Here is a 120,267-nt window from a genome sequence, read left to right as displayed (position 1 = left end):
GCAGTCTGAAACCAGCAAGGTGTCTCCAGACATGGCAAGGAAAGATACCCCAGAGGCTTCCACACCCTTTCTAGTCATCGCGTCCTCCTTTTTTTTCGCCCTAGTACTCTGTGCCCTTCAATACATGTGGCTACCACCTCTCCTAACCTGAACATCTTTCTGTTCTCAGCAGGGGTGGGCTTCAAAAATGTTAGCAAGGGGTTCGCTGCCTGGTTGCTGGGTGGATGTGGCCATGGTGGGCATGGCCTAGTCGGCCTCCTGCACCATGGCGGGGAGGGGTGTTTTTGCCCTCCCCGGGCTCCGGAGGCTTTCCTTGAGCCTCCGTGAGGGCGAAAATGGCCTTCTTGGGCTTCGGAGGCACTCTGGAAGCTGGAAACGGGCCTGTTTTAGGCCTTCCCAAACTTCTGGGAGGCCCATTTTTCACCCTCCCCGAACCTCTGCACATGCCCTGCACTTACATGCATCCAAAACGGGCCACATGGAGACTCCTGGGAGGGGTGGGATGGGGTGGTCTGGGCCAGCCAGGAGTAGGATTTGGAGGTTCTCCAAACTGTGCAGAATCTTAGCTAGATCCCTCGTGAACCCCCAGCAGCCCACCCTGGGTTCTCAGGAGGAATGCTCTGCAGCCATGGCTCTTTCCGGAAGACTATTGTCCTCATCTCAGTTGCTGCAGCCTACTCAGTAGCTGCAGCCTACTAACGCTGAATGTTCTTCGCCTATTGTCACGTCTCAATACAGTAGCTTTTTCTTGCTTTCCTTTTGTCTACCTAGGTATCTGGCTATAAGGTATCCTTTGCATTCCAGAGAACTAAGGACACCCAGAAATGCTGTCATTGCGATTTGCTTCATCTGGGGTCTGTCATTCATCTTCTCAGGACCGTATGTCAGCTACTTCCAGGAGTATCAGATTACCAACATTACTGTCTGTCATCCCATCTGGGAACTGTCACAGCGCAAGATTATGGATCTCTGCACCTTTGTCTTCAGCTATGTCATCCCAGTGCTGATTCTCAGCTTCACATATCTAAAGACCATCCGCTATCTCTGGACATCTGTGGATCCCATGAAAGTCATGTCTGATTCTAAGAAAGGTAAACGCAAAGTCACTCGGATGATCATTATTGTGACTGTTCTCTTCTGCCTTTGTTGGCTGCCCCATCACTTGGTCATCCTTTGTTTTTGGTTTGGCAATTTCCCCCTCAATAATGTTACCTTTGTGCTCAGGGTCCTGTCTCACCTAATCTCATATGCCAATTCCTGTGTCAATCCTATTGTCTATGCCCTGGTATCCAAGCATTTCCGGAAGGGATTCAAAAAGATCTTCAGTTGCCTTCTGCATAAAAGAGTAACCAACAAAGTTCATGTAGCACAGGTGACCCACACAGTTAGCACTTTGGAGGCAGACTTGACGGAGGTAATAGATGTCAATGAGCCTGTACACACAGGAGCTTCCATCTGCTGTCACATCCCAGTTCAGACATGGAATAAGGCAGAACAGCTGAGCCATCAAGAGAAAGCTGCCAACTCTTTCATCACTTTCAATGTTACTTAAGATAATTCTTGCAGTCATGGGTTCCAATCAAAGAATAATTGCTATAATTGTTCAAATTTAAGGATTCCCCCCCTCCCCCAAAAAACCATGGAATTTAAAAACCCTAGAATAGACAGCTGGCTTAACCAAGGTTCCATATAGTTATTAGTTAATGCCATAATATATCGTAAAAGGATGTATGCAATGGTCATACCACACTGAGGATAAGGTGACCCCAAGAGTGATGGGTAGCGGGCTACTTGAGGGGAATGGTTAGTACATTTTTGGCAGATTGTTTAAGAGACTAGCCAGCCACCAAATATGGAATATGGACTAACAACAGTGTTATAAGTATACTTTGTGTTCTGATGATAGCGTTCTATATCTATGAATGGGATTAGATTAAATGGCTCTCAGGTCTTTTTCAATCTTCGATGGTGTGAGTTTCAGACAAGGAAGACCACTATGCCAGAGAATGAAACTTGGTTGGGCCAGGGACTTTGAAACAGTGGGGGTGAGCTACCATGGATTCTTGTATTGTTTGTACTCAGGCCTTAAACTCAGGCTCAGAATAAAATATTCTTAGGAAGCTGCAACATGGACTCATTAAAATTTATGTAGGCATAAATGAACTGTTAGTCATGTTAGATTTCAAGAACATTCATGATGTATGATGTTATACTTTCCACCCATTGTAAAATAAAAACAACAACAGCCACCACTCAATGTACAGCATGTGCTTTGCTGTTGGTTGAATTGGCTTCCCTGGGGCATTGGATTATTTTCTCCACGGGGCTTATTTCTGTTATAATGGCTATAAGAAATCAATTTTGTTCTAATGACAAGGACTGAAAGAAGAACACTGGAGAGAACATACTTTAAAAAAAAACTCTGTATAATAAAATGATACTTATTTGTGATACTTATTTCTTGAAATTCAAATTACAAAGACAAATTGCGAAGTGTGTGTGTGTGTGTGTGTGTGTTATATATATATATATATATATATATATATATATATATATATATATATATATATATATATATATATAGGTGTGTATTGTAGTTCTTTATTGATATATTGTGTCCGCTGTGGGTCAGACTGTGGGACACAATACAGAAGCCTGATGATGGCAGATATTCTGCTGAAACGTACAACTTAAAAGAACTACAATGACGTGGAAATACTAACCAAGCCGAACACCATACATGTAAGTACCATAAAACTTAAGAAAACAAATATATATATATATATATATATATATATATATATATATATATATATATATATATATATATATATATATACACATATACATATACATATACATATACACATACATACATACATACATACATATATATATATATATATATATATATATATATATATATATATATATATATATATATATAAAATTTGTTTTAACATGTTCCATTTTTGTAGCAGAAGTTTGGATAAGAATGGGTTCCACTATAATATAATGTCTAGATGATTATTTTTTTTAATAAAGAGATCATTACATACCGGTATTATCTGGCAAACGTATCTTACTTTCATTGCAATGTCATTTACACCAATTTAACAGAAGGTAATTTTCAGTATACTTTGGATGATGTTCAGCGAACTGAAATTCACATATCCTCTTGTCACTTTGGACACCCTGTAGCCAATCATAATAATCTGTTATGGCGTTGTGTTTGATGCACAGTAGCAGGTGCTGTTTGTTGAATTTTTGTCAATTAAACACAAGGTTGACATCAACAATTCTGTGTCAGATTTTCTTCCTCTGTACCTCTTAGGCCAGATATTGCAGCTTGGCAGGCCAGATCATCACATGGTCTACTACTCTATACTAACCTCTCACCCCCAGATGGAATTGAATTATCAAGCATATTCAGAACTTAATATACTTCTGATTTGAAAACAGTGTACCTTCACAATTGGCTGGGAATGCTGGGAGCTGTCATTCAACACATCTAGAGGATAGCAAGTTAGGAAAGACTCTCACCTCTCACCTCACGGTGAGATGGGCAGCAAACAAATGTAATAAATAAAATAAAAATAATGTCTGTCCTAGACACAGGGGTTGGTCTATTGGCTACATCTGTGTAGGACGTTGCATTGGTTTTCTACCCTTTGCTTTTTTAAATCTATACAAAGATATTGCACTGGTTGGGGGTGCAATATTAGCAATATCTTATGATATCCAGCCTCATGCTGCTACCCATAATGGAAATGCCATTATCTTGTCCCGGTTTCTAGAGGTTGGTAGAGACCGGGTGGGACTAAGCAGACAAACAAGAAAGAACTGCTGCTGTTTGTGTTTGAGGTTCTCTCTGGACTTCAGTATTGTCATTGGAAAGAGAACTACATTTCCTGAGGGAGCAAGTCCTCCTGGACTCAAGACTATGCTAACAGGGCAGGTGGCAGCTATGGCCACAGGGGCCTTCATTCAGCTTTCACTAGTTTAATAGTTGTGCACTAGCTCATATGCCTTTACCCCTTATATATAGTTTAACTCACTAACTCATGCCTTCATCCTGACCTGGTTAAACTACTGCAACATGTTTAACATCCCTGTGGCAGCCTTTGAAAACCATCTGGAAATGCAATTGGGCCAGAATGCAGCAGCTTATCTATTATGGATTTGACATACAACATCAAGAGCATGTTCCCCGAATGCTACAGCCTTGCTCGGCTCCTTCTAGGCTTCTAAGAACAATTCAACATGCTGGTTTTACCACCTAGATACATATCCTGAGAACCACACTTTCCACCTGGGATTGTCCTGCTCTTGGCAGAAGCTGCCGGCAATACCTCAATGGAAGAGGATTGTACAGGGGTGCTGCTATTCAATAGTGGTATTATTACTGCTGTGAAAAAGTTTTCTCATGGAATTGGCGTCCCTTTGATTTCTTTTCAGATTGTCCAGTCTAGTGAGGGGAAACCTTTTGGACTTGCCATGTAAAGCATATACACCCATATACATACCTGAATGAAACACAAACAATTCTCTATCTCTCCCCTCCCCACATCTATTTGGTGGCAGTGGTGAACTTGCTAATTTCAAACAGAGCCATTTCAGACAAGTGGCTGTCCAGTCTTTTCTTAAAACCTCCAGTGATAAAGCACCTACAACTTCTGAAAGCAAGCTGTTCCCACCGGTTAGTTGCTGTCACTGTTAGGAAGTTTCTCCTTAATTTCAGGTTGCTTCTCTCCTTGATTAGTTTCCATCCATTGTTTCTTGTCCTGCCCTCTGGTGCTTTGGAAAATAAGTTGACCCCCTCTTCTTTGTGTTGTATAAATTCTACAACCGTAGTTTGTTCAGGAGCTTTGTCTTCTTACCATTTGATCATGTTGGGTTGACAGAGTGACAGGCCCAAAGTCACCCAATGTGCTTCTGTGGAACTAGAACCTGGATCTCCTCAGTCTTAGACCCTTCACCACTATCCCACGCTGGTTCTCGGGGTGCTGTATGCCTTAGTAGTGATTTCTTCTGGACTATTTTATGCAGGACTGGTTTTGCAGCTGCGTCCAAGAAGCCTATTCTGGTTACTTGGAACAACGTAATCAAAGCCAAATAGTTTCAAAATGTATTCCCTGTGGGCATATATCCACACTCGACTTGAAGTAATATATTAGGAAAGTTCCTTGTTTGCTCTTCCATGGCGTTCTTTCTTCTTTGATCATGTTTCTTCTTCAAAGTTCTGGAAAACTTTTGTCTCTATATGAGTAACCTTCCATATTACTGGAAATGGAAGTTGTTGTTCCTATGTCAAAGTTTGTAATATCTCTTATCAATAACCTTACTATTTAGTCTAACCATTCTCCTAGAATGATTCATACCTTATTACTGCATAAATAGTTCCATTACAGGTTTCTATGTTTATCTGTCTAGTCCAAATGTTCTATAGTAGAAGTCAATATTTAAAAGCCATTTCAACTTACTTGATTTATGACCATACCCTTTGGGTTTTGTAAACTCTCCTGGTTTATGTAATTAGTGCAAAAGTTCCACAGAATTCTGGCTTATACTGTAGTCAGACCTTCCAGATAAATGGAGGAGTATACTTGTTCTCTATTATTAAGTAATGTTTGCAAAGAAGGTGAAAACTGAAGAAAAACCCACCTGATGCCTACAAAAATGGATCTATTATTATGTTGTATCCAGTCTTATTGGAACACATAGGGTAATATGCTCACATGTAAATAGAATGGGTAATATGTCGACCTGGTCCAGCTTTGCAGTCCGGATAACCAATTAGTTCCAATTTTATCATTGTAATGTCTATCTAGCCTAATGGCTGCTCAGAGCCATTTCAAAAGAAACAATTTTATTTCAAGCATCCTAATATAATATCCAGCTCACTCAAAATGACATTTCCTCTTTTCCTGCTGGTTCATTAAAAATTTTTTTTATATGACATATTGCTTAATTTGTTTTTTTCACTCACACCATATTACCTCAGTGTTATTTTTTTTCATAGTCTAAAGACTATTCTACAGAATATTAGGGCTTAAGAGCTTCTGTTTTTTTTTTATAAAAGCAGAAGATGTTACCCAATATGGAAAAAAAGCAAATTATTTTAAAAAGAGCCAAGAACTAAAACATTTTGGTAAGCTTAAAAGGGACAATGCCTACATTAAATTGAACATGAAATAATCCCCTACATACAATTTATACCTAGACTCTAAAGACTGCACATCTTACATTTTGTTTGGATCTTTGGCTACATCTGAGATGAAATAGCAGCAAAGATATGGCAGTTAGAAGGCAAGCAATATCCCTCAAAAAGCTAGGACAATTGTATGGTGTGGAAATATGAAATCATGCAACAAAGTAATGAGCAAACAGTGGTCTTTCAACAATTGTTGAAACATTAGACCAGCAATCCTTAACCACATAGTCAGTGGTAGAAAAAGGCTGGAAGTTCCAGCTATTTTTGAAGGGCCACGGATTTCTCATCTCAGATGTAGAACCTTAAATACAGACTGTATCTGTGATCATTCCAGACCAGCAAGTAAGTAGCGTGATAGTGGGCAAATCAGTCAGTGAACTGATTGAACAGAAATAAAAGTAGTCCAAATGGAAACAAGGGGAACCTAAAACAAAGGGTCATATGAAACAGCTCAGTTCCTCACATGCTCTGCCATTCACCCTGCACTTTGGGGCATAAATAACACTCCATTTACAATATTCCATTTTTATAAAAACTGGTCCAGAATGGGCGACATTCCAAGTTTTGTTTGACCATTTTGGTTTTTCTGACAGTCTGAAAGGCTTTTGATACCCGTAATCAAGGCATCTCTCCATATCATTTTGCCAAAGTTGGATTGCCAGCTTGCTGCTGGCTTTGTTACTTTTTATGCATGTTCATTTGATGGTGTTGAAGATGAACGGTCTTGTGGGATTTGGTGGATGACAGAGGGATATAACAAAGGCCTCATATTTGTCTCCAAAGCCTTGGGTAGCACTCTCAGTGTAATCCTCTACACTGTAAACCACTTAGACTCCTTTGAGTTGGCAGCACACCAGTGCTACTAATGAAGAATTTCATAAGTAAATAATTGGTCAGGCAGAAGTATACCTCCATCTATCACAAACCACAGCCTCCTGAGGAAGAACGCTTATCTTTGCCAATAGTAAAAGGAGACACCCCCTCACACTTTCTTCTGTGAAAGGAATGCTTCTCCTCCTTCTCCTTCTTCAACATTCTATATTTTTATTTCTTTGCACTCTTATTTGTACATAAATAAAAGGCAACAAACAGATTTTTAACATGCTCTTTTTTTCCTTTCTGAAATAAAGTAATTTTACTCATTGCCTATGAACTTGACCTAATCTCCGGGGGATGGGAGTGGGAATCTGATTCTCCTAATCCCATTCCTCACACTACAGGTCTAGAAGATAGTACTATCGGGTAACATTTTTATCACATTTTCCTTTAAACTCTCAAATAAGGGCATGAGTTATAGGTGTTGTATCTCTCTCACATATTGGGGTTAAAGGAGAAGGTGCCATCTCCCTGGATTGTAAGTGGGGGCAGGGCTTTGATAATTTTTCTACTGTTCAGGCCATGTACTTGTCAGACATTAACTTTGGTGTTCTCTAAATAAAATGTCTCTAATTAGAACTTCTGTTGTTGAAGAGTTCTGAAATATAGAAACTTTAGCTTTGCTTTCAATTTTCTATCTTGGATATTATTTAGTCAGGAAGGAGGATGGAATAATAATATCAACATAATAAAAAGGCAAGCTTAGCACCCATAATCCAAGCATTAAAAAAATAATGCATAATTGGTTAACCCAAAGATGTTTTAAGATTATCCCTTGCAATAGTCACGATCCATCAGAACAGGGAGGCAGGGAATGTTGCTGGTCCCATCCCTGAGGGAGATATACCTGGTGGGACCCAGAAGAAGGGCCTTCTCCGTGGTGGCTCCCTCTCTCTGGAACATCACTCCCCCAGAGATTAGAATGGCCCCCACTCTAATACTCTTCTGGAAGGCACTGAAGACCTGGTTCTGCCAGCAGGCCTGGGGAATCCAGAGGAGGGATGGAGCCCATTTTAATGACTTGTGTTGTTACGAACTAAGCAAACGCACTGTTTTAAAATCCTAAATAGTTTTACTCTACAGCAGGCTCGTAATCCTGCACTTCTGACTGGCCCGCGAGCAGCGGATCCTGATTAGTCGTTCATGGCCGATCTGATTGGCTGTTAACGGGCGCCGCTGATTGGACGCTTCCAGCGCGGCAAATTCAAAAGCATTGGCTGTTGTGACAGCAGACAGCCCTATAAAAAGGGTTGCTGCCGCCCAAGGTTTTGCTCTGTTCTGAAGTCACTAATAAAGAGTTGAGTCACTATCCGATGCCTCATCTCCGTTCCTTGTGCCCACCTCCGGACATAACACTGGCGACGAAGGTGGGATGCGGAGACATTAAGAGCTGACTGAACACTCAACGAACACTACAGAGCACGTGGCTGAGAGCGCACCAAAAGAAGCGGCAGAATGACCAGCAGCGCCATACCACCCGCTCCATTTGACCCGGCAAACGAAGACTGGGACTCGTATATGGACAGGTTTCAGATGTTTCTGGAAACCAACAATCTGAAGGATGCTTTGCCTGGCAAGAAACGAGCTGTATTCCTGACCCATTGCGGGCCTGCCGTTTTCAAAATGGCAAAGGCACTTGCAAAACCAGCAGAAGTCAAGACAATGGACTGGGACAACCTCGCCCCAATCCTCCAGGCCCATTACGCCCCAGCGGTACCAACGCTCATCCGAAGACACGAGTTTTACCAGAGGGACCAACAGGAAGGCGAGAGTGTTGGGGACTTCATCACCGACCTTAGGAACCTGGGAGGACTCTGTGGCTTCACCAACCTCGAAGAAGCCATGAGAGATCGGATTGCCTTGGGTCTCAAAGACCCCACAACCCAGAGCAAGATAATGGCGAAGGGAGACATCGCCCTCGCAGATGTCATCGCTGACGCTACTGCAGCAGAAGCAACCAGGAAGTCAGCCGCTCGAATGCGCCAAACAAACGCACCGCACCACCAACTTGCCAGCGATGCTACGCCGTTTTCTGAGAGGCACACAAGGACCACGCACCTTGAGGACCTCGAATCCTCCTCAGAAAGCGAGGAAGAAGAGGTCAACCGACTCAGGTCAGAACGCGACCAGCGGGACCAGCGAAATCGAAAATCCCAGTACCAATGCTCTGGATGCGGGGGTAGTCACCCGCAATCTGACTGCAAATTCCTAGATGCACTCTGCCGTTCCTGTGGAAAGAGGGGCCACATCGCAAGGGTCTGCAGAAGCAAGCGAGGACCCAGCCCAACCAGGAGAGAAAACAATCTCCGACAGACAGCAGGCACCCCACCAGCAAATCGGGATCGCCCAGGCACTCAATGGAACCTACACTACAGAAATCGAGCACCTGCCACTTCGTCCAGACGTGCAGAGGCGCATCAGACTATCACCATCGGCCACGCTTCATCCCTTGATGCAAGGAAAATCCAAGTGAGGGTCACTATCGAGAATCGTCCATGCATTATGGAGGTCGACTCTGGATCGTCCCTATCCATGGTCTCCTGGAAAACCTTCAGACAGCTGATCCCTGACATCCGCTGCCAGGACCTCAGCACTCAAAATATCATATTGAAAGACTACCAGGGAAACAGAATTCCGGTTGCCGGATCCAGCGACGTCCGAGTAACATTCAAAGACCACACTGCAACCCTACCTCTGACCATCGTCGATCGAGATCGACCCAGCCTTCTGGGTTTGCAGTGGTTTGCACCGCTAGGAATTGAGCTAGCTGGCATCAACCAGACCGGAAGCAATGATTGGGAAGCCGCCCTCGTCCAGGAATTCCAGGACGTGTTCAGCGAGAAGCTAGGCAAGTACAAGGGATCCCCCATATCATTTAATCTCAGCCCTGAAGTTGCGCCCATTTGCCTTAAGCCTCGTTGAGTGCCCTTTGCACTCAAACCAAAGATTGATGAACAATTGGACAAATTAATAGCCCAGGGCGTGTTGGAACCGATTGACCACGCTCGATGGGAGACCCCAATTGTGACCCCCATAAAACCAGACGGATCGTTGAGGATTTGTGGGGATTACCGGGCCACCCTAAATCACGTGCTCCAACAGAGCGCTTACCCTGTACCTGTGGTCCAACACCTTCTTCATTCCCTGGGAGGTGGAAAAATATTTGCAAAATTGGACCTAGCTCAGGTGTACCAGCAGTTGCCCGTAGACGCCCAGACTGCCGAGGCCCAGACTATAGTTACGCATAGAGGGGCCTTCAAATGTAATAGACTTCAGTTCGGAGTAAGTATAGCACCTGGCATTTTCCAGAGTTTGATGGAGAGATTGCTGCAAGGCATAAAAGGGGCCGTGCCCTACTTCGATGATGTTTTAATAGCTGCCCCTACTAGAAGCCTGTTAGAAAAACGACTCAGAATGGTTCTACAGAAATTTAAAGACGCTGGCCTGAAGGTCAAGAAGGACAAGTGCCAACTCTGTACGGAGAAGGTTGAATTCCTGGGCTACCTTCTTGACAAACAGGGAATTCACCCTACTGAAAAAAAAACTGACCGCCATAAAAAACGCCCCAAGACCTAGGAATAAAACAGACCTCCAAGCTTTCCTAGGACTCATTAACTTTTATAACATCTTCTTGCCCCAGAAGGCGACTGTTGCTGAACCCCTGCATAGGCTCCTCGACAAGAAGGCTTCCTGGGTCTGGGGACAGCGGGAAGAGCGTGCCTTTCAGCAAGTGAAGGACCTTTTAACTTCTGATGCTGTATTGATACAATACAACGAGACTTTACCTTTAACCGTCACCTGCGATGCCTCACCGTTTGGGGTAGGAGCCATCCTGAGCCACATCCTGCCAAACGGTACTGAGGCACCTATTGCGTTTTTTTCAAAGACTTTATCAAAAACTGAGAGGAACTATAGCCAACTTGATAAAGAGGCTCTCACTATTGTAGCTGCGATCAAACGATTCCATGAGTATGTATATGGAAGACCCTTTTCTATAATCACCAATCACAAACCGTTACTTGGCATTTTGGCGGGAGACAAACCAATGCCCCACATCTTATCGCCAAGAATGACACGTTGGTCAGAGTTCCTAGCCGCATACGATTACCAATTGCTACACCGCCCGGGAAAAGCCATTCCCCACGCTGACGCCTTAAGCCGCTCGCCGCTACCCAAAGTCATAGACGATCCAGCTCCAACCCTAACTACGCTACAGATTGAAACCCTTCCTTCTCCACCACTGACTGCACGAGATATCGCCTCGGAAACAAGGAAGGATCCTTGTTTGGCACGAGTCCTCAGCTGGGTAGAAAGAGGTTGGCCTGACAACGAACCCAACGACACCTTCAAATCCTTCAAAAACCGACAGACAGAACTCTTCTCACAAAAAGGATGCATATTGTGGGGGGACAGAGTCATCATTCCAGATCGGCTACAGCACAAAGTCCTGAAACTATTGCATGATGGACATCCTGGCATCGTGCGAATGAAGGCACTGGCAAGGAGCTATGCTTGGTGGCCAGGTATAGATAAACAAATAGAAACTTGGGTGGCCACTTGCAGCAAGTGTCAAGAAACTCACTCAGCTCCACCAAAAGCTCCGCCAACGGAATGGGAAACACCTCGGGGTCCCTGGTCCTGCATCCACCTCGATTTTGCGGGACCCACCAAGGGGCATACATTTCTTATAACCATGGATGCCTATTCAAATTGGCTAGAGGTCCACAAAATGAAGAGCACCACCACAGAAGCAGTCGTCAAAAAACTAAATAGACTATTCGCTACGCATGGGTTGCCAGATGTCCTGGTTTCAGATAATGGACCCCAATTCACTGCTCTTGCATTTGAACAGTACCTAGCAGACCGGGGAATACGCCACGCCTTAACATCGCCAGCCCACCCTGCGGCCAATGGTAGGGCTGAGAAAATGGTCCAATTCGTAAAGAAGACCTTACACAAGTTGGAGCGAGGAGACATCGACGAGAAAGTGAGCAGGATGCTCCTTCTCCAACATATTACCCCACACAGCATCACAAACAAAACCCCAGCCGAACTCCTGATGGGACGGAAACTTCGCTCACATCTTGACCGCCTACACCCTGCCTACACACCGGAACAACCCCTGGGGTCCAGCGGCAGGTATCGCACATTCAAGGTAGGCAACCCAGTTTTTGCGAAAAACTTCTCTGGTGACCCATTGTGGGTCCCCGCTACTATAACTCAACTTACGGGGCCCCGTTCCTACCGTTTACAAACTGCTGATGGGAAAATGTGGAAGCGCCACATTGACCAACTTCGCTCCAGAGTGGCACCTACCCCCGTCACAAGCCCTGAACCTCAAACCTGGGGGGGAGGGGAAAGCGAGGGGGCCGAAAAAGAGCTAGCATACGACCCGAGACTCGAAACCCGGAAGTCAACGCAACCAACCCTGGGATATTCACCGTCCGAAGGAGAGCTGGATCAGATGATTGCCTCGCCACAAAGCAGCACTGTGACAGCAGCAAATCCAAGAAATTCAGGGGCCAGCCTTGACGGAAGCAGGGATGACAGCCCCGAGTCGCCCAGCGTAGAGGTTGACCCAGCCGTGCCGTTAAGCTCAGTAAACAGCCCAGCGGAACCAGAGTCAGGGCAAGGACTGTTGGAGCAACGCAGATCGGGCAGACAGGTGAAATGACCTGCCTACTTGAAAGAGTACATCACCCCACCCCTCAGACGGAACCTAGGGGGGAGGGGTGTTACGAACTAAGCAAACGCACTGTTTTAAAATCCTAAATAGTTTTACTCTACAGCAGGCTCGTAATCCTGCACTTCTGATTGGCCCGCGAGCAGCGGATCCTGATTGGTCATTCATGGCCAATCTGATTGGCTGTTAACGGGCACCGCTGATTGGACGCTTCCAGCGCGGCAAACTCAAAAGCATTGGCTGTTGTGACAGCAGACAGCCCTATAAAAAGGGTTGCTGCCGCCCAAGGTTTTGCTCTGTTCTGAAGTCACTAATAAAGAGTTGAGTCACTATCCGATGCCTCGTCTCCGTTCCTTGCGCCCACGCTCCGGACATAACATGTGTAATCTGCTGTCGCTGGGGGTGGGTGGGGGTGATTTAATATATTAATTTATTTGATTTTACAGGTTTTATTGTTTTTAAATTGTGGTTTTGAATGTTGTAAGCCGCCTTGAGTCACCATGGCAAATAGGTGGTAATACAAATCTAATAAATAAATAATAAATAAATAAATAGTACAGCTGTAGAACTAAAGATTTCTATAACATAGCAGAAGGCCATCAGCAGTGGAACACAAGTTCTGTGGATTCCCAGAACTTACAGACAGCTATAGAGAAATCCCCCAGTTTTTCTATAATTTTAGTATGAATTATAGACAAACTTCTGTTTACAACAGAAATCTTTAGATATTCGAAACTCAGTAAGAATTTAAAAACTGTAGCCAATACCTTGAGATGGATCTAACTGAAAGTTACAGAAGGCAATGCAACTTGTTTTCAGTAGCACTCCTTGAAGAAATCAGAGGCAGAGAACTATTCCACAAAGCTGCCTGAGCAGCTTTTCTCCTAAGCTGTTTCATAAACCAATCTCAAATATTTCAGACCAGATTGCAGCAGGTTGGCAATGAGACCAGGCTGCTCACTCTGGACCATGAATCCCCACAAGACCTGACTGGGTTTTCCTTTTTCCTGCCCTTCCCATCCAAGTAGGGAAAGAGCAGTATAGATGTGTGTCCCGGTGTCTAATTTTTCTTTTTACGAACTGTTCTTTCTTCCTAGTCCTTCTGTGTTTCCTTTGCTTTCCCAGTGTTTGCACACATGGCTGCCCTCGCGTACCCTTCCCACGTTCTCTCCTTTGATGCTAACATACACCTTCCTTTCTTCTTCCTTGCCCCCCACCCCCCCCAATTATGTTTCCTTGTATTTGCTGGCTAACAGAGAACACAGCAATCTGGCAGCCCAGAATTTAGTGGCTGCCCAGATAGGGACCAGCTGTGAGAAGCTAGCCATTCACTGCAACTGGGGCTGCTCCTAGAATGGAACAAAGCTTTGGAGTCCATCTGCTCTGAAGGGCATAGGATGTCTCAGGTCAAATAGAAAAAAAAAAACAGTATTTGAATTGAAAGTAGAAAACACAGGTGCAGGATGTATTTGCAATGGGATGGGAGATGGAGTCAAGCTATTCTCCAAAGCACCCAAGGGCCAGACAAGAAGCAATGGGTGAAAACTAATCAAGGAGAGGAGCAACTTAGAACTAAGGAGAAATTCTATTCTATTCTATTCTATTCTATTCTATTCTATTCTATTCTATTCTATTCTATTCTATTCTATTCTATTCTATTCTATTCTATTCTATTCTATTCTATTCTATTCTACTCTATGATGCCACCCATTCCTGCACTTAGGAAGCTTCGGATGGCTCAGACTGGTGATGGGCCCAACAAATAGTGCAGATCTTCCTGGATTGTAAGTGGTGGTAAAATTAACTACCAAATAGCCATTGCAAGGTGACACAGCAGGGGCAAGGTGTATAAATTCCACAGAAATTACTATAGGAAGATCTAGACATCTCACTCTTTGGGTTCATCCCTGCAGCTGTAGGGAATTCTTTTTAAGTAAAATGGTAAAGAGATACACATGTGTTTCTGATCATTTGGATGACTCACACTGGTGATGAGCTCAACAGACAGTGCAGAGCTTGCCATCTGTCAAGGTGAAAGTGGCCTCTTCTAGCCTGCTCCTCTCCACGCCATGTGAATCAGAGACAGAGAATAGATTGACTGACCCATAAAGCATGGCAGAAAGAAGGAAACTGGGAGCTAGTTGTGACTTCACAGAAAATGCACCAATTTAGAGTCAATATCGTGATGTCAAGAAAGCATGCTTTGGGACCCAAAGCCCAAGTTGCATTAAGTGGTTGTATCACAGAAGCCACAACTGTTGATTAAAGTCCTTTAAGGTCCAAATAAAAAGGAATCAGCAGCCAATAAAAAGACTGAGGTAAATTGGTGACAAGTGGGCCCTGTATTGATTCTTAGTAACCAGGGAAACAACCATCTTAAAGAGAGTGCTAGTTTTAGAATTGTGTCTATAAAGGTATTTTAAAATAGATTTCTCCTTTTTTTTGTTTTGGTGTTGCCACCTGTTTTCCTGCTGTCTCTTTCTGCCATTGTCACCCTTGAACTGAACACAGTCTTACTGTTAACCTGTTTTTGTCTCTCATTTCTCCCTCACAAATGGTCCTTCCCACATAATCCATTTTTTTGCAAGAACTGCCCATCTTTGCATAAAATCTGCATATTCCTATAACAGAACTAGGACAGAATATATCCATATCCTATATACTGAGCAGATACAAAATTGTACTAATTTTTCAAACTAAACATAACCCACCAGAATTATGAATCAAGACAAGGCAATACAACTACACTTCATAATCACATCCTCCTCATCTGCATGTTAGCCATATAGTACTTTCATAGAAATTTACTGTTAAACCATGTAGTCCATTTTTCATGCAATAAACATTATTTATTTATTAATCAAATTTATATAGCTGTCCATCTCATCAAAGGAAACTCTGGGTGGCGAACAACAGTGTTACCAATTAGCGTCACACAAGATGATTTCCAATGATCTTTTGAAATTGTTGGAACATTTTTCTTCTCTGTGGTACAGATGGAAATGCCACATATTATGCCACATTCCTGTAGAATTCATGGTATCGTGTGTTCTTGTTGTTATATTGTTCATTGCACAGTCAAGCACAGATATTCAGACTGGATTTGGCATTTTTATCCACCTATTAAGTCCTTCCCAAGGATCTGGGATAAGCAGATTTTGGTGTTTTGGGGTGTTACAGGTATTGTCACAGATTGTAAGCTGTTCCGAGTAAAGTCGCCTTTTGCAATTGATGGATGGTGAATTTGTCAATGTTGATCATGTTCAAGTGGTACTCCAATTGTTTTTGGTTGTTGTTGTTATTGTTATTATTATTATTATCCATCCCACTCCACAAGAGTCTGGAAGTCTTACAACTTTCAACATACAATTAAAAATATAACAACAGAGTATAACAAAGGGTAGAAGTCTGAAGACAAACAATACCATAGTGATAAAACCATGCCAGGGGCTCCACTAACACACTGAACCCAGACCTGGGAATCAGAAGTGGTATTCAGCAGGTTCTGACCAGATCTGGAGAACCGGTAGCGGAAATTTTGAGTAGTTCGGAGAACTGGCAAATGCCACCTCTGACTGGAGATTTTACAGTATCCTTCCCCTGCCACACCCACCAAGCCACGCCCACAGAACCGGTAGTAAAAAAAATTGAATCTCACTGCTGCTGGGAATGGACTCAGGTCTTAAATCTTCTGGAATTCCACAGATCAGGTGCCAGTCATATTTTGTGGTGAAGGGGAGATGCGGCAGGACCTGCAACAGAGGAGCCAAGTTTCCTTGTGTCAACCATCTGACTAGCAAACCCAAGAAAATTAGGCATTCTAAGGCATTTTAAAATCCCCAAAGTGAAATGTTATTGGATACACCATTTGGGTACTGAAAATTAAAACCAACTCTGAGATGTTCTCATGTAATGATATGTTAAGTCCGTCGCAGGAGAGAGACTCGGAGCCAGTGACTTGGTTTCAGCTCTTTTATTAGTTCCCGAGATCGACTCGGTTCCAAAGGAAAAAGTGGCGGCTTTTATTCCTTGGCCGCAGCGGCCACGGACAATGGCACTGCCTTGAATCTCCCGCGATTAGTTTCCACCAATCGCGGGGGATTCACGGTGGGCCAATCAGTGCGGCTCGCTCGGCCAATCAGCTCGCCGCGCGTCTTGACCAATCACCACGCGGCGTTTACAAGTATGTTAATGACTGTACAGAACATGATATATAGTTAAACATTAGTTCCCCCTTCTTCCCACGCGTAGAGGTCACACTATCCAATTAAGAATCAGTCTTTTGTTTTGAGAACAATTCATTTCTTTTGTTGGACACCTACAGTCGTGACCTTGGTGGGTTCTTGGCTCACACGGTCTATTCTAGGATTGTCTGCATTCTTTCTCACCCTTCCCTCCTCCCAATTCTTTGGCAAGTTGAATAATGATAAATGTTCAAAAGGCTCAGAAGTGTTTCACACTTGACACCTTGCTTCCACAAGATGGTAATATTTAATTGAGAGAACCTCTAATGCAGCATTCCCCTACTTTTCCAGATTGGTGGCCCAGCATGGGGGGAGGGGGAGGAGGGGATCGTTTTGTGCAAGGGCCATGCGTGTGTGGCAAAAGAAAGCAAAGATAGTACCAAAAGTACTGTAGTAACTTGGTGGCAATTCCAAAACATCTAGTGCACCACTTAGACACTACCGGCATTGACAAAATCACCACCACTCAATTGCAAAAGATAGCTTTACCAGTCAAAGAATAGTTTACATCCTCCAACAATACTTTTAACACCATCAAACAACAACTGTATATCTCAGCTTCTTGGGAAGGACTTAATAAATGGATAAAAATGCCAAATCCAGTCTGAATGGCTGAATGTGTGACCAACCATTATATGAGAAGAAACTAAATTGAGACAAATACAATGTCAAATCATTTTTAAAAGCAAGAATAAGAGAATATACTATTAGTTCACTAGTAAAAAAAGAAAATCTATAGTGAACTTAGCTAAAGTAATCAAAAGCTTCTTTCATATTAGGCACAGCAAAAAAAAAAAAAAAAAAAAAGACCAGGGTTGCATCTGAAAAGCCTTCCACCATACAAAAGCTTTCATTTTCTTTTTCTGGCAAAAGAAAGAATCTATCAAATATCAGCAGGAGAGCATTTTGAAATGGTAGCTGCTGCTACCGCCACCAAAATCACCCTCAATAGCAGTGGGAGAAGCCTTTCACATTGATCTTGATGGCCAAAGGTTTGAAAAAGAAGATTGTCAAGAACGGCACAGAGCTCTAAAAGCCTTACCATAATTCCACTGCCAACTTTATTTATTTTATTATACCTTTATTCAACTTTTTTTTAAAGAACTGGCTCCCATCAATTACGGGGAGATGGCGGTGGGGAGGGGGGGGAGAGACTGTGCTTTCAGCCTGACAAAAAAGAGTAGAAGTGCAAGGGGGATGAAACTGTGTGTGTGTGTGTGTGTGTGTGTGTGTGTGTGTGTGTGAACTGGGCAATCAGCTTGACAAGGTCAAAACAACGTTGTAGCCAAGGGTTTGCATCTAGCTGAACAAGACTCAGGATTTCTGCTTGGGAACAAATGCTGGAACTCAACTGGTAGTTCCACTAAGTGAACTAGTATAGGGACAAGTCACCTAAGCTCCTCTGAACTCAACGAACACTCTTCTAATTGTTCCTCCTCTTGAACTCTAGCTCAGGGGTCTCAACCTTGGCCACTTTAAGACTTGTGGACTTCAACTCCCAGAGTTCCTCAGCCGGCTGAGGAACTCTGGGAGTTGAAGTCCACAAGTCTTAAAGCGGTCAAGGTTGGAGACCCCTCCTCTAGCTTGTCTCCCTTAGGGCAGGCACAATGACCGGACGTTCATTTAAGGGCCAGCAAAACAGAGACAGAGACTACCAGGAGAGTTCTCCACCAATAAATATTTTATGTAAATTTATGGTAATAGCTAGTAGTATTTAGCAATAAGACAAAGGAAACATGATCTCTTTGATTACATAGTTGATTCACTATTGTTGGCTAGTCTTTCTCTTAAAAGTAAGGAGACAGCTGTGGCAAAAAGATGGAGTCAGATATCAAGGTGGTGATTTTTCATAATGCCAAGCCACATGTCCAATGAAGCACCCTAGGCTCTTACAAGGAAAATTTCTTTCTGAACTTATTTATTTCCCTTTCTCTCTGGTGGAACCTTCAACAGTTCAAGATGTTTTTGACAAGCAATTCAATATAAGCATATGCAGATCTTAGTAGAAAGATTCCTTTCCTGCCAACTTCCAGAGAATCAGCTTGACTTCCTTTGTGCAGGTGTCCTTCATATTCCAGTGGCCCTGTTCTTATGCAAAATATAATTGGTATTTTTTATGTATTAGCCAAATCATCCACACTACATTTATTTTCATGGTGGGTGGCTCTAATATTTCATACCCATTGTATGAAACTAGAGATTCATCAACTCAAATTATTGAGTTAATTTGAGGCAGCCACGTGGCCTGAAGTATTTTCTGATCTTTTTCACAGTGGTCATTAAGCAAATAAAGAAGTCGTTAAGTGAATGCTATGGTCATTTGGTGAAGCCATTCATTTGAATGGCTGATTTTTGCTGGAAAATAGCAAAGTAACAACCCCATAATAAATTACAATCATGTAAAAGGCGAAAGATTTATACGATCTGAAGAGAAACCAGAGTATGCAGTTACATGGCTGTGGATGGGGGAGGGGTGCTGTGTGACAATTTGTGCCTGCTGGGGTTACTTTACAGACCATAAAGTACTCATTCCATTGTAGCTTTCGAATAGTTGTAAAATGATCGGTTGCTAAGTGAGGACTACCTGTATCAACTTTTCTTTCTTTTGCCAAGAAATTCTTCAGTTCATTTTAAAGATCCTGACAAGTTAATCTTGAAGAATCCACATATTCCTACTAATATTAACTGCATAATAATGAAAGAGAAGCCAGTCTCATTATGGAGAGAGGCAGAGGGTGGAGACATCAAGTGTGTTTCAGTCTTATGGCTGATGACCAAAAAGAGCCAGAGTAGCAGTTTACCGCTGCAGCTTTAACGCCATGGCCAGGTGAAGGTCATTGATGTTCTCTTCGATGAAGAGGTTTAGAGGAAGACAGCAAACTCCTTCTTGGATCAAAGAAGAATTTTGTCTTGTTAGTACTTAGATAGAAGGCTTTGGCAAATCCCAGGGCTCGACTGGGAAAGTGAAGGGCAACGGTAAGCAAACTATGTGGACAAGTCATAATCACAGTGGTGTATTAACCATTAAGCAGACTAAGCACATGCTTAGGGCACCAGGCCCAAAGGGGGCACCACAAAGTTGAGAATATGGCTTCGTTTGTACAGTGTGTACAAAGGAAGTGGGCACCAAGATTTGTCAGTGCTTAAGGCACCAGTGAGCCTTAATCCACCACTACATAATCACCAAGAGTTGCAGTCTGTCAGCATACAAATGAGAACTGAGAAGAAAAATGCCTTTTCCTTTCTCCTACCAGCTTTTGTTTCCCCTTCACTGCAACAAACAGCTCTTACAAATAGCTTTTTCTGTTAGTAAAGTAGCAGGTGGCTGAAAGGTTTAGGATGCATCTCATTCAAAGCCCTTCCCATCCTGGTCCTTTGCCCTCTTTCAGTTTTTCCATTTATCTGTCTCTATTCCTGTTTTGTCTAATATCAGAGGAGAGAAGCAAACAGGAGGCTATCTCAAGAGCCATAGGATGGCAAATAAAAGCCACTATGCAATTATTTTAAATTAAATAAAGCAGATAATTGGCTATATTTCTCTATAATAACCATTCCAAAGCTGTATTTTTATATTCAACTGTCTACATTTCTATAATTATGAGTTCTACTTTGGCAAGCTAAAAGTGTGTGGGGGGGTATTTCCACCTATCCATAGATACAGTTCTGGAGATTATACATATACATAGACACACATACAAACACACATACACATTTACACACACAATTATTTTCAGTGCTCCCAGTGGAAGCACTGGGTAACCCTTTTTATCACCTGGTGGAAATAGCTCAAAATGAGCCATTATTACGAATACATGGAAAACAACTCTCAAACATTTTGAGAAGTTCTATTCTCTCTCTCTCTTTCCCTCTTTCTCTCTCCCCCTTCTCAATGCTAAATAGCTGTATTTAGGCTGTATTCATTTCCTAGAAGCAGGAGGAGGGGACTAACTCCTTACTCTTGAAAGATCCTCCTCAAATCTTCAAGATGCTTTGTAGATTTGTTAATCTGATTAGTTCAATAAAAAGCAAATTGTAGAGTATCTTGGCTGTCTACTGCAATGGCATGCATGTGCTAATTACACAGCAAGATTAACTGACACAATAGGGATCCCATTAGATGGAAATACATGCATTGAGTTTATGCTTGTGCTTATTGTGGGAGTTGCGCACTGAGGTGCAACCGTTGAAAAGTTTTATCAAATTATATAGGCCTTGTTTCTTAAAAGCAGAAGATGCATCTCATTGTGAAACACCAACTTTTTAAAAACCACATTGGAATTTCCCAATTTGAAATGGCACTTAAGTCTTCTTGGCATCCATTAACTTATGGATTATCTCCACCTTAGCTAACGTTGAAAAGTTGAGCAGAGATCAATGTGCCTACTAATGGAACAGGAGACTATGCTGGGTTGCAAGCTAGGGTGAGAATTTAAAAAAAAAAACATGGAAGAAGGTAATGGAAAATCATTTCCATATTCTTGACATACGAACAGCATGGATGTCTCCATGAAGTTAGAACTTGTATTTGGTTTGAACAAAGCATCATTTTGTTGAAGTCAAAAAAATAGCATTTGGTGATGAAGAGGGGAGAAAAAGCTCCACTTTTCTTCATGTTGTCCATGCAAGCAAATCCATATAAATTAGTGCAGGTAGAAGAGAAATTACTTTTTCCAAGGAACAAAAAGTTTGAAATAAGAGTGAAATATGCCTCAGTGACAAAGAGCGGGTAAAGATGAATGATCAAACTTGAAGGTAAGTGTTGTGAACTAAAGAAATATAATTAATAAAGATTCATTTGCATAGCAGGATCGTAATCCTGCTCTTCCTATTGGCCCATATAATGGCAAGTTATGATTGGTTCATTCCGAGCAATCTGATTGGCCATTAGCAGACCGAGTCCCATTGGACGAGGTTCAAACCCTATAACAACATCCATTGGTCATCCGGATAGCACTTCACTCTATAAAAGGGCGGCTGCTATCCGGGGTTTTTTGTCTCTGTTATCATGCTGTAAATAAAGAGCTGAAGTTCAAGGTTCACAGTCTGGTCTCCGTTCATTAAACCCATGCCTCAAACTTAACACTGGTGACGAGGATGGGATACGGAGACAATAGAGCTGGCTAAACCCTACAGAGCACCAACCGAAGCATGTGGCTGAGAGCGCACCTACATCGGCAGGATGTCAGGCGGCGCTATACCACCCACTCCTTTTGACCCAGAAAAAGAAGACTGGGAGTCGTATATGGATCGTTTTCAGATATTCTTGAAACCAACAATTTAGAGGACATTTCCACCAGCAAGAAAAGAGCAGTGTTTCTGACTCACTGCGGGCCTGCCGTATTCGGGTGCCTAAAGCAATTTCAAAACCGGCTGAAGTAAAAGAAATGGATTGGGACACCCTCGCACCTCTCCTGCGGGCTCATTATGCATCCGCTGCATCAACACTGGCCCGAAGATCCGAATATTACCAGAGGGACCAACAGAAAACCCAGAGCTGCCTAGTTCTGGGATTAGATGCACCACACGGGCGTAGAAGGCCTATGGAGAAAAGCAATGTCAGCTTTCCAAAGGCCGTCACCTATGCTACTGCAGCAGAAGAAACCAGGAAGTCGGCTGCTCAAGGCGCCGCAACCACGCACCGCTTCGTCGACTCGCCCATGACACTTCACCTGGTTTAGAGAAGTTCTCGGCAACAACCCATCACAAGAATCGTAATCCAGAGAGTGATGAAGAAGAAGTCAACAGGATTCTTGGCAATCAAAGTCCACGAACTCTAAGGACTCCGCACAAATGCACAAGTTGTGGAACCACCCATAAAAGACTCAACTGCAAATTCCGCTACGCACTCTGCCACGCCTGTGGGAAGAGAGGCCACATCGCACGGGCCTGCAGAAGCAAGAGAGAGTCCAACCCGAACCGAAGGAGAGCAACCTCCGACAACCCACAAGAAACGTTCTTGTAAATCGGCATCGCTTGGGTAACCAAGAGAACAACCACTCCTACAGAAACAGGGCACCGGCTCTTCAAGCAACACGAGAAGAGGCATACCAAACGACAACCATCGGCCACGCCGCTACTCGACGCACAGAAAATCCGAGTGAGAGTTGCCATCGAAAACCAACCTTGCCAAATGGAAGTCGATTCGGGTCGTCCCTCTCGATGGTTTCCTGGAAGACCGTCAAACAACTCATCCCTGCCATCCGTCGCCGGGATCTCAGCACCCAGAAGATCGTCCTCAGGGATTACTAGGGAACACGATTCTGGTCGCCGGCTTGACTCAAGTCCAAGTAACTTTCAAAAATCATAGTGCAGCACTTCCATTGACTGTCGTCGATGGTAACCAGCCCAGCTTGCTAGGCCTACAATGGTTTGCCCCACTAGGGATTGAATTAGCCGGCATTCACCATGCCGAGAGCGACGATTGGGAAGAGGGCATCGTCCAAGAATTCCAAGACGTGTTTTCGGACAACTTAGGCAAGTACAAGGGGACCCCTATATCATTTAGCCTCAATCCAGAAGTAGCCCCTATCTGCCTTAAGCCTCGCCGGGTACCGTTACCCTTAAACCCAAGATCGACGAGCAACTTGATAAGTTAATAGCCCAAGGGGTATTGGAGCCTATTGACCATGCCCATTGGGAAACCCCAATCGTAACCCCCATCAAACCGGATGGGTCAATTAGAATTTGTGGAGATTACCGCGCCACCCTGAACCACGCACTCCAACAGAGCGCTTATCCGGTGCCTGTGGTTCAACATCTTCTCCACTCCTGGGCGGCGGGAAGATCTTCGCAAAGTTGGACTTAGCGCAAGCGTATCAACAACTACCCGTTGATGCGGAAACCGCAGAGGCACAGACTATCGTTACACACCGAGGTGCCTTTAAATGCAACAGACTCCAGTTTGGAGTGAGTGTAGCCCCAGGGATATTTCAGAGTCTAATGGAGAGACTTTTGCAAGGCATAAAGGGGTTGTGCCGTATTTTGATGACGTTTAATTGCTGCCCCTAATAGAGAAGAGCTCGAACGGCGTCTCAGACTAGTTCTGCATAGATTCAAAGACGCCGGCCTCAAGGTGAAAAAAAATAAGTGTCAACTGTGTACTGAGCGGATGGAGTTTCTTGGGTATCTCCTCGATAAACAAGGGATTCACCCCACCGAGACCAAACTCAAAGCAATTAAAAACGCCCAAGACCTAAAAGTAAGGCTGATCTCCAGGCCTTCTTGGGACTCATTAATTTTTACAACATCTTCTTGCCTCACAAGGCAACAGTAGCCGAACCCTTACATCGACTTCTCAACAAGAAAGCTATTTGGGTTTGGGGTCACAAAGAGGAGCGCTCTTTCAGAAAGGTGAAAGATTTATTAACTTCCGATGCTGTGCTAATGCAATACAACGAGACTTTGCCATTAAATATTACGTGTGACGCATCACCATTTGGGGTTGGAGCCATTTTGAGTCACGTGTTACCAAATGGGCATGAAGCTCCCATTGCGTACTTTTCGCGGACATTATCGAAGGCTGAACGGAACTATAGCCAACTTGACAAAGAAGCTCTTGCTATTGTATCGGCCATGAAGCGATTTCACGAATATGTTTACGGGCGGCCCTTTACTCTAGTCACAGACCACAAGCCTTTACTTGGCATTCTAGCAGGTGATAAACCAACGGCGCATATATTGTCGCCTAGAATGACTCGCTGGTCAGAATTCCTAGCAACCTACAACTACGTACTGCAGCATCGCCCGGGAAAGCCATTCCCCACGCTGACGCTTTGAGCCGTTCCCCACTTCCGGAAACCGTCAGCGATCCAGCTCCAACCCTCACTATGCTGCAAATTGAAACTCTCAACTCGCCACCACTAACGGCAAGGGATATCGCCGCCGCCACAAAACGGGACTCTATCCTCGCAAGAGTTCTCAGTTGGGTCGAACGCGGTGGCCAGTCGAAGAAACCCCGCCATTTTTGCACCATTCAAACACCGGCATATGGAACTATTTTCCCAGAAGGGCTGCATCCTATGGGGAGATAGAGTCGTCGTACCAGAGAGACTACAGCGACTCATGTTGCAAACCCTGCACGAAGGACATCCGGTATCGTCCGCATGAAGGCTCTCACTTGAAGCTACACGTGGTGGCCAGGCATCAATAAACAAATTGAAGCCTGGGTAACCACGTGTAAAACTGCCAAGAAGTCAGCAACGCCCCACTGAGAGCAATTCCCACCGAATGGGAAACTCCTCGAGGCCCGTGGTCCCGCATCCACATTGATTTCACAGGACCCACTAAAGGACCCACTTTTCTCCTAACCGTGGATGCTTACTCCAACTGGCTCAAAATCCACAAGATGAAAAGCACAACTACTGACTCCATTATTAAAAACTAGATAGATTATTTGCAACACACGGGTTTCCGGATGTTCTAGTTTCCGACAACGGACCCCAGTTCACTGCTCTCACCTTCAAACAATACTTGGCGGACGGGGCATCCGCCATGCCTTAACTTCGCCGGCTCATCCTGCGGCAAACGGTAGGGCGGAACGGATGGTCCAATTCATTAAAAAGACACTACAAAAATGGATCCGGGGACATTGACGCTAGATTGAACAAAATACTCTTACTACAACACATTACCCCCACAGTGTCACCAACAAGACTCCAGCCGAACTTTTAATGGGGCGGAAGCTTCGCTCCCACCTCGACCGATTACACCCATCGTATTCACCAGAGAAACCTTGTGGATCCAGCGGAACGCATCGCCAATTCAAGGTAGACAACTTGGTCTACGCCAAAAACCTTTCCGGCGAACTGTTGTGGGTCCCAGCCACCGTAGTCTACCTCACTGGCCCTAGATCTTATCGCCTTAAGACGACGTAATCGAGGACAGACGGCCGCTAAACCAGTACTCGCGCCACCTGAAGAAGGTCCGGGATCGGGGCATCCTCCCCACAGAGGAACACCGTAGTGGAAACATGCCCGCCCAATCCTGGAATGAACATAAGGGACCCTGATAGTATCGAAAACAGCACCGCGGAATCAACCCCATGCGAAGACGAGCCTTGTGTTCCGCCGGGAACCGAACTTTAAACAAAAACCGGTGGAACAGCAAAAATCGAATAGGCAGATAAAACAACCTGCATACCTGCGCGATTATGTCACCACGGCTGTCAAACGGAACCCAGGGGGAGGGGTGTTGTGAACTAAAGAAATATAATTAATAAAGATTCATTTGCATAGCAGGATCGTAATCCTGCTCTTCCTATTGGCCCATATAATGGCAAGTTATGATTGGTTCATTCCGAGCAATCTGATTGGCCATTAGCGGACCAAGTCCCATTGGACGAGGTTCAAACCCTATAACAACATCCATTGGTCATCCGGATAGCACTTCACTCTATAAAGGGCGGCTGCTATCCGGGGTTTTTTGTCTCTGTTATCATGCTGTAAATAAAGAGCTGAAGTTCAAGGTTCACAGTCTGGTCTCCGTTCATTAAACCCATGCCTCAAACTTAACAGTAAGCATCCTTCAATACATTTCAATAAAGTTAGCATGCTTGTTGTAGTACCAGAATGTGAACATGTTCGTAGAAACTCCTATGCAAAGAGAAAAAGAAGATAGAAATTTGCTCAGTGTGGCAGTATCTGAGTTTAAAGATAATTTTCTGAGCAGAACATAGACCTGAGAGACATATAGCCGTCTAGAACAACCAACTCTAAAATACAGTAGTAATTCTTGTAGCCTGTCGTTTTGAAATCCAAATTCAGAGTGGACTCAGTCTTGCTGGGTAAAACGCAGCAAAAAAAAAACCTCTTATGTAATATGTTTTTAAACAAAGGGTTTATCTATAATGGCACTTCTGCCTCTATTGTTCATAAATATCCTTCAGTACCACAAATGTTAGAATATTTTGTTGCTTTATTCTGTATTAGTAGGTCATATTTAAGTGTTTTTCCTTCTTTAATTATACTCTTAGTTTCTTCTAGTTCCATCTAATGCCAATCCTTCAAAGTCTTCATTTTAAAAAAATAAAAAGAATTGAAAACAACATTTTCCCATAGGAAGGATTCTTTCAATTAATTTTAAAATCGTATTTCAAATCCTTCTGGATCCTTAGTTCATTTGTAACTTTCCAAAATCAACATTTTTAATCAAGCTTTTGCTGTTTATTCCAAAAGGAACATCTTTACATAAATATTTAAACTTGTATTTAAAACTTTTTCCACTAAGGATTGAAGGAAACACACCCAGTATGTTAAAACCTGCCATTGCAAAGACTCTTAACTGAAAAGCAATTAAGGAACAATTTCCAAAAATGATTAAGAAATGAGATTCTTCAAACTTTATGTCCATGTAGGCTGCATTGTGGCTATTAACTTAGTTGGACTCTCTCAATTTCCAGCTGCTCACCTCACAAGCCAACTGCAAAATTGTTGATTCACAAGAAACAGATGCCCAGAGTACTTGTGGGTGATCTTGCAACCTTTCTCTTTTTCTGGAGAGATTTTTCATGACCAGAAATCACCATCTGTCAATATGACTGTAATGCATTCCCCACTCCTTTGGACATCTAGTTCACTGTGAATCTACACTAGAAGTCAAGTTTTGCTCTCTCTTGTTAAAGACCCATCTGTTTCCATATACTAGAGCCTGCCTGGATCAGTTGTTTGACTTTTTTCCTGGAACGGTCTTCACGCCCAAGTTGGGAAGAAGATTTTAAAGTCTTGGCCGAGGTAAAAAAGTTGGTGCTCAGTCCTAAATGAAGTTGCAATCTATTATTTGTAGAGCAACCATATCTAGGCAGAGAAAAGGTTGGCATTAAAGAGTTCTAATATTTTGAATCACTAACAATCATCCAGATTTTTGCAGCCCAAATATGGTTACAGTTGGTGGAAGAAATGCTCAGGTCTGGTTCCAAGCTGGGAGAAAGGCACTGGAGACAAAATGGAGGCTGGAGGCTGATTGGAAAGAGGATCCACTTATTGATGAACAGGACCACATGGGTTCTGGTTCTGGTGCAGCTGACCACATGGAGTTGAGAGAGAGGGGGTTTTATACCTTCTCTTGGCCTTTGAATTTGAGCTTTCTGTTCCTGTGCAAGAACATGTATTCTATTGGCTGTTGTCAGGCTCCCATGGTGCCGTATACAAATCCTAGGAGTTTGTCTGAGCTAAGTTTGGTTGAAGTTTGAACTGCTGGGGTTGGTGCAACTGAGATGATGAATGAAGGAGCTTTGGGCAATTCCTATTGTGGCTGAAGGCAAATCCTACCTCGATTGGATCTTGGATGAGGGTATTTGCTTATGAATAGAGCTAGCTATCTCTTAAGTGCTGACATCTGCTGTGGGCTATTAAGGAAGGTGGGGGATGCTTTCCAAGAGCATGTTTCATCATTTCTCATCCAGGGAAATATCATATTCTGCCCTTTCAATATTTCTCAAAATATTTCATTCTTCTAGGAAAGAGATGGGTGCTAATGTTCTACACAGTATATATTTACACTTGTTTTCTGACATCCAGTTTTGTTGGTTGTTGCCAGCAAGTAAAACATGTAAAGGCATGAATTGAGCATAATGTCCCTTTGCAAATACAATAGAAAAGGGGGTGTTGAAAGAAGAAGGAAACACCCATAACATAAATATTCATTCATATATGAAATACTTAAGATGAAGAACAAACCAAAATATTTAATATTTTATATATAATAAGTGCATTTCTAAGCCTCTCTTTACTGAACTTCTGCCATCACACAGAACCTGGATGAAAGCAACCTCACTCTCTCTGGACCAGAAAACAGAACTACTTTAAAACTATTCATTCAAATCCAGGAATGATTAGTGTTTGAACCTAAGACACCATTAAGTACTGAAATATTGTAATATGTGACACTGGAAATACATTAACCAGCATAAGCTCTTCCCATGTTTTCATCCTCTGAGGAAAATGAATACATTTCCCAGAGTTCAGCTGCTTCTTAGAATAAACAGTTTCGGCTAATCTGGGGAGAAATAGGGACAATGGATGCCAAGCCACCACAAAACAACAGCATTGAAATGCAGCTCACCAACCCAGCCATCAATGCTCTCTCCATTGCTTAATATCCAATTACAGGTGGTGAAGAATCAAGCTGCACAGGCTCACTGCCAAATTTCTATGCCTTCCCCCTGATACCTTGAAGTTTAATATGCATACTTTTCCCTTGAACACAGAGTAAAGCACTGGGATTAAATGAGGATCACTGGCCCATCTGCTGCTTCTTGCAGCAGATTCACTCTAAATTGTAGGAAAATCTTTTTTTTCCCCTGAGGCATTCACAAAAAGAGTCTTTCTCTGCTGCTTTCTGCACTGGGACTTTGCTCAAAACTAGACTCTATTTCAGGGTGTCAAACTGGTGGCCAGGGGGTTGGATTTGTCACGCATAGGCCATGCCCACCCCAGCTCCGCAAAGGGGGAAAAATCAATGTGACGGCAACGTGACGTGGTGAGTTTGACACCCAGGGTAGAGCAAGTGTAAAGACCTTGTGGGTGAGGGTGTCCTCCATTTGTTTTAGACATCAGTTTCCATTTGCTGCAGCCAAGAGGGCAAGTGATTGTGGGAACTTCAGTCAATCAATCAATCAATCAATTAAAAAAATCTACAGCCATCGAATTATCTGTCTCTCTGACAATGTAAAACAAATTTTATATTGTAAATGATTTATTTTGGTTATTCATAAGTTTGGCTCCAGGTGATCAAAATTTTCCACTCTGAAGGGATATAAGTTTTATGTTCAGTTCTGTATTATCATTTTTTTAAGATTCTGTATTACAGAATTGCAGTGTCAATGTGTTTAAAAAAGGACACATTGGACACGTTTTACCCTCTTTTTCCTAGAACCCTTGGTTTTATACTCACTCATTCTAATCAGTGGTGGGATTCAAATTTTTTAACTTCCGGTTCTGTGGGCATGGCTTGGTGGGCGTGGCATGGCTTGGTGGGTGTGACTTGGTGGGCATGGCATGGCTTGGTAGGTGTGGCTTGGTGGACGTGGCAGGGAAAGGATACTGCAAAATCTCCATTCCCACCCCACTCCTGGGGGAAGGTTACCACTGGTTCTCCGAACTACTCAAAATTTCTGCTACCAGTTCTCGAGAACTGGTCAGAACCTGCTGAATACCACCTCTGATTCTAATTTTATGTTTTAGGATGGACTTAGATTGGAAGACAATACAGTAGCAGTCACTCCGTTTTAGGCTTATGATGAATATACTAGTTTATTCTTATGCTATGGTCCTGCATAAGTTTTAAAGCATTTCTCACAAGAACAACTTTGTCTCCCATAGAGATGGTAGCAGTGTTGTCTAGTAAAAAGTAAAAAGTAAAACACACTTTTTAAAATACAAGGTATATTTTAGACCTACATTTTGGGCTGGAAGATTAATAAAAACCACATGATCATGCATAGGCGTGCATAAGAGCATAATCGTGCCTACCGTCTCTGTCCTATAGTCCCCAATTATTAGTTCCTATTTCTTATATTTAAACTTAGCTTTATTCTTATTTCTATTGTATTGTAAGCTTTGACAAAATAAAATAAATAAATAAATAGATCAGGTTTCCACTGTAAAAGTTGCCAAGGCAATATAGATCAGGGTTTCCTAAAGTGGTGAAAATTGGAAAAAAACACCACCAAGGACCAATAGGACTTTTCATTATTGTTGCTTGTTATTGTCATTATTCATCGTACTTCTAGATAAAGTACTGTATTTATTAATTATCTTCATATAATAAATGTTTGGGAGTCGATGAACCATCTGACACTTCCCAAGATAGTAAACTGAAGAGTTTGGTGTAGATTGACAATTCCCCAAGCATTAAAATTTTATACTTTTACAATTGGGACTGTCCAGCTCTTGGAGACATTCTGCAGAAAAATTCAAATGATGACTTTAATACCTCATTCTTTCTGAATGAGGTATTTGAATAGCTATTTTGAATAGCTATCCTGATTTGAATAGCTATTTTGAGTACTTGCCAGAGTAGAAAACTGGATTAGAAAGAAATGCTAAAGAAATAAGATTAGATTTAATGGATGATAGATGAGGTGATAAGGAGAGAGTTGGACAGACAGTGTTACTAGTTTCTTATTCAATATAACTGTCTATGGAGTTTCTCAGTCATCCAGGTCATGGTTGCCCCAAAGGTTCTTTTTCAAGAGGCAACTGGACTTTCTTGGTTTTTGTTTTTCTTAGAAAACTTCTTCTAAGAAAAACAAAAAAGTCCAGTTGTCTCTTGAAAAAGCACATTTGGGATATCCAATGCAACATATGTGTAGAATGGGCTTCTCAGAAGAAATATAGGAGAATAGCTGTCTTTCATACTATCCTGGAAAAGGGAACCTTTAAATAGAGAATATCTGGCAATCCAAAATCATCCTCTTCCTCCAGTATGTTTTTTAAAAACAAGCTGAACTCTCTAAAATTAAGCCAAACTTATGAAATAGGCCTGCCTACAATAAACAAGGTTAATGCATTGCTCTCCGCTTAGCTTTGCACTGAGTGCTAATGTTCAGATCATTCCCATCATACTGCTTCATTTGGGGGCAGGAAATGCCATAGAAAACTAAAAAAAAGCAATAAAGTAATAAGAAAAAGGCAGGAGGTAATACAACAGGAGTCTGGTTTTTTTGTGGTGGTAATAACGTTATTCAAGATTGCGTTAAGAATAATTGAGGTTAGAAGGAAAAAGAGGAAATTAATACAATTCTGCTCTTCCTGCACAGATCGTTCTCCTGTCTGTCCAGCTAATCATTTCCAGCAAAAAAATATTTGTAAAAGGGCTGAGAAACAGACAAGCTGAAAGGTTGAGTTTCTGCCCAACAAATTTCTTTCAACAAAAAGAAAATAAGTATTAATAGTTTCTTTATATACCTATACCTATATACCGTCCTTGCAATGAAACAATGATTTACTTTCATCAATGCATTCTATTTCATATTCCATAAGGAAAAGTTGCTATCAGAATACAAGGAGGGTGCATTCAAGAAGATCAACTTAGTGTTCAGGAACATAAATATAATTGCCAGGCCTACAAATGGAGGAACTTCTGCTTCCACCTTTGATCTTAATTCCATTTGTTCATAATGGATGCAGAGAACTAAATGAGCTCTAAGTAGTAATGACTGCATGAAAATAGAAGTCTTACAGTCAGAGAATGGCTATAAGTCCAGCAATAATTATGCAGTGAAATATTAGTTGGGCTGGGTTTTCAAAGGCTGCATTCCTAAATACTTCAGACATTTGCTTTACATCCATCCCAATCTGAAATGCATGTGATTATGAAATTATTTCTATTTTAATTTTAAGGTCTATGCATCACTTTACCATGAAAATGTGCCCAGCTAGCCACCATATTTTCACAAAATATAAGATAGCAATCCAAGTAAACTTCTGTAAACCTTTTCATGTTTTAATAGGAAAACAGGCCACAAACAGATATATCTACTGATAGTATTAACACAGAGAAAGCCCGAAAGGACTACTTTGGAGAAGACAAACTATTTAGATCAGGGATGTCAAACTCGATTTCATTGAGGTTGTGTTTGATCTTGGGGGACCAGAGTAGGCATGGCCAGCTAGATGTCATCACTTGTGTCAGGGACACCTGTGATGGCCTGAGTGCTCTGCCAGCGAAAACAGGCTCCCAAGCTCTGTTTCAGCTGCAACGACCCCCTGCAACCCTCTGCCAGCAAAAACAGAGCTCAGGAGGGCCATACGCAGCCCTCCCGAACTCCATTTTTGCTGGCAGAGGCACTGCAAGCCGATCCTTCACTGTTTCCAGGGTGGCCCCACGGGCCAGATCTAACCACCCCACAGGATGGATCCAGCCCCCGGGCCTTGAGTTTGACACCCCTGGTTTAGATGCTTTCCTGCTTGATTTCATACAAATATATGAATTCTGCCTTGTGTTTCCACCAAATAATTAGAAAAGCATTGGATGAGGCCTTGGATAATAAGAAATATAACAGCATCATAGGTTATTTGGAAGCACTCTTTGTTTTCAAGTGTCCAGACCTAAATAACAATAGACCAGTTTGTAGTGAAATTTGTTCCATTTAGATTGCATAGTATCATTGGCCTTGCACAACAAAGAAAGTAGCACAATTATCCTGCCAATTATTTCCTTGTGACATGAAACCCAGTACTCAATACATCTTTGAGTTGTATTCAGTATCATGACCGTTACTCACTTGTTAGTGCCTGGCTTGTCTAAGCTCTTCGCAAGACGCATTTCCCGTGTTTGAGTTTGGACATCAGGGCAGAGATGATCTGGGCTATGTGCAAAGCCACTATATTTTAGTTTTTAGAATATCAGACCAGAATAGGAAAGTTTGAGTTTCAATTCTGCCTTTATCTATATTATTCATTTGACAATTTTAGGACTATTTATCTCAGATTATGCAAAATCAAAGGGTTGTTGTGAAAGTGGGTGCGTGAGAAGTATCTTTACTGCCTTGAACTTTTTGGAAATAAACCTGGAGATACAAATATAACTTAGCACAGTAAATGTAAACAATGTAGTCTTCTGTTTAAAAGAACAATCCTGTGATTAAGCAGAATAACAGATGTCAACAGTCTTCCTAAATGGAAATTATTTTCTTAGCAAGCATTTGCTTGCTAGTTCTGAGTCTTCATCTTGTGCTAAGATGCTGCTGTTGTTTTTGTTGCTTTTATTAATATTTAGGAGTTCTAGATTTGTTTGATTTTGAACCACTTGGACTTTTTGAAAAATTGTTACAAATATTGTACACACAAAAAAAGAAACAAACCGATTGGTATTTTGGTGGTTCAGTCACTTTTCACTAGAATCCTTCTGCTTTGACTATTTTAATTAAAGAATTGCTTATGTAGCCTTTCTTTCTTTCTTTCTTTCTTTCTTTCTTTCTTTCTTTCTTTCTTTCTTTCTTTCTTTCTTTCTTTCTTTCTTTCTATCTATCTATCTATCTATCATCTATCTATCTAAAACAATAGTAGAGAATGAAATAAAGGACATCATTTTAAAAAACAATAACACGAAGCTTATTTGGTTAGTGTTGCTGAGAATTCAGATCTTGTGTGTGTGTGTGCAATAAAAAAACATGGATTCATCCATTGTCTTTTTCATAATAAATAACTGATGTGGCAGCTGTTGGTATAAAAAACAACCAGGGTATTGGACAGATTTTGAATCCACCCCTGAAAAAGCGCTTCTTCCATACTACCGGTATATAGATAATTTTCTCAATATCTCCTCATTCAACTGTTAGCTATCCATCTGTCCACACTGAATAGTGGCATCTTTTCCAGGTATGGTTGGTCAGTCAATATTGATTTCAAGTTATCTTTAGTGATTTCTACCTGTGAAATTCCACATGTACAGAATGCAACAGTTTTTGTTGAACTATATGCCTATGGTTATAAAAAGTTGAGCATAAAGGCTGTGCAGTGGTCTGGAATTAAGGAGAAACTTCCTAACAGTGAGAACAACTAACCTGTGGAACAGCTTACCTTCAGAAGTTGTGGATACTTCATCACTGGAGGTTTTTGAGAAGACACTGGACAGCCAGCCACTTGTCTGAAATAGTATAGGATCACCTTCTTGAGCAGGGGATTGGAGTAAAAGACCTCCAAGGTCCATTCCAGCTCTACTCTGATTAATTAGTAGCCTGTCCAGATGACAGAAGGTTGTACTGGGCCCAAGGATGGTCCATGAGAAGTTAATAACAAAAAAAAAAAAAAAACCAGCTATACAAATATGTATAGAGGGTGGTGTGGAGAGTGAGCTTTGCAATGTGAAGTAAATTTTAAAAATACCTGTGTATCTTTATGTAAAGTGGTTGAAAGTTTTGGACACATTCAGGAAGCACCCTTTGGTATGGGTAGAAAGGCATGGAATAGATTGAGCATTTGATTACTACATTATATTCTTATGAGATTGTTTATATCTCAGGTTTTATTTTATAAAGGAGATAAAATTCTATGATTGCTTGCTGTGTTTTTCAATGTATTGATACAACACCTATGTTTTATTCCTATTTTCTTTCCTTTTTTTTTTTAACTCTCATCATAGACTTTTATAGCTAATTACTGGTGCTTTATTTGTCTGCTAAATTATTTTTTCTTACAAGCATTCCTGATGACTCACTGGATACTTTTTAAGTATTTCATTCTTCAGATACTATTTTGTATTACTAATTTAAGATTAAAATTGGCCATGTAATATGAAATGTTATTTTGAATATACTTTTTTTTTTAAATAGAAAGGCAATTATTAGATTATCACTGCCTTACCAAAAAGAACAGAAGAAATTGTAATGCTAATCTGTGAATCTCCATGTTACTAGGACTATACTTGTTTTCTACCATCAGTAAAATCAGTAAAATATCCTACTAGCAATATACTTGTTTTCTACCATCAGTAAAAAAACAATTTGCAATACTATCTTAGGCCAATTGCATACACAGGTTTAATATGGGTATTATAATCATACGATTATGATGCTTATTGTGTATAGCATACATGCTAGGAATGCCATAGAGAAGGATAATCCAAATCTGTAAATTCATATTAATTTTACAACATCCATTCCTAACCTGGTGCTTTTAAGGTGTATTAGACTACAATCCTCATAATCCCAAATGAAATCAGTAACAATTTTACATCAAGATCTGGAATTACATTAAAGCCTGATCTCCTGGCAAAAAGAAATGAAGAGAGCAAGAATCAACATGACCTATCTTTTCCTGTTGCTAGGTACCGCACATCTTTCTTTATTTTGAAAATATGTTCAGACTAATAAGTTTCTGATTTCTTAATATAACTTATAGGCATGTGCAAAGTTTAGCCTTGAATGGAAAAATGAAATGTCTCAGACAGTAAAAATAGTCTCATTTGGGCCACAAGAGAATTGCTTTCCTTACATGCAAGTAAAAGGAGATGTGGAGGAGACTCTAATCTAGAGAAACTCCAAAGTTTCTAATTACTTGTAGTTTGAAGAATTAGGATCAGCACTTATTCTTCCTCTTGATGAAGAGTTATTGAGGTCAAGGGTTGGGGGAAAAGAACATCTCTGATGAGGATGAAACCTCTACTGAATCCTAAACATAGTTCATTTGATGTCAGCGGTGGTTCTGATAATCAAGGCAGAGACAAAGATCTCACATGCCCTACCCTCCTTTATAGCAGCTGACCAGAATGATTATTAATTGATTGATTGATTTCATGCTTGCAGCCTTTATTATTTTATAATTAACTCAAGGTGGCTGTCATACTTAATACTCCTCCCTCCTCCTATTTTCTCCACAGCAACACCACTGTGTGGTAGGTTGGGCTGAGAGAGAGAGAGTGACTGGCTCAATGTTACCTAGATCAACTGTCCCCAATCTTTTTGGCATCAGGGATCAGTTTCACAGAAGACAATTTTTCCATGGGGGAGATGGTTTTGATTTCACTCATTCGCCCCCTGCTCCCTCCAACTGTGTGGCCTGGTTCCTAACAGGCCCTCAGTCTGGGGATTGGGGACCCCTGATCTGTCATGCCTGAGACAGGAATAGAATTCATAGTCTCTTTCTTTCTAGATGTATTAACCACTAGACCAAACTGGCTCTTGAATTTTACTTAGGTAGTAAGGTGATCACCATCCTCTACCATACTTGGTGGGATTTAACAATAACTAAATGTGACCATATTTCTCAGATTCAACATAAATATTGGTGTGATTTGAACTGCAGCATATTGAGAGAACCTTTGATCTCAAATGGGAATTTTGTGCTTTGCTTCTAGCAGCCTCACTTCAGATATCCTCTGCCTCTTTGGAAGAAAAACTATTTAAGTCACTATTTGGTACAAATGCTTTATATCAGACCCACAGAAATGGAAATGGCCCCCTTCTAGTGAATGTCACAGTGGTTATGTCTAATGTGCTAGATGTGGTATGTATGGTAAAATTTAAATACCGTGTTTCTCCAACAATACGGCCTCCACCAATAGGAAGACCCAGCATGTTTTCTAGGCATAAAATCAAATTAAGCCCCTCCCCCCAAATTTAGGCCTAGTTTAAAACATGCAAAATAGGAGGAAGGGTGGGGGGACTTGCCATTTGGAGTGCCGTTGGAGCTGCCACCGCCGTTTGGAGTGCCGTTGGAGCTGCTGCCGCCGTTTGGAGCTGCCTCTGCCGTTTGGAGCCGCCGCCGCCGTTTGGAGTGCCGTTGGAGCTGCTGCCGCCGTTTGGAGCTGCCTCTGCCGTTTGGAGCTGCCTCTGCCATTTGGAGCCGCCGCCATTTGAAGCTGCCGCTTCTGCGTTTGGAGCACTGCCGTTGTTTGGAGCACCACCGCCACTCCAAACACGGCGGCAGCTCCAAACATGGAAGCGGAGCCGCCGCCGCCGTTTGGAGCTGCCGCCGCCGTTTGGAGTGCCGCCGTCACGTTTGGAGCTGCCGCTTCCGTTTTTGGAGCTGCCACCATGTTTGGAGTGGCGGTGGTGCTCCAAACAGCGGCTCCAAACGGCAGAGGCAGCTCCAACGGCACTCCAAACGGCAGCGGCTCCAAACGGCAGAGGCAGCTCCAAACGGCAGCAGCAGCTCCAACAGCACTCCAAACGGCAGCGGAATGGGCAGAAGGGAAAGCAACAGCGGCAGGTGCCAAAGGTCTTGGGTCTGCAGCAAAGGTGTTTGGTGGGATCATGGCTTTGCCATGATCGCCCATTAGGAGCGGCTGGTGGTGAGGCTGCCCGCGGGGCGCTCTAGATGAGGATGAAAGGGGGGAAATTAAGTTACCCCCGAAAAGACGGCCTAGCCGTTTTTTCGGGGCTCAAAAAAAAAAAAAAGGCCCGGCCTTATTATGTGAGAAACACGGTATTTGTAAATTGTCATTAACTAAGCACTCTGCTCCAAAAGAAAATAGGGGCTTACTGTGGGTTTAAATTGCTCCTAGTTCCAATGGGGAATTAAAGAGTGTTTTTTGTTTTGTGTGTGTCTCCGTATGCGTGTCTGAGTCTGTCTGTCTGTCTGTCTGTCTCTCTCTCTCTCTCTCTCTCTCTGGTGTAGGGTCTCCTGCTTGGCTTACAAGGTCCCTTCCAACTCTGATTATCTGTTATCTATTATCTCTCTGTGGGTGGGTGGGTGTGACAGAGGAAGAAGCGGTAACAGCTAAAACATTATGAGACTGTCAGTTCATTGATTTCCTAAGTCTCATCCACATTGATCTATGCTGAGATTCCGAGCACAATCAACTTGATGATGTATATATTATAGCTTGCACAGAGCATAAATAAACCATTAATGTCTTCAAGCTGGCTGGTAGGTATGGAGTTTGCATTTTGTAACTAGTTCCCTGGAGTTTCTCTGCTTCTCAGCTGTGAAGTCACACAATGTCCTTCATCCCACTCTATAAAGAGAGAAGTTAATATCATTTCCCTTCCTGCATTCCCTACATTTCACAATATTGTTTTAATAGTGAGAGAATTGGTAGCAAGAAATACGTTCAAAAGAAATGCAAGTGAACATCTTGGACACATGTATGAATTGCAGAAGTATAGCTGAGGTGCCCAAAAATCTAATAATTCCAGTAATTTCATAGAGTTCAAAGGAAAGTGGCTTTTCTTGCTTTGAGGAAATGCTGAGGGAAGGAAGCAGCTAGATAGGGAATGAGCTCTGTGTTACAAAAATTGACAATAAATAAGACATTCTGCTGATAGAATAAAAATCAAATCTGAACAACATAGTACCTCAGCCAATATTTAAAATAATAGTTTTTTTTCTTTCTTTTTGGAACCTTAGTATTTGAAAATTATTCCTCTACATTCTATTCCATTCCATTTTGCATTTTATTATGGATTTGCCAAAAGAAAATTCAATGTGTTTGTATAAACAAATGGAAGGAAAATGACCATAAATTATTCTTCCACTAGAACATCTTGAAATACACCATCACATCTGTTCTGGCCCTGAATCAGGTAACGCTTAATTTTTTTTTTAATCCAGTAATTGGGAAGAGAGAGAGAAGGAAGGCCTAAAGCAGTGTGTGCAGCACACAAATCCAAATTTTGTTTAAAAACTATAAAATGTTGCTGTCAAACTGTAAATTTTAATATGAGAGAAAGGGGAAAATTACACTATGCATGATAAACCGCATGCCAGTTCTATTTAGATTACACCCTCTCCTCATTTAGCAACCTGTTCCATTCTCACAATTAGTTTATTAAATGAGAGTGAGAAAGAGTCACTGTGAAGATCCATGGTTGCTGCTGTTTCATTCAGATACAGTTTTCTGGTACAGTTATGCCAGTGTTGCCTTCACTACAGCATGCATGTCAGACACACAAAATTCGATTATAAGTGCATACATTGGTCACAAAATCTATTTTTTACTATTGTTGTTGAATTTGCAAATGGTTGCTTATCAAGGTAGTTTCTAAATGAGGAGTGGATGCAAATGTGTGTATGTGTGTGTCCAGTCATTGTCATAGCACTCGTAACCCACACTTGAACTTGAAAATGTTATAAAAGTGTGCTTTGAACAAAAAAGAACATTCTAATCCTATCCCCCTTTTCTTGCATCCTGGTAAATATGTGCAAATCACTAATTGCAATGGAATATAAATTATGAAGAAAAGAGTAAATGAAGATGTACAAGCCATTTGGGATAAATTTTATATGTATGTAATAAGTAACAGGAGCACATTTTCCTGCAATATACAGTTTTTAGTCCAAATTTACACCACAGTATTCAGAAAAATGCATGATTTGAAATTCTGATTTGTGTAATCTGGAAAGTGTAGCATGGAAAATGTGAATTAAATGTTTCTTTAAAAAAAAATTTGTTTGTGCATCCTATGCAGTTTCCCCCCAGTATCCATTTCTAGGTCAATTCATTCCTTTCTAACCTTTGGATAGTTAACTTTCTTAAAACCTCATCCTCAAACAGCTATATTAAAAACACTGTCGACTTTCCTTCTTCTTCAGAGTATATTGTAAACATATTGGCTCAATAATAATTTATTTTCCCCTGGGGTATTCTGGGAGCTGTACTTTGGGCAAAGAAAATGGGCAGTAAACTCATTACAGAAAAATCTTAGGCCCACAAATCACTAGCCATGGGAAATGGGAGATGTAGCTATAGCAACTGAGCTTGCCTAAAATTCTTAGGCAATATCTATCATGCATTTAGACCTCTGTTCAATTTTTCCTTCTCTTAACACTAACTTCATCCTAACACAGGGGTGGGATTCTACCAGTTTGCACCTATTCGCTAGAACCGGTTGTTAACATTTTAAGCAGTTTGGAGAACTGGTTGTTAGAAGAAATTACTGGCCTAATCCTGTAAGGAAGGCAGGAAGGAAACATTCTGGTGTTGCTTACAGAAACTGCCTCTCCGTTAACCCTTATTACATTCTTGGCAGGACTAGACTTCCTGTCTCAGGAACTTCTCTGGAGTTTTTCCCCCCTCCTTTGCTGGTACCTTGGTTGCACGGAGTGACCATTCAAAGTTACAATGGCACTGAAAAAAGTGACTTATGACCATTTTTCACACTTGTTGCAGCATCCCCACAGTCATGAGACGCTAGGCGAGGAGATACGTGCCTCGATGTGAGTGATATTGAGTTGGCCATGCCCAGCCAATAACATGACCATTAAGCCATGTCCACCCAGTCACATGACCACCAAGCCACGCCCACCACCTAAGCCACTCCTACAGAACCGGTTGTTAAAAATTTGAATCCACCCTGGTTTCTTCCCCAAACCCCAAAAACTAACCTTAGATTGTCTACTGTTGACCATTCCTAAGAGGTCTGTAGGGGGTGTGCATAAGTGCACCAATTTGCTTACCATCTCTATCCTAATGTTTACATTTTATTCGTATCCATTTCATGTATTCATAAACATGTTTATACTTATACCTGTTATCTAATTGTTGCTTGATTTAATTAATTAATTAATTAAATTAAATTAAATAAAAGTCTAGGATCATGTCTTTTCTGAAAAGGTTACTGTTTATTGAATACATAGCATGGTAATGGTGAGGTAAAACTAACTTGAATTTCTAAGGCACCAGTTCACAATATTAAACAATGCATGTCCCAGCCCAACCCCCAGGCTTCCATGTAGACCATGAAAGAAGTTCTCTGCTGTCAACTTGCAAAGCATCCCTGAACTGCTCTCGAGTTGCCATAGGCAAGGGGGATGGGAAAGCAAACTTTGCAGCTGCATCAAGAAGCTGGTATCTCGGTTTCTGGTTTGCAAGGCTTCGGCGGCGGCAGGAATCCGTGATCGTGCGTGGTTCCTGCTGCACTCACCGCCGAATTGCCTCCACCCCAGCTGGATCTGGAGGATATGGTTGCCCCATAGAGGCAACCAAAGATAGAGGAGATCTGGGTAGGGGCTTGGGGGTATCGCAAACCCCCTCCTCAGCTGGCTAAACTCCTTTTTCCCAGGCCGGTAGAGCGGCGGTCAGCAATGGCCGCCACAAAGAAGCCTGCAGCCGGGTAAGATTGTGCAGGAGGAAGTCAGAGAAAGTGAAAGTTTTTGGCTGAACCGGGACAACAAGGAACCTTTAAACACCCTGGAAATTTAATCACTTGAATGATACATTGTTTCCCAAGAAGACTGTAAAAGCAACGGAAGAAAATTTGAAAGGGAAAGTTATTTTCTCTCACTCTCCTCCCCACGGAAATTGCAGATGGAAATCTGAAAAACCTGCTTGGTCACAGAAGGTAACTAAACTTGAAATTTAAAGCCAAGGGGATAAAAGATTTCTGAACATTGGAATTAAAAACTAATTTTTTTGCTATAAGTGGAAGGGAAGAGGTAAAGAACTTATTTTAAGATTGTACTGAAAGAGACTGTGTGGAGTTTATAAGACCAGAAATAAATGGCAATAAGACTTCTAAAAATTACTTTGGAACTGTGTAATTGAATTCTACCCCAGGAAGAGAAAATATAAAAAGAAGAAAGTGCTAAATGAAACAGTTTGTTCTGATTTGGATTGCTTTGTGACTTTGGGATTTTTGGGAACTATTTCTTGAAAGATTAAAAACATTTGGGTTGTTCTTAAAAAAAATGGCATTATCTGTTGAAGAATTGCAAATGGAATTTCAAAAGCTAAAAGAAGAGGAACAAGAAGGCAAGGGCTCTTCTGGATCTATTTTTCATTTTTTAGAAATGGCGATTTCTACCTACCAAGAAATACAACAACAAGAAGGCTGGGATGAAGAAGAAGAAGCCATCTTTAATGGACAAATAATCTTAGTTGAGGAAGAAAACACAAAGGGGGAAAGAAAATGGAAAACTCAGAACTTAAAAAGCAACCAAGAAAGGGAAAAATAAGATGAAAAATCGATACAATGTCAGAAAGCAACAGAAAAGAGAAATGCAACAGAGAGGGAAGATTAAGAGAGTGCAGTTTGAGAGATGGGGGGCAAAAAGGCTAGAATTGATAAGAAAGGAAGGGGAAAAGGAAAGAGAAGTCATAAAGGTTTAAAACAAGATGTTAAAAACAGGTTTTTTTCAGAGACAAAGGGTAAAATATAATTTTAAAAATGATTCTGCAAAAGTACATAAGACTGTATTGTAGATATTAGCATTTGAAATCGAGTTAGAAAACTGAAATATTATATGAGTTAATAATGCATTAAAGGGAATGTATAAAAATGTTTAAGATTTAACAATAGAGTTTAACTTCCTATGGAATATTGTTTTTACTATATTATAAACTTAATTCTCTTTTTTTGTTTTATTATTCTAAAATGTAGTACTTAGAATGTACTAAGCAGAATCAGTATGGAAAGTATGTATTATTTTAAGTGTTAAATTTAGGGGAAAGATAAAAAGTTGTCATACTTCAACCAGTGATTACAGGAGAAATATTGTATTAGAAAGAAAAGATAAATAGATAATTGAAAGAGAACGGACAAAAGATGCAAGTATAATTATTTAAACTGAGATGAAATAAATAAAATAGAATTAAGAGAGTGAATAGAAGAGAGAAAATATATAGAAAATATAGAATGTTAAATAAGATATGAAATAGTATATTAAGTGAGCATGAATTTGATTTATGTCTGTACAAAAAGATGTAACCGGGTAAGCCGCTTTCCAAAAAGAAGTTTTATGTATTTATGTTTTGTGTTTTGTTTGTCTATGTTTGAATTAATAAAACGCTAGAAGAATGTTGGAAGAGAATAACGAAATTGTAAATAAGACAGATGGATACAATGAATATATACAATCTAAGGCAAAAGAAATATAATTGAATAGAAGGAAAGGGAGAAATAAAGAGAAGTTGGGAAAAGATATGAAGTTGAACAGATAAGATAAATATACATATTAAATTGTGCTTGTATGGAAATGTGATAATTTGGAATTATCCTGTCTTTAAATAAGATGTTTTATTTGTTTTTCAGAAAAGATGTCTTGTGTTATTATATTCTACGTTTTGTTTGTTTGTGTATTGTTTTAAAAAAATTAATAAAATTTGTTTTTAAAAAAGAAGAAGCTGGTATCTCAGTCAAAACAAGGAACATTCCAACCAATATGCCAAGGTTGCCTCCATGGAAACCCACAGTGGCTGGAGGGAGTGACTTTTGTAGGACTGATGACTTGGGTGCTTGAGAGGGATTGGTGGCATGTTTCAATGGACAAGTGACAGTATCTTCCAGATGTTCTTTAATCATTTCAAGTAAAATCATTGGCTCAGCTCACGTGTGCAGAATAGCTTGGACCATTTTCTATCTTTGGCCTGTTTTATTTTTATTTTTTATTCTTTTTTTATTTATTTGATTTGTCAATCGCTTACAAGATAATAGGTATAAGTATATACATAGTTATGAATACATGAAATGGGTACATATAAGAAAAATAAACAATAGGACAGGGACGGTAGGCACATTGGTGCGCTTATGCACACCCCCTACAGATCTCTTAGTAAAGGGGTGAGGTCAATAATAGACAGGTTAAGATTGAAGTTTTTGGGGTTTGGGGAAGAAACCACAGAGTCAGGTAGAGTATTCCAGACATTGACCACTCTGTTGCTGAAGTTGTATTTCCTGCAATCAAGTTTGGTGCAATTAACCTTGAGTTTGTATCTATTGTGTGCTCTTGTGTTGTTGCAGTTGAAGCTGAAGTATTCATTGACAGGTAAGTCATTGCAATGTATGATTTTATATACCATACTTAGATCAGACCGAAGACCGTGTAATTCAAGGTTTTCTAGGTCTAGAATTTCAAGTCTGGTGGCATAAGGTATTCTACAACGAGTAGAGGAGTGAGAACTCTTCTTGTGAAATATTTCTGGATTTACTCAACTGTGCTAATATCAGATACGAAATGTGGGTTTCAGACTGATGAGCTGTATTCGAGTATTGGTCTAGCAAATGTTTTGTATGCTCTATTTAGTAGTGTACTGTTGGTAGTAGTTAGTAGTGTACTGTTGAACATGTTGACAGTGAATTTTCCTCTGTCTTACATTTCTACATTTCTTCTGGTCATAAGCTGTTCCTTTGTATTGAGGTCTGGTCTCAGAATGATAATGTAGCACTTAGGGATGAAGATGCAGCCCAGAAGCCCAGCACTGGAGGGCAAGATGGAGAAGACCTGCACAGCCACCATGTATTTCCCCTTGGTGCTCAAGTAGGTGGGCACAAATGTCACCCAGACACTGCAGAAGACCAGCATGCTGAAGGTGATCATCTTGGCTTCATTGAATGTCCCAGGGAGATTCCTGGCCAGGAAAGCCACTGTGAAGCAGATGACAGCCATGAAGCCCATATAACTGAGGGTGATGTAGAACATGATAGCAGACCCTTCATTGCATTTCAGGATGATCATTCCAGGCTGGGAGTAGAAGTCAGATTCAGGGAACAGTTGAGAAACTCCCAGCCAGATGGAGCAGATGATAATTTGGACAGCAGAACAAGAAATGATGATTGAGTTGGCCAAGCTCTTTCCCAACCATCTCTTCATTTGGTTTCCTGGTTTTGTGGCCAGGAAAGCCAGCACTACTGTGATTGTTTTGGCCAAGACTGAAGAAGTGGCAATTGAGAAACTGATACTGAAAACCATTTGTTGGAGAATGCAGGTGGCTTTCCTTGGTTGACCAATGAAAAGAAAAGGAGACAAAAAGCAAAGCAGGAGGGAGACCAAGAGAATGTAAGAGGTCTCGGTTGTTGGCTTTGACAATGGGGGTTTCTTGGTATTTAAAGAATAGCTTTAAAATAAGGCCTGTAGTTAGGAATAAGAACAGAGAGAAAGAGACCAAGGTGATGCCCAGATGTTCTTGATAAGAAAGGAAGGTTATAACTTTGGGAATACATTGGACTCTGTCCTCATTTGGATATTTATCATCTGGACATTTGGTGCATTTTTCCATATCTGAGAAAAGAAAAAAAACCTATATTTCTTCAACATTCTGGACACTTGGTGCATTTTTTTGTATCTGAGAAAACCAAAAGAAATATTTCTTTAACATTCTGTCCTTTTAAATTTGAAGAAGTACACACACACACACACACACAGAGAGAGAGATAATGTTTCTAGGCACACTTCCTATCTTTGGCTGGCAAGAGAAAGCTAATTCTGAAAATAATTTGGAATGGCTTTTGGCAGCAGTGGTAATATAAATACAATATAAAAACAAAACAAAACAAAACAAAAATGTTAGGACTAAATATCCATAGAAAATGGGGATTGTCATGAACATTAGCCAAGTAGTCTCTGGGCTTCATTTAGATAAATGCTTGCAGGAGTTACAACTTCTGACTTATTCCCCCTTTTGCTTCTGGAATATCTCTCTTTTTTAAAAAATAAACTTTATTCAGTTTTTTCCAACAGTTTAAAAACATGAAAAACAGTTACAACAATGTTGAAGACATCATTAACATTTCTTAACCATATTCCTATTTTCTATACATTATGGTTATTACATATTAATTTTTCTATTAATTCTCTATTCCTTACTCCTTGCTTATACCATTTGTTACATAATACATTTTCTGTTAATTCTACATGCAGTACATATAGCTTCATATTCTTTAATTAGTTACAATATTACTTTTCTTTCTATTCTGAAACCATATATACCAGGCGTCCCAGACTGAATAATACATCGATTCCTCTCTATCCTTTAACTCTAGAGTCAGCCTGTCCATTTCCACGCAGCCTAGAATTTTCCTTATTACTGCTTCCTCTTGTTGTATATCTCCCTGTTTCCAGTGCTCTGTCCTGCTGACACACAAAATTAAAAAGAACCCAATACACAAGCCTGAGGATGGCAGATGAGATTCTGCCAAACGTCGCTATAATAAAAGCACAAATATTAAGACATGGGAAAATACACGAAGAAACCTAAATAACATACATATAAATACACACAAAAACATAACAATATATATATATATATACAGAACTAAACAGAACGTGCAGCGAAGTCAGATAGGAAGACAGGTAAATGTGTGAGATAAGTTTTCTAGTTAACACGCAGTAAAAATACAGATACGCTTGTGCTATCAAAAATATAGTTTATTCCATTTAAGAATTATAGCATAGTCAAATAAACGGTCCATTAGTCATATATCAATTTCAGTCAAGTCTTGTCGGGATACTCTATTTGCAAAGTCCGTGTTGAATAGCCAATGTCAGTTCACTTACAATAAATCAGTCCAATCTTTATCTTCTCTCCGTTGAGAAAATAAACACTCCTTTATCTCTCCCCGTTCCAGCAAGAACGCAGTCATCAATCCATTCAGTAATTAGGGATCAGTAAGCCAGAGAGAGAGAGCTGCAATTGCCTCGCTTCTTATATAGTGTTTTTACAACCCCACCCTTAATTACATTCTTGCTGTTAAAGTTACACACACTTTAACCAACAAACCATGATACCATATTTATTATTTTTACCAAACCAGTTAGGGTAAACAATGTTATCCCTAACAGTACTGAAGCCTCTCAAGCAGTCTGAGAAAACTATGAGGTTTCTACTCCCACCTTTAACTCTCAAGGAAAGTTACCCATCTTTTGACTAGGCTTAGTCACTTGAAATGGGTCTTAAGGCTCTGGAAAAAGGAGAAAAGACACAAATACTTTCCTCACCTTGTTGAGCAACTTTAACCATGACAGAGTATCTTGGTTGATGATAAGTCTCTGACTTTCAAAACTCCCAAGTTCTTCTTGAATGGAATCCTCCTCAGGGGCAACCACCCAACTCATGATTTTCAGATCTGCTCCTACATCTCCATTTTCATCCAAATATAGTTTTCTCTGAGAAATATTCCAAAAATCATTTTTCTCTAGGAAAGGATGGAACTAGAATGGGAACATCCAGAAAATTTAAAAGCAAAAATCTTGTTTTCTTATCCCGTCTACTCTTTTGACATATGAATGTGATATGTAGCTTGTATAAGAAGAAATGGATGGCAGCTACAATGTAGATCTTTCTTTAAGATTTTGTTTGTAGTTTCTTAATGTACAACTTGGAAGCAGATTGTGATGACCCAGGGTGTGGCACAAAGGCAACAGAGTCACATAAATAAGAAAAGTTCTTTTAATACTTCCAACTTTTCCCCAATGTCCAGCTACCTCTGGCTGGAGAAAAACTCTCCCAAGAACAGTCTTTAAATGGAGGAAATTCAGTCCAAGTACATATAAACTGTAAATAAAAATCCAAACAAACCACTCTGCAGCAATTAACTGGACAAGGCAGGATAAGGAATTGCCGACTTCAAAGGCCAACAAAACACACATAGTTGGCAAGATGCCAGAACCCAGATAAGCCTCAACAAACAAAAATAACTCACAGTTTGCTTCCAGTAACTTGCTGTGGATAGCTTGCCTTTTTAAATACTATTTTCCCAGCTGAAGCTAATGAAGGGGATCAGGGCCCTTTCCTCCCTGTAAGCTACGTAACTCACATTGCTCCATTCTCTGTTCTTCCCTGCATGCCCTAGGATGAAGAGCGGGTGGGCCTGGATCTTCCTCTGAATTCCCTCTACCTTGCTCTACCTCTCCCCTACTCTGCTCAGCTGGACTGTGCCTTTCACCAGTTTCTTCCACAGCCACCGGAGCCACACCCCCACTCCCTGTCACCTGCTCAACCTCCCCTTCAGAATCAGATTCCAACAGGGGCATGACACTGATGTAAACTCAAAACAAATATAGATGGTTTACCAAAATGAACTGGGGAAAAAACCCAAATGGAATTTAGGAGAGAGTCAAGTGCCTTTTTTTTTTTTCATTTTTAGGAAATACAGTGAAATACAAAGGGAGGAGGATGAGGATAACAAACTTGATAAAATATTTTTGAGAATAATCTCAAAAAGTAATTTTACTAAACTGGATGTGAGTTGGCAGTGGGATGTTCATGGAAAGAAGGTAAATGCAGTCATGAAAACCTCAGGAAGTGAATGTACTGGTTTGAGAAGACTCAACTCAAGTTCAAGACTGCATTGTAGGAACCTCTTGGAGAAGACATTGAAGAAAATCTGGATCAGCTTTAGGGAAGACAATGAAGCCAAGAAAGAGATCAAAGGAGCTGCTCTTAATTTCGAGGAAAGACAACAAGAAGAGCCATGTTGGTCTTTGGGAGTTGAAAAAACAGAAGGATTCTGCAAGCACCTTTTCTGACTTACACAATCCCTTACTTGGAGAAGGAAGAAGACACTCTCTTCTAATAACTGAAAGATATTACCAGAAGCTGAAGATCTGTTCACTGTTATTCCAGAGTGTGAACAAGGAAAAAAATGAATTTAGACACAAATCCTTCTGGTTGAAGGAGAGGAAAAACATTTTAAAAGAAACCTAAAAGGTTAAAGGATAGCAACTGGACTAAATTTTATTAAACTGTAACATTTCATTACTCATCTAAGTAACTTCTTCAAATGTTCAAATGTACAGTATTGTAACTTTGCAATATGTTTATGGCAAATGCTGTTCTGGGATCTGTAAAAACAGCAAACTGTTGTTTCCATTGATTGACATTTTGTAATTAAATCGTTCAAGACAAAGCAGTTGGGAAGAGTTGATCAACTCTTTTGTCTAGAGCCTGCTTGTTCTTCTGAAAGCAACGCACTTTTTATATACCCAAAGTCAATTCTATTCAAGATGGACCTAGTATATAGTTTAGCTACAAATATCTATTAGAGAAATTGGGCAGTAATTGCTAAGTTCTTCTTTATAACCCTCTTTTTATATATAGGAGCCACTATTGCCAACAATGTTACAGGCATGATTAATATGTGTGAATGGAACATCAGACAGGATATTTTCTGAATAGTTCAGCCAATAGAAAATCCTCTTTTAGGGTGCTAGTTCTCTTTCAGTCTTTTATGTTGAACTTGATCATGAATATGATTAGGGTGAATAATAATTGACATGTTGGCTAATATCCTTATATATTTTTAAAAATTAAGTGCCTAATTAATGCTGTTGTCCCAACACGTCCATAAGAAACTATGTTATATTAACTGCAGGTAAGATCATCATTAGGATTCTTTTCACCAATCGCTGATTTGTTCACAATTGAAAATATTACTTTGTTTAACATTGTATAAAAATTCTAAACTTCCCATCATTGTTCCCCCTTTCTTTTGTACTGAAGACTTTTTGATTGGACCTGGAGCCTCTTTTCACCTTCCCAAATGTTAGAATGATAGTCGCCTAACAGTTGGGTTGGAAATATATAAACCAGGATAGTAATTTAATACCCGTATCTTTAAGAGAATGCTGTAATTGTGATTGGCTGAGGTTCCTCCAACGGCCATAAGATTGAGACAGAAACCTGGTTTCTTTCTTCTTTGCATTTCCTGTTTTGCCATTTTGCCTGATCGTCGTTCTATTTGGATTGCTGTGAGTCTTGCAACTGTTAACAAACTCGGTTTACTGAACTTTGACTTTGTTTTTTGGACTGATACTAACTGCATTTACTATGTTTGATTTGGACTGTTTGTTGGACTTTGTTTACCCAAAGTAAACCTACATTTTACTATTCAGTGTATCTGTATGCTGGTTGTGTGTTATTCAACATCACTCTCACTACATTTCCCTGAGTTCACTCATTCTCCTAACGGGGAATACTTCAACACCAAGGATACAGCATGTCCACCCAATGCAATGGGCATGGAATCATAATGATGCAATATGTTTTCTTTGATTCCTTGTCTCCTGTCCACTGGGAAACTCAAAAGCTATCAGAAAGCTATAATGGCCATCATGAAATGTAGCTCTAGAATTCCATAGAGAAGATATATTTGATTTATCACTTATTCACCTCCTCACTCACTTTATCATAAAGGGAAGCACATACACACACACACACACACACACACACACACCTGTGGAATTTTGTAGGTGCCTACTAATGATGACACTTGGGTGGAAATGTCCCTCTTAGCTCCATCAAGAAGAGCCAAAATATGGTCCTTCCTTCCACAGCTGTAGTTGGGAACATTGGCTTCTCCAGTAGAGAGCATGTCCAGCAAGGCATCTGAAGTGCTAAGGGTGTTCAAATAGTTGTCATGGATGTTGTAGCCCAATGTGAGATTGTGGAGGAGTTGGGGATTCATGTTGACCAGTTGAATGGCAAAAATGAGGCATAGCATTTTAAAACGACTTGTAGATAAAGTACTGTAAAAGATTTCATGATATCATCAACAACAGAACCCTTTTTAAAATCATTTTTGTGTCCACAAGCCTGCAAAGTCGTAAGCCAATACAGATGCAAAATCAGAATTAAAATTAGTCATCCATCAGCACTTAATTTTTTAGAAGCATTGGGATGATAGGATGGAGATAGTCCTATGCTGGTATAAAAAGGGCAAATCCACAAGAATATGTAGCAGTATTAACTTTCATCTTCCCAATAACCAGAATTCAAAATCATTCAAACATTAAAGTAGATTGATCATAAAATGAAGAGGATGTTTTCATAGGTGATCAAGAAAAGCAATTAGAAAAATAAGTCATCCTCTACATCTATCAGGACAAGACACTGAATATCACGAAGTGGTTATAAAAATAGGCTGGACAAGAGTATCTACAACCATTTCAATCATTATTTCAAAAAAGAAGTCAGTATTGGAAGTGATGAACACAGATAGATACAGATAGATACATATTGACAGAGTTGGAAGGGACCTTGTAGCTCATCTAGTCCAATCCTCTACCCAAGCAGGAGATCCTACACCATTTTTGACAAATGGCAGCCCAGTCTCTCCTTGAAAGCTCCAGTGATGAAGCTCCCTAATAACATCCAAGGGCAACAACATCTGTTCCATTGGTTGATTGTTCTCACTGTCAGAAAATTTCTCCTTATTTCTAGGTTGAATCTCTCCTTGATCTTCTTCTTCTTCTTCTTTTTCTTCAGCGTTTGTCTCGCGCTCTGGCGAGGTCCGCTAATGTCCTTGAGTACTGCTTCCACACCTCTCTGTCTGCCACGTATGTTGGGTCTGCCTTCGCGATCTCTAGATCGGCCTTGATCGTGTCCATCCAGCGTTGCTTAGGTCTACCACGCGGTCTCGCTTCCTCCGACAATCACCTTCATCACAGATTTGATGATGGATTCTTCCTTGGCGCGACTCACATGGCCGAACCATCGTAGCCGGGACTGCCTCATGACCGTGGGGATGGGCACGACGCTGAACCGTCTGCGCACTTCTTCATTCCTGACGCGATCGAGTAGGGTGAGGCCTACCGACCATCGGAGCATTCCATCTCCATTGTCTGGAGTCTGCTTTCGACTTCTTTGGTCAAGCCGGCCAGCACTCTGCGCCGTATATGGCCACGGGGCGCACCACAGAGTTATAGATTTTCGCCTTCAGGCGCACGGGCATCTTCTTGTCACAGAGGACGCCCGTGACGGACTTCCATTTGCCCCACGCTGCGTTGATCCTGGCTGCCACCTCAGTTTGTAGTAGGCCTTCTTCCCCAAGAGTAGTTCCCAGGTACTTGAAGGTGGAGGCGCGCGTAGCTCCTGCCCGTTCACGTGGATGGAACCTGTCGCTTTCGTTGTCAGTGGTCAGGTATTCGGACTTCTTTAGGTTCAACCGAGCCCGAACTGCTCGAGGCGGTCGTGCCACTGTTGGACTAGGTGCTCAAGTTCAGCCTTGCGCCAGGTTGGCCAGGAACACATCATCAGCGTAGAGCAGCGTCCATGGGGCGGGCGTGTGCAGGTCGTGTGTAATTGTGTCCATCACCAGAATGAACAGCAGTGGTGAGAGAGCAGAGCCCTGGTGTACGCCGGGACGGTGATATTGAACTCCTCTGATATCCCAGCTGCCGCTTTTACACGGCTTTTGTGACATCTGTATAGGAGTTGGACCCATTGTAATGCAGTAGCTCGGGCACGCCGTGATCTTCGCAGTGCGTATCAGATGAGATCATGCGACTCGGTCAAGGCCTTTTCCAAGTCCAAGAAGGCGGTGTGGAGCGGGATTTTCTTCTCTTCTGTGAGCCTCCATCAGCATCCGCACACCGAAGATGGCATCGGTGGTGCCGCAGGTTCTTGATGAATCCGGCCTGGTTGACGCTGATGTCGACGATGTCCCGAATGCGCTTATCGAGGACGCGTCAAGATCTTCATAGTGTGTGACAGTAACCTGACCGGGTCTGTAGTTGGAGCAGTCCGCTGGGCTGCCCTTTTTCTTCCAGATCGGAACAGTGGTGCTGCGTACTCAGTCGTGGTGGCACTATTCCCGGTGGAGACGATGTTGTTGAACAGCTCGCACAGCCACAATGCCTGAGCCCGGTAGTGCCTTTTTCCAGAAGTCGGCAGGGATGTCGCCTGGTCCTGTTGCCTCACCGCTTTTCATGGTTCTTGATGGCGTCGGTGACCTCGCTGGCGTGAATGCCTGAGACTGGGCCTTCGACGGGTCACCTCGGGTTCGTGGGTGTGGGAACTCCTCGGTGGAGATCTTCGAAGTATTGCCGCCACCTCTTGGCAGCGTCTCTGGGGTTGACGATCAAATTTCCCTTTCGTCGTTGATCCCATGAAACTGGTCAATGTCCAGGGTCTTTCCCTGTGTCTGCTTTTGGCTAGGCGGTAGATCTCATTCTCCGCCTTCTCGCGTGTTCAGCTTCTCGTAGATGTCGTCGTAGTGGGAGCTTCTTTTGGCTGTCGCTACTGCTTTCTTGGCTGCCTTTTGGCCGCCTTGTACTCGCAGAGCTTCGCTGGTCTTGTCCTGAAGAAAGGCCTTGTAGAGCGTTTCTTCAGGTGCACGGCATCTTGTACTTCCGGTGTCCAGAGCCATGTATCTCGTTCGATGCGTCTCCGTCCTGGCTTGGTACAACCAAGCTGTTGGCAGCCGGCAGTGAACAGTGCTCTTCAGCATGGACCACGCTTTCCTGTGGCCCGTCGACCATCTGCAGGAACTGCTCCGGTTTGATGAGGGGTCCCGCCATCTTCTTCTGGTTCCACCACTTGATTCGTGGCTGGTCTGCATTCTTTTTGTCAATCTTGGTCTTGGGCTTGCTGATCCTGATCTTCGCCATCAGCGGCCTGTGCTGACTGCTCGATCTCACGGGTACACCTTGGCGTTGAGCATCGTTTTTAGTGGCTCTTCGTCGTGACGATGATGTAGTCGATCTGTGTGTGGTGGTTCCCATTTCTGCTATGGTAGGTGAGGAGTTGGGGTTCTCGCCTAATGAAGCAGGTGTTCGTGATGGTCATATCATGGGGAGTCGGCAAAGTCCAGGATCCTCTGGCCATTCTCATTCATATCGCCTGTGCCGTGCCCACCGTGGCACTGGTGTCCGCTTTTGTCCCGCCCTACATGACCATTCAGGTCGCCAGAGATGATGATGTCGCCTTCATATGGGATCTGCCTGAGTTGGATGTCGAGCAGTTCCCAGAAGGTATCCTTCTCCTCCTCGTGACATCCGGTCTGAGGGGTGTAGGCGGACAAGATGTGTAGGCGCTGCCTTCTCGGTCGCTACGACGATTATCATCAGTCGCTCTGTGAGGCGCTTAACTTCTGCAACGGAGCTTTGCCAGCTGGGACTGACAACCACAGCTACACCGGGGCCGCCGTGTTTTCCTTACAGCTGGTGTATATGATCTTATAGCCGTCTATAGTCGTAGCCTTGTTGCCCTTCCAGCGAGTTTCCTGGAGGCAGCAGATGTCCAGCTTCCTGCTGTCCCGCATGGCCCTGACGCATCTCAGTCGCAGCGTCCAGTCAGCGAATCCACGTTCCCAGGTGGCCACCTTGAGCGTCTGGCAATCCTCTGTTCCCCCTGCTACATTTTTCACACGGATCGGGTAGTCTCTGCGGCGCTGTCAGACCTGTGACGCGGCCATTATAGCTTTCACACGGTGCAAGGTGCACTGCGTGCTTTCCGCTGTGACCATTTCGTTGGCGATTTTTGACGCAGGCCAATGGTCTCCTGCGCCCGTCGGTTCCCAACGCGGTAGCATTGGGCGTGTGTTCAGTAGTGGACGTTTCCACCATGTTGATGCGGCATTTGAGTACTCCAGCCGTCGCACAGGCCTGTCGTCGGAGGGTCTGCTCAGTTACGGTCAGCGTTTTAACGGAGCTACAGCATCCAGGGGACACCACTTGGAGGTGGCAGACCGCTTCGGAATCTCTCCTTGTTCAGTTTCCATCCATTGTTCCTTGTCTGGCCTACAGGTGCTTTAGAAAATAGCTTGACCCCTCCTCTCTGTGGCACCCCTCAAATATTGGAAGACTGCTATCGTGTCTCCCCTGGTCCTTCTCTTCACTAGACTAGCCAGGCCCAGTTCCTGTAACCATTCTTCATATGTTTTATTCTCCAGTCCCTAATCATCCTAGTTGCTCTTCTCTGTACTTTTTTCTAGAGTCTCAACATCTTTATTTTACTAAGGCTTTATAGATTGGTATTAGTTACCTCCCTTGATCTTGATTGTATCCCTCTGTTAACAGGATTGAGTGGGGAGAGGAAAATAATGTCAACTTTTTTTTGGTGGGGTGGGGGGAGTATTCTGCCCTCCCTTATATTTGAACCTTGCCCAGAAGAAAAGAGGGAAACAATGGAAATCAACACAATTCAAGATATTAGATAGGTCCTGCAACTTAGGAGAAAGTGACATAAAATAAAAACAAGAGTGTAAGAACTGCAAATGGAAGGAATGCAACTCCATCACACTGAATGACTTATGTATGAGACTGACTATAAGGAGCCATGTTGAAAGGCAGCATTATAGGTGATATCTTTGATGCAGAGACGACTATGCTAATGAGATGGTCTCCTGATTTGTAATAGCTCAATGGATGTTTTTCATCCTGGTTCTTAAAATCCAGCAGGCACTTCATTCTAAGCTTCCCAATCACTGGCTGTGACACCAGCTCCATCAGAAGCAGGAGCAGGAGCTCCATAATTTATAGGCCTGATTTTAAACAAAACAACAAGAAGAGGTTGAAGAATTTAAAGCACTTTAACTAACAGGATGAAAATGCCTGTGGCTTTTCCAATTCAGACAGAGACAAAGTGCACTTCACTGTCCCAAAACCTGTGCCATACAAAGTGTGACAGAAGGCATTTATCATGTACTTTTTTGTGGCAAGAATCCTTTCCTGTTGCTTCAGTCTATTGTTTACATCAAAGGCAGTCACTGCAGAAGTAGCAGAAGAGGGAGTCTCAAACATCCAGGTGGTGATAATCACAGTGAGAAGCAATTTGTCCTCTGGGGCTTCTGAACTACTTCTGGGCTCCTGTGAGGAACAGTCGCTAGAAAAAACAAAACAGAAAAATCTCACATACAAGCAATGATTCAGTTCTACAGAAGAATTATTGAGTCTGTCATCTGCACTCTATAACTGTCTGGTTTGTTCTGCAACCCAACAGGACAGACCCAGACTTCAGAGGATAATTAGGACTGCAGAAAAAACAATTACTACCAACCTGCCTTCAATTGAGACCAGTATACTGCACGAGTCAAAAAGAGGGCTGTGAAAATATTTACAGACCCCTCACATCCCGGACATAAACTGTTTCAACTCCTTCCCTCAAGATGATGCTATAGAGCACTGCACACCAGAACAACTAGACACAAGGACAGTTTTTCCCCGAACGCCATCACTCTGCTAAATAAATAATTCCTTCAACACTGTCAAACTATTTACTAAGTCTGCATTACTATTACTATTACTTTTAATCTTCCCATCCTTCCTTTCACCCATTTCTCCTCTCACTTATGACTGTATGACTGTAACCTTTTTGCTTGTATCCTTATGATTTTTATTGACTGTTTCCTAGTATGATTCAATTGCTTATTGTATCCTATGATTCTATTCTATTCTATTCTATTCTATTCTATTCTATTCTATTCTATTCTATTCTATTCTATTCTATTCTATTCTATTCTATTCTATTCTAGCCTATTATAGCCTATTCTAGTCTAGTCTAGTCTAGTCTAGTCTAGTCTAGTCTAGTCTTTTTTTTTGTCTGGACATATTCAGAAAATGATGCTGGAGGGAGATAGTACAACACTCAGGAAACTGAATTCTGCTATCCTTCTTGTTCCCAGAGACTGCTTGAAAAGTTTACCTGGAGCTTGTGATGCTTTAGGTCAGGGCTGTCAAACTCGTGGCCCATGGGCTGGATGTGTCATGCGCTGGCCACAACCATGCCCAGTTTAGCGAAGGGGAAAAGTCACAATATGTCACGTGATGACGAACGTGGCGCCACGAGTTTGATACCATTGTTCTAGGTGGATGACACTTAACTCTAGTGCTGCATGTGTTTTAATACCAAGGAAGCAAATCAGTAACCTTGAAACTTGCCTAATTTAAACAAGTAGGACCTGTTTGGAATTTTTTTTAAATGTTTGGCCTGAAATGAAATTTCCTATCATTAGGTACATAGGGAGACAGTTATCAGGTGAAGGTCAGTTTCCAGTTTTTTTCCCTTGACATTCTCTGTGTTGTCTTTCCACTTTCATGTAAGAGATTCTTTGTATTTTAAAGTTTCTTGTTTTGCTAAATAATCAGTGGGCTGTGAGGTCTGCAGCTGTGAAAATGACAGCATGGTGGGTGGGATGACCTGATTTCTAGCCACACCTACCCAGAAACTGGTTTGGAGTGGATCTGGTGGTCCTTCTTCTTTTTCTATGGATGTAGTTGGTAGAATGGGGTCCCTTTGGCCTTTCCACCTCTGAGGCTCTGTGTACAAAGGTAAAGGTAAAGGTTCCTTGCACATACATGCTAGTTGTTCCCAACTCTAGGGGGCAATGCTCATCTCCATTACAAAGCCAAAGAGGCAGCGCTGTCTGAAGGCATCTCTGTGGTCATGTGGCCGGCATGACTAAATGCCAAAGGTGCACAGAACCACCATTACCTTCCCACCAAAGTGGTGGGATTCTACCAGTTTGCACCTATTCGCTAGAACCGGTTGTTAACATTTTAAGCAGTTTGGAGAACTGGTTGTTAGAAGAAATTACTGGCCTAATCCTGTAAGGAAGGCAGGAAGGAAACATTCTTGGTGTTGCTTACAGAAACTGCCTCTCCGTTAACCCTTATTACATTCTTGGCAGGACTAGACTTCCTGTCTCAGGAACTTCTCTGGAGTTTTTCCCCCCTCCTTTGCTGGTACCTTGGTTGCACGGAGTGACCATTCAAAGTTACAATGGCACTGAAAAAAGTGACTTATGACCATTTTTCACACTTGTTGCAGCATCCCCACAGTCATGAGACGCTAGGCGAGGAGATACGTGCCTCGATGTGAGTGATATTGAGTTGGCCATGCCCAGCCAATAACATGACCACCAAGCCATGTCCACCCAGTCACATGACCACCAAGCCATGCCCACAAACTGAGCCATGCCCACAGAACTGGTTGTTAAAAATTTTGAATCCCACCCCTGTCCTAACACCTATGAAAAGATTGTTAAAGATTGTTTATCCAGCATACATTGCTAATTGAAAAAGGAGCTCTCATTGCCCATACAAATTGATCCCCATTCATACCTTCAATCTTTAATCCTAATAATGGGCCTAACTTCAGCATAATGCCTATAAAAGTCATTTTCCCTGCAGGATGGCAAATTTTAACATCATCAATGCTGGGAATGGGAAATGTAAGAATGAAGACTAACGTTTTCTCTTAATGAATCTTTCAGTCGTGGTATAATAAAAGACTGGCTTGGGATGAGGAGGAATTCCCCTTCAGCACTATCACTGTGCCTTGGAATTCAGTCTGGACTCCTTCTTATACGGTTCAAGAAGCGTAAGGAGCATTAAAAGAACAGTGTCCATAATAAGATACGTTGGAAGAATGTGCTGTAGGATAACGCAGCCACATCAAGACACATCTATTTCAACACTCTACCTGTAAAAGAGCCAGTTGGTGGTACTGTAGCTAATAGTAAGCTATCTATTCTCCAGCATTTGATCACAAGACCAATGCGTCTAATGTTTTAGCAAAATTACATCATCCAATCCAAGCTCACCTTTATATTTGTGTTAAGTCTGGGCGGTGGGTCCCAAGGAGAGACGAGACTTGTAGTAGTAACAACAGCTCTTTATTAGGAAATCAGATACTGAGACAAAAATCCTAGCTGAGGCAGCTCTTTTTATAGAGCTGGCTGCGGCTAGGCAGCCTATGGCAGGCTTTTCAGCTTGCCGCGCTTGGTTTTACCCAATCGCGGCAACCCGTATACGAACCAATCAGGATTGCTATATATCGTCCAATCGCGCCCCGGCTTTTCCGGACCAATCAGAATGCAGGCCTACAAGCCTGCTAGTATGGAACAATTTGGATAGGATATTATACTTCCTCACTTCCTCTCCTAACTTGTAATGGATATTTACAAGAGTCATTGAGAGAAACAATAAATAAACAAATGGTAAGTAGGGAAGAAAAGACTTTAGAGTGTATTTGTAAAACTAAGAGTAATGAGTATGATTGTTTTTATCATACTTTATTACAACTGAATGTTAGATTTAGTTGGGAGTCAAGAAGCTCACATTTGAATCTGCCAGGAGGCACCATTGAATGAAACTCCATATATAGCTCATAAATGAAAACACAACTAGAGGGGCACAAGCTGGCATATGGTTCCTAAAGACTAAATTCAGGAATTTATTCAATCTTCTTGTGGAAAGATTAACACTCAGCTATCCTTTACAATAAAGGACGGCGCTTCCTATGGGTCTCTGTCAGGATTAAAATGTATTAAGAAGATTTTTTAATAGCCCTGTGGACTTTTTCTGGATCAGAAGGACACTCTGTATTAATCCCTACTAACATAGCTATTCCACCCCCGCCCCTTTTTCAAAATAACAGAGGGCTATGAAAGATTTAAATAACTTATAATTCTTTGTAACTATTCTGTGACAGAGAAATACATAGCATGCACAGAGCAGGCCAAGACCAAATTACCTTAGAGCTTATTCCAGTACAAATATACCCTCCTTTCAGTTTACTCAGGACTTTTGGACACATTCAGGTGGTATAATTTTCTGGGAAGCAACACAGAGGTAGAAGTAGTTCTCAGGTTATAACCAATTGTTCAGAGACTATTCAGATTTATAATGGTGCTGAACAAGGGGCACTTACGATGGTTCCTCAGAGTTCTGGACATTGTAGTGTCCCTGCAGCCACATTTTTGATGTTTCGTTCCAGGTTCCCACAAGCAATGGGGAAGTTGGTAGGAAGTCAGAAGTCATGATCACTTGAGTTCCTTTTTTAATGACCCATGTGGTTCTTGTTTAATATCAACTATGTCTAAGTGGCACAGTCAAGGCAGGATTAGAACTCCTGGTCTCCAGGTTTCTAGCCTGGTACCTTAAACAATAGACCAGATTGGTTTCCATATGTCATATAGAACTAGTTAGAACAAATCAGTGGAACAACTTGCCTCCAGAAGTTGTGAATGCTCCAACACTGGAAGTTTTTAAGAAGAGGTTGGGCAACCATTTGTCTGAAGTGGTGTAGGGTTTCCTGCCCGAACAAGGAATTGGACTAGAAAACCTCCAAGTTGGCTTCCAACTCTGTTATTCTATTCCATTCCATTCCATTCTATTCTATATAATCCTGCCCTCTCTACAGTAAACAATGATAGTTTGAGAATTTTAATAAGAAAATAAGTGCACTTTTTCTCATTTGAAAGTGAGAAATTGTTTTTCAACGTTTTAGAAGATAACGAAATTGTAAAAAGCAGCATTAGCTTTAGCTTATGTCTCATTTCTTTAATTAAAGGTTTGATGTAACATGGAGAGTGGGATCCCTTAATGTGGTACTTCACAGTGATGGGAAAACAGAATTTCAACTTGCTCTTCTCATTGACAGCAGCTGCAACTTTGACCTCTTCTATTATCCATTAGATAGCAGCCAGTGCTTTTTGAGCATTTTCTCACTGGAAAAGCAAAGGTACATAAATAACATAAGGAAATTGGTTGTAATGCATGGTACAGAACTCTATTCAAACCTCAAGTCAAACCATCTATAGTGCCTTCTTAAGTAAATTTTGGATGTAGTTAAGAAGGTCCTTTGCAGTCTGCATGTTTTATTTCTGCTGGCACAGCACATAGTTCTAATTAAATTTTTTAGGAATGGTAGTTGTTGATTTGGGTGAATGTGATATGGCTGGTTATGAAGGCATAATGTACCCCTATGGATAACATCGATCATTATTCATGATACAACCTGTTTAATATTGCCAATCACCACTTAGTATAAAAATGAGGGATGATAAATATTGCTTGGTCAGTTTGCATGGCTTTCACATTAAAATGTATAATTGAATAAGTAATATTAAAGTAATATTTACTTATACAAAAATTTGAATATATAAGCCAGTAAGTGAAACCATCTGACATTGTCCACTAATGTGCCATTAGGCACATTGTCAACATCATTATGTGGAGCTGCTGTACAAAATGTCTAGTTCCTATTATCAGTTTATGCACAATCTCCACTGACAAGATATTGAGCACAAGACAAAAAAAAAAAAAAAAGGCATCAGAGAAATCTTTTAAGGGAAGAAGTTGGTACCAGACTTCGGTTGCTAAGATATAGGAATTCCAACTCTCAGTACCTAGTAGTAGCAACTCTGCTCCTCCAAAGAATAACCACTTATTCTAACCTCTGATATTATTCAGCCCTTTTTTCATCTATCACATTTCTTTTCCCAGATAATTTATAATATGGTTGACTCATAATTGTAGTTTGACTTAGACACTATATCAGCTTTTTACTTATGATAAGATTATGATTTTTCAAATTCTTTTAAATTATTCTTTCAAGTCAGTGAGCTGAAATTCAGCACCTCCATTGCAAATGAAATTCTGAATTTAAAGCGTGAATATCTCATCACAAACGTGAACATTACAAGCCAAAGGAATATGGCCCAGCCTTATTTTGTGGTCATGGTAAGAATATCACTTGCATTGTAATTTTTTAAAAGTACCTTAGTGGCATCTCAGTCAGGGCCTATTCTTCTAGCTGACTGGACTGAGGCATATAGATATTCTATCTGCCTTTGGAATGGATATTAACAATGGGAATATTTCTTGGGAGTCTCGCTTCTTCCCACCCTCATAAAAATAAGAATATTATAATTGGGTAGGTTCATTTCATTAAAAAAATATAATCCATGATTTACAACCATAGTGGCTGAATTCACATGCTGTGTTTAACCAAAGCAAACAAACCACGTTTAGGCTTAGCACTGTCAATCAATGCCCAACAAATGAACTTCTGGTGAAACTTGAATTATTTCTTCCTTTTACCATGACGTCTGGCTTCTTTTTCAGATAACTTTAAAAAACACAGGAATACGAGTCATCCTTTCCTCAGTATTGCCAAGCTTTGCAGTTGAGATAGCAGATCTCTGTGGCTTCTTTATCCCTCTCCAAGACAGACTGTCATACAGGATCACTTTGCTTTTGGCATATCTAGTCTTCTATTATTGGCTCCCTGCCGGAATCCTCCTCCTGTAATCCACTGCTCAGTAAGTTGTACAAGCAAAAAGATGTCAAGCAACAAGTCACCCAAATATGTCAAATGGAAAGTTTTGTCCACTTTATTATCTAACAGCTTAAAATAACATCCAGAACAAATATTCAACTAAAGATGAGATTATAATTAATGATAACAGCAACACTTTTTTAATGGAAGGTGGTAAAAAGGTGGTTGCCTGGCAGTTTCAGAAGAGTTTGGATGAAACAGATCATCTGGATCCCTTTCAGTCAGGATTTGGGCCCGGTTATGGGATGGAAACAGCATTGCTCGTGCTTGATGATGATTTCTGGTGAAAGCAGGATTCAAGTAGTGCAATCATCTTTGACCTCTGACCTTGAGTGAGAGATCCAGCCCATGACCATTTTTTCTGTGGTGTGGCACAGGGCTTGGTACTCCCTCCACTCCTTTTTAACATCTATATGAAGCTGCCGGTTGAGATCGTCTATCACCATGGGTTGAGGTATCATCAATACGCAGATGATACTCAACTTTATATCTCCATCCCTGGTGAGCCAAGTGATGCTGTCGCTGCTCTTTCATGGGGCCTTGAGGCTGTGGGGGCCTGGATGGGGGACAACAGGCTTCAGCTGAACCCTTGGAGGACCCAATGGCTACGGGTGCATGGAGCTTCAAGATCCAGGATTTTGACATCTTTACTTCTGGAAGGGATGGCACTACCCCAGAAAAATGTGGTATGCAATTTGGGGGCCCTCGTGGGCTCACAACTCCTGCTTGAAGAGCAGCTGGCAGTCTCAGCTAGCAGAGCTTTTGCACAACTTTGGGTTGTGCACCACTTACAGCCTTTCCTGTATCAGGAGTTTCTATGCTCAGCGATTCAAACCCTGGTCATCTTGTACCTGGATTACTGCAATGCGCTCTATCTGAAGAGCTTTTGGAAGCTTCAACTGGTGCAGAATGTGGGAGCACGGGCAGTTTTTTGGGGGGGGACTTGTTACATCACTGTTTTGCGAGCTGCATTGGCTGCTGGTTTGCTTCTAGGTGCAAGTCAAGTTGTTGATTATTATCTATAAAGCCCTGCCTGGAAAGGGTCCAGGTTACTTGAGAAACGATCTCACCCCAATGGGACAGGCCTGTCCTACCCATCCCTATGCTGCAGATCCTGTCAGTCAAGGAATTCCAACTGGTGGGGTCCTCTGCTGTGGCCTTGGTGCTTTGGAACATCCTGCCCCCTGAAGTGAGATTGTCTCCCACTATCCTGACCTTCCACAAGAGCCTGAAGACCTGACTCTGCCAAGTGGATCGGGGCCCCAATGGGGGAGTATCTCACTGAAGGTGGTTGTTCGACTAATAGCCCTGTACATTCTGATCCTTTCCTCAACATCCTTTAGTTTTAGTTATAATTTGTATTTTATTATGATTTTACCATGATTTTACATACTTCTTTGTAGATATTTATGGTTTTATTTTGATGTTGTAAGCCGCCCAGAGTCACCTTGCAGTGAGATGAATGGCAAACAAATTTCATAAATAAATAACTCTTACTGCTCACCACACTTAACTGTAGTATAGATCTCAAGGAACCCTAACCCTAACATTCATCCTAATCTGAATTTATATATTGGTGCTAAACTAATTTCAGCACACACTTCCCACATAAAGCAAAGGCTGAAGGGACCTATCAATAATGCCTTTAACATCTTCCTTTTTTCCAATAATGTCTTAGGCTATTACTACACCGGCCTTCTCATATTACTATTCCTTAGCACAACTGAAACTATTTTGGTGCAGAAACTGGTCACAGATAATGCAAATCTTTGTCTGAATTACGGATTTAAACAAAAAAGAAGGGAACTTCTACAACATCAACTTCTACAGCATTAGAACATGCAAAGGATCTTAAGACATAAGGCAAGTAAATAAGATATAGGGGAGGGGGGGGACCATAATATTTCATAAATAAGATGATGTGGAAACTTCAGCACAATGACATAAACCTTGGCAGTAATGAAAACCCGTAGGAGATTGGTCTACCATCTAAAGACTTTTTAAAATCAGGAAGTTACCAGGGTTTTTTAGGCTGAAATAGTAGTGCTGCTCTTTTAATTATTTAAACTAAGAATCAATTATTTTAATACTTGGTGCTTTAAAATTAAGCCATGAAGCTGCAGCTGGAATAACAGAGCAGCAATAAGGGTAGATGGTCCATTCCTTTTCCTCAGACTTCACTATAATGATACAAGGCAGGATGCATGAGTAAAAGTAAGAGATGGTGACTCAGCTTGTACCCAGCCAGTATATTCCTTAAACTTCAAAATAAGTGGGAGAGTCTCCCTAACCTAACAAAAAACGACAAAGAAAAGACATTTCTCATCAAGAATTTTGCAAAACCATTTTTTTTAAATTTTTGATCTTTGTTACTGTTTATTTGACCCAAATGTCTAAGCTTTTAGATTTAAATATTGGAAATGATGTACAGTTTAATGAAATATATGTAACGTGTTTTAATTCTGTTCATTGTAGCAGTTGAATATTCCCTCATGATCGATCATTCAGAATATTTCAAATAACTTTTGACTGGATCTTAAATTCTACTTCTTTGATTTTGAATTGGCAAGCCGCAAAATCACCGGTACATTTTTCTCTTTTGATCAGCAGATTGTGGAACAGATGAAGGGTTACCACATCTCAAATCTATTTCTAACACTTTGGACAAACTCTTCTGCTTCATCTTCTTAGGCCTGGTTCTTCTGTTTCATCTCCTGTTAGCTGGGCTGTGGTATCTATGGAAATGTGCACCCAAGAAGCCTCCTGGAGAAATTTACCTAGATAGAATCAAGTGGGGTCCTTTTTCCAGTGCCATTGTAACTTTGAATGGTCACTAAATGAACTGTTGTAAGTCGAGGACTACCTGCACTTTAAAAGTTACTGCTAATTTTTTAAATTAATTTAATACAAAGAAGTGCTTGCCTAAAGAGCACTTACCTAAGGACAGAGGTGTTTGTTTCAGCTTTCCAAACATGCACCCACATATTCATTTTTCTTTTAAGCCCGACTTGTGGTGGGGCGATATGGTGGTAGCAACCAAAGCACATGGCATTTTCTCTCATCCTCCACCGGTAGGAATCCCTAATAGGAGCATCCTTTATTTAACATCTAAGTGATGTTAGAAGCTATTAAAAAGCGTAAAAAAAAAAAAAAGACTAGATTGGTGTAAGGAATACAATGCTGACTTCAGGAATCAGCCATTCGTATCCTTTTTCCCCCCCATAGGGAAACCTTTCATTCCAAAGCAAGAAAGCAAAAAATTAATGTAAAACTAGCTCTCCAAAACAGAAGCTACGATCATTTTACTTAAAGGATCCAAGCACTACTTTATGCCCAGAGTAAAATGCTTGGGCAGTTTATATTATCATATTTGAAAATAACAGACAAGCAACACTACACATCTATTTCAATCATTCTGGCTTCTAAATCATAGTTGGATTGATTTCCACGTACTATATTCAATTTGGACCTCTTTCCACCTGTCTTTTTAAAATAAAAGGTCAGTGCCATTATATTAGAAGAAAGAGAAAAAAAGAATGCCAGTGGTAACTTTTATTGACCCAGATAATGAATCAATAAAGGGATTGGGGAATACAATTTGATCACTGTACACCTGTCCCAAAGAAGAATATTCAAAGCTATGATTCAGGAGTTGATTGGAATAAATACAGAGCAAAGCATAAAGCTGTATACAGGTTGAAAGCTAGAACCACTGTGTATCATATCTCGTTATCTGCAAGGTCTATATAAATGTTAATTTACTTTACTCGCTTGTTGACTTTAGCATAATTGTCTGTGTCGATAAATTGGGTTTGACATGTCACAGAGGACTTAACATGATTGTCTCTATGGAAGTTCTATTCAACCAAATTTATTTTTACTTCAGCTTTCAGTCATTCTTTATTGAGCACAGCAAAATAAGTATTAAATGTGTCAACTGGTCTTACAGCATCACATTTACAAATATGAATAAAGAAAATGAGACAAGAAGAGACAGAACATTCTCATTAAGAAGCAAAGATGAAGTCTTTCCAAGAAACTGAAAATGGGAGAATTTTCCCATGTATTTTACCAGGAAACGTACGTAAGGCAGGCTTGAAAAGTTAGTGCCCTCCTAAGCATATCCATGCGCTCCAAATCTGTTGGCAATATCCATTTGCTATTTGAACCCTAACTCAAAGTGGATTTGCTCCTTAAGGGGATTTTCCCATTTTACTAGGAAATGTTGATGAGGCAGGCTCAAAAAGCCAGCGCCCTCCTAAGTATACCCATGTGTTGCGAATCTGTTGGCAACATCAATTTTGCTCTCTGAATTCATGGAGATCTAACCCTAACCATAAATCAATTCCCCCACCCCCATGAGATTTTTCCATGTATTTTACCAGGAAACGTACGTAAGGCAGGCTTGAAAAGTTAGTGCCCTCCCAAACATATCGATGCGCTCCAAATCTGTTGGCAATATCCATTTGCTATTTGAACCCTAACTCAAAATGGATTTGCTCCCCAAGGGGATTTTCCCATGTGTTCTACCAGGAAACATAGATAAGGCAGGCTCAAAAAGGCAAGTGCCCAAAGCATACCTATGTATTCCAAATCCATTGGCAATGTCCATTTTATTGTCTGACTTCATGGAGACCTAACCCTAAGTAGATTTGCCACCAGTGGGATTTTTCCATATATTTTATCAGGAAAAGGAGATAAGTCAGTGTCAAAAAGCCAGTGTCCTCCTAAGTTTATCCATGTGCTTCGAATCCATTGGCGATGTCCATTTTACTCTCTGAATTCATGGAGACCTTACCCTAACCCTAAGTAAATTTGCCCCCAATGTATTTTCTGATGTATTTTAGCAGGAAACATAGATAAGGTAAGCTCAAAAATTAGCACTCTGCTAAGAATACCCATGTGTGCTGAATCAATTGGCAACGTCCCTTTTGTTTTTCGTATACATGGAGATCTAACCCAAACCCTAAAATAGGAAAGCACAGAATGTCACATACAGTGGGGTGGCCAAAATGGTTTACAGTTTCTCTTTTGGGCTATCCCTTGATCATCTTGGATTTATCACCCAAATTATTCAAGAGTATCTACTGTATAGCAGACCCTTTTCCATGTGTGAGGTATTACACTGGCAGTATTTTTCCAAAATATCAAGTTGTGTTTATGAAAAAATAAATTGCAACCTTGCCTATACTGGCATACATTGCTACAAAGTGTCATCACTGTAGGAGGAATAAGAAATTGTCAAAATAAAATCTTTGGATCCCCTATAGGATTGAAATTACTGCAATTTCCATTTGCTATTTCCAACTGCCAATAGCTGCATGTTTTAAAAAGAAACAATTATTGCGTACCAACAATTATTGTGCACTTAGGATGTATTTTTTGCTTGTGGAATCTTGCCTATTTGGATTTTTTTTTCTTTAAAAAAAAACATAGCCATTCAATTAATTCTTTGGGTAGGTTTAAAAATTATTTTCAGTTGTTAGCCTTCAAAGTTCAAATAAATTCAAAGGAGAAACTCCTTTTGCAACGCTAAGTAACCTGAATGCCCCATGCCTCTCATTAGCTATGCAATATAAATGACTTAATTTATCCAAAAAAGTGATGTGTTTTTCCCCATATATAATTACCTTTGAATCATGAGTCCTTGTACATTAATTGACAAGAATACAAGAAGTTCTTAAAACCAAAATATTACCACAAGCACAAAGAACTACATGTAGAAAATGGCTGCTGGCCAGTTCTTCAGTTGCTTCTTCAGTTTCCTGACTGGTTAATTTAAATCTTTTTCTAATATCTTCCTTTTCTCTTTTTTTTCATTATATCTCATCTCATTTCCATACAGTTTTGCTTCCTCTCTTCTTATCCCAAATATACTGTGTCTGTGTGGTAATTTACAAGATTCAAAATAAGAAAACAGTATCTGCATCAGCTATAGAAACTGAAGCGCACGCAATTGTATGTTTGCATAAGCATGTGTGTGATATGCACAAACATATACACCCACCCAACATCACATACAGAGTTTATTGGGCAAGAAAATCTTTAGGTTTTAGCTGCAGTCCATGATTTTGAGAAAGTTGGGAAGTTGAACATTAAGACTGGGAATTGTTTCAGATGTAAAAACTGAAAGATTCCTTGGGGCACACAATGGCAAGTACACAGCATCTATAACTTCTTAACGCAAATGTGTCTGTTCTTGAGAACACACTATAGAATAACAACTGCATGGGCTCAAGAAAAGGGCCTGCTACTTTAAGGAGTTGCAGGCAGATGCTTTGTTGGTATTACCGTACAGTCCTAAGCACACACATTTCTACCTTCAAATCCCAAATTCTGCACAACTCTATCATTGCACAAAGCCTTGGTTTGTTGTTTATTTTTCATAGACTTAAATTCAGGACTTTGTTTTGGGTAAATGCACCATTGCAACTATAAAATTCATTTTACCCAGTAATGCTTAACTCTTAACAAGCAAAAGCAGAAAGATAAAAATATCTACATGAGAGACAATGAGAAACCAGGAAAACATATTGGTAGTTCCCCAAGGGGCCAGTTTAAATGTAATTTATATCCCTCCCCCTCCTTCATCCATTTTTTGTTGTTGTTGAACTTGAACTTATCTTTCCTGACTGCACGCAGACAGGCTACCCAGCACAGGAACTGGATGTTATGGGCACAGATACTGAAGTGCCCAAATCCAAAACTGTCATACCATCTTCAGGAATCATAAACTTTCTTCAAACTTTTTAGTTTCAGATGCTTCCCACTTCAATATTCATCCTTAATATGGCCCCTACTGATGAACCAGGCAGAATAGACACAGGTTTAGTGTTGTTGGTGTGTGTGTGTGTGTGTGTGTGTGTGTGTGTGTGTGAGAGAGAGAGAGAGAGAGAGAGAGAGAGAGAGAGAGAGAGAGAGAGAGAGAACACAAAGCTGGAGGATTGGGAATTAATCATACTCGTGAAGTTTGCTCATTTTGCTACTGGATTTTGGTAGTGCATCTATTACATGAATATATTTGGCCCCCGGGCATGAGGTTGTCTCACTTATAAGACATGACCAGATGAAGCAGGACTTCATTCTATTGTTCTATTTTAAAAAGCAAACTGTAATGGGCTATTATGAGAATTGTGAGGGGATGGGCATGGAGAAATTCCATTCATTTTGTTCATTTTTCTCCTTTTTTCCTTGGGTCTTTTTAAGGGAGTTGTTCCCTTTAAGAGAAATGTATCTCCTTCAGCAGGGCACTAAGTGGTTGGGTTGGTAGACATGCAGAGGAGTGGGGCTGCATTTCAAAGCATCCGAAAACATAGGGGGGAAAGAACTGACAGAAAAGAGCTTGAAACAAGGAAGCTGAAGGAATAAAGGAGAATGAATTGGTAGATTGGGACCACAATAAACAGAGTTAAAGTAAAGCTGAAACTAACAAAAATGAAACAACAATATTAGTAAACCACAGACAGACAATAAAAAATAGAAGTCATGTGTTCGAACTTAGAATGCCAGAGAAATAATTATAAAAGAGAAGTTAAGACTAGAAATAAATAGACGAGATCTCAGAAGATTGAAATATCCAATAAAAATGATAGACGGAGGATTATTACATTAAACGTAAATTAGAAAGTGTAAGGTAGTATTTCTTTTGTAGCAAAAGCTTTTATAATAAAACCCTTTTCCAACTGGAACTGACATGAATGAATGCTGTTTGGGATCTGGACCATCACTGGAACTTAGATGACTGTGAATGGACTGTCTATGGAGATTCTCAGTTATCCAGGTCATGGTTGTCCCAAAGAGGCAACTGGACTTTCTGGTTTTTCTTTGAAGACGTTTTGCTTCTCATCCAAGAAGCTTCTTCAGCTCTTCCCCACCATTCAGTCAGAGCTGAAGAATCTTCTAGGATGAGAAGCAAAAGATCTTCAAAGAAAAACCAGTTGCCTCTTGAAAAAAGCACCTTTGGGACATGTGAATGGATTGCTTACTTGACTCTGAGCCTGCAGCCATCAGAACTTGCTCTTCCTTGACAATAGATTAACACAGAAACATTTCAACCAATTAGTCTTAATTCTGGGGCATTAAATGCATGCACCTTCAGTAATATGAGTGATGATAACAATCAACAAAACTCCTTTTGCTGTAATCTATTTGACCCCTTTTGCAAATCTAGCCACTACAACACATAACACAGACACTTCTTCAGCAACGCTTGCTACTATGACAATGGGATTTCTCAAGAAACAAAAGAAAGCAAAAGCCCTTTGACCAAGAACATTTATGATTTATCAGAATGGTAAGTATCAGATGATGGCATCTTGTGCTCGGTGACTGACCAACGTTGATCTGTGAATGATCTCTACCCGTCTCTGGAAACGGTCCTACATATAACTATGCATACAGCATTTGAATGCCAGAATAAATTTGCAAGAAGTGGAGGTAACGGGGAGCAATTCCAGATGTTTTTTTAAAGCATATTTTGTGAGAAAATTCTGGGTATCTGTAAGAATCCAATCACAGTTTGGGGAGATCACCATCAAGTGAGACCAATGTCACAATACAGGATAAAATGCTTCAATGGGTTTATACTGCCTGAGCCTTCTGAGTGTCGTGTAGGAAATAAAAGAATGTGACATCCTTTACTTAAATTCAGGATACAAGACCACTTTACTGTTAAAAATCCTCTTCAATCCGAGTAGTGTTCATTGATGCCATTTGGAGAAATCAGTTGTCTGGATTGTTCTTCTAAAAGCAGGCTTTCATGATCCAGCATGATTCTATACATTCCCCATACTTATATGAGCTTGCCACTTGAAGATACAATATATTTCCATTTTCCATGAGAACACTCAACATTATAGGAAATGTCTACAAAACGTTTTATCTCTTCAATGAATGCTATTAAATAACCTAGCATATAACATTTATTTTTGAATCTCTGGAACATCTGGGAATGGAGAACTTTAAAAGGAGTACTATTGACTCTCTCGATTATCTCTTAGACTTAGGAGGAAGGAGTTTCAACCAAAGCAGAAACATATATAGCTTCCCTATAAAGATACTAAAATATATAATAATTCTTACTATTTCGAGCTATTAGTTCCAGTTTATGGCATGATTACAGCAGGCTTCAGATTTCAGCTAATTTTATGAGCACTTAGTGGTATGAGCAATCATATATCCTGAGTCCAGGCCATATAAAACTTTCACATGAATAAAAAGCAGCTCAGAGAAAATCCAACTGACAATGTTACCTAGTTTGGGTAATGAAACATTTGCAAGAAAACATTCAGGTTCAGAGAGCACCAAGGACCTCTCATAAATCATTCCATTTCAATGATATACGAGTCACACATTTTCCAGTAATTTGCTAGTTTCTGTCAGGAAATTTCCCATGAGGCTGCAAGAAAGCTTGTAGATAAACTTTCAAATCTTGCTTTAAATAAATGCATAGTTAAAAACATGTATGTAGCTGACCAGACTAAGTTGACTTTCATTTCTTGCCCCAGTGATGGGATATTTAAATTTTTACAACTGCCCAGTACCCAAAGGATGCAGATGAATTTTTGAAATAGCCCCATTTCCCTCTTGTATCCTTATGATTTATATGGACTGTTTCCTAGTATGATTTGTTTGCTGATTGTACCCTATGACTATCATTAAGTGTTGTACGTTATGATTCTTGACTCTTAACGAATGTACTGTATCTTTTATGTATACTGAGAGTATTTACACCTAGACAAATTCCTTGTGTGTCCAATCACACTTGGCCAATAAAGGTATTCTATTCTATTCTATTCTATTCTATTCTATTCTATTCTATTCTATTCTATTCTATTCTATTCTATTCCATTCCATTCTATTTTCTTCCATTCATTGCCTTCCAAATCAAAATCCATCTCTATTTTTTATGCATGTTTAAGCATGGCAACCAAAGCGGAGTTCCTCCCTCTCCTTCCTTTCCATAGGTATTCTAAAAAAGTCACAAAATGTAAGAAGTAGTTCCTTGGTTTTTCCTTCTTGAATCTGAACAATTACCATTCATCTGAATCAGAAATGGAGAAAAACTTTACAGCATTTCTCTTAATTAAAAATGAGAGAGAAAAAGAAAGACACAAAGACATCTGAAGGAATTAGTCTTCCTATAATCTCCAAAGAGGACATATAAACCACAAACCATGTTCCTAGAAGTTTATACATTTGATAAATACAAGTTTAATCCATGGCTTTCGCAATAAAAGAGAACTAGGAAATCACCAATGTGCAGACGAGAGATCAGGCCGATGTATCAAAGAGCTTTTCAATCATCTCACCCACTTGCTCAACTCTGTATTTAATGTATTTTTCAGGATTCTTGGTAAAGGGTACACTACCATACCTGTCAGACAAAAAGCAAAGATAATATTGTGTAAGCAAGGAGAACATTCTTCATTCTCCAATTGCTCCTCGCTTCCTTATTAGTTAACAGAACACCATCCATTTTTCCTATCTCGTTTCCCTCCAGAAGAGTCTTCAGCTAGTATGGCCAAAGGAGATTATAGGAATTGAATTCTGAAGGCAGGGGGAAGGCTGACTGAAATCATTGTCCTTTTTGAGCGCTCAGACTTCATGCGCTCAAAACCATCATACACAGATATCAGAAGACATCTGGACAAACAAAAAACATTGTTTATAAAAATGTAAGGAGAACCCCCCAAAATTACTTCAGTGAGGGTTCAACAGGCTCAATAGGTATATACTTTTAACAGATTAATAGAGTTGGAAGGGGTCTTATAGGTCATCTAGTCCAACCCCGCTGTCCAAGCAGGAGACCCTAGACTATTTCTGACGTGAGATGGCAGTCCAGTCTCTTCTGGAAAGCTTCCAGCGATAAAGCTCCTACAACTTCTGAAGGCAAGTTGTTCCATTGGTTAATAGCACTTAGTATATAAGTCTAATAGCACTTAGACTTAGATACTGCTTTATAGTGCTTTAGAGCCCTCTCTAAGTGGTTTACAGAGTCAGCATATTGCCTCCAACAATCTGGGTCCTCATTTTACCCACCTCAGAAGGATGGAAGGCTGAGTCAACCCTGAGCCTCATGAGGTTTGTACTGCCAAATTGCAGGCAGCAGAAGTAGCCTGCAATGTTGCACTCTAACCACAGTGCCACCATAGCTCTCACTGCCAGAAAATTTATCCTTATTTCCAGGTTGAATTTCTCCTTCTTCAGTTTCCATCCATTAATCCTTGTCTGGCCTTCAAGTGGCAGACTTAGAACAGGTCAAACCCCCCCTCCCCATAAAGTGGGAGAAGGAGAAGGAATGGCTGGAATCATGAATTTGGTCAGCTACTCTATCCAGCCAATCTATGTAATGCAAAGCCTAGCGTGCCATATAGAACAATAAAAAACACAAGCCCTGTGTTTTGTGAGTGTTGAGGGCAACATTATAACTTCATACACACAGCAGTCTGGTTCTCTGGTCCTCTTAAGGGCAAGGGACACCAGAGATGGCTTCGGGGATAGGATCAGGAAACTGCATCCTTCCAAGCCTTGCCCACCTGTCAGAATTCTCCCCAAACATACAAAGAGGCACCTGTTAAGGAAGGTGGCATACGTCTCTTCCACAATGGTTTTCTGGGCATGCCGAATATTGTCCCTCTGCTCTGTGTCAGGGATGGCCCACGCCTTCTGGATTTTACACAGCTCCTCCAGGCCATCATTGAAACCCTTTCCCATAGAAAAGATTGAATTAAGAAATGTACAGCATCTGGAACTGAACAGCAAGCAACAAACAAAGGCAGGCAAGTCAGAGGGAAAAAAAACACTGTGAAACCTTTGCAAGCGCATTACCTTGAAACGCTCCTTGATCACTTGCCTCTCCTTGTCCTTTAGCTGCCAACAATTAAGGGAAATGAAAGTTAGCGGTGGTGTTCAAATTGCTTCTTGACTTTTTTTTTTTTTTTGGTGAGCACTTACCTCAGCGCTAGGCTCCATACAAGCCTGGATTTAGGGGATCAGAGTACAATAGCCTTATTATCTTCAAGAGTTTTAATCTGCCTTTCAAGGCCACATCACCCTCAAACACTAATTATGGAACACATAAGAATAGCCATGCAAAAAAAAATCCACAAGCAGATATTTCAGTCTCAATTAGTCGTTGAGAGCAGGGAGGAGGTTATAAAAGAGAAAGGGACCTATTAATGGGGGCATGGAGACCGAGCGGTTCAAAGTGAGATCTGCAGTGTCCTTTCAGGCAATTGCAGGTAGTCCTCAATTTACAACAGTTCACTTAGTGACCATTCAAATTTACAACAATACTGTCATGCCCCTGTTGGAGACTGACTCCAAGGGAGAGAAGGAACAGCCGACAGGGAGTGGAAGTGTGGCTCTGGAGGTTGTGGAGGAGGCTGGGGAAGGGCAGAGGCTGGCTGGGCAGTCAGAGGGTGGTGTGGAAATGGGAAAGGGGCTGTTTTTGCCACAACTACTTCTAAAACAGAAACTACTTTATCTTTTCAGATATGGCACACCAGCAGTGCTTTAAACTGATTCTTGAAGAACAAAAGAAGTGCATTTTAAGTAATTAGACACACATATGCAGTACTTTCCAATTTTCTAACTCATAAAACTTAAATTTAAACTATTCTTACCTTGACTCCAGGTTGGAAGACAGGTAGGTTTTTATCCGAGATATAATCTGTTACTTTCAACCAGCTGCAATAGATTTACAGAAGATTCAACAAAGTAGATGTGATCCCCAAGGGATCAAATAAATATGCCAATGAGAAATAATTTTGTGGTGTATTCCATTGTTTGATCAGGAGACTCCAATGATCTAGACCTCCTTCTCTCTCAGGGACTCTTCCATGCAGGTATTCAGGGGTGAATGGAACCTTCATCTTTAGATAGCTTTGGTTAAGCTACGGCTGATATGACAGTGTAGATGAACACAAAGGATAAAAGCTAGCTTTTGCCATTTCAAACCCTTAAAAGTAAAGTAATTGGGGGTTCAAATCATCCTGTGTACTGATTTGTCCATATCTCAGAAGTGGATGCACTAAGCTAAGACATGAACTGGCGAAGGCAATAATCATTCATGAATATGCTTATGTATAGACAAGTAGTCCTCATTTGGTTACCTCAATTGGATCTGGTAACTCAGTCATTAAGGGAAGAGGTTACCAAGTGAAATTAAAACTGATGACCTTACAAAGCTGTCCTTTGCTTTATAAACTTGCAGAGGTCATAAAATTGGCAGCTATCCTCACTTTTAGTTATTTTTCCATTACTGTTGTAACTGTGAATAATGGCTAAGCAAGACAGTCACTAAATGATAACTGTTTAGACAGAAAAGCTACACATTCAAACACATACATGCACACAAAAGAATCTAACTCATAATGCAACAGACTTTGACTTAGCAGACTGGGATAAAATCAGTTGCACCTGGTTTTATTTTAATTTCAAGCAATAAAAAGAACAGAGTTCTTTATGAATGAAGGCAAATATACATGTCCCAGGATAATGTTGCAGAAAACTTACTCCTGATGTTGGTGCTATGGCAAAGAAAATGTGATTCTGTGGCTCCAACAGATGGCATTATTTAATCAAAGGAACCATAAGTGTGCCAATCATACCAGAGGATTTAAAGGGGAGATCAGTGGTCCCTCCAATAATTAGGCCCTAAGTCATTTATAGATAATGACCAGCACCTTGAATAGCACCTGGAAACAAATTGATAATCAATGCAGCTTGCAGAACAGGACAAAAAGTGTCCATCACTGATCATGCTGCTGCATTCTGGACCAGCTGAAGCTTCCAGTCAGTTTTCAAGGGCAGAGCATATTATAGTAGTCAGGCCATGAGGTGACCAGGGCAAGAGTAAGGACCTCTCAATCTAGGAAAAGGCACAACGGGCACATCAAATGAAGCTTTCAAAGGGCTTCTCTAAGTTTAAGGTGGAACATCCTCAAATCAAGGTGGTTCAATCACCCACAGCCACTCAGTTTTGATAGGATTGAGTCAGAGATGTTTCCTCCCCATCCAAACCAGTGTAGACTCTAGGCTAGGGGTCCCCAAACTTGGCAACTTTAAGATTTGTAGACTTCAACTCCAAGAATTCTCCAGCCAGCTGCTAGCTGGAGAATTCTGGGAATTGAAGTCCACAAGTCTTAAAGTTGCCAAGTTTGGAGACTTCTGCTCTAGGCCCCGGGAGAGAATGTTGTAGGTCTTTTGCCAGCTTAGGATCAAAAGATATAATTGATATCATCAGCACACTGATAATACCAAACCCCAAACTGTCAGGTGAGTCAATAGTTCATATAAATGTTGAACAGAAAGGGGGGAGAAAGTAACCTCCCATTCCCAATTAAATAAGGATAAGAAGCCAAATGCCATTTATCTTCATATCAGTTTCTATTTTCATCAGCATGTTTTATCTTCAAATATTATCTTAGCATCAGTAATGCTGGATTCTCAAAAGGACAGCATGTCCTTCATAATGCAAGTGGATGGAACTGAATTTGCTTCCTAATTAGTACTAAAATCCAATGATACCAAACATTTTACTTGTCCTTTTCAAGAAGAACAATTTGCCTTCTCTTGCTCTACCACAATTTGCTAAAATTCTCTTTGTGTGGGCATGAGAGTTTGATTAAAGCAGTCAAGTCGGAACTCAAATGGAAAATGACTAGATAAGTTCTCTTCTCACCTGCATTGATATGTCAGAATTTGCTGCTCAATGAGTTCTCTATAAGATCTTTCTGCTGTCTTCTGTGTCACAGCTACCAACTGGATTAATTCAGACCTAGGAAAGGGGAAGAGGGCTCAATGAACAGGAATCTGTGAAATAGCAGCATTTTTCTGCCTATAAAAAAGAATCCATTTCAAACTGGTAAAGAAAAAAACCCCAGTCTTTCTGTCATCCTTAAATTGGATCAGTGTTCAACATATTTTAACTGACACTGGAAGTCAGGGAAAAAGAATTATGAGGGCAGCAAACAACCAAGCCTGCCTCTGGGGGTAATGGAGGTGGGATTGGATGGAATGGGCCACTTGACTATGACCTGGTGCTGAGTTGCAGAAGTTCTCCAAATTTCTCCAGGTTATTTGAGCTTCAAAAACCTTTAGAAAACAAAAGTTGGTTTCATTTCTTTCCAGGGATCTACAAGGTTCATCCCCAGATTAAATCGTTCTTGTGTGTTCCTCAATCATGAAGGAAGGGCAATTAATTTCAAAAATTTGCTCTAATTTTTAAAGGCATAACAATACTAAACATTGGTGCAAGGTCCTGAAATCTTGGTTGACAGGAGAAAGGAGAAAGCAAAGAATACTCAAATAAAATTGCATTCACCAATGAGGAGGAGATTTGCAGATCTTTATATTGAAATATCAGTTTAGGCTAAACAATATAAGTTATTATTCACATTCATCTTCTCTTTTCAATAGTTGCTTATCATCAGTCAGGAACAAACTGATCTTGAGTATACTCCAAAAATATTTTCTTTTCTTCTACTTCTTTTTGTGCATTGAGTATCATATGAGATGTAAAAAGGATTGATGCTTAATTATTAAGAACATTTTGGTGTTACTTGGATTTTTTAAGAGTTATTTGTGTGTTTTTACCCTTAAGCACTTTAAAATATTTTAAGCAAACAGGGAAACAGTGAAGACAAAGCTGCAGTTTCTAGGGATGTAAAAAAAAAACCAGTTAGCATGATTTTTAAAAACATCCTCTATGTATGCTCTTAAGAGTTTAGGATTTTATTCCCCATCTCAAGACATACTGGATTCCAAACAAAAAATGATGAGAAAATGAAAGTGGCAGGAAATACACACAAAAGCAGTATTTATTGGGTTGTACAACTGGAAAAGCTTCAGTTGATGGGAATTGCAAACTGGAAAAGACAGGGCATTCCAGGAAAAGCATAGATGCCTTCAACTATACTTGAAAAACATGGAAATTAAAAAGCCAATTCTTTAAGATTGCCAGGACCCAGACTTTTTAAAACATTGAGTTCTATCAATGCCTGATACAAAGTCATCCAGCTGGCTTTCATGGCTAAGGTGGGACTAGAACTCAATGTCTCCTAGTTTCTAGCCCAGCCCTTTCAGCACTGCACCAAAAAAGGCTCTCATGTATCAGGCTTAAAGACTGTGGTGTGTAGATGAGAAGAACTCCTGCTGCTTTTTCCATGTGTCTCTGTACTTTCTTTAATTCTGTTTAAGCCAGATGGATTTTCTTGTCCAATGCTCAAATGATTGTATGTGCCTATTTCTTATGATACATTATGTACCTGAATAACCTCAACTCCATCTCCTAGTTAAGTCCAATTGTATTGAGAAACTACGGCACTAGACAACGCACGGAATCCACAGAGCTGTACATGAACTATTACAACACTTATTTTTTCTGAGTTGGACTGATTGTCATGAAAAATGAAAAACTACCAGCAGAAAATTATTCCTTGGATTGCTTGGAAAGTACTCTCCAGAACAAAAAGCCTCTCAGCTGACAAGATGAAAGTCCTTTCCACATTGAAACTATTTTCTTTTTTCCACTGCCATACATAAGATAATTTTAACAGAAGAGATGAAATACTTCAAAGGACCTTTTTTGAAAGTACATAAAAACAACAGCAGCAGCAGCAGCAAAAAAGAAGAAGAAGAATTCTGCAGAAGAATGAATAAAAGAAGCTGATGAACACAACAAAGGAGATAAATGGAAGAATAAACATACTGGATTTTCTGCCAATATGTACAAGTGATCTTCTTATACTTACTTTTCAAGAGACTTGAGAATGTAATTGTAGTTATTAAGCAGGAAGATGGCACTTAATGCTGGGTCCTCATAAACTTTAGATTTACTGAGAAGGTTTAGTTGTAAATTGCCCAGAACTTTGCCTTAATAAAAAAAATGCATGAGAGGGAAAAAAAAGACTATTTACAAAGTTTTCAAGTTTAACAACGGTGTTAAGTATATCGTACTTTCTGACTGTACTCATTTGAAAATGTAATTTTAGTTGTTTTTCTTTTGTATAAATCCTTAATGATCTATTTCAAAAACTCCTGAATAATAGTTTCTCAAGTATGAAACATTTTTTTCAATGCATAATGAGAAAGTCATTATTAATTTTGTCTATTCCTTGATAAATGGAGTTAAACCTTCATGAAAGACTGAATGGCAGATCTTTCAGCTATAAGACAGAAATTAATAATACATATCAGTCCCCTCTCGATTTTTGGACTCCAATAACCAGAATCCTCAAGCACATTTGTACAGGAAGATTGGGAAAGACTACTACAGTAAATCTAATGCAGAGTCTAAGTGTATTTTTTATTTATTTATTACAATTCAATATCTGAGGACGAATTCTAGATGATCTTATTCAACTGGCATTTCCCTCTTGTTTTAGATAGATAGAGATAACAACATTATCCCACTTCTCAGTCCCACTGCCACTAAGATCAGTTGTCAGCATAATCTTAAGCTTGTTTTATTAGAAGTTATTGCACTAAACAAGTCAGGTCAAATGTGCATGAGCCCAAGAGAGTGAGGGTGTCACACACTTGAAGAAATACTCACAGATGTAGGTGCTCAGCAACCGTCTACTGAACTCTGAACTGTAACTACTGGCTGAAGAGCTAGTCTCTGAAAGGAACAAAAATTAGTTACTATATGCTATTTAATAATTTAGGAACTGCTGTTTTGTTTCTTCTTCAACTTTCTGTTTCTATAAGATCACCTAAAATATTTCTTTCTGGATGTACTACAACAAAATGCTTCGCCCACCAACTGACACTTTCATATCTGAGTCTCAAGTTATTGCTTGTCTGCAGTTTTACTCTCTTCATTATTGGCAATCTTGGCTGGAGAGAGCAGGAATGACTGACCTGCAACTGAGAACTTAAAATTTGGAGAAAGGGCTACTCTAGATATTTGATTGTTTTGGAAAATTTTAAAGAAAACAATTTAACATTTACAAATACCCTCATCACTGAGAAATGCACTGAAGACTTCTGCTACTATTACAAAACATTTCACAGCTCTTTTAATAAGCTGATGAACTGTGCAGTTTCACACTGAATCCTCCTCACTCCAAAATTTATTTTGCTACCAGAACCATTAAGGTTGAATTAAAATGCATTTTCATAAAAACTTAACATCCTTGAATCTATTATTGCTGCAGGCAATATTGAATCTTCTAGGAGACTATGGGAATAACCAAGATTTCTGAACAGGACAGGTTATCCATTATAATTGAATATTAAAATATATGCAACATGCCAATACATGTAACAGAGACATAGCAGCCAATTTTGGTAAACAAAAACTAGCAATGTGTACATTGTCATATGGGTGGGTACTGGAAGAGTAATTTGTTTATCATTTTCCAAAAACAAACTTCTCTTACCAAGCTGCCCTCCCATCTCTATCTTATGATATTTCAGATGTGGAATCAGAAATAAGAGATGCACCTTTAGCCATATCAGGAACAGAAGTATGTGGATGACATTAGTTTACAGAAGACAGAAGAACTGTAACCCAGCAACAATCTTTCTGTTTCTTGTTCAAAAGCAGAGCTTCGTTGAAGTTGTTTTATTAAAAAAATGACAGAAAGGATGGCTCTTGGAATATTTTATGATATACAGTATGCATATACTGTGTTATTTGGTCAGACGTGACTAAACTCTTCAGATGAAGGGCAAATCATATGGTGCCATTAACAAAAGCTTTGTGCGGCTTTACAGATGTCTAATCTTTATGAAAACTGGCAGTGGCATACCAGTTATATGTACAGAAAAAATAACTATATTATAGTTATAACTAGCCCCACTGATTTGGACATTTTCAGACAATTAGATAGGCTTTTTCTGAGATAAAAAAAAACCCAAACAGAAATCTGTAAGTAGATACAAAGAAAGAAAGAGAGATTGAGACAGTAGTATTACCTATGCATGCGGGTAGTACAAATATTGCTACTGCTTACCTCTGGGATCTAAAGGTATATTGTATGTGTCCCCAAGAACTATAGAATTTAAGGCAGAATTGAGGCAAAAGGATTGGAAGGGAAAAAAAGAGAAAGAAGGAAATAAAGAAAGGCAAAGTTCAAAAAGACAGATTAGAAACAACCATACTTTCCAGAACAAAGCAGAAGATACCAACAGACAGTGCTATGGACTCGGCAGTGGGGAGCCACTTCTTTTTTAAGAGGATGCATTCTTATCCCCATCTAGTTGGAAACAAGCCACACTGCATTCAGTGGTGCTCACCCTCCAATAGGTGGGTAAAGACTGCAGCCTGAACTGCCAGTCTCAGCCATGACATTCTGCCCCAAATATGTAAAGCTGAAGGGCAGAAACAAGAGAAATTCTTCCCTAGCTCCCCTGTGTGTTGGTTGGTTTGTTTAATCTCAGTACATTCTGTTCTGTGAATTTGGTTTCCTGGAATCCAAAACAGGGGTTTTAGGAAATTCAGGATTGATAAATACTGTAGGATCTCATTCACTTTCTATAGTTTTCACATTTCCCCCCATTTCTGCATCAGTTTGAAAAAACACAAAACCATGTTCTGTGTGCTGTTTTTAGCTTTGCTGATAATCAGCAGCCATTCTATGAGCCAATTAAGAAGATGGCTCTACAACTGCCTTTGTCCATAATCATTTTAGCCAGTAAAGGAGGCATAAAGGTAGTCGACACTGACAGAAAAGGATCGTGTTTTAAATATTGTTTGGTAGCTGTTAACATGCAAGATGCAGTTGCAGTTAAACCTTCTTAGCAATGGATCTGACTGGACAAAAATGATGTTCATTTTAATTCCTCAGGGAAAGTCACAATAAAGGAAACAAAAGATATAATGATAATTAGGTAAGAAAATACTCCTGAAATCTTCATCAATAGCTGAAAGGTTACACATCCTGAAAGGTTAATATGAGAGCCATTTGATGTGGTTTTAGCTTTTAACAGAAACAATGATTTCAAAACTTCTCTCTGTCTTCTATCAAAAAATCCCCTCAGAATCAAATGAATGTTCTGTGCTACTATGGCTGGGTTATGAAATCCAACTAACAACCTTGCCATGTATTGAGAATGATCTGGAAAATCTTTCATTAAAAGATGCTGGGTTTTGGAGATAAAAGGCCATTTTACATTCATCCTTTTAGATTTCAAGGATCCCAAAGCACATTTAGAGGCTGACAAGAAAAGCCAGAGTCTCTCTCTAAAGCTTAATATAATTACTTAGACGGTAGCAGCTTTTACTGTACCAGACCAAAGCTAGAATGCTGAGTATGCAAGAAGTGAATAAGTCACATCCTTAAAAGGAGGTTTGACTGCAAAGCAAGCAAAGGAAATGATTTGATCAGTGCCAGGAACGCATTCGTGGGTCTTGGCATAGGTACCTTGGGATGCCAGCATGGCACCTGCAGTCTCTTGAAAATCAAGCAATTGTTGCAGGAAGAGAATGGCCTGTAAAGAGAAAGGAAAAGGTCTTTAGAATGAAATATCTGATTCATCTAGCCCAGGGGTAGGGAAACTTGGCTTTTTTATCACTTATGGACTTCAACTCCCAGAATTCCTGAGTGAGCCATAAAAGGTTCCCCATCACTGGCCTACTGGTTTTTCAGTTGTGGGGGAAATCAATTTTTTACTTGAATGGGACTGTTTAATATACAAATGTATATTAAGAATATGTCCTACATTTGTATATTAAACAGTCCCATATAAAGAATATGTCCTACATTGGTATATTAAACAGTCCCATATAAAGAATATGTCCTGCATTTGTATATTAAACAGCCCCATATAAAGAATATGTCCTACATTTGTATATTAAACAGTCCCATATAAAGAATATGTCCTATATTTATATATTAAACAGTCCCATTCAAGTCAAAAATTGATTTCCCTCACAACTGAAAAACCAGTAGGCCAGGGATGGGAAACCTTTTATGGCTCACTCAGGAATTCTGGGAGTTGAAGTCCATAAGTGATAAAAGAGCCAAGTTTCCTACCCCTGGTCTAGCCTGACTGGGAACAGCTCATCAGGTTACAGAAAGAACTCTTTTCTAGTCTTGCCCAAAGATGATAGTGAGTGGAGATTTCTGGATGTGAACATGGAAGACTAGCACATCTCTGCAAAAACCGTGGGGATGACACAGAGGCAAAGACGGACAGTTGAGCAATATGCTCAGTAGAGCTTCTCTGGGCAAGAAGGAGCCATGAAATTGCCCACATGGGCTCTGGGGAGGGTGGGGGATATTCTTGTGACTAGAATGCCAGGAGCTGTGGAAGAAAACACCATGCTCACAGCTTTGCATGAGGCCTATTTAAAGGACACCGGATGTGCCCCATGAACTTTTTAAGTATGTTTAAATGGGGCAAATTTAAACTTATAACAGGTTAGCTAAAGCCACCTTGGGTGAGTATACCTTCAATCTGAGAAAGACTAAGGTAAAAAGAATGAAGTCAATTATAAAGATTTAAAAGGGATTACCAGAATTTTGGAACAAGAGTTAAATTTGAAACACTGCCTCATCTGAAGTATGTTTTTGAATTAAATAAACAGAAAATATATATCTACAGGTATCCTTGACTTACAACCATTTGTTTAATAACCGTTCAAAGTTACAATGGCACTGAAAAAAGTTACTTATGACCAGTTTTCACGTTGGCCATTGCAGCATCCCCAGAGATTATGCGCATAAAATTCAGGCACTTGGCAACTCACGTGTATTGCACTGTATTGGAGTTATGCGATCACCATTTGTCACCTTTCCAGCTCACTTCCAACAAGCAAAGTCAATGGGAGAAGCCTGATTCACTTTACAACATGACTCACTTAACATCTTGGCAAAAAAGGTCATTAAATGGGACACAATTCACTTAATAACTGTCTTGTTTAGCAGCAGAAATTTTGGGCACAATTGTGGCCTGTTTACATTCGTTAAGGAAGCTGATTGGCCCACAATGTTAAAGAAATAAGTAGATAAAAAAGAGAAAGATGAAGTTCTGAAAAGAACATGAGATTACAGAAGTACAGAAGTGCTGAAAGGGACCCACAGGTAGTCCTTGAGTTTTTGACCAGTCATTTAGCAAAGTTAGGCTAGATCTCCACAGAGCTACTTACAAACCAGTTTCAAAGACCTGACAGTTGACCCTCCCCTGTGATTATTTTGGGCACTTGGCAACTCGCTTGCATTTATAGCTGCTTGTAGAGTCCCACAGTCACATGATCACAATTTGCAATGTTTTTTTGTGGGAAACAGGCATTTACTTTCTGGAAGTAGGCCTACTATAGTGTTGGGCTTAATAACTGCTGCAAAAAAAGGTCCTCAAGTAGAGTATGGTCATGTGGTAACCTGCTTAATCACCATGAGCCAAACTCAGGCTGAATTATGCTTGTGAGTCAAGGATTACTGTTATGGACCCAGGAAAAAAGAAGCCTCTCTTTAATTTTTTACTCTTCTTTTATGGATTACAAATTTGAAATAAAGAATAATGTTTATTATTAAATGCAGTGAAAGTTATAGGATGGAGGAGAGGAATGCTGGACCACTACAGAAGAATGTACAGTATTTGCTTCTGATAAATACGTTCACAGAAAAGTATACTATTTTGTCAGCCAACAATTATTATAGGTGTATAAAACTGAGATATACTGAACTACCCACAATGAAAGATTAAATACTTTTTTGGAATACTAAACCTTTTCTGGACTTTCTTTAATGAACTAATATGATGACTTTTAGACTGGATGATTAAAAAAGTGTTGAGGGGAAGAAGTGATTATAGTTTTGTTGAAGAAGGAAAGAATAATTTTGATAGTAACTTAGTAATGAAAGCAGGCAGTCACTTTGTCTTTTTAAAAATTTCTTTCCCTCTTAACCACATTACTTCCTGCATTTCTCAATAAAATTATTTTTTTAAAAAAAGGAGTAGTCAGAGATGAAGTTCAAAACCTTTGCTTATATCACCTGCACTCGTAATTGAGAGATTGCTCTAGATCAGGGGTGTCAAACTTGTGGCATCACGTTGTCGCCATGTGAAATATTGTGACTTTCCCCCCCTTTGCTAAATCGGACGTGGTCGTGGTCAGCGTGTGAAACATCTGGCGGCGGGCTGCGAGTTTGACGCCCCTGGTGTAGGTGGATTTTTTTATTTATTTACTGGGGGGGTCCTCCATTTTGTTTTTTAAAAAATCAATTCTATATCCATTAAGAAAAGGTAGGCATATTCTGAGAAACTCATGTCAAGAAGCCCTTGGTATCAAAATAATATAAAACACAGGCCTCTATTAAGCACAGTCCTAAATGCCAACTAATTCAGAGCTTAAAATAAAACAGATCTTTTCCATGGAAAGAATCTGAGGCTGAAAATATTATTTACATTTTTGTTCTATGGCTCAAGCAATAAATCAATTGTCCATGTCAAAGGATAAACCACCTATGTATGAAATATGCAGCACGTAGCTGCCCCTCTCTTTTTCTTTCCAGTAGTGCAAAGCATAAGAGAGATCACTGATCAAGAGCACATGTAAACTGAAACTGAGAATCTCCCTCAGCCATGTTTGTGGATCTCACCATTTAAAAAGTTTTTTTAAAATAAAAATAATGATAGCAGTTTTGTTTTCCATGTTTAAAAGACCATATTGAGGGAAAACAATTTTGCAAAGTAAATCCTTGTGAGGAACATTCTGCTCCAGGCATATTATCTTGATCAGAATCCCTCCCTGTGGCTTATATAGTTATAAATAAATGTCCCAAAGACCAGCTGCATCCTACATATTTAATGCATTTTGTAGTTTAGCTCTCGGCTGAAGTTTGTATACAGCTGCTCAGTAATCATCTACCACTGAGCCTCTACAGGAATTCTACTTCAATGCTGCTTGATTATCATGTTTCTCACACTGTCATCTCTTCTATTGAATTGTCAAGACTTTGCTGGTTCCTCTTTTAAAACCACAGAGCTACTCTTAACCAACCTCTTGAGATTCACCCATGCCTTCCTATTAGCCCTTTCTGCTGTTTTCCTTAGCAAGCTGAACTCTCCTTTTGCTACTCCAGAAGAGACAAGAGCAGATCACAAAGCAACTCTATATTCCATCAGAGCCTATGAATTTTTAAATGGACAGACTTCATTTCTGATGAAGGTCTTGGCATTGCTAGACAAGACTAGCAGAGGAAGAAAAGAGGGACATTTCCTGCTTGCATGCAAACCCTAGGAAGATATTGTGCCTGGTCTTTGCCAAATTGGAATCACGAGGATGTTTCCCTCCTCTCAAATTGGTGGAACATCCTTGACTAATGTCAGAAATAACCAAATATAAGCAGTTTACTGTTTGTGTGCTACACTAGTATTCCCTAGTGCAGAAGTGTAGGGGGGGATTTTATTGTCCTACCCAATTGGAAGAGAGACCATGAAAAAAGAAGAAAAGAACAAAAAAGGCAGACCAGCCAGTTTCCAACTGAATGAGCTGAAGCAAAGGGACTGTGTATCTCAGCTGTGTACTTCATGGAATCCAGGATTAGACTGGGCTTTTCCAAGATTTAACCTTAGAAGCCAAAATAAAACACTTTTATGATAGTTACATTTCTCTCATGATTGGGATATTTGTGTATTTCATGTTCCGGGCTCAGGAAAAGACTACTATAATAACATCCCAGTCCCAATTTACTCTGTCTTGTTATTTTACTGTTATGGCAAACAAAAATATTGTCAACAATAGTATTTTAATTTTTATGGTCTTAATACTTAACATAGCCAAGCAAGGTAATAACAAAATGTTTCCAAAAACATCTTCATCCTTTTCAGAAAAAAAGTGTTCTTCTTTCACAGAGTGATTGTGGTACTTAAAATAGGAAATGTTAAGAATATCTGTACCAGCTCAGCTGTCCATTTCCAGCAACCCATTTTGATTCCCATTTTTTTTGTCTTTAATGACTCCGTAATCCCTTACATTGGGGTGGAGTCAGGGCAACTGAATGGAGTTGAGTGGCCAGATGCCTTTCCTGTCACCAATGCAGAGTTTACAGCAGATAATAAGAGTGGTCAATGTCTGGAATACTCTACCTGACTCTGTGGTTTTCTTCTCCAAACCCCAAAAACTTTAACCTTAGACTGTCTACTACTGACCTCACCCCTTTCCTAAGAGGTCTGTAGGGGGCGTGCATAAGCGCAGCAACGTGCCTACTGTCCCTGTCCTATTGTTTCTTTTTATTTTTCTTATATGTATCCATTTCATGTATTCATAACTATGTTTATACTTATACCTATTATCTTGTAAGCAATTAACAAATAAAAATAAATAAATAAATAAATAAATAAATAAATAAATAAAATAAATAACTCATTGCGCTCACCAAGTTCTATAAGCTACATAAAATGAGAGAAGAAAAATGCCTAAGGAGAATTTGTAGATATGATACTAATCTCATTAGACTAATTCCAGGTTCTGACTATAAAAGTAGTTTAATCTTACAACATTAAGTTTCTCCCTCTTCTGTAAAACAAGAGGGGGGGGGCTTCATGTTACCAAGGCATTCTGAATTGTTTTCACATACATTGCTGGTGAGTTCATGAACTGTCCCATCTTTTGGCATATTATATTCCTTATCTGGATTGTTCTGGAAAAAAAAATGGATGAAATAGTTTAGAATGGTTTAAAATGATAATCTTTTTTTTTTTTTTTTTTTTACAAAGAGTCGCCTGAACCACGAGATGGGTGGCAAATAAATTTGATAAATAAATTATATGAATGAGTTGAACCACCTCACTCTTTCCATGTCCCTAAAGTCCAAGGTCACCATCTACTGGTAACTGAAAAAAATGCTTGGATAGATGTGTATTTTAAGCCACCTCCTTTGGTATGTTTGATTTGCCCATAATTCAACTTCTCTTTTTCAGCCAGATGAACTGTGGACATTTTAAAAGGGCGAGAAGTTTGTTGTATGGTTGGGGATGCTTCTGATTGAGAGGTATTATCCAATGCATTTTGTCCGAAACGTGCCTTAAATTCAAGAAAACATGCAGACAGATTTTCTTTCTCCTCTTCAGGATATCTTCTGGAATTTGTGACTATTACTACAAAAGTAACAACTGAAACATTTATACAAGTTTCTTGGATTGCTTTTGGTGGCAAAGAGATAATTCACCTCCAAAGGGATGCTAATTACCTTGATATTGTCTGCAAAATGTTCCAGAGCCTTGGCTCCTGTGGTCTCCATTGAGGTTATGAGGCTTGGTAATTTGTTCTTAGTGCTGGCTGCTGTACCCTGAAATATGAGTCACAACATGAAACAATTCAAAATGGGGATCGCAACTAATAACTGATAATGAAGCAAATCACTCATAGTTCTCTTGTGGTATCTCATGTAAGACTTTAACTTTATCTCTATAAAGTTTGTATCACAGTCAGAAAAGCTTAAAACTTTCTTGATTAAATGCCTTGCTAGGTACAGTATGTGCTCCTGACAGATTTAACCTTATCTTTTAGTATTACTCCATTTCCTGCCTGAGCTGATCAAATGCATTAAAAATGCATTTCCCCTTATGGTACAAAGCAGCTTAATGTATCACCCTTAACCTGAAAAATTAAGATTCCCAAACAAATCTCCATCCTTCTAGGGGCAAAGCTACTTAAAACAAGTAGCCTTAATGGCATTGGGCCTGATTATCTGAAGGACTGTCTGTATCCCATAAACATCTATCAGGCCAATTCAATTCTGCAGGGTTGGCACAATCCAGGTTCGTACGTACAATTAAGCAATGTCGTTTCTCAGAACCCTGGAAGTGGACCTTCCCTGAGGTATAGCACCTGCCCTCTGGAACAAGGTTTCCCTCGAGATCTGGATAGCCTCTACTCTGCTATTGTTCAGAAAAGTGGTGAAGACCTAGCTCTTTATCTAGGTCTCTCACATCGTCCCAGTGAGAGATCTAGATAATCCAGACAAGGAATTGCTAAATTTTTCCTTCATGTTTTAGATTTTATTGTGATTTCTTTATTACCGTCACTGAGATTCAAGCTACGTACAAGTTTTAATCATAATCATAATAATTACAACAATAGCAATGTCTAATCTGAGTCTTGTAAGAATTGACACTGTATCTGTGTGAAAGGAACTCTATATATGAAAACTCTCTGGGAGTTTCAGATACTGTATAATTCAGCTGTATACCTCTGGGCAAAAGGAAGCATATCATCACTATTCCTTATGCTGATTTCCCTGCTCCTGCAATGCAATGTAACATTTTCTATCCTTCTGAAAGCCCATCTTGACTTAGTTCCACTATATAGACAGAAATTATTTTTCTCTTTGCTTCTCTTAATGATGTATATGGCTATGTATTTCACTCTAGTGAATCTGCTGTGTTTAAGTTTTCAGAGGTGCCCTATTTCCAGTTTCTACCTTTTCATTCACTCAGGCTGAATGACATTAAGAACAAGATCAGAGTACGACCATCTTTGCTATGAACCACTGCCTGGAGACTTGGGAGACCCTTTTCTTAGTGACAATTAAAAAAAATATCAGTTGGTCACATGAGATCTGCTTTTATATTGTATGTGGGACACTCATTAATTTTATTATTATTGATATTGAATGAAACCTAATGATATTGTATATTTCTGTCCTGAGCCAAGCAAGAAACGTGGTGGAGGTCCTGTCCTGGTGCTTGAGAAGGCTGTGAGGGCCAGGATGAAGCAGAACAGAGTAATCTTAGCAAGAGGGAAATGCTATTTAGAATAGAATATTTAGAATAACAGAGTTGGAAGGGACCTTGGAGGTCTTCTAGTCCAACCTCCTGCTTAGGCAGGATACCCTACACTACTTCAGACAGGTGGTTATCCAAGCTCTTCTTAAAAACTTCCAGTGTTGGAGCATTCACAGCTTCTGGAGGCAAATTGTTCCACTGATTAATTGTTCTAACTGTCAGGAAATTTCTCCTTAGTTCTAAATTTCTCCTCTCCTTGATGAGTTTCCACCCATTGCTTCTTGTCCTGCCTTCAGGTGCTCTGGAGAATAGCTTGACTCTCTCTTCTTTGTGGCAGCCTCTGAGACATTGCAACACTGCTCTCATGTCACCCCAGTCTTTCTTTTCATCAGACTAGACATGCCCAGTTTCAGCAACCGTTATTTCTTGAGAAGCTCTCTGGTTCCAGAACTCTGAATGAAATGGTACTACCATCAAGGAGCAGGCCTGCAATTTGGGGTTCCTCCTAGACTTGTGGCTCCTAATAAAAAGAGGAACAGCAGGTAGAAGCAGTGGTCACCAACCCGTTTTTGCTTAGCTTGACTCCTGCTTTCTGTGAACTCTTTCCTTTGAGTTCTGCTTACTGGTCCAGAGCATACATTGATTAATTATTTGATTTCTATAGCCTCCCGTTTCAATATCTGCATTTGGTATCTATTACTTTTTTCATTTGACTTTGGACATGCGGGTTGTCAATCAAACTCCTACGGTTCCCAACTGTTTGCAATTATCACACCATGAAAAACTATACACTAAATTCTGAGTTTATGTGATCTAGCAGGTTCTAGTTTCATTGCTAACCAATTACCTGCAAAACCTGATCAAATTCTGGCTTTGTCTGCTTTAAGTGCCTTAGGATGGGGAAGATAGTCAGCACAGCTGAGTAATCATGGCGCATAATGGCCTTCCGGGCTGCAGACACAATGTTGTCTCCCTCAATCATCAAGTTGTCTAAAGACTCCTATAGAAAAGCAAATATTGGTTGAGTTAGAGAAGTGAATATGGGATTCTGAACTATCACTGAAGGAAGGGCATGCTGTGTTTTGAAGAGACCTGAATAAGCGAATCAAATGTCTTCTTCTGGTGATGTTCCGGGATGATTTCAGTTAGTAGCTGGTACTCGCTTTGGGCCAGTTTTATGAAGGCACTCACACAATGGATGTACACATCAATCTCCATGTCCAGCATGTCATCTCTCCCTATGTGGGTTATAAAAGAACATAAGATGCTAGTTTCTTTTAGCTGATATATAAACATATGAATAAATACAAAACTGTGAAATATAGCAGAATATGAAAACTGAACTCTACCAATCGTGTAAGTGTTGCAACTTTATGCCATTTAACTAATCGTAAGGTAAAGCTGCCAAGTAAGCACATCCACCTGAGACACATATAATGAATATTGGATATTCCATCTTTTTATCAACAAGGTAAAACTTTTAAGATGTATGTACATATGTAGAAGAAAGACCAAATGTGAATTGTTCAACATCTTTCTCTTATTCATTTTTTAATTACTGTAAAATACTGATAATTGTATTTACAATAGATTTTTGCTAAAACCTGCAGAGCTCCTTATATATTTCTGACTAGGGATTTTGGAATTAATTTACAACAATTAAGAAGAATCAATTACCATTCATTTAATACTTATCCTTTGTAAATTATCTACATGTCAGAGCAGCACTAAATTATCAAATTTCTAATTTCTTAAATAAACAATGCAATACTTTCAACAGAATAGGTTCAGATATGGTTTTACTGTCTAAAATAACATACCCCATTCTTAATGGAATCTTTAGTCCAGGAATAAAAGCATACTATAGCCAGAAAGAGAATTATTCTTTTTAAAATATTCATGCTACAGGAATTTGTTATGTCTCCAATGCGCTCCTATGATTTTCAATCAAAAGAAGAAGTGGTATCAAAGGAAATAACTAATACACTTAAGGGTGTCTAGAACTTTTCATAGTTTATTATTAATAACTAATGAAATCATAGAAGTATTTGGAAATATTATTTTCCCTAGAATTCATTCATTAAATAAGTTGATATATCATGATCTAACAGTTCCACCATCTGATTCTTCTGCTTCACTTCTTTGATGGCTGATGTTTTCTCATCCAGCATCCAACAACAGCTAATCCACCCAATGATGCATTTTTTACCCAGTTGTATGACATCAAACTGCTTAGGCAGCGTTTGATGAATGTTCCACACTGGCAAAACTATGTGTGTTCTGAAAAACATTTTGTCATATACTCTCTTCTTTCTAACTCTATGCAAGATGAGTTTACTTTCCTCCCTATTTTCCCTTCTTCTATTTCAAGTGGCCTAGTCCAGAAAAAGCAATACATTTTTGGAATGAGGATCACATTTCTACATTATATTTTGAACTGAAGGGCAACTGGTTTTAATCAATGCTATAATTAAGATTGGAGCTTTCAGAATTATCTTTCAATATAATGAGGCTGCAATGTCTGGATTCTGGGACAGAGACAAGGATAAATTTTCATTGAATGACAAAATAAGATTTTTTTGAGAATCTTGCTTGAGAATGGTACCTATTGGTCCTGTGAATGCATCACTTACTTTCTGCTAGTCACTAAGATGCATAGCACTGACTATGCAGGTATAGATTTACAACATGCTACCTGCTGCACTGAATGATTGCAGTGATATCCTTCATGATGTATAGGGAAAGAAGAGACATCTATTTTTCCATTACACATACCCATGCCATAAACAGTGTATATTCTTATTAACTGGGGTGTGTGCGTGTGTGTGTGCAAGAAATGCTCATCAAATTAAGGGTTTTGTAAGATGAAAGAGCTAGCAGAATGAAGGTATTTTATTTCATTTTTTATATGTTCCTTCTGACTCTGTGTAATGAAACACAAACTGTTCAATTTCATATGCCAAGAGAACCTGTGCATCTATCCATTACTCAAATTTATGCCTATGATACGTGTACAGAAATGCATTCCAGCAGAATAAAGAGGGGAAAAGATTAATTACCAAGATTTGAAAATAGGCAGGAAGGGGTGAGCAAAGAATCCCGTAATAGGGGTCTGACGCAGCAACTTTAAGCTGAGATGGGGATGAGAAAAAGAGTGGCAAGCTCCTATAGTCAATGGATCTGCTTCTGTGCCTTCCACTACGGCCCTATTAAATCTTACTTTGCATCTTACATCAATTAAGAATCAGCACAGTAATCAATACAAGTCCTCTACATCTGAATGGATTTCAGCCATTCTAATTCTGGAAAACATTTTCTTGGAAGCATTCTCAGAGGATATTGCAAGAAATGCTTTAAAAAAAAAAGGAAAGAAGTCAAATTAGTCAGCCTTAATGTTTCATATGGTACTTACCAGAAACTGACCCGTGCTTGTCAACCAAGGAATCGGAAAGATGCTTAGCTCGCAAATCATGCTCATGACCTAGTGAGATGTCAGCGGGCATTAAAGGAAGGAGCAGTTTATCCAGGGCCATCACAGCACCAGGGTTTGTCCTTTGAGTTTTACTGGTTCGTCAGACATTTAGGAAAAAAAAATTCCTGATAACACAACCTACTACCCTATGCTGGAACACTACAGCAGTAGTAGCAATTTCAAGCGGGATAAAGTCATGACGCAATGCAGCCTCGGAACAAAACAAAGCAAATGCAACCACAATTTTCAACGGCTGTTGGCTTTATTTCAACATGGACTCCCTAGGAGGAGGAAGGGGTGGTGCGAAGTTGCACCTCAGTTGAACAATCTTAATCTAATCAAGGTTGAAAGGGCTACTACCTTTGTAAATGAAGTATACAAGGACAGAATGTGAAGGAAAAGGTCCCCAAGCTACCACGGAACTTCTGTTAGCCAATCAAACTGCATCATGGAATCAGTATCCCTAAATTTAGATGACTCAACAAGCATTCAAGCTGTATAAACAATTACTTTTATATTCATCACTTTTTTTTCTTGCTTTTTGATTTTTAAACAAGCTCTGTTATTTCTAGTGTGACCATCAATGGAGGCTAAAGGCTAACAGAAGCCTTGCATATAGAAATCCAAAACCCAAGTTAGAACCCAAGAGTGAGAAAAAGAGAAAGAAGTGATTACCTTCTATAGGAATGAGGTTAGAGGCCCCCTTTTTCCCATCTAGACACTGCTGAGAATATTGTTTCAGAAGGTTCTGAGCCTTACGGATCGTGCCTGTCACCAGAACCATAAGAAAGGAGAGACAAGAGACCTTGGAAGTGAATGAGAAACAAAAACACCAAGCAATCCTCCACCAGCACCTGGTTCTCCAAATCAAGGGTCAGAGCACTAACCAACCGTGAGAATGCTCCAGAGTACATATATATGTATACGTGTACCAGAACTCTCTTGCTGTGTGCCCTTTTAATATAATTGCTCATTTCCGTTGAGAGATTGTTAAAAGAGTTTTTCAATATGAACTTGGTTTGAAATGCTGTCCAAGCCACTGAAGTCCTCTAGTTCAACTGTCTATGGTACTATATAGCATGGGAAGGATAAAAGCAAGGAACAATAATTCCAGCAGTCATATTTGAATCCTGATTTGCCATAGAATAGTTGTATGACATTTTCATGATAAAGGCATTAACAATCAGGGCATCTAAAATACAGTTGTGAATATTGTTTTAATCTGCTTCAGATGTGTGTGTGTGTGTGTGTGTGTGTGTGTGTGTGTGTGTGTTTGCTTCCATCAGTCAAACTCAACTTCTGGAGAGTACCTGGACATGTACATATAGCTTTGGGGTTTCTTTTAGCAGGAGCACAGAAGTGCTTTGACCCTATCTTCCGCTAGGATATTATTTTCAATTTCCAGTTTACAGCCTTAGGATTTCCTGGTAGTCATCCATCCATATATAACCCTGCTTAGTTAGCTTTTGCAATCAGTCAAGGCTAGCTGAATGTCATCATATATACAAATGTCTCAAGGATTTTAGTAATACACATATAGAAGTGTGACAAAATAATACACACATAAATAAATCCTGCTGTCTGGATCAGCATTTGGCCTTGAAAAACTGTTATCTGTATAGTGGATCCTCAGCAGGTTACTGTGGACAGCACTGCCAGAGTCAGTCTTCTAACTACAGAAATGAAGCAAGTGGTTACTATGAACTGAGCCTTCCAATTTGCTCTGCTTTCACTGGAGAGGGCATGCCTTCTCCATGTATAAGTTAGTCTCTTTATCTTGGTCAGACGTTGCTCTCTAGGGAAACTTCTGGGGAGACTGAGAAGGCAAATTTACCCCAGGGTTAACTTTGGCTTGTTGCTGATTTTGTAGATGTTGGCTGTCAACTCTACTGCATATTATACAGCAGTCGTTTTATTTGTTATTGTTTTCATTTATTTTGTAGGTGTAATTGTTTTGATTAACTTATCCATCACTTTGAATCCCAGAGGAAAATAAAGCAGGGGAAAAAGAGGTACTTTGCAGGCATCTGGTGGCATCTGGTCCGCTGTTAGTGAAGCCCCTTGTCAGTGACCTATCTTAGCTGATGTTTGAGAGCACAAGCACGGAAGACAGACTCCTCATTCCAAAGAGTTGCTGTGTATGAATGAAGAGGAACTCAACTAATTGCATTAGGGCTCAGATCCGATACGTCTACACTATACGCTAGGCTCCCCTTCCCCATTTTAACTGCAATTATTATGAGAGAAGAACCTGGTAATGTTTGCAATGTTTACAGATAATTGACAGGGAAGTACAGAGGCCAATCACCATCTCTAGCTGATGTTGAATCAGTTTAGAAGAAACTACCTATTTTTTAAGGCTTTATATACCGTAAATGGAAAGACTCAGAATATTAATTTTCTAAGCAAATAATTATTAACAGAGCTGAGATTTCATAGCATTTTACTGGATTCCTCAATGAAAGTTGATTTTCAAGGTCACACACACACAAAAATCCATTCCTTTCTCCCAGAAACAATTGACCAAAGAAATAAAACTGGTGTTATTCCTGAGCATTCTCAGCATGGATAGAGCATAATTCTCAGCGTAGATAGAGCATGACAAAGAGAAAGTAAAGAGACAGCTTGATCTGTACAAAACAGAGTAAGCACCGAGAAAAGCCGAACACTTGATAGAAACAGAGAGCTAATTTATCAGGCCACTTCACATCTCACTCTCTTTCTAGCAATAAAAACTAAAAAGGGGATAAGAGGTTAAGCTGTTTTCCTCCCCAACCCAGGACTTCGATCTTCATTTATTCAAAAGTACAATTACACCAAATATTTTTTTTAAATAAGAGAGCATTAAACTGGCCGAAGCAGGATGTTGCAACTTAGAAACACTGAAAAAAGCACAAAAGAGAAAGCATTAACATGTCACTCTATAAATAAATCTTGTTTAACATGACAAGTATTAGTAAACATGCAACAAAATAAATAATGGAAGCAGAGCACAGGCTGGAATACACAAATGCCATATATTTCTCTGGGCTACAGTAATTTCACAGAAAACTACTGTAGGTACAGCCTCCCAAAATTGAACAAACCGTAAAGATATTTTTTTAAAAAGCTTTTATAAATATTTAATGTGAGCGGAAAATATTTTTAAACAAATAATTGAAAAAAATATTGCACTTCTGCCAAAACACAACAAAACAAGACAATCCCAACATCCTGACAGTAGAGAGATACTAAGTATACATATGATATAGGCGTGGCATAAGGAATTTCCTTACTGCTACACTACATCTGGTTCAAGTGGAATATGCTACATAGAAACTGAATATATTTGATGTCAAAGTAATTTTTTTTAAAAAACCACTGTGACCATAAATGGAGTATATACATGAAATGTACATTATGAAAAGCAAGCATAACTTCCAAAATGTGCTATCTTAATTCAATTCAGACATTTCATCTATTTAGGATAATGTGCAAAAGGTGAAAGATTTATATGATATAAAGACAGATCAGAGTGTAATACGGAGTGTCTGGATAATAAAACAAAATAAACAAAATTGGGAGGAGGAAATATCTCCAACAAAGTTACCAATAGCGCATGAATATGATGTTAGTTAATGTCCTTGAAGCTGATTTACAATAGGAAGAAAATTATATGACATATCTATGTTGAACTTGTGCTCATTACATGTTATCTTCTGACGAGAATCCTAAATAATTCTTTTAAAAATATCTTTAACTTAAGATTGCAATTCATAGATATTATATTTACACTATTTCAAACAATGCTCCAAACATTGGGCTTTCTTTACAAAGGACTTACAAAGTCAAAAAGATTGCAATAAATTATATAAAAAAAGATTAAGATTTGCAATAAATTATGAGATCATTTATATTAATAAAATCATGTCTAGTGTTCTTCTAGGTGACTAATGGCACATTAAGATGCACCTATCTTTATTTCCCCCCATAACTGGAAAACTTCCCTTTTTGTTAGTAACCTCACTACAAGTTTAGCTATTATGTATGCAGCCAGCATCAGCGTGAGCTAATCCCAATGCAAGACTGCAATGTTAGCCCTCCATGTTCTCCACAGATAAGGACCCTTCATGTCTTAGCATCCTCCTCCAATTTGCATAAGAACAATTAACCATGTTTATCTCTCGACACACTAAATGCTGCTGGGTATTAATTCTGTGCAGAGTACTTAGCATCCTAATTATGCCTTGATGGATTCTATTGGAAGTCAAATGCCTTTGTTCTAGATTTATTTCTCTTGATTAGGCACTTTTGAACCAAGTGGGACAGCATGGTGGTTACTAATGAAGGCATCACATTCAAGGTAGAAGCAGTGATCAAACAGGAGAGGAGGAACAAGCTGTTGCTTCTCATCTTACTCAGCTGTCCTCAGACAACTACTGCCATGCAAGCATCCTGGAAGCATTCAATGATTTTTGTACAGAAGATTAGTTAGCATTCACCAGCAGGAAGGTAAAATTGGAACAAGCAGATGACTTGTAGCCAGCCTAGAAAGGAGGACTAAACTGGACTTCTCTGGAGGAAGAAATATCTTTTAAGAATGGATCCACAGAGGTTTCTGTACAGAAATCATTTGGATGCAGTAACTTTTCTCTACTTGGGGTGGAGGTGTCAGTTTTAATTCTGACAAATTAGAGTTTTGGTTTGGTTTGGTTTTTTTAACTAACTGATGTTAAAGTTGCAAACAATTATTGAACATAATTTACAATTTCTTTACATTAAACACTTTCTTTAAAGGGAAATTTCCTTATATCTTATTTACACTTTGATTACAAGCATGTGCAACCATAATATATTAAATATATTATATATTAAATATGCAACAGTTGATATCAAAGACAAGCTCTCCAAAAATCCAGTTACCTTTTGGTGGGAATATTTCACTTGCATAACTAGAATCTTATTTTTCTGCAGCACAGCTTTATAGGTTGTCAGTTTATCTTGTTCGCTTTATGATACACTACTATTAAAACTATGGAACAGAACTCAGAAGTTTAAAACTGACTGGGAGGAAGGGATTTAACATTTACAGAAAATGGGAGAGTTGTTTCCTTGCCTATCATTCAAGAGGGGTAGAAGACAAAATAAGGGATGATTGCATTCCAACAAAAGAAACCAATAGCGACAATTTGTCAGACATTAGAATTTCCCCTCCAGAACTGCCCTTGAGAGCTGAATCATTTCTGGGAAATAGATTTCTTACCTGCCAAAGAATTATGAAGGCACAGTTATCTTTCATTATTTGGTCAGACTGCTTTGCTGTCAGGCTCTTTTAGATACATACAATTATCCTTCCTGACAGATCAATTCAAAATGCTACCAGACCTAGCATGCCCAGCATATGAGAAGCAATTGTTTCATTATAGGTGTTATGGGCAAGTGGCTTGCCACATCTGACCATTTTTTAAAAAAATGTGTGAATTAGTCCTATCTCGTCCACTGAACTGGCCCTTCACTTCATGCATGCGATGTTTTCCTGGCTGGAAATGTCAAAAGCAGAATTCTGAACCTACTGTATTACAAACCAGAGGAATTAGTATGCCCTTTCTGATAGGACTTGTCATTTCAGATGGATGTCACTGGGAGAAAGAAGGGAAAACCTTTAGCTCTATAAATTTGTCTACAGGTATGGCAGGAAGTGGGGAGCATTTGATAAATTAACAAAGATGCACATATGTGAAATTGATTGTTGTAGATGATTTTAGCCCCAATCTTCTTTCGTTGTGAGGATGAAGGTTCATTCTCTGAGCTTGTGGACTGGTTTCTGAACATTTCGTTACCAGGCTAAGTAACATCTTCAGTGGAGTTCAGGGAATGTCAGTGTCACTGATCTGTTTATAAGGGCTTCGTGTGGTCAATAGGTCTTGTGATGAGTCAGGTCATCTACTGACCACACAAAACCCTTATAGACAGAAGAACAGTGACACTGATATCCCCTAAACTCCGCTGAAGATGTTACCTAGCCTGGTAACGAAATGTTTGGAAACCATCCCACAAGCTCAGAGAACAAACCTTTACCCTCATCCTGCACCTGAGCTGCAGATATTCGCCACTCTTTCTTGTCTCAGTACTCGCCAGCTTTCAGAAAATAAGTAGGACATGGCATAGTTTTGAGATATCCAACTAGGGTTTGCCAAGCATTCCCTTTGGCAGCAGAAGTATAATGAGTCTGAAATTGCATATATTGCAAAATGCAATAATACATTCTGAGAAGCTGCAGAAAGGACACACATAAGACACACCTGTGATGTGAACTGTCAGTGATGTAGTGAAACATTTTTAAAAACTTCCCCAAATAATTATGTTTTCATGTCTGATAATTTAACTCGAGTGTTCTATAAACCCCTATTCATCTATGTCTTCTATAATTCATAGTTTCATGTGCAGGGCATTCCTCCTGAAACATTATATTGCAAATTCATTTTATCAAAGGTAAGAAAATGTTATTATGGGGCCTTAATTATTGCCTTCTCTAATACTTATCATTTCTATTTAACTATCAGCTATGCTCTAAATTAATTATATGAAGCGATCTACCCTAGAGCAGCTAAAAAATAAGAGAATCTTAATAAAAATCAACACTCAGAAAAATAGACCTAAAGAGATTGGTTTTTTTAAATGCATAACTAAAAATAAATTAAAAATTAAATGTTACATTTCAGAAGCTAGTAAAATTAAATTCCTTGCTCCAACGATTAATTATAGAGAAAAAAATCTTACAAAGAGAATAGATGCCACTGTACAATGTATTTAGATCATCACAATGATGGGAGAGGCCTGATACAGACAGGGCTGAGACTGGAAGATAAAGTAAAGGAGGGCTGAAGAGAATCATGAAATTATTTGAGGTGAGAGGGGAGGATATGGGTTTGTATGTATCTGTGGGCAACATGGCAGGAGAAATGAATAGTAAAGAAGAGAAGAGTGAGCTTGGCAGAGAGGATTCTAAAAGGAAGAGTGGAATGAGCGAATGAATGAGCAGACTTTGTATCAACTGAGAATGTGGATTATGAGAAAGATACTGGTTCCATAGGCTATTTGGTTATATTATAGATCAGATTTCATTTCCATCTTGCATTCAGACTTCGAATCTGAAAAGTGAAATCTCTTTCAAGTGAAGCTTGACTTCTGCCGATTCATACAATTTTCTTGGCCACAAGACAGAAAAGGATTGACATTAATTTCTTTGGAGATGTGGATTTTGGGTTTTGTCTGCCTAAACTAAGCTCTGTATGCCCCAGTGGTTAGTAATGCCAATATAAATCAGGCCTGGCCATGTACAGCTTTTGGACGTCAGCCAAGGTCACCTAGATACTTCCTTCCAGTTGGGCAATTAATATCCAGTTATTTAGCTTCCCTGCTTTGCCTTTCAGTGAAATCAGTGCTTTGTGATTAGCCACATCCATTATGAATCGATGAATAGTCATGTATAGGAGCCATTCCGCAACTAAGCCTCTGGATAGAGATACCTGGTGTAAGGAAACCTTGACGGACGGACAGGACACCATAGGAAAAGATAAAGAGGGTGCTGTTGTGGGATGGGTGTAATATTTTAGCCTTAGACCAGCACTATTACAAGGAATTACATTCCTACCTCCCACCATTTGCCTGTTATTATTTTTTTGTAAGATCTCCAGATTTACTTGGAACTTTAAGCAATCTACCAACCCTTTATAAACAAATAACCTGGGATCAAATACTAACCCGAAAACAAAGTGATTTTTTTCTCCTCAAACTACACTGATTAAAAAGCAAGTAAAATGCTCTGGCTTTGATTTTCCAAGAAAATTACACAGAAATTATAATCTGAAATTTCAGACTAACCTGGCCTTTTTATTGGTTTTTTGGTGGGTGTGTCTTTCCTCTTGTTCTGAACTGCAGGAGAGTACGGTATGCCCGAGGAAGAACTATTCTTACGAAAATGCTCCTTCAAGCCCTTGATAGAGCGGTCCAACTGGCTGGAACGGATCTGGTAGTAAACATTCATGAAGTCTAGAAAAAAAAAATAATGCATATTACAAAGCAGGCTTTGTTTTTGTTAGTGCTCCAAAACACTGACAGCACAATAATATAACAGAAAAATTGCTCATCAGTTTCAGTTGATGAGATTATGCTTATTGGAAAAAGAAACCACACTGTCAAACTGTTTCATGTTTTTAAAATACGTATATATATATATATATATATATATATATATATATATATATATATATATATATATATATATATATATATATTCATATAAATATTAAAAATATTTTTTTTGCTTAGGAAATGTCTATTTATAAAATGCATTGCTTTATACATAAGAAAAAAAGAAAAGAAAAAAGAAAATGTCATTACACTGCAATATCCATTTGAAGTAAACAATATCTATGAAGCTTGACTATAAAATAAAAAGTTAGCAAAAATCAATTTGTAAAAGGCACTATATTTAAAATTAGATCAATCAGTTCAAGACTAAACATTTTTGCTTTAAAAAAACAAAACACGTTGACTTTAGTACAGTTGCCACTGCCAAAGGTGACTTATGCAAGGGTACACAATGTGCAGCTCTCCAGATGTTGCTGAACTATAAATCCCAGTAGCACTAAACAATATATAGCTAACAATCTGGGATGTTGGAAGAAGCAATTCAGCAATCCTTTCAGAAGCCAAGCCTTACACACTTACATGAGAAATACCAACAAACAGTTTTCAAAGCATGCAGAATTAATTTTTCCTTCTCCAGAATTCCCTTATGCCTTCTAAATTTCAGTCTCCTACCCTTACTAGAGCTGTGCTCTAATTCTCTGAATGCTCGCTCTACAAAGTTCTCCCTAGAAGCTATGCTGGTGTGAGAAATGGCTCTGTTCCTTAGGCTTCCTTTCTGGACTCCTGCAGGTGGCTGCTTCTCCTCACACAGGCAGTTAAAACCTGTACCGCAAAGAAAATGAAGACAAACCAAGTCACCCAAAAGAGGCCTGTCAGAATGCTTAAAGGGGCTCCTTTCAGCTAGGTAGCAAGGGAGGCAGTCAACAATTAGAAACAAAAGGCATGGGGCTATCTCCGGGATTAACCTGAATTCATTCAGTTGCATGACAGAACCACCACAACAATCACCTACAGCCAAATTAAAGTTTCCTGTTTGAGAACCGAAGTTCTCAAGTTAAATTTAGCCAAATCAATCACAACTTCAAGCATTAGAAGATATGAGAATTGTGTACTTAAAACCGTCATTTAAAAACAAACAAACCACACACTGCAAAAACTGAAGACTGTAGGCCAAGGGATGAGTGTGAGGACAAATTCCCAGGTATTACAGGTATGACCTATCACTTAGTGACTGTTTATGACTCATCACTTAGTGACTTTTTGAAATTATGAGAGACCCTGAAAAAAGGACTTACTACCTAAATTCAAAGTTCCTCCCCCTGCAGTCATGTGACTGCATTTGGGGCATTTAGCAATTTGTGTACCTTTATAACCATTTGTAGCATTCTGAAGTCACATAAATGCGATTTGTGAGATTTTTGCAGGAAAGTGGCATTTATTTCTGGTTTCCAGAGGGGGGAAAAAGCCCCATAATGGGTTTGCTTAATGACCATGTTCACTTTATGACTATCATGTTCACTTTGTAATCATCACATTTGCTTAATGCCCATCCCAAAAAAGGTCATAAAATTGTGGAGGTGGTGGTGGGGGTCATATAGCAACCCCTTTACGATTGTCATGACTTGTATCCAAAATTGTGGCTTCAATTGTAGGCCGATCCCTGAAATGATGTTCAATTTTTGAAATGATTTTACAATATTTTAAAGAAAATATATAATGATCCCCTTAGCTTTCCTCTCTGCAACCCAAAACAAATCTAGAAGGCAACTACTTGGGAGTACTGTAATGTCATGGCCTCTTCTCTCCAACATTTAATTCCATTTGCCTGCGGTTTGTTTCTTCTATGCATTTCAATTCTTGAATCTGCCCCGCTCCAAAATGTGCCAAACTAAGCATTTTAGGATATGATGTGATTTTTCAAAATAAAAGGATACAACTCTACGTGCTTTTTGTTTCACAGCCTGATGTCAAAATAGAATTATAAAGAAAAAGACGAGAAACCTGAATTGGCAATGGACTGCTCTACTCACAAGTCTGCTTTATGTGAAATCAATTGGACATCTTAGTGACAATTAAAATTTAATTAATTTCCATGGAAAGTTAATCTGGATTTAAACTTATGTCATTTGTAATTGATATACTAGAGCGTCTGCTAATTTGTATTGAGCCCCATCCCATTTGGGTCAGAAGCGCTGTTTAAGGCGCTTCCGGGTTGAAAGGATTAGCCAATGACATCAGCATTGCCCAGGGGAGGGGAGCATTTGTACTGAGTGAAGTTAAGTAGCCCTGGGTTATCAATAAGAAACAATCTTAAGAAAAGGATTGTTAATATAGAAATAAACTGGGAAGTTTTACCATTTTTCTTATTCTATAGCTTTTCACATGAACGGGGCTCAAACAACGCCAATGTGGTCAAATAATTTACAGAGTTAACTCCATGCAAACGGTCCCCTTACCATATAATACAGAGTTTTCAAGAAAACACAGTTCGTTTCACACATAAAACACATGAAGATTCACCAGTGAGAAATAATCTTATCCTTTCATTTTGTGTTTTTCCTACTATAACCAGAAATGCCTAACAGTGTTTCTTCCTGCCCCTCACTTCCCACCTTCATCTATATTCGAAACAACCTTCCCCAGTTTGTGTGTTCCCCAGGTGTGTTGTGGCTGCAATTCCCCAAAAGCCCCTCCGGGCTGAGAATTTTGAAAACCACAGTCCCAAAAAGCTGGAGTTTGCAAAGGTAGAAAACTGCTCTGGGGATCTTAATCCTCTTCCATTTACTCCTTCCTATTTTCTCCAAGAAATTCCCAACTTCCCAGGCTTCCCCCTCTCCTACTCACTCCAGACTGGACTTGAAGATATCAACTGTTCCTGTGGTTCTTGTTGCTGGACTGCTGAGGACAGAGAAAGGTAAGTGGCTGATATCAAGAAAGCATGCAAAGCTCATGGAGGTGCCCAGAAGAAGCAAATAAATTATTTCTGCTAGCAAAAATAATGTATTATTTCTACTATTATTCTAGAAAAAAAGGAAACAATGAAAGATTTCTTTGATTTTGATAGGAACTTCTGAACTATAATCATCCCCCCCTCCCCCCCCCCAAACCCGGTTAGCATAGGCAATGCAAAAGAGGCTGAAGCTAAAATGAGCATTTCTTCTCGTGTCACATTTTAAATCATCTGCATTTTGGTATTAGTTTAATTTCTGTTCAATAAATAAATGTCTTGAGCATTTTTTAAAATCCAAATTAGAATTTAAAGCCAGCTAAAAATTACATGCAGGGGAATGCTGCGCAATTCTAGCAGTTACTGGAGTTCATGCATTTCCAAGCCATAAAGTTATTTGGTTTAATCTAATTTGTTTTGTGGATCCAACCACTGTAACTAAGATTTATAATCCAGCACAGGATTACTCAAACATCTTTGACCCAGTAGAGTTTTGAGAGTTATAAAACCCTTTTCAAAATGGTTGCTATGTTGAGCATGGGTAATTAAAAAATATCAACAAATTAATATCTTTACAATAATTGTGGGAGCTTGGAAATTAACATTTGTGCTTGAAGCTGATGCTTATTTCACCATGCTCTTTTCCCATTTGCTATTTTAATTAAAATGATTAAAAATACATTCAAGAAAGACAGGAAGTTTGATAGATATTGCCAGGCATTTCTGCACATATAGGTATCATACTAGGGACCAAACGCTTCAAATTATGTGTGTATTCACCCATTGTGTTTATAAAAGAAAATATAAAAGTCTTAAGAAAGGAAATTTAGAACGGAAAAAGAAGAAAGAGTTAAGTAACTTTTACTTATTTGTTAGATCTCTTCATTCAAGAACTCAAAGCAGCAAACTCAGTTCTCTCTCTCTCTCTCTCTCTCTCTCTCTCTCTCTCTCTCTTCTCTCTCTTTTTACCACTTCAACCAATTTGTAAAATAAGTTGGGCTGGGAGAGAGTGACTGGCCCAAAATCATTCAATGAGAATAGGCTAAGGTGGTTTCTTCAGAGTAGAATTCCTCTTTCAAAATATCTTTTCTTTTGAAAAAATATGTTTAAGTTCTGGAACACTTACTCTCATTTGGCACACAATCTGCCTTTTAAAAATCAGATTATTTTACACTTTTCATCTCTTTTATCCTACTAATCTTCTGGATAAGTCACTTATATGTTTACACTGAAAGTGAAAAACAGCATGACAATATATATAGCCAGTTCAAATAGTAGGTTTTGGTGCCATGCTTAGAACCACAGTAATCTATGTACACAGCCAATTGCTTTCCTTGTCCAGGCAATGTTAAAAGTCAAAGTAGCTTCAGTTCAGCAAAAAAAAAATCCACATGTGGAATCTGAACCAGTTCAAATCAATTTCTAGACTTCAAAAAATGTAAGCATTCTGATTGGTACATTAAAATTAGATACTTATGGATAAAAGCTTTGACCAGAATAAGAGAATAAGCTTTGCCAGATGCTAAAAGGTAGTATCATATAGCAAGCTAATAGTCTCCTGGCTTCAGCAGGACTTAGATGGGAAAAAAACTTTTTCTAATACTTGAATTTCTACTTAAAATTCATGAAGCCACACATTTTTTTTGACAAACGGGTATTGTACATATTCAAAAGACTTAGGGCCATAATTCAGAGACATGCTTGTATATCTTTCAAGCATGTGGAAGACTCTTCTGATCAGTTCCTTTGGAAGTATTCTCAACTGAAAATTTGGGAATTTTATGTCATCAACTCAGACAGCCACTTGGTGCAGAGGTTACGGCACCAGGCAAGGAAACTAGGAGCCTGAATTCTTTTCTCACTTAGGGCATGAAAGGCAGCTGGGTGACTTTGGGCCAGTTACTCTCAGTTCACAATGGTAGCTCGGGCAACAAATACTATAAAATTTTTTAACTACATCAGCTATTTTAAAGAAAAATCAGCAAAAAATACAGGAGTCTTCTGCACATACTGTGCCATTTTAGATTATACCATTAGGAACCACTCTAACACTTGTTGGAACTTTAATTCAAACTAATGGAACCAAAAACTGATTGCATTGATCAGCAAATAAAAACTGACATACAGGTAGTCCTTGACTTACGATCACAATTTATGTTGCTAAGTGAGAAATTCATTAAGTGAGTTTTGCCCCATTTAATAACTTTTCTTCCCACATTTATTAAGTGAATCACTGCAGTTGTTAAGTTAGTAACACGGTTGTTAAGTGAAATGGCTTCTCCATTGCCTTTGCTTGTCAAAAGGTCGCAAAGGTGATCACATGACCCCAGGACCCTGCAACCGACATAAATATGAACCAGTTGTCAAGCATCCAAATGTAAATCACTTGATCATGGGGATGCTGCGATGGTCATAAGTATGAAAAATGGTCTTAAGTCACTTTTTCCAGGGCCGTTGTAATTTTGAATAGTCACTAAATGAACTGTTGTAAGTTGAGGACTACCTGTACTTTGTACATATGATGTGAGAGGCAGATGAGACTAGAAAAAGTGGCTGAGCTTTGCAAAATTGAATGAAGGAGAAAGGGAAGACAACAGGTAGACAGATAATATCACAGAAATTATAGAGCTGACCATGGAAGAATTATAAGCTATTATTAGAGGCTGGTTAAGATGAAGAATATTTGTTCATGTAGTCCCCAACTCTATGATATCTAACTAACATTCCAACTGAGCCCAACCCTGATATCTAACTAACATCCCTCAATTTTTGACATGAAACTTTTGGGAAAAATAAATAAATAATACATTCCAGATACTGAATACGGAATATATTATTTCTTTATATAGGGAATATATGCCACAGTCTATTCATTTTTTACACTTAATAATCCAGACTTCTAATTTACTCCCTATGACTTGCTTCTTAGCATACTTTTTAAACATATTTTTGTGCCATAAATTTAAACACGCGTGAGAACTAAATTATTCAGGAATCTGAAGAGCGCAGAGGCAAAAGGGCACTTATTTTATGTCTCACTGAAGTACATTAGGGCCATTGCTGGCTCAGCGGAAATGTGAATTTTACTTGGTTGTGCACTGTCCTGAAAGCAATTCATAAAACAGCCAAAATGGCTAAAATCAAAATAATGTAATAAAACAGAGAACAAGATAAAATCATTCAACACAGAAATAGGAAGGCAAAACTTAAGGCCATAATAAAAGCCTTGCAAACTAACATTGGCCAGGCAAAAACTCAGAACATAGGCAATCCCTAAATCAACTTACCATGATTCCTTCCATACTCCACTAGCCAACCAGAAATACGGACAATGTCCTGTAGGACACTCTCAGGAAGGTGTTCTAAAGACACATCTTCTTGAGTCTTTAAGTCATCATCCAAAGTGATAAGATCCAGGATAAGGATTGGTATAACTGGTTTAGAATTTCGGGTCATAAGGCTACGAAATTCAGATTCCAACGATTCCTTCCCCCTCTCAAAAAGCAATTTCTGGATGAGGTAACACAAATAAAAAAAGATTAGAGCTATATATTATAGTCTGAAGGTGATAAAATAACAGGTTATTTATATGGTTGCCCAAATCACAAACATGATCCCAAACCACAAAAACACGGAAAGGGTATCAAAATTTTTTTTGTTTAACCCAAACACTGCATGAAGTTCAGCAATAGTTCCTATTTAAAAAGCTTTGGTGTCTCAACTTTAAAACAACATCTTAAGGTTTGGGGAAAAAAATGAAAGTTGAGTAATGGCCCCATTTTAAAGGACACAAACACTGAATTTGCAATTATGCTCTTCTGGACCATGACATTCAGACATTCTGACTCACAAATATTTGTTTCTCATTGAAGAAAACAAGGCAAGAAATAAAAATGTAACTCCATCCTCAAATGATTTTACTGTGTCTCAACTAAACACAAATCACCAAAGGTCACAAGATATCAAGGCAATCAACTAGTGATCTGTTTCAAAACGCAAACACGTAGTTCCTTTTCAACCCTGGGAAAGCCAGTTTTTCCCTCTTCCCTTACTTCAAATACAGATGAAATCTGTGTTCTTACAAAATCACATCACAGTCATGGATATTTTCTTTCTCATCAGATTGACTGCCAGTTGCGATCCTAGTTCCCTTTCACTCAATCCAGTTGAGTGCAGCTCTGTCAGCATGAAATTTTCAGTAAGTTTGAGTCTATGGATAATACCTTTGTAAGAAAACTAGGCATCACACTGAGAAGGCTTCTTAGTGAGTTGTTACTGCCTCAAAATCCTGCTTTACAAGTCCCCCTTCCTTCAATATAAGCTTACAAATACTTGTGAAGAAATGAATGGCCGGTGAGAGAGAGACAGAGAGAGGGCGAGAGGGTGTGTGTGTGTGAGAGAGAGAGAGACAGGGAGAGGGAGGGAGAGGGAGGGAGGGAGGGAGAGAGAGAAATATTGTTTCCTTCTTTTTCTATGAAGAAAGGAAAATTAATTCCCAAAGTGGAGACTCTCTGAGGGAAATTAAATTAAGCAATTGGCCAATGTGAACTTTTCTCTGCTCAGTGACTGGCTCTGTTCGATTGAAATGATTGGCATGTTTCGGAGTCAGAAGCATGGACACCACTACCCTAAACCTGCTTTGATTTGAAGGTGGTTAGGGCTTGTGGGCAAACATGAACTGTCTGCATTTGGAACAGTGGTTTGGCAGGAGTCATTTATGTTCATATTCAGACACATTACATACCACTCTATTGAGTTCTGGACTATCAGGATTGTTATCTTGAAAATATTCCACAGCCTTCTGGATTTTAGCCATGCAGCCTAAATATTCTTCCAATCTCCCTGTAGGACTATAATGAAAAAAAAGTGGTTCAGGAAGAAAGGTCATCAGGCAACTGATTGCTACAAAGTTATACAGTATAAAGGGTTTTTAAAAATCATTTTCCCCTGGAGACTAGAAAATAATGTTTATTCCCCCTCTGGAAAGCCTGCTGTCATTAACCAGAACAGGACCTTTGGTTACCATTAACTGCTAGTTCAGAAGCTTTAGTTGGCAAGTTCACTTTGAAACACTGGCATAGGTAACTGGTAGAGATATAAGAAAGGGAATGGACATTTTTTGACAGGGGTTATGTTTTTTATTTACTTTGTTCATTTATATACTACATATCCCCAACTACATGTGGCAATTCATTTGATAGTATAAGAGCTATCACAAAATGATTGCCACAATGGACATGGCCAGACACAAAGCTTTCCTGTATCAGAAGGCAAACAGGCAAGACTGCTTATTGTTTACATCAAGATCCCAAAGGTGTTCTGTGCTAAGCACGTACATTCACTACCAAATACAGCAGTTGCTCACAACCTTCCATTGTGATTTTCTAAGAATACTTCTGTAACCTATGCAAAGGCATCCTTGGAGAATAAAAATGATGCTGACTATCGGCATTTATTTATTTATCCCATTTATTTTGTTAGGATTTTTCTGACTATTTTGCTCTATTTCATTGCAGTGTTTTCTCACATTGGCAATTTCTAGATATATGGAGTTCAACTTCCAGAATTCTTAAGAATAGATATGCTGGCTAAAAATCCACATCTCAGGGGAGCTTATATATTGGAAAATATTGTTTTGATTCAGTCACTTTTCAAAACAAGTGAAATAATTCCATTTGGAAGAAACATGAACATTTCAAAAAGAGCAAGGTTATTGTGTATCAACTTACCCTTCCTTTATTATCTTCTCTGTGTCCTTTGCTACATGGTAGTAACTTATAATGTGATCCAAACAAAAGAGAGTTTTCTCTACGTTCTCCTGAAGACGCTGAAGATTTTCAGTTTGTTTATGTACAGGGATAATTGAGTTCTCCAGCTTCATCAAACGGCTTTCAAAGGATGAAAGTATTGAAACCTAAGCAAAAAAAAGTCAGAAAAAAAATCAGTTATAGGCAACTGCGGCCATTTTCTTCAATCATTTTCACTACTATCTTTTACTTTGCAGTTCTATCAAATAAAACAATAGAAATCAAAATGTACATATAAAGTAGTCATGCTAGAAAATGTCAATATGCTTTATGACAGCAAATGATATTGATGGGTCAACTAACATTCTGGAATTATTATCAAGGTTTGAGACTTTCATCAGACAATATTCACAACAAAAACAGGGAAAGATCAAAACTTGCATTACACTGAAGCCATGAAACTCTGTCAAGATGAAATGTGAGAGAAGCTTATTGGGATGATTTCAGATTGCACCAAAAAGCATAAATGATATAACCTTACCATATTTCTTGTGAGCTGATCACTTTTTTCTAAACTCTCTCTAATGAAAGACAATGTTTCTTCTTCCTAATGTTACAAAAAGAAAAAAAAGCATACAATCACCCAAATAATTTCAGAATATAAAATTAATGTAAGTTCCCATCAATATTTAATCGTCAAACAATGTAACACTATTCAGAGGGAAAGTAGAAATTCTTATCACTTGGCCACCAGTATGGCTGTTGATTAGCATGCTTTTATTTTAAATATCACATCAGAGTATACTAGCTAAATTACACCCTGAATCTACTGTATATGAATATAATTTTAAAATAATCATTTATAAATTAACAAGTTCTCTTTATAACTTTGGGAGGGGATACAGGTGAACAGAAGAACTAAGCATACTCCTCTATCAAAAGAAGCTGTTTCTGATACCCTGAAGGTATCAGAAGGTGATTCCCAACATTCTGGAGAAGTTGGCAAGCTTATTTTTTTTAAGAAGTTAAAAAAAAAAAGCTAGCACAAATTACAGCTTGGAAGGAGAAGCATTCTATACTTAGGAATTGATATAGAAGAACCCTTTTCTATGGATCTCCACATATAGATCTCTGTAAATGAGGATACTCTCAAAATGGCTTTTCCACAAATCAGGCATCTTTGTAATGAAACAGGTCAATCTTGTTAACCCAAGTCCAAATCATTGTAGAGGTTTAAAAATTAAGACTGACACTGGAACTGAACCTGAAAAACAACTGAAACCAGTTATACCAGTTAACAATATTAGCTGCCACATTTTAAATCAACTGAAATTATTCTCATCAAAGATAGCCTTGCCAACAATGCGCTTCAATAGTCTTAATGAGGTATATTCACACTGTTTACTGTAGTTGTCATTCTTAACATATATTTGGCAGTAATATCACCTTCATAACCACCATCTAAAGATGCAGGGACAGCTTATTATCAAGAAGCATTGTGCTAATTTGACCTTTCAAGTAGAATGCAATTCCTTCCAAGACATATTGATCACATATTCTGTCAACAAACAGAACTTTTATCTTATTCAGATTAAATTTCATTCACTGTCAAACTAGCAAACTCAGGTTCAAAAGTATCAACCACCTCTCTGAAGTTAGTGACAAAATACAAATGGGCTGTATTTCAACAGCACTTCACTCTAAATGACTTCTGACGTGGTTTCATTCAATCACTCAGAGGACAGCAAAGAATTTTGTGGGACAGTCAAGGCACTGGTGTTTTGACACTGGTGTTGTCAAAACATTATTCCAGAGCAACATTTTCTTACATTGCATAGCAATACAGCAATGTTTTTTTTCTTTTCCCGTCCCCCCTCACTTTCTTCTTTCCCCCTTTCCCTCCCACTGTGTATTCCTATTTGCTTTTGTATTTTATTCTATAATCTAATGTTTAAACATAGCAACGTAATGCTGCTAACATATTGTCCCACTAGTAGATTTGCCACCTTTTTGTGATCCAGTGATATTAAAATGGCATCTTGAAAAGCCTTCCATCTTGCCATCACCCTGATTCCTTTAAAATCATCCTCTTTTATTTATTTGTATCCCATCTATATTATTACAAACAGCTCAAGGCGGTGAACATATCTAATACACAAAAGTCGCTCAGCTGGCTCTCATGGCTAAAGGGAGACTTGAATTCAAAGTCTCCCACTTTCTAGCCTGATGCCTTAACAACTGCACCACACTGGCTTGCATTTTGCCATCCCCAACACTCTGCTTCGTTTTACCTGCAGATTGAAAAGGGGGGAAAAACCCACCTTTAAATCATCCAAGCATAAGTGTCACTTGTCCTATTTCAGTGCATCCTTAAGTCATTCTGCAGGGATGGCTCTTATTTAAAGAGAGGCCACTACAGGAAGAACTTGTAAGCCCAATTTTTTAACTGGTAGAGAGAGACATCATCCTTCTTGGATCAGTATTGAATTCACCATTGTTAAGTCCCTTTTCTGAGTTTATACAGCACACTGACACAAACCAGCCCCATATAACCACCCTCTTCCCAAGTCCTGAGCCAAGAAGTGATTGGTGAGTTGACGGGACAGGGTGCTGCTACTAATCTCGCCACGAGAGGCGGAGGGTTTCCCCAGTGCCTTGGAGGGACCCCAAGACCCCGGCGCCAGATTTCAAGGCAGCGCCCGGGGGTGCGACAGGGAAATACGAAAAGGCCAAGCCCGGACGGGGAGAGTCTCCGAAGAGCCGGGATAGAAGAAGTACCACCCGCCCACCTGCTTGAGCTTTTCTTCTATTTCCCTCCGCCGGGCGGACGCCTCTTCCGTGGGAATCATCCTGAAACCCGACCGACCCCGGGAATCAGTGACAGACAAGGCCGGCACCTCCTTCGCGCTCCTGTCAACTCTTCCACGTCCGCCTCATTCCCCGCCCCTCTGTTATTGAAGGGCTGCCATGCTGGGAGCGGCTCTCTGGAGCCAACCGAGCATGCGCAGTGTAATTGGGCGGAGCCGCGACGTGCGCATGCCCATGCCGGCGTCTCCTCTCTGAAACATCGGCCATTTTGGAGAAGCCTTTAAGGCGGCTCACTTTTGGACGCCAACGCGGGGTTGTCTAGAAGTGGGAGGAGCTCTATCTCTGTGTCATACCTGGCTCGCCGCTACTTAATTATAGCCCGTCGTTGCTGAAAGTCTGTAGAGATGCTCTGTCATCCACCACATGATGGTTATAGATAAACCTCCAAGTTCTTCAAGGACCCACTAGAATGATGCAAATGACCAGCTGTCTACTAGGAATATAAACCCTTTCATTCCCCACCATCCTGTCAGAGCTGAAGCAGCTTCTTGGATGAGAAGCAAAACGTCTTCAAAGAAAAAACAAAGTCCAGTTGTCTCTTGAAAAAGCACCTTTGGGACAACCTGTCATTGCTTGAAAACCACTCACAATGGGAGTTTATGAGCATCTATCAGCCAATTCTAGCAAGTGCTTAAGTGGGTCTACTCAGATGTAATTCCTACTGAATTTATTGGAAGTTGCTTTCAGATGAATCTGACTTGCAATTAGTACTGGTAGTCCTCAACTTACATCAGTTCATTTAGTCATCTTCTTTTAACAACCCCATAATCCCTTGCGGGGTGGAGTCTGGGCAACATCAGTTCATTTAGTGACTGCTCAAAGTTACAACGGCACTGAAAAATGTGTCTTAATGGCCATGTTTCATACTTAACTTTTGCGGCTTTCCCATAATCATGTGACCAAAATTCAGAAGCTTGGCAACTGGTTCATATTTATGACCTTTGTTGTGTCCCGGGGTCATGTGATTCCTCTTTTGCAACCTGACAAGCAAATTGAATGGAGAAGCCTGATTCACTTAACTAACTTATCAACTGCAATGATTCACTTAGCTGTGGCAAGAAAAGTCATAAAAGGGACAAAACTCATTTAAATGTCTCAACAACAGAAATTTTGAGCTCAGTTGTAGTCATAAATTGAGGATTACTTATATGCCAATGTGTTAGACTGTTTTAGCTCCTCTGGCAGCTATGAATGATAATATTGAAACAATTATCCTTACCTCCTCCTCACATATTAAAGTTACTCTGCTGTTGGAAATTAAATATGAAAGGGGGACTATTTTGCTAAATAGTCATTCTTCTCCAGCTTGGTTTCCTTAATATGACTTGGTAAAAGCAATACTATGTATCGTGAACTACTGTATATCTAAATGAAAATGTATTTTCTGATGGGGCACAAATAATTAACTTTCAAAAATAAGTCAGATGTACACATTGCTCTTAAACAATACAGACAGTGGAAAACAGGAAGGTCAACAAAATGACAACAGTCACAAATATATAAAATGCAGTATCTGGATGATTACTTGGTCATATATTTGTTGTTATTTGTCCTTTGGACAGCTATACAGTTTTCTTGCTAGAGCTCTGTTTTCTTTCCCTGAGATGTCATGACTTTTGCCCCTCTTTTGTCATGCCTTACATTTCTAAATAAATGTACTGGGTGTAAATATCACACCATTCAAATTGATTTATGTTTGGATAAACTTGCAGAGAATTAGACCACTTGAATAAAACAGACTTCCTTATTTTGCACCTATATTTTAAACAAATTCTCTTGACTACATGGACTTATTCACAAACTCCTAAATCTGTATTTTCCGATCAAATAGAAGCAATTAATTAGGTTGTCCCCTTAAGTTGTAGGGACAATTAATACTGTCCCTACAACTTAAGGGACAGTATATTACAATGTCCAGAATTTTCTTTATACATGTAGCATTCCTTGAAAGGAAGAAGCATCAGAAAAGAATATAGTACCTGTATGTCTAGGTACAGACTGAATTCTTAAAAGCCATTTAGGTCTGAGACTGTATGCTAAACTCATATGAAGCCAACTACAATAGTACTGAAGGACCTGAATACTTTAATCCCTGTATGTGGAGACGGGAATATGTCTCTAGACATTGTTTCTCATTTCTACAGTTCACATCAGTGTATCTTCCTCAGAAAATTCCTATTGAATTTTTTCTTCTATGGTTGTTTTCTTAAGGTCTAGGTACAAAAAATATGTGAATGCCTGGTGGGGAAAGAGAGTTTTATAAAGTAAACTTTAAATATTCAATAAAGTACAATGCAAATGTACTGTTCTTTCCCCAAACAGATGATATAATTTGGCTGAGTAATTTCTATTTAGTGAAGTCAGTCAAACTTGATCTTTTGGTCATAGAAAGGCACATCCCATTCTATTTTAATGGTTTTACACAAAATTGATGGCAGAGTTTGTAAAAAGTTTTGTGTAAAATTGTCCACAAGGTGTCCTCATATACCAGTTTGAAAAAAAAAAGAATAACTGGGTTGAATACTTTGTTTCAAGCAATACAGTATTCAGTCTTACATTTAGGACATGTCATTTGTAATTTAATTGGGACATTCCTTTCAGGTAGGGGGCCAGCTATTGTTGATGCAGCTCAGATAAAAGTAAATACTATGTTCTGAGTCCTAATCCACTTAGCAAACAGCAGTGCATACACCACAAAAATGTGTTGGAGAATGGGGAAATGAAATACCTGGCTGAGAATTCACTGATTCTTTCAGCTAGAGATACTGCATAGAAAGATTTTTTCAGTTCAGGTCCCTGAAATAAACTGATAATTCTTACCTTTTTTTTTTTACATGATTCACACTATTTAAAAGTGGACGTATATAGAAAAGATGGAGCTTACAGTTTGCAAAATATGTAAACATTTTTTTTGCACAAGGTCCCAGATACTTAAATGACATTTTATAACATTTTAAAACAGTGTTTTTCCTTTTCTTCTGATACAGGTTTTGCCATGGATACTATCTAGGATATTTCATTAACAATGTGATTGGTGTCACGTTCAGCAGATGCTGTTGGCATGTCCTAAACATGGGTGCACTTCACTCCCCTCTGGTCACTGAAGACCTTGCTTTACCCCACATGCCTCCTCCGTGACTGTCACTCATTCTACTTTTGCACACACGCTTAATGCTATTTGAAAAGTTGTTGAGCATGTTCAGAAATCATCTGACTCTATGTCATTTGTCACTCTGGCAACTTGAAAGGTGTCTAAACCCTCCATCCCAGGCACCTGTCCAAGCCTGCCCGTTATATGTTAAGGAAAGCAATTGATTGTTGTTTATCCTGCCAGTAAATGACATTTAATAGGAGTGAAATCAAAGACTGGGGAATCTACCAATGCCCCACATTAAAACTACAAAGGCAACACTTAATACCTAAGGCAGAGTAGAGTCCAAAAATATATGCTTCTATTTTACCTTACATAATTCTTGCAACAGAGAAAATGCCTATTCTGAGGCTCTCTTATAAGAATGCTTTGTTCAGTCCTGTTAGTCATAATATTTTCAGTATATTATTTCACATTAGAAGAGCATGTTTTTCTCAAAATAGTAAGAACTTCTTGTAAATATTAATATCTTTTCAGAATCTTCAAAATCAAAGGCAATGTTTCACATTTGTTATACTTTTCCATTTTCCTTCATTCTGTGTATCATGTAATTCTGAATTTATCTGAACATATATTTCATTTTAACTGCAATCATACTGTATTATATTATGACAAAAATTGTCCCAGGCATTCAGAAGGAATAGATAGCATTTTAAAATAATACCGTACCTGTAATTATCTCGCTAACCTTAGAATAGATTTGAGTTCCTTTTTTGTTAATTTAAGCCCACATGTGAGACATGAACCACCTTTTAAAAAATCTCTGTGCCAAGCTTCCTTCAGCTACTAACTTATCAATTTATAGAAAAATGTTACTTCATGCCTTTAAGAATCAGTTATCAAGTACCACACATTTTTAAAAGGCAGCAAGAACAAGTTGTTGATTAACTTGCAGGACCTTGTCCTTGATGAAAACAGGGGATAATACAATAATTTAGTTTTATCTAATCTGGAGGAGATCTCCAGTACACTATTACCCTACAGTCCTGTAATTCCCAACCAACACAGCCATCAGATCTAGAGGAAAGCTGATGAAATAGCTCCTGTTAAGACTCTTCCCTGCACCCTGCGTGATATAATTTCCTTGAGTTTCTAGAGCCATCCAGCTGTCATTGTGGCAAAACAACAGTAATGTGGATGGGCTTTATATCACTAAGAAGAGCTTGTGTTTATCTGGTCAGATAACAGTAGCTGTGAAAACTCCCTTTGCCTTGTGGCTCTGATAAATAAAGGCTATTCATTTGTGGGGATTATTCATTGCTTTTGTGGTGCTGTATTCCTCACTAGGCAGTGTTTGCTTGGGCACGTAAATCTGAGGAATGGGTCTTCTGTCTATTCATGTGGCATTGCCTGTGGAGATTCTCAATTACCCAGATCATAGTTGTCACAAAGGGTTTTTTTTTTCCCTTGAAAATGTTTTGCTTCACATCCAAGAAGCTTCTTCAGTTCACTTCTTGGATGAGAAGCGAAACATTTTAAAGGAAAAAAACCCAAGAAAGTCCAGTTGCCTTTTGAACAGCACCTTTGGGACATCTGGCATTGCATTTCTTGCTTTCTTGTGTCTTTTTTTTTTTTTTTCAAAGCCTTCAGAAATAGCAACAACTTCCTGGTTACTATCTGACAATAAGCATTTGAGTGTTTGGAAAGGGAGTGAACTGGACGGGAATAGAGTGGAAAAATAAGAGCTGCAGTTATGCTACTGCTGAAACATTTTCCTGGTTGATGAAAAATAATAAAGAGAATGAAAGCTTTTTTTTCCCTCAGAAAAGTCTGAGGATGGGGGTGGAGGGAAGAAAAGCTCCTATATATTTCCTCCTTGAAGAAATACTCTGCAAAATAAAGGTGAAGAGCCAAATTCTTGTCAGACAGAATCCCAGCAACAAAGTCACAGCTGGAAGAAAAAGGAGGGGTACCGGAGAACGGAAATTAGTTGTCCCACTGGTGGCCTCTTAAAGCCATACCAAGAAGCTGCTAAATTATTAGGGCAATATTCTATTATAGAATATTGCAGTTGCTCAGTTCTGAAGAAAATGAATTGGTTGTGATGGAGCATTATCATAATAGTTGGTGGTATATAAAGTGTAAAAAAATGTATAAAGTAACAACTTTAATCATATCATTATAGCAACATTGCCTATCCTGCTGGCAGTTTTCTCTTTCAGGAAGTGAAAGAACCCATAATAGGATCAGCTGTCATTAACCTGGTATTAATTAATAGGAAGCCTTCACCGAGGAAATAGAAGTAGCAGGAACATTGAGGGAAGATGTTGGAATTGTTGATTTTAAGATGTGAGTATAGTTGAATGCGTTTCTTGGACCTTCAAAAAAGCAAATTTTGGTAAACGTTAGTAAAAGTCACATAGCAAAGAAGCTAATAGGGAAGAAAAGCTTAGAAGAGATGGAAATTCCTTAAATAAATCTTCAAAACATAATTTCAATGTTTTGAAGTAATGGAAAACAACACATATACAAGGTAGAAGTGACCCTTAGGTTGCTGAAAGAAAAGTACAGAATTGTATACAGAATTTATATACAAAGACATAAAATGATTTGGAAGAAGCTCTTTCATACTTGTTGGCATTTCAGTGTGATGCTTGTAATGATTGTTGTAATAATAAAAACATTTTGTTAAGCCTCCACTTCTTCGGCTGCAAATTCCTCTGTTTAATCTTAGAATTATGGATTATGATCTATATATTAGGCACAATTTGTACATTTATGAGATTGGTTAGCAATTATAAATCTAGCATGTATTCTCAGTAGGTTTTATGAATTGAAGAGTAATACTGTAAGTATATATTTGTATCTCCACATTGAAAAGAAATAGTAATGACATGTAGTTTTAATATAATTCAATAATATTTATACAGTTTCTTCTAGAAAAATGGATTTGTCTGTTTAAAGTGGGGGGGTGTCATATCTTCAAGTTGTAGAATATCTCCTTCCACAATTTCAAGACATGATTGAAACAATCTTACTTGGAAATTTATTTTGTTATCATTTGGGCCATAAATTGAAGCAATTGTTATTTTCCAAAAATTCTATTTAAAAATACAGTATTATAAATCTCCCTCCTCATCTTGGATTCCTTTTCCCAGATTCTGTATAATTTTGTTCACATACATAGATACTTCATTTTCTTCCCTATTTGTCTGAAGCCATAACTTTTGGCATTACATTTGCCTAAGGCCACAAGATACTAACATTCCAATAGATTTATATTATTGTTTTTAAAATATGTCACTGGAAGACATATAATATACTGTGTTCTTTCAGCCCATCAATATCAGTCGAGAATGTATTAATTTGGTCCACTGTATCAGTTCTCAAATTAATTCAGGTATCACAGTTGCTTCTCCTAACTCCTACTCCTAACCCCTAATTCAGAATGTATCAAAAGCTGCTGAAAATCAAGAAAAACCAGGATGGAGGCAGCACCCCTATTCCAATCCCTCTAGAAATCATCTACACATATGGTCAGTGCCAGTGGTGGGATTCAATTTTTTTTACAACCGGTTCTATGGGCGTGGCTTGGTGGGAGTGGCAAGGGAAGGATACTGTAAAATCTCCAGTCTGAGGTGGGATTTGCCAGTTCTCCGAACTACTCAAAATTTCCACTACCGGTTCTCCAAAACTGGTCAGAACCTGCTGAATACCAACTCTGATCAGTGCCATCACGGTACAGTACTTTGTGCCAATCTGAAACTCGACTGAAAAGGTCTAGGTAGTCATTTCTTCCAGGGCCTTCTAAAATGGAAAATTGACCATATTTGAGGAGGGACAGCCAATCTGGTCTAGTGGTTAAGACATCAGGCTAGAAAGTGAGAGATTAGCTATAAAAGCTGGTGGGGAGACTTTGAGCAGATCATTCTCTCTCAGCCCAATCTACCTCACATGGTGGTTGTTTTGGAAAGATGGAGGGGTGCATGTAGGATATTTCCAGTGATGGAATTCAATTTTTTTTTACTACTGGTTCTATGGGCGTGGCTTGGTGGGCGTGGCAGGGGAAGGATACTGTAAAATCTCCAGTCAAAGATGGTATTTGCTGGTTCTCCAAATTACTCAAAATTTCCGCTACCGGTTCTCCAGAACTGGTCAGAACCTGCTGAATACCACCTCTGGATATTTCACTGTCTTGAGTTATTTGTAAAAATAATAAATGCAGGCTCCATCTGCCACAGTAAGTAGGAAAAAATGAGTTGTTCATGCTTTCAAAGTAAATAGATTGGATTTTATATAGATCCAGAACCTGTTCCCACTGAACCGAGAGAACATGGATTCAGATTTTTTTTTAAAGTTTGGTGGCTTTCC

At 39.5% G+C, this 120,267-nt stretch overlaps 3 protein-coding genes across 18 annotated transcripts in view; 2 read left to right on the top strand and 1 right to left on the bottom strand.

Moving 5' to 3' along the window:
* Positions 1–1,787, top strand: part of GALR2 (galanin receptor 2) — a 9,437-nt gene extending 7,650 nt beyond the window's left edge. The window contains exon 2 of the mRNA XM_026667256.2: positions 772–1,787. Within this exon, the coding sequence (XP_026523041.2) occupies positions 772–1,552 (781 nt within the window). The 3' untranslated portion in view covers positions 1,553–1,787. The remainder of the gene's footprint in view (positions 1–771) is intronic.
* A 57,756-nt stretch (positions 1,788–59,543) lies between these two features.
* ZACN (zinc activated ion channel) lies at positions 59,544–63,790 on the top strand. The gene is given in 7 exon segments (XM_087954187.1): positions 59,544–59,629; positions 60,185–60,433; positions 60,886–60,971; positions 61,193–61,356; positions 61,741–61,883; positions 61,885–61,937; positions 63,633–63,790. Coding segments are annotated over 7 exon segments (939 nt in total).
* Positions 63,791–72,076: 8,286 nt separating this feature from the next.
* Positions 72,077–112,893, bottom strand: EXOC7 (exocyst complex component 7). Of its 16 annotated transcripts, XM_087955766.1 has the most exons (21): positions 112,727–112,893; positions 110,479–110,544; positions 109,920–110,104; positions 108,935–109,040; positions 107,478–107,700; positions 100,974–101,141; positions 93,786–93,878; positions 93,051–93,119; positions 90,731–90,876; positions 90,486–90,638; positions 88,102–88,200; positions 87,490–87,552; positions 82,330–82,396; positions 80,920–80,958; positions 79,515–79,580; positions 78,712–78,832; positions 76,641–76,736; positions 74,581–74,644; positions 73,784–73,825; positions 73,527–73,660; positions 72,081–72,329 (listed from the first exon to the last, which is right to left on the bottom strand). In XM_087955766.1, exons 1-21 carry the CDS (start codon positions 112,784–112,786, stop codon positions 72,227–72,229), a joined length of 2,163 nt encoding a protein of 720 aa, XP_087811892.1. In that variant the 5' UTR covers positions 112,787–112,893; the 3' UTR covers positions 72,081–72,226. The 16 variants fall into 16 exon arrangements, with proteins under 16 accessions (XP_087811884.1, XP_087811880.1, XP_087811881.1 ...); XM_087955758.1 differs by lacking the exon at positions 93,051–93,119 and having other exon boundaries at positions 72,077–72,329; positions 112,716–112,893; XM_087955754.1 differs by lacking the exon at positions 93,051–93,119 and having other exon boundaries at positions 72,077–72,329.
* Positions 112,894–120,267: the final 7,374 nt, after the last annotated feature.

Source organism: Notechis scutatus, chromosome 2, assembly GCF_049901735.1.
Source record: "Notechis scutatus isolate UNSWTSFEM ecotype Mainland chromosome 2, rNotScu1.2, whole genome shotgun sequence".
Classification (NCBI taxonomy): domain Eukaryota; kingdom Metazoa; phylum Chordata; class Lepidosauria; order Squamata; family Elapidae; genus Notechis; species Notechis scutatus.
This window is presented reverse-complemented; position numbering and strand designations above follow the sequence as displayed.

What these genes read in the sequence shown, in the direction of transcription:
- EXOC7 (XM_087955766.1), bottom strand. Translation starts at nt 112,786, where the DNA reads ATGATTCCCACGGAAGAGGCGTCCGCCCGGCGGAGGGAAATAGAAGAA. An exon ending in ATCAGCTCACAAGAAATATG is followed by an intron (nt 110,105 to 110,478) that starts GTAAGGTTATAT and finishes TTTTTTGCTTAG; the next exon opens with GTTTCAATACTTTCATCCTT. An exon ending in TGATCAAGGAGCGTTTCAAG is followed by an intron (nt 73,661 to 73,783) that starts GTAATGCGCTTG and finishes TCTATGGGAAAG; the next exon opens with GGTTTCAATGATGGCCTGGA.